The sequence below is a fragment of the Anas acuta genome, chromosome 16, assembly GCF_963932015.1.
Source record: "Anas acuta chromosome 16, bAnaAcu1.1, whole genome shotgun sequence".
NCBI classification, from domain to species: domain Eukaryota; kingdom Metazoa; phylum Chordata; class Aves; order Anseriformes; family Anatidae; genus Anas; species Anas acuta.
Genome location: NC_088994.1, coordinates 14,551,518 through 14,693,768, shown reverse-complemented (window position 1 = coordinate 14,693,768; position 142,251 = coordinate 14,551,518). Strand labels below are relative to the sequence as shown.

Below are 142,251 nucleotides of genomic sequence, written 5' to 3'. Positions count from 1 at the left end.
TCTTGTGAGTCCTTGAGCTTTAGCTTCTTATTTTTGTGCAAGGCACTGTTTGTGCTAAGCGAGGAAAAAAAAAAAACAAACAACTTCTGTGGAGGAAAAAAGGTTATTTTCTCTTGCCTTTAAGGTATCTATAATAATGTTGGCAAAAATAAAAGAAAAAAATAAAAAAGGAAACACCAAAAAACAAGCTTTCTTTTTCATGGACAAGTGGGCAGACAACCAGAGGCTAGTGAAGAAGGCTCCAAACTGCCAGTGCCCTCTCCCTCCTCAGCACAGGGACCTGCCCCTTGTCTGGGGTTGCTGATGAAGCTGTTTTCTTTGCAAAGCTTTTTGTAAAGCCTTTAATGAGTTCCCTGTGCAGAAATCGTATGCCAACATAACAGCATCGCAGCTGTGCAGGCCTGCTCTTCACCCCTGAAGAACAACATCTCCAGCACATCACCCTCTCTGGAGCAGTAAGGTGGGGCACAGAAAACAAATATCCTAAATACCTCTCAGTTCTGGCTCCCCCCAGCCACCAGCTGCATGCAGTCAAGCAAATTTTCCTTGGGGTCTTCACAGGGAGAGAGCAGAAAGAAGCATTTTGTTGGAGATGCTCTCGTTAATTCCCCATGTAGCCAAGACATGCACAAGCTCTATTAACTTCTTCAGATGTCGAAGCTCCCGTTTCGTGCCCTCTGTAGAGCTGCAGATGCAAAGCCCTGCCCAGTCGCTGTCATGCTATGATTTGCCGAGTCAATTAAAAGTCTGTCCTTATCGTGGGCACACAAAACAAATGTTATCTACGTAATTAGACTGTTAAACCACAGCACAAGCTACAATTATTCATGATAATAAAATAGTGCATTAACATAAGTCAATCAAGAGCAGATTTTCAAAATAATTGGTTTAGATTTTGAGCTAACATCTGCTTTGGTTATTAGCTCTTGGACACTTTGTTTTTAATTGGACAATTTAAAGAAAATGTTATCCAGTGCCTCCAGGCTTCCTTCAGCAGCAAACTTCTCTTTTAAAAGAGTTCTGTGCAAGTTTGCCTTTCTGTAAAGAAAAGTGAGTGGCTAATACTGTGCAGTGACAACAGCTGCAGCTATTATTAATTGTAAATGTGGCCGAGGCAGAAAACTGAAAGAAAGAGGAATTGGGCAGCAGTTTTGAAAGCTTTGAATCCCCAATCCAGACCTAAGCAGGGTGTCTGGGAGGAACCCTCCTGCGGGACCCAGCCCCTGTGCTCAGAGCATCCTGAGCTGGGGGCCTGAGGTTGGCAGGAGGAAACCCCGCACAGCCAAAAACCAGAGGGGCAGTCAGGCAGAGGGAGCTGGTAGAAATGGCCCGTGAAGTTTGCTGTTACAGAAAATGGATCGCGTGGACAGGACTTCAATTTAGAGAGCTGGAAGCACACACCAGATGGAAGGGACCCGTTCGTGCCAGAGCAGAACTTGGCAAGTGATGGCTGAAACTGCTGAGATAACATCAGCTTCTGTTTCATTTGAAAGCTCTGTTTATTTTTCCTTTTAACCTGAAATCCAGTTGCAAAAAAAAAAAATAAAAAATCAAGAGATTTTAAAGCACAAGACAAAGAGAGAGCAGGTCACAAGCTGAGACAAGACGCTTGGGCCTTCCTCCTCCAAAGCCCCGTGAATGCTGGCTCACTCCTGCTGTTTGTCCTGCTGCTTTTCCAGCCACAGCCTCCCCGCGTTGCCAGACACCTCCTGGTCTCCTACTGCTGCTCAGCAAGTCTGCAGCACCGCTCTCAAATCATCCTCTCACTGTTTCCATAGGCTTGGAGCATCCTCTGACCACTTCTGGCACTGCAGTCCCTCCTTGGGAGCCCCATCATCCCCCCAGGTCACTGCTCCTGCAGAAGTGACCAGAGACCCTCCCAGACGTCTCCCTTTCCAGCCCAGGTCTCTGGAAATAGCAGCCTGCCCACGTCTGGACACCTTGCCTGAAAGCAGGCAGATGAAGCCTGTAAAACTCTTTCTCTGACATTCAGAGCTGCTAATTCTTAATGCAAACTGTTGCCTTGGTATTTGCATTTGAAATGAGTTTGCATTTCCTTAACTCTGTTGCCACCCCCCTCTGCAGCTATATAGACTCCGTAATTTTGCAGGAGCATGCAAGATGCCAGGCTGTCCCTGGGAGCTTTGTCTGGGTCCCATGATGAGCAGGTCTTGAAGCACCTCAGTAAAAAGATGCTGCTGCCTTCCCCAGTGCTGCCAAGATTCATCCCTCAAGAAAAGCTCAGTCCTCATAAACCAGTGGATGGGGAAAAGACCACTTTCTGGCACGCTTTGCATTCCTAATCTCTTTTTTTTTCCCTGTCTACACTTTGTGTAATCAAACCATTTTGTTTTCTTGAAAGTACATGAGAATGGCTGGTCATTCAGCATGAATAAATGTCTATCAAGCGTTAGAGCCTGCAGTAAGAACAAGTTATAGCACAGTTGATCAAACAGACGTGGTCTCCTCTGCTTGGAAATGGACCACCACAAGAATAAAGCAGAAATGGAAGGTGATAGAGTGGTCTTTCTTCAGATCAGCTTCTTCCAACATTTAAAAAAAATTGGAATTTTAAACAAATGAGTGATGTTAGGGAAGGTGGGTGCTACTACCATCTCATATAAATGTATTTATGCAGAAGAGTGTCATCAGTCTTGAAAGTTTAGATTAAATCTAGATGAAAAAAACAGGGAGTCACACACAGTTCAGTGCAGGAACAACCTGGAGTGTGAAGTTTCCAAGGGACAGCTCATCTCCAGGCTTGTTCATGCCAGCATTTGCTTGAAAACAGAACCCGGTTTATATATGAAAATAAGGATTTGATTGCACAAAGCCAACCATGTTTGCTCATCGTATGAAGACAGATTTACAAGACCGAAAGTTAAAGGGTATTTCGTCACTCTCTTTTGTAAGGACATTTACTGCAGTAAGTCTACCAGGGCCCTCTGTTACTACAAACCTGCACAAAAACTGACGTCAGCGTCTCACTTTCTTTGGGGGGAAAAAAAGCAACATTTGCATGTGGGTGTTCGGTGCGGGTTGAAAGCGAAGTGAAAGAATTTAGTGCCAAGCATGAGCACATCTCTCATGAAAATGAATCAATTCCAATATACTCAGGGTGAAGGAGGAATTTCATGCTTTGGTAACCTTTCCTGATGTAATTTATATGGGCGCTGTCCCTGTAAGCACTGAGTTGCTGACATGGGAGCTTTTCCAGAGGAAAACACGGCTCCCTTCGCCTGCGTGGCACCATGCATAGAGCCGCTGAGGCTGGCAGCACCTTTGGGTGCCTCCTGCTCCATCCTTCACCCAAGACAAGGCTGGCTGTGATGTTAGGTCCCACTTTGAAGTTAGAGGAGGTTCCTTGAGCTCTTTTGCAAACAATTAGTGAATGTCTCCAGGGATGGAGACTTCACAGCCCTCCCTGGGCAAGGAAGCCTGCAGCTGAACAGCAGAAGGGTGGACAAAAAGCTGACTTTTATCAATGATCCCGTGGTGGCCGTCTTCATCTAAACAGGCAGCAGCTAGCCAGATGAGGCAGAGTAGGAAACCTTATACGTGCTTTTATCCCATCGGATGGTGAAATGTGTTTGTTTAAGCTTCTCTCATTAAGTCAATCTAATGCGCTTGTGTTAGTTGGCACCCCGCACCAGTCTATCCCGAAGAGGAGGTTGGGATTATGGAAGTAAATCAGCACTCTCCCCTCTGTCCTTCCCCTTTCCTCTCCACACAGAAGAAAACAAGACAAGTAATGAAAAAAAATAATGTAGTTTTGTCAGGTGTCAGGATCATGGGAAAAGTCGGTGCTATTCCCTTTAACAGGATGATAAGCACTGAGTATGGCAGAAGGAGATAGCCTGTGGGAAGTAAGCAGTGATTTGGGAGCTTTAATTTACTGCTTTTTGCAAGAGATAGCACAATCCAATCCGGCATGATAGCATCTGGACACAAATAATATAATTCAGGCAGACTGCTAGGAGAAGAAGATACTTTACTGTCCTGAAAACCACAATATGGTGTGATTTCAGACTATGATAATCAGCATGCAGTTATTTTGTCACACCAAGAGTGATTGCATTCAGGCCTTGTACAGCATTACCATTGACAGATCTGGTCTCAGAGGGAATCCAAAGGAAGTGAGTCAAAGGTCAAAACCCATCCCCTGTGAGTAGAAAACAAAAACTTTTGTCAGACAAAAAATATAACTTTGATAACATCTAACCCCAAAGAACTGAAATTTCAGCTCTGCAGGCACTGGTTGCTGGGATTGCCACAGCACTGTGGAGCTGGCCAAAGGAGCCTGAAAAGCTCTCAGGTGCCTTAAACTCTGCTTTCTTAGCCTAAAGTAGGTGTTGTGACCTTTTCTGTTGACAATTCAGAATCCTAGACTTAATTTTCAAATTTAAAGATAAACCTGGAATTTTTGGCTCCATCTATGAGACTGTCCCTTGTGAACTTCTGAGGCATCTGTCAGCCTGTCCGTCCATCCATCCATCTGTCCATCCATAATTTTTCAGACCATTTAAACAGTATCTTTGGGTTTCAGGCTGCTGAGCTGCCTTACAATAGGTTAAGCACCAAGGATACCTCTTCCATCTCAATTCTTCAATCTCAGGAAAGAGGCTTATTCACCTGACTGCTCTGGTTTAAAAGCAGCAAAATTTGGAATATGCAAACTTCATTAGTGATCACTGAATTATAGCAGTGTTGGATGGAAAGGGCTCCTGGATATCTCTAATCAAATCTCCAGCTTGAGGCAGAACTACGGCCAATATTTCATCGGGCCAGCCATGGCTTTAAATCTCTGACCTCTGTAGTTTTATCCTTGCCCTTCACGCTGTCCTATTTCCCCATATTTTTCTCACTTGGTTAGCATTTGTATTATTTCTCACCCAAGAACCCCTACTGACATCATGCACCACTGTGCAAAAAAAAGATGCACAGATACATAATAGATGTGATTTGTCTGGAAACCATCTACGCTAGCAGAAGCCAGCACTATCTTCATTTTGCAGATGGAGGCACATGGAGGTACAGCTCCACGCATTCTGTGATTCATGCCAGGTGAAGGGCAGAAGGGACAGGAGAAGAAGGAAGGCTGTGACAAACAAGGGACTGAGCTTGTGTCTTGGGACAGCCTTGCTGGTGGGTGTGATGGATGGGGAGCAGGCACACAAAGTGTTGAGACCTCGGTATCCTGATGCCTGGAACAAATTGCCTCATCAGGGTCTGAAGTCATCGTGGCTCTCCAAGACTCATCCACTGCACTCTCTTGTCTTCTAGACTTCATCACAGCTTTCATTCAAACCAAGAAAATCCCACTGGCCTCCCACTCATTTCCCACTACAACTGCATCCTCAGCCAGGGCAGATCTTGCTGTTCTTAATTATGTCACCTTACAGCAGCCCATGGTTTTCTGCAGTGCTTTATTCACCAAAGCCCCTCTGAATCAGTGGCTGAAGGACCTAGCTTGTAATTCATTCCGGGAAAGGAATCCATCTTCATTAGTTCTGTGAGCAGCCGTGTGCATCCCAAGTCCTACGTTAATAATAACCAGTCCCACACTTGATTAAAATGGAGGCACAAGTCCAACACTCATTAAATGCAAGGGCCCAAATCCCATAAACATTCCTGGTGCCTTAATTACAATAGATCAGAGAATAGATAGCAGATAGTCATGTACTTTTTGACAGACAGTAGCTCTGTATTACAAGGGCATAGGGAATAGAGACCTTATTTGAATGCATCACAAAACAGCAGCCCTCAGAACAGCCTGGAGAAAATGTCTACCATATTTTAATGATTTTTTCAGCTAATTTTCCACTTAAGCAAGGGAGCAATATCAGTTTACAATCAGCTGAGACTCTGACACTAGCTCCCAGTGCTTCCTTATCACATTTACAATAGCTCTTTTGTATGGTTTTGGTGGAATTAGCATTCAGGACCAGCAGCAATGCAGGCTCCCAAGCCAAGCACCTGTACAGGATCGGAAATTAAAATCAGGAGCCAGAACTGAAAGCCAGATCTTGCATACAAGCAACCCAAATCTCCAGAGGTGTCGTGTATACTGGAAGATTTCATGCTGTGTTGAGCATGAATGCAGCCTGATTTCAATGTCCAAATCTGTTCTTATTACAGGGGTAGAAAGCAAGGATAACCCACAAGGTGATATCCAGGGCTGGGGACCAGGGCACTCTGCTCTGATGCAGATTAATTTTGATCAATCACTTTGTTTCTCTGCCCCTCAGTTCTGTGTAAATTAAAAATGACATCTCTTCGCCATCTACTCCAATGGCTGTGAGATGTTGAGGTCTTCTGGGTGGCAGAGGGAAAAGGAAGTATAGACAGCGGAGTTGTTTGGATAAGTTATCCAGATATAAAAACAGATAAGTAAACAAAACATTTAGTGGAAAGTACAAAAATCCCACTTAGAAAAAAAAAAAAAAAAAAAGAAAGAAAAAAAAAAAGATAAAATCCCTCCTTCACCCATTAAAATGCAACTTCATGGAAGGAAAATCCTGCCTGCATTTGTGAGAAAGTCACTGGCTGAGATCCCTGCTTTCTCTGTTTCTGCATGTGCATTAAGTTACCCAAATGCAAAGCCTCTGCATTTATCCTTTAAGCTGTGTCTGGCCATGCAGCGCACTCCAGCAGAGCACTTATCTGTTGCAGGCAGGCAGCTCACAATGGCTCCCAGGTCTCTGTGCCCATTTCTCCCTCTGTTTGGAGAGAACGATGCTCATCTCCATCATCAAAACTCTGGTCACCAACAGCTCCCATCAGCTCCCCAAATGGGGCTCCACTATCTGCAGGCTCCAGCTTCAATCGGTGCCCCTCTGTCCCTCCCACCAGCAGGGCCACCCCCAGACACCTGCCTGCTGCCACGACCTTGCAGGCCTCTCCTTAGACACACGAGGAATAAAATAAAATAAAATATAAAATAAAATAAAATAAAATAAAATAAAATAAAATAAAATAAAATAAAATAAAATAAAATAAAATAAAATAAAATAAATAGTCAGAGGCTTTATTTCACAGCCATTTTTGCAGAATCAAATAATAATAATAAAAAAAAGAAGCCCTTTCCACCTTGTAAACAGGTCAAAGGCAAGGAATCTGCCTCGAGGACTTCTCTTTTCACTCTGTCCTGAGCCCAAGCAGGTTTTCTTTCTCTTAGTGCCAGGCACCACTGGGTCCTGATGTTTTAACTGGGCACATCCCTCTGGGAGAGGGGAGGATTCAGCCTTTCTCCCAGTGGGACCAATTGCTGAGTTCACTCTGTGCTCTGAGAAAAGCCCACAGGACTTTTACAGACGATGTCTAATTTTTGGCATGATTTTTTTCTAGGCTGGGGTTGCATGCTAGAGGCGTTGAAGAGGTTTTCTGCCAAATCCCAAGGAGAAGGTGCTTTGTGGATCTGGGCTGTGCAGCTGAGATGTTTGTGTCTACCACGGTGCCGAAAGCAACAGGTAAGAGAAATGGGGTGTGCTTATGGCATTCGAGGCATAGCACTTGGTCCGGACTGTCTGGGTTGGCCCAAAGGAAGCCTGTGATGAGCTGGGGGTCTGTCTTTCAAGGGTTGCAGTCAGTCATCGAATTGGAAGCATTTTGTAGCACAAAGACCCAAAGCCCACCTCGGAAAAGGCAGGCAGGACCCATCTTAGGGCTGAAAGACAAACATATTAATCTTCTTCTCACACCTTCCTGAGCAGGGCTGGAATGTTTGCCAAGTCTTAGTTTATACGAGATAGATAAGAGTCTGGAAAAACAAGATTATACACACCGAACACTTCAAAGGCAAGTGGCAGTGGTTTCATGCAGCAAAACCAGCTCTGCCTTGCCTGCACGTGCAGCAGGGTGGTGAGAGGACTGTGGGAGGGGAAGCAGGATTCACTTGTCCCCATCCCTGTCCCCCTCCTGTCCCTATCCTTGTCCCCAGGACAGCCTTGCTAAGCAGTCCCTGCCGTGCACTTCTTCACCACCCCAAGCTGCAGGGGATGCAGGGCAGCAGCTCCCTCTTCCATGAACATGAAATCTGCTTTTTGCTTCTGCCTGGTGTTTTCCTTTCATTCCTGATGGCACGTGATTAGAGTCCTAATCAGCTATTAGCTTATAAACACTGCCCCTAGGTGCTGACCACCCCATAATATGAAAAGGCAAAAGGGAGGAGGAAAAAAGCACTCAGTGCATTGGCTCATTTGGGAAATGCAGGTTTGCATGAAACAATTAACCAGATTCCTTTTGATTGGTATTTTGTTGTGAACAATGCCCTTATTGACACCTGGGAATAAAAAGCATTATGAGAATGGGAGCTACGATATGAGGGGAAAACATTGAAAAGGGTTCATTCTTTTACCTTAGGCAAAGAAAATAAAGATAAAATAAAATTTTGTTTGCACCCAGCCACTATTGCCACCTCCGCGAGCTCTGAGTCACTCTGATATGTACAACCTAAGGTGTGTCAAAACCTCCTTTAGTTACAGCAAGATCTCAGTCACATCCACAAGTAGTCAGAAAGCAGCTGGATTTCATCATTTTCACGGCAATGATGCTGACTTTTGTCCCTTTGATGATCTGGCCCTACCTACACCAGGCGTGAGGCAGAGAGGGGTTGGAGCAGGTGATGGGATGCTTCAAGAAAACTGTAATCCAGATAAGACAGGAAAATACCAGAAACTAACGAGGCAATCAGGAAGGCAGAGAACAGGGAGAGCATCCTGTCCTGAAGGGATTTGAAGTAAGGAGCAGAATTACAAAGTCAGATACAAACCTGGTTTGGATACACCTCATTCGGAGGGGAGAAAAAAACATCCCATTAAAGCAAAACAGAGAAACTTGCTCAGTGCCTGAAGTGAGGAACACCACAGATGTACACAGCATCTCCTACCACCAGGAGCAGGGCTCCTGCCCCCAAGCAGTGCATTGGAGCTAAATTCAGGAGTGAGCCCCGGAGTCCTTCCAGAAATGGGAACAACCTGCCTTCAGCTGGTTTTAGGCTGGGACGTGAAACGGAGAAAATACTCCTCTTTTTTCCATCACAGATTTGTCCTTTCTCCACCCCCAGCACCTTTGGGGTGTTTTCTGTCCCTGGCTGTGCTGCAGCCTTGTCCCCAGTGCCACTGCTCTGCTGACGTGCTGCAAAGTGACAGTGCTGGTGCCCAACACGTCTGCGCCCAGCAAGCAGGTTCTCCTTTCTTCAAGAAGCTCTGCGAGGGTAAACAATTCCCATTACCATTATTTCCTCCTCATTACAACTCAGAAATCTATTTACTGCCACATTGTCCCCCTTCAGCCAGGCTATGCTGGGAATATCATAGCCCAGGGATAGCCATAGCCCATCGCTGCCCTTTCCTAAGTACAAAATCTCTCCTGCTATAGTTGGAATGTCGTTAATATTCCTGTTTTAGAGGAGCTAATCTAAAATTCAGCACTATCTGAGGATACTCTCTGTCTTGTTGGGTCATGTTGAAATAAAAAGAAGAAAGGATGTCAAATCTCAGGCTCCTTTTGAAAGAGATAATTGATTCGTGTAACCTAGGTCCCTTGAAACACCAATAGAAACCCTTTACTATACATAGCTTGATGGTTTCTCAGGATGTCAGACAAATCAGATCTGTCTCTACAGGTAGAATGAATGTGTTCGTATGATATTTTATTCATACAAGGCTGCATGGACACAGCACTGATAATAAGATGTCCTGACAGCATCCTGAAGGGCTCAGACTTTTGCACAGCCCCTTCTGGCCAGGTGTTGCCCTCAACCCCTACCTGGGTTCACGTTTCATTTGCTACCAGAACTGTCCCATAAATAAGAGCCTAGTCTAACCCTTCAGACAGCTGATCCCGGCCTCCTTCCCAGCCTCCATAACTCTTCCTGAGCATCTCCAGATCAGAAGTTGGTATTAGCATGTCCCTGAAGGGAATTGTGGAGCTGTTTTGCCAGGATAGAAAATTTAGAGTTAACGCTGTGAGATGTTCCATGTTTTGGACAGCCTGGGAACTGGTTCCCTCACTCTAAGGTGCTCATTACACGTCATTCTCATTACAGAATCTTAAATGAGAACCACCTAAGAAAAAAGCATACAACCTTAAATTTAAAAATATGTCTAATCGGAGCTAGCTGCTAAGAAGGGCATTATTACACTCTCTAAGAAACTGCCAATACTACCATCCATTTTCTCTTCTCCAGTAAGAGTGGCAGTGTCTGGTCAATGCCATTAGACTAAGGCTTCTGGAAGGCTTTGAAATGTTTTTCTTTCACAATGAAAGGGAATGAGTCAGATCAAAGTTGGTTAATGCAGGCTAAAAAGCCCTTCTTTTCCTCTTCCACTTCCTAATTAAGATTAGTGTGTAATCTGCATGAGGACTGAAGTTCAGCAAATCCGAGAAATGGAAGTGCTGCGAATACAGGGTGAGAACCTTTCCTTGCTAATTGAAGCTTTTCAAGTAGCCTCCACAAGCCACAAAGAGAAAAATTATCCTTTAGGACTGGTTGAATAGGACAAGGAGGATCTCTGAAGACAAAAGCAGGAGGAGGAGAAAGGGAAAATAAAATATTCTGAGTGATATTTCTTATGAGAAATTTCCAACTTACTCGTACTGCCTGTACAAACTTTCCAGCTTTTTACTTGGCCTGGGGTTGGTGACGTTCACCCTAATCATCAGCCTGAACATCCTACCCAGCCATTTCCTGGCTTTAGAGCAGCCTTTGAAGGAAATAACACCGGCTGTCCTTTTGGGGCAGTTACGTGTTTTGCACATGAATATGGCCATTTCTTCCGGAGCAAGCACAGTGCTGTGAAAATTGAGCAGCTGAAGACGCAGAAGGTGTTTGCTGCTGCCTCTTTTTGCAGGCAGAAGTTAGGGAGCAGAGGCAGTGCTGGGTGCTGCCGACCTACCTGCCTGAATGTTTGCTTGCTCTCTGCTTGCTTGGCAGAACAATCTGTCACATCAAACCAGAGCTGCCTAGGGGATGCTATAAACTGTGCCAGGTTCAGCCTGGGGTACAGAAAAGGAAGAAAACTGTTTGTTGCAACACTTCATTGAAGTAGGGACTTAGTCCTTTTGTCCTTCTCTCTCAAATCATCTCCACTGTGCCATATTGTATCTTTGCACAAAAACTGACCCTGACTCCTCTGCTCCTAGCATCTGGTGGGTATTAAACGGTGGCCTTGTGGATGAGAGGTGGGCCAAGGGGATAAATAATTATCCTTCGGTGTGGCGAGACGGCCTGGGGGAAGGGAGGAAGAGATTAAAATAATCTTTTTGGAAAATGGATCAAAAAGCTCTTAGCAGAGATTATCCACAGCCCAAGCCAGGCCCAACGCTATACATTAAATAAATAAAAAAAAATCTATTAAAATGAAAAGTTGGGAGATTGACATAAACCCCACAAAATACAGATATTCGCGGCTAGCTCACTGTCTGGCTGTTCAGGCCAACAGCAGCAGCAGAATGACAACAGCCAGCTTAGACTCAGCAGGGCACCCTGTGAATCTGTTCCACTAATCACCTCCTCCCATGGGCTTATTATTATCTCGTGTGGGTAAAATCAGCTTGTTCCCAGTATATCCCAGCACAGGGTTACCAAGAAACTCCAAAAGGGCTTTTCCCACTGGTGGTGGATTAGGGCAATCCATTTCTAAAGAAGGTCGGGAGCTCACAGGTTGCACAAAGGATGGTGAACGGATGGTTTCATGATTTCCAAATTCATAACAACAGAGTTTTCTGCTCCTTATTTATTTATTTATTTTAGCATAAGAGAAAAAATCAACAGAGAAAATGTACAATTACCAGTTTCCCACCTGGTGTTGGGGAACCCCAGCAGAGCCAGGGTGAATTTTGGGGGACAGACAGAAGGTGAGAGGGTTTTTACGTCACCAGGAGCATCATTAGGGGATACTCTCTCTCTTCTCACATACAGAAACCCAAGCATCTGGGGAGTGAGGCTGCACCTACCACTGCTGGTAACTCCTGAGCAGCTCTCTCATCCCAGTGCGAATGAAGGGGGAAATTCAGAGATTTGGACAAGAAATGGGAATGTGTTATTGTTTCCTTTCAATTTCTAGATTCCAGAGAAGAAGGAAAAAAAGAAAAAAGAAAGAAAAAAAAAAAAAAAAAAAGAAAAGGATAAATATTTCATGACTCTGTTTGCTTAAAATAAAATGCTGTGAGTCAGAGGGAAATTGGCAGCAAGTTCAAGTGGGCAATGCTGAAAGATGCAGCCACGGCTTGCTTCAAGGTAAAATGCTGTGGAATAAAGTGACTGACGAAGGATGCTGGAGTCAAGGTGACAACTGACCATTTCAGAACACACAGATGAAAACTCAGAATGCCCCAGTTTCTTTTTTTTATGAAGGAAGTACGCTTCAAGTTGCATGCAGAGAATGGGTCAACCCCTAGGAACTTCTTTCCCTGAATGTTATGGGCTGGAGCAATAGAGACGCTGTCTCCTCCGGCCTCTCCATGCATCCATGCAGAGGAAATGAAAATAAAAAGTTCAATTTTATGTTGCCAGATCATTTTCCCTCCTCCTCTTCTCCCTGACTCGCTGCTGGTTTTGCTGGCTCGCATCAGGCTGTCTTGTAGGCAGGATCCATCCAAAGCCTGGGCGGCTCATCTGCAGCCCTCTCTCACTCCAGGAGTGAATACGGCCCTTCTCCCCCGGCTGTGCTGAGTCATTATTTCGCCATAAAGGACAGTCTGTTCTGCAAAAGGAAAACGGGTCTCGGAGGGGCATTTTTCTACGCTTTGTCAGACACAGGATTTGTATAGACATGCGTGTAAACAGAAAAGGCAGCGCTGGTCCCAGCAGGGGTGAGGAGGAAGGCAGAACAAAAGCTCAGACGTCAGAAAGGATTTAGAGCGACCGGGATATGAAAGGAAGGACGATCGGAGATGGGGAGAGGGAAGGGGAGACGAAAGAGGGGGAAAAATGTGGGGGCAGAGGGGAAAAAAAAAGAGGGAAGGGAAGGCGAGGGAGCAGACAGGCAAAGGAAGATGAATTTGCAGAGTGATTAAGAGCAGCCAGGCGAAAGGCTGTGTTTGGGGGAGGAGAGGACCCAGCGTTTCAGGGGACAGAGCCCAGTGAGTACATCTGGGTGAGGATGACCTCCATTGAGGCCTAGCTAGGCCCGGCCTGTAGGCAGAGCCAGGGCACCAACTGTTTTCTGCATTATTTCTGCTATAGGTCTGTGGCAAGATCTCTGGGGAACCCAGCCGGTCCAAAAGTGCCTCCATCCCCATCCGTATGCCTCATGCAGGAGGCCAGACCTGGAGGTGGAGGAAGGCTTTATAGGAATCCCTCCTGCAAATGAGCCAGGCCGGGCTGGAAGCAAGCCCCCTGGGGCAGCTGAGCCCTGTGTGCCTCTGAGGTAGCAGCAGGCTTATTTTACACCAGAGACTTTCCCCCTGTGTGTTTTCACGGTGCCTAGCCCTGTCTTTCAGCTCTTGAGACATAAATAAATGACTAGAGTTGGTTCTCCCCTGCCTGCACGTTCCCAAGTACCCTGCAATAGGCCTGCCACCTGCCTCAGCCCTTCATACATTATGTAGTGGCATAAAATGGTTATTTTGTACTAAATTAAAATGAGATTCCTGGATTATGCACGAAAAGAGATCTTAAAGGCAAGAGCATGCAGGAAGAGCAGGGGAACGAGGAAAGATGTACGATGCTTACAAGGCGAGGAGTTAGACTCAAGGTCAGTAAATCAATCACCATCCGAGAGGCAGAGAAGGAATTGGACAGCGCAGAGCCTCCCTGACACGCCGAACCTGAGCACAGCCGTCTGGCCCGGTTCCAGTGACACAAACAAAGGGTTTCATTCCCCGCGGCACCCTGGATGTTTCTCCTTTCAGCACCTGGGCAATGCTTCTACCCACAGCCGGGACAGCTTTCATAATCCGTCTTTACACTTCCTTCAGTCTCTCGCCCATCCATCACAGACGTCAGCACCCACAGTGTCGTGGACGTTGCATTTCACATCCCTCGGACACGTCCTTCCCCTCGCATGGCTGACTCGCCCTCAGGTTTCTGTCCACAGCATGTCAGCACCATAAATTATTTCTGCCAGGGGAGAACTCAGGGCTGCTGAGACAGCCCAGAGCCTCTCTTCTACCATTTACCTTCAGTACTGCACAGCTTTAACTTTCATCTAACAACTGAAAAAAAATAATGATCTGCTGCTGCCTCTTGTTTTTTTTTGCCAAGACTAGAGCTGAAATGTTTGATTGACATGAATTCTGTCTAACATATGTGTAGTTATTTAAAACACCAGCCTGCCTGCCCTCTGCTAAGAATAGTTCCTGTTGACACCAGCCACACTAATTGTATCTGCAAATGAATCCCCAAATAAAAATAATAATAAAAAAAAATCAGCACATAGTCTTTACAAGAATTTTTAGAGCCAGCCAGGTAAAGAACAAGGGGGATGTATTGTCCAAATGCATGTTGCTATATAAAATTGGTGCCACTCTTTCATATCCCAGGGGAACATGATTCATAAGACCATATCACTGCACCAAGGCTTAAACGTGTCATACAATTAAATATGATTAACCAGCTTCCCCAAATCAATTCAGTCATCTCATTTTAGCCACTTTTCGGCATGACAGTTGGAAAAAAATAAAATAAGCCACACACACTCGTATTTTAAGGACTGGCTAACCATGGGGGAAGAGGAAGAAACATCTTCATTTATTGTTGGAACTAATTAGCTGCCCAGTAGATGGCAAAGACTCAACTGGGCATTGATGCTGTGCAACACCTGCGGTCAGAGCATGGCCAACTCTCCAACTGCTGGGACCACGTGGATTTTTGAGGGCGATGCTGACCTGTGGTGAGCGTTGCTTGAAAGACTTTTCTTGGCTTGAAAACACTTTTCTTGGCTTGAAAGCCAAGGAGGTGCTGCTCAGGCTGCCTCGGGGTCTGGTTGAGTTTTACCCTTTCCACCTCTTTCCTTACCTTGTTTTCCTTCTGTCTGCAGGAAGAACAAGCCTTGTTATCTCACTGACAAGATGACATGAGCAAGGCTTGTGCCAGTCCAGATGACAGAGGAAGACTCGTTCCAGCAGACCCCACGCTGATATGCTGGTTCAGAGCAAGAGACAAAAATTGGGCCCAAAAAATTGAAACTGTAACTGCATTTCCAGCTTTTCTAGCTTGCTCTGCTTCCCTATTTTATTTGCTCTTGATCAAAGTCAAGCTCTTTTTGAGAAAAAAAAAAACAACACCCTCCTGCTAAGCATTGAGACATGAGGACCTGAGAACTAGCACAGTCTTTATTTTCCAAGGTGAGTAATGATAAGTGAAGAACTTTTGACCAGGGTCAGTTTACTTCAGAATATATGTTTTTTTTTTAAGCTGTCAGTCAAAAAACATGTTTGCAACGGGCTTACCAGTACCCCTCTGCCATTCCCCTGCATAAACAACCAGCATGGCTCCTCTTGTGAGACCTCATTATGCCACATGGAGTAAAGGTTTCTCAGTAATCCCTACCAGAGTGGCCTTGTGCAGGCAGGCGACTCGGTGATGTTCTGCTTGTCTTGCAAGACAGACCCACTGGATGACATCCTTCAAGGCAAACAGTGCCTTCAGAGCCTTAAACAACTTGAAAAGAAACCATTACATGCATGCAAGCAGACTGCACACCTCCAAAGTGGTGCTGCAAGTCCCTGGGAAATTGCCTGGAGATGTTGGCTGGAGTTTTCAGGTGTCTGTTATGTGAACTGCCTGATAAATAAAATAAAATACAATAATAAAATAAAATAAAATATAATAAATAAATAAATAAAATAAAATAATAAAATAAAATAAAATAAAATAAAATAAAATAAAATAAAATAAAATAAAATAAAATAAAATAAAATAAAATAAAATAATAATAAAACAAAACAAACACGGTGAGGGAAACCCGGTACAAATTGGTACTGCTAGTTGTAAAAAATTAGCACAAGAGTGACAGGCAGATAGAGACCCAGCAGCTAGCTGGATGTGTGAGAAACCCTAAGTGCTGCTGTGCAGGAAGAGAGCTCGCTGCCCACCGGGAGCAGATGCCCACTGACACCTGCAGATGCTCAGAAGAACACAGGGGAGCTCTGGGACCTTCACACTGAAATGAAGAGCACATCTGGGGGTTTCTTCCTCATTCCTCGTGTGTATGCTTCTTCTATCCATGCCTCCCCACATGAATCCTCAAGTCTGTAGCAACTTGGCACTGCCCAAAAAATGTTAGAGAGGTTTGGGAATAGATAACCCACTGCTCCCCCTTTTCTCCCCCCTCAGCTCCCATCCTCTCCTGCACATCTTGAAAGCCAACATGGCACAAATTGCGAGCAAAAGCAGCTTGGAGAGAGTGCAAGCCACGTCTAATGACACCACTCAGCCCCTAAATGGTTGTCACTCCCTTGCAGAATCAGTCCTGACAAGGAGTCATTATCCCTGCAGTAAACACAGGCAGAGCCTGCAGCAGGCTGTCGGGGCTGAGAGAGGCTCCCAACTTTTTCCCTCTGATGGTGGTGCTCAGAAGCAAGCTGGTGTTTGTCACCTTGACAAGTCGCAGCGAACACAATGGTAATTTTCCATCGGTGTTAGCAACCCCTATCGTAACCTCATGCCGAGCCACAAGCACGGGGGCTAAACGTCTGTTCTTTCCTGCCATAAATTCACCCATTTCTTTCAAGTATGACCTATTTTCTTGAGTGCAGCCCATTGCTAGTAGCTGAAGTGCTCTCTCCTTGGTGCCTGTCCCTCCTCCATCCCCCAGTCTCTTTACTCTTTCCTTCTCCTTTCCTTTCAGCACGTGTTGCCACCAAGCTGAGTTGGTGAGCTACCTACAAGCGTTTCAGGGAGGGGAATAAAATCTCTACAGCATTAGATTTCATCTTTTCAGGTTTCTCCTGCCTTCACTTCATGCCATCAAAGCTGTTGCTCCCCATGAAAATTTTGTTCTCCAGTCTTGCCCTTCCCCCCCCCCCTTTTTTTTTTCCTTTCCCTAATGGAAAAAAAATAAGAGAACAGAGATTATTGTCATTATTATTTGTTTAAATGCCTAGATTTTAGACTTGGATCATGCTGCAAAAGTCAAGGAAATTGGTCATGCAGCTGTCAAGGGAAAAAACACTAATTTCTGGTCTCCATGTGCTCATTTCACTGACCCTGTCCTGTCTGAGTACTTCTAGCTCACAGCACATCATACCTAAAGTATCCAGATAAAATGTTTTTCTCTTCTATGTGCAGAGCGCAGAAGACCTGTGCTGACAGCTGGGAAATGTTCTTTTTGGAGTCTGCTCTTGGTCACTTGTGATTTGAAATTTTAAATTTCATGAGGAGGGGAGCAGCTGAACCGGTTTCCATCCATCACCTCCTGTTTTCAGTGCTGAGCGTGTGGAATGGATCAACCAATCCATCAGAGCCAGCCTTAATCTATTTCTGGCAACTGACTGGAATTTAAGGCCCGGACTCTGACAAACTGTGGGTTAAATAATTAGATGCTTCGCAAACAGCTTCGGTGTTTTGGATTGCCAAAGGAGATCAGCCAGAAATGTGGTTAGCTGGCTTTAGGAACTACTTTTATCTGTTGCTGCCCAAACCCTCTTGAAAATTTGGGTTTGGCTTTCCTATTTCTTTCCATGCTAAATCGCAGCAAACAGATAATGGACTCATGGTTTAAAGCCAAGACTTCCACAAAAATAAAACCTAACGTCTCATAGCAAGTGTGAGGCTGATGAATGGCAACGGATACGTCTGTGGGTTTGTTCAAAAACCTTCCCTAAGTGAGGGATCCGGTGGGTTACATCATCCAACTTCATTTAAACAATTTTTTGAGGCTTTCATTCAGAAAGAAAAGAACGAAACAATGAGGTTATTATCCCTATTTTGCACCTATTAAATAAGCTGGGTGGGTAAGATGGGCTTCCAATGCCAAAAACCAATTCTGACAGATCTCAGACAGATTTAACAATTATCAAGAAGAGAATTCTCTTTAAAGCTACCACAGCATGCCAGGCTTTTGGAAAGGACTGAGACATTAGCATAACACAGCATAGATCACTTTTTTCCTTGTTGTTCTTATGGTTTGTTCCCCCAAATATGTTTTACAATGGTTTGCTTTCCAAAGTAGGTCTGAATATGGCAAGAAGAAGTCCTGATCACTTGTCCTGACTTTGCTACTTTTCTCTGCATAGTTTGGGGCAAAGGTTTCACTCAGGTCAGTGGCTCAGAGCTGACTTAAACATCAAGAGTAAGAAATAGTTCCAGTTTCCTAGCAGGAGTTTACACTCTCTAGTTCATCGATAAGTTTCTTTTTGCTCTCTGAGGTCCAATTAGTGTGCAATGATATATATTCATCATAGAGAAGGGTTAGAGGTGATAATGTGGGTTAATATCAGTAGCTGGCAGTCTTTGCTGGAAGCTTTATTCCCCGTGATCAGGTTGAAATGTTGCTACCCTACATCTAGCGGTGTGTGAGGTGACTGAGAGGGATGGGAGATCCTCCCCATTGGGGAGGGGAGGATGAGAAGATGGAAAAAAGAGATCGGATGGGAAGATGCTCAGCAAGGAGGGGGCTTACGTACAGTTGTCTGCATTTGCCAGGAAGCACCCACTGCATGGGCAGGGAGAAGGACACGCTCGTCCAGACTTTAGGAGTCCTCTCACCTACCCTCAGGCATGATCAGCTCTGCTGAAACCATCTGCTTATAGCCCTGCTCATGCAGAGCTGACAGGAGTCAAAGCTCCTGAACAGGCACAAAAAAAATACCCCAGAGTCCTGCTCAAAACCATCTTACTGATTTTTTTTTTCTTTGCATGCAGTAGTGGAGCCTGCAGGGAACTTTATGGACAGAACTCAGTGAGTGAAAATATCCTATGCATTTTATGTGTGTGTATATATATATATATATATTTTTTTTTTTTTTTTTTTGAAGTCAAACTTTAAAGAGTTTCTACTGCCTGCTTAAAAAGAAAAAAAATCTTTTTGGGGAAATGCAAAGCCATAATTTCTTATGACAGTAAAATTATGTTTCTTTACCTATTTCCTGTGCTGGCTTTCAAGTCTTATCCCAGAGAAAATGTTAAGCCAGTGCATTATCATTTTTTCACAACTTGGACTTTAAAAAAAAATGATCATCCATGTGCTATTTCCTTAAATCTTCATAAACTTTAAATAGCATTTTTCTGCCATCACTAAAGCGGTTAAACACTGGCTGACTAAATGCATGAGCAGAAATATCTCATTTTATTCGAGCTTTTAAACTCTCCTTGTCAACAAATGATCTGAGCATCTCTGCAAAGTGTAATGTCACTTTTCTGCCATCTGTCATATGTCACTCTTTTGCTCTTACTCTCCAAGGAGAAATGTCAATCGCTAATTTATATTTCAAGTTTTGCTTAAAAAAGGAAAATCCTGTTAGGATACAAATTAACTGAGTTTTGTGGCTCTTATTCAACTTTGCAAAGGATATTAATTGTTCTCTTCCAGGCACTATGTAATTCCTCTCTACTGGCATATTCTGTCTCTTTTTTTTTTTTTTTCTTTTTTAGAAACCTTACCTTCTGCTCATTTTAAATTAAAAAAAAAAAAAAGAGGCATAAAAAAGAAATACTGATTTTGTTGATACTGGTGGGAATAAGTGTCTGTAGATAAGATATTAAATTAGAGGGAAAGAAACATTATATTAATTACTCAAGCCCAGGCTGACCTCAGACTCTCAAGGTTTGCTTTTCAAAAAAAAAATATTTTGTCACGGATGATTTAAAATCATTTCCAATTAGCTCTCACTTACTGTGGAGTAAAGGCTCACATATGGGTAGACCAGAACAGCTGCTGTGTTCAGACAGAGAGAGACAGAATTAAGATAACATTTGATTTTAAATCTAAGGAGGAGGGGAGGGAAGAGATCTTTGTTTTTACTGCCGTATATTGAAATCAATCCATTCAGGGCAAGGGGTAATGGCTTAAACCTGAAAGAGGGCAGATTTAGGTGAGATACAAGGAAGAAATTCTTCCCTCTGAGGGTGGTGAGGGCCTGGCCCAGGCTGCCCAGAGCTCTGTGGGATGAGAGGTGACAGGGAGAGAGGGAACTTGGTGCCAGCAGGGGACATCCCAGCTGTTCCCATCCCAGCATTTAGGCTTTTGAGAGAAGAAAGCTTTAACACAGCAGGAGAAGAACATAATTTGCTAATTTTAATAGTTATAATGTGGGGTGAGTTGTTGTTTTTATTTGGTTGTTTCCATTCCATGTTCATTCAATTGCTTCTTTGGAGAATCCTTTGTGAAGTCTGGAAGCAAATCAGCTCAGCCAGCCTTTGGTTGGCTCCAATGTGGTATTATGATCCCCTAGGAAAGAGTCTCCCATGGTCTGTGGCCCCGTGCTGCCCCTCTGTAAGTATTTTCCTGCCAAGCCAACACGGAAACTTGAAGTGAATGGAGGAACAACATTTCTGAGCTGGCCATCTTCAATAAAAATAGCTGCAATGTTAAGCTAAATAACAGGTTAATAATTTTAACAGAAAAATGTGACACCTTGCCCAGGGGAGCCCTGATGATGTCAGCACATGGTCCCTGTGCTTGTGCTGATGTGCCGTTTCCAACAAAAGGTGAAGGTCTGGTCACTCCTCCGGAATCCTGTGTCCCGCAAATTGGATCCAGATGAGGCTGACTTTGATTTAAACACCCTTGCAGAAGGCACATCAGGGAGCTGTGCCTCAGCTGATTAAACTTTCAGCCGTTCACCTTTGTGAGAGCCTAATTAGCTGAGATTGTGCCTTCTCTATATTTATCTTGTGTGTCTTCCAGAGATGCATGTAGAAAGGAGGTTTGATTTTCAAGTTATGCAACCACAAGCGTGCAGAAGCTTTTTGGCTCATCTCCCTGGAAGGATAGGTGCTGGGGAAAGGTCTGTGCCATCAGTTTTGGCATGGAACCTGAATATTCAGAATACCTGCATGGTTTCAGAGATAGGAGTCTCATAATTTTAGCTGCAGTTGCACAGTGAGATGTGTCAAACCTATTAATGCTGAAATCACAGCAGTGAAGCTGTTGCATGTGCAGACTGAGCATCACACATGAGCTCTGCTGGTATTTGCATCAGGAGCATGAAAAACAACTTTGGTAACTGATCTTTACTTCCAAATCACATCCACTGTGTTTAAAATAAAGTACAAAAATCACTGAAATCCCACCACGTCCCTCTGCATAGCACATGCCCTGCAGCAACTTTAATTCTTGCCTGGATTTGGTGATGTTGACTTTCTCCTTCCCTTAATCTCCTCCTTGCCCGTGCTACGTGTTCAGTCTTTCCAACGTGGGAATTTATGTGCTGGTTTCCAGCACAGATAGGGCAGTTACCACCTTTACTGGGGGCAGCAAATGCTGCTGGGTGGGTGGGAGAGGGACAAAAGCCATGCGTCAGGTCCTCCAAAATCCCAAAAAAAGTTTAAAATGCTGAGATATGTTTTCATGCTTGATTATCTTTTTGGTTCTAAACATCCTTTCGACTTTTGCTGCAGGATTTTCTCTGCAAATATCAGATTTACAAATTCACACTAAAAAAAAAAAAAAGAGAGAGAGAGAGAGAGAGAGAGAGAGATCTCCTGGCTCCGCTACCTGTAATTTTAGAGGAAGGGCATCTCAAAAGCAAGGCTCATGGCAAGACCGTGAGTATTGGCCGAGTCTGATATTGGACTCAGGAAGTTTTATGTATGAGAGCAGTGTTTTTTCTGCAGGTGAAATGCAGGTATCACTGAAGACCTTCAAAACCTGGCCCTGACAGCCCAGACCAAATGCCAGCAACCCAGCCTTGCCTTCTCTCTTCTGAAGGTTTCACGGCCCATATCCCAAACATGTAGGCATCATTAAACCTGCAGCAGCTGTGACTGTGCGACGTGTGTTGCTGTGCTGACTTGCATGCTCTGGCTCCTTCCTGAGAGACTGGAGCCTGCATGATATTGCCTGTACAGCCCAGGTTACAAACACAGTTCCTCAGTGTAGGTCCAAATCCTTGTAGAAATAGCAGGTGAAATGTGATGTCTGTTAAGCTCAGGAAAGTCAGTGTCCTTTCCTGTGGGCTGAAAAAAAAAAAAAAAAAAAGGAAAAAAAAAAAAGATAAGAACATCGTTTAAGTGTCGCAGCATGCTACAATTCAGGAATGAATTGCTTTAATGCTATATATCACTCTCTCCCCCTAAAAACTACCACTTGTCTTGGAGAATACCTGCAGACAGTCCCTAATAGGGCAATAAATATTCAGCAGGGCTTTGGTGAATGGCTTTGGAGGATTTCTAATTATCTTTAATTAGGCTTACAGAGGCTCCCTTGTGCCCACTTATCTAACTCAGACTTTTCTGGTTATCATTTTTTTCCTCCCCTAAAGGCCAGCTCCCTGCGCCGTTCACACTCTGAGCTGAGCTCCACCTGGGAGGGCTATGGCCCAACCAATGTCCCGGGTTTTCTGGGAACCAGACCCTGGCAGTAATTTCTCCCTGCATCAGCCACCACCAGAGGCATTTCCCTGTGGCTTTCATGCAGGGCAATTAGCCTTCCCGGGCCTTCAACGTGCTGCAATTTGTCAAAGCCCAACACAGCGATGGTAACGTTACCTGCCACTATGTGATTAATGAAGGGCTGACAGCCTTGGGGCAAAACAAACAAAAATAATAACAAAACTGGCTGCTAATGGAAGCAGTGCCAGTGCCTGGAGCCAGGCAGGAGGCACCCTACAGAAGTCCCAGAGTCAGGTCGAGCATCTTGCTCCCAAGGGCCAGCGATGCTGCTGGCCTTGACAGGGGTGGGATCTCCGTGTCTCTCTGAGACTTCATCACTTTTTTGAGCCAGGTTTGAATTTCTACAGTAGTCATCTTTCTCCTTGACTTTGCCTCTCACTGAATCACTTGCATCACTGAATTTGACTTTAAAGGATGCTTTTTAAAAAGACTCAGGCTGGGAGCTTTCAAAGGAGCTAGAGGGAGTCCTGTGGATAATGCGCCAGCCTTCCTTAGCAAAAAAACCTTTTAGACATAAAATAAACCTAGGAAAGCATCTCTGGGCAAGTGCTTGTAGCTCTGTCCCTATTCCCACAGTCTCTGTTCCCAGCTCTATTTACTGCTGCGACTCCAGCCCTGCAGCCTTTGGATGAGGATCCTCAGAAGTGTTTGGTTCCCTTGCCTTGTCTCAAAGCACCACCAGCTCGATTTCATCCCAGGCTCACCTGTGCTCAGGGCTGACCTGTGAGATATGCTGACCAAATTGAGATATGTTGACCATTGATACTGTCCCGTGGTGGACACCTTGCTTTGTGCTCCCATACTGATAAGGGATAACATATACAGATAACAATGCCAGGTACTGCTCCGGGCTGCTCTGGTGGGAACTTAGCTTCAGAAAACAAAGAAAGGAGGCAGCAAAGAGCAGCACTTAAAAAGACAGGTCAAAAATGGTATTGGAAAGCTTGGCTGGGTCTCCGGAGGTGGTAAAAGGAAAGGATTTCTAAGAAAATGTCTTTTTCTGCAATTGATTTCTTCTGGCTCTGCCTCCAGTGTGCTTTCACTGCACTAGGGCCTTGGCATTTATTAGCTGCTGACGCTGCAAGCCAAGAGGAGATCATTGCTGCCATGCAGCAGGATCTGCTGGCACGGCTCCTACCCCATCTACCCTGCGAGGGATGCTCCTGGCCAGCTAAGGGCCAGCTCTAACTTTGATTGCATTAAAGAGCCAACAGCTTCACTGGATGATGGTTTAAATTTTGGTGCAGTGGTTCCCTAAATGTGGCTGAAGTTTCCAGGTAGCAGCCAAAAGCAGCAATGCTGTCTGAAGGACAAAGAGAGCCTTGCCAGGGCTGCACAGCTTGCAGTACACAGAGGAAAAGGGTCTGCCCAGCTCCAAACTCCCACGTTGGGATCAACATTGCCGACCCCCTGCTGGGGTCTCACTTAAACAGATCTTCTCAGGACCATTTCTGCAGGTGTCTGCTTGCCCAGTTAATTAATTTCATGGCTGCCAGCTTGTTTTTTTGGGTAGAGATGCCTACATCTTGCATAAACACCCAGAAGTTGAGGTGCTGATTGAGAATGAACATCCCCTCAAATATTTGGGGAATTGCTTGCAATAAGTAGTTGCTATGGCTGTGGACAGATTTTCCTGTATCCTAGCAATGATTGTCTTTACCAAAGCTTTGCTTGCTACAGTTGGGCTCCTGAAGGTAATACTCAGGCAGCCCCTTGCCTCTTCTCATGCTGTCTCTTCCACTATGTGATCTCCTACCCCCTCCACAAAACCGATACCTTGCCTCAGGCAACGTCATTCCTTGCAAGCTAGCAATTTACACCTTGCTGAAATGATTGCGATATTAGAATAACATCATTTCGGCATGGGACCTGACTTGATTTTTAATAAACTGAAAGGCTGGTGTGATAGGTACTTATGAGTCACTGGTTGTAGCAGAGCCGAGCAGCTCTCTGCCTACAAACCAGTTTCAGTGAATCCCCCGTTAGAAGCCTCATTGATTTTTGCTTGTGTAAATTATACATTTTTGTTTGCCTTCAGTGAATAAAAGAGCAAACAGTGCCTGGGTCTGCTCACAGAGACAGTCCTTTGAAGCAAATATCCCTCAACGAAACACTTTCATGAATTGCAAAGCTGAGGGAGAGGAAAATAAAAAGATTGCAAATCCCAGCAACAAAACAATGCTACGTGGGTAGCTACGTGGGTTCTCAAGTCGAGAAAGTTTTCTCCTGTTCTACCAAATAACGCTCTCCAGACTGGAACAAGCCATGCTGAAACGTGGTCAGAGATTTGGCTTTCTAAGCTTCTCCACCAAAAAGACACAGCAGCCTGGTGAATGGGCATGAAAACCAGATCTGCCCCTGTGAGCAGAGCTGAGCAAAGAGCTGCTGGTCCCCAGCCCCAGCAGAGGGGAAAAAAAAAAAAGAAAAGAAAAAAAAAAGCTCATGCTTCTTGTAGGATAGAGGCAGATGAACATTGAAAAGAACCTCAAATACACATCTTAATTCTGAGATTAGTAAGAAAACCTCCTGCTTTCTGGACTCTGACTCACATTTTTAGGCACTTTTTTTTTCTACACTAAGTGGTCAGGACTTTCTCGTTCACAGAAAGCAAAGCTCAGCTCAGTGGCTTGAGACTTCATTAAGGACGAAGATGTGAGATGTCTCTGGCAGAGAGAACACATGGCAGGAACCTCTTCTGCTGGAGGTGTTTGAGTACAGAGAGGAAAACTGCTTTTAGTTCCTGGCGGCATGGCCTTTTAAAATTCCTATTATAGCTGATTGATTTTTCACTCTGTGCTGTGTGGAGCTGTCTGCTTTCAGTTTAAAAGCTCCTTGTTGCTCTAGGAGTTTTTGTGTGTTGTGCTATACGTACCCAGGCCATAGGATCCAACTCGACACTTGGGAACAGCTCTGCATCCATCAACATCTCCATCCCACAAAATGGACATAATTTGTAATTTCAGCATTCTCCTCTTCCAAGTGCTTGACTTGGTTCCCAAGCCAGAAGCAGGATTATGACCAAGAAGATGTAAGTATTGTAAATTTTCTGTTGTGAGCACTTCCTGGAAAGGCAATGAGGTTCCCCTGTCTTTTCTTCCTTTACAAACTGTACTTCTTGATGCAGCCCACAAATTAGTCAGCTCCTCTCTGCCTGCACTGAAATGCTTTCATCAGGATTATAAAGAAAAAAAAAATACAAACAAGCAAAAAAAAACAAAAACACTAGCATTAGCACAAGGCTTGCTACTAACAAGGCTTTGTTGTTGTTGTTATTTACAGCTTGTTTATCCACAATTATCTCTGTGTGAAATAAACTGGGGAGTCTGTTTCCATTTTTCTCATTGTTCATAATGACAGAATTTGAAAGAATGGATGGCATTTTGCTCCTGATGGTGTGGTTAGTCCTGAGGACTTCAAAGAAATAGGGACATGTCATTGTGTTTTTGGAGATGGTATATAAAAATGGATATTAGAGTGTACCTTCCTCCAAATCTCTATCATTGGCTCATTCTTAAGAGTTTCTTTGAATTTCCATCATCTGCAATGACAGAAGGTACTAGATTGTGTGTACCTTGGGTGTGGATATCCCCCACAAATGTTCCAAAGTCCTGTTGTGGTTAAGGGGTTGGTTCCGTAAAGGAAACATTTGATTTTTACATCTGGAGGTCAGAGGTGGGAATCGATTTCCATTTCCAAGTTCTGTTCAGAGCTGAATGGCTGATTGGAAACCCGTTCCCAGTTGGAGGTATAGTAGAGCAGATCAAAAGGACTATTTTATCCCCTTAGAGAAAAAAAACTTTTATGTCTATTGCTCAGTGTAGAAAAGTCTTCTTCCTGTTGAACAGTGGAATAAAAATGACATGCCTATTTCCATTTGCCAAGAGCATTTTTAGCCTGAGCCAGCCCAAAGGCACAACTTGGTATTTTCAAGTGTCAATCAAACATGCTTTCCCTTCAGCTGGTGCAGGGTCCAACAATAGGCCATATGGGACGTTAGTCCATGCCAAATGGAGAAGAATTGCATCGGGAATTAAATACATCAAAGTATCTTTAGCCTATTTTCAAGCTCTATAGTCGCCGTGATGGGAGGGGACTTACTGTCGTCATTCCAGCCTCAGCGTTTTTGTTGGCAAAATCAGGAGCAGCACAGGTATAAATATACCAACACTTCTGATATTTAGAGTGGCAGGATGAGAACTAAAGACATCGAGACAAAATATTTTTGTATAGAAGTGGAAAAAAAAATAACTGAGTCCTTATGTAGCAAGAGATTTCTGTGGATTGCAGACAACACTTGAATAGGCACAGTCCAGATACCCAAAGATATTCAGGCACTTGAAGTCAAGTGTTTGTGTTCCTCTACTCAGACAGAACAGTGAGTAGTGCTGGAAATAACTGCGGTGTGGTGCAAAACCACACACTGTATGTGAATCTGGACGCAAGTAAAGGCCTGGGTGTTATTAATATGCAGAGCTTCTGCTTTGAAAGCAGGAAAAGAAGCTGTAATTTTAGGGAGGGATAGTAAAGTTTTTGGAAATCAGTGGGAGATGGTCGCCTTTTTAAAAAAACTTCCTCCTTAATCAACAAAACCCTTGTGATCCAGAAAACAGTGGGTGTAACAGATGGCTGATGTTTCTTTTCATGTAGGCCAGTCAGCAGCAAAATAATGCACGCCTGTGTTTTAACGAGGAGAAATAAGATGCGAGCCTGAAGGTACCAGCAACGTGGGAGAGGGACGCAAACAAACCAGGTGCTACCTTCCCTGGTTATTGAAAGACTTCTTTCTCTGTTGCTCAGAAGGAGATGTGCTGGGGTCTGTAAAGGATCTTTGACCCGAATTCAGATTAATGTGGCATCTTTTTCTGGGTGATGAGCTTTTGGACTGCCCGCTTTCCCCTGCTTAGGTGCACACAGGAGGGAAGCAGCACTTGTATCTGGTGCCTGCACAACACGCGTGGCCACGGCTCATCTGGCAGCCACAAAAAGATGATGAAATATATGTACATAAATATTTCACCCTATCCATTCTAAACTCAAGAAGGGCAAAATGCTGTTGAATTCCAGGAATCACCAGAAATCAGCATTTCAGAGTTCCTTGTAAGAGGCAAAGAAGCTGCAGGAAAGCTGCCCTTATTTCCTGCCCAAGCAAGGCAGAGCCCCAGTGCCAACGAGCGCGAGCCAGTTGCTACTCAACTGTAATTGAGACTTAAGAGCTATCATTTCCTATTGGTTAACCAAGGAAATATTTATGGCCAGAGCTTTGTGCCAAGCACAATATTTATGACCAAGTTTGTAGCGTTTTTTAGGGCTGATTTTTGCACAGAGGACACGGATCACATCCATGCTGGTGTGATCGTGAAACCAAAGCCTGGAGCCACCAAGGAGAGCCTGGAGCAGGGTGAAGGTCTGTCTCTGCAAAATCTCGTCCTTGTCTTCACTGCAGCTTCAGTGGGGACACCTGAAGTAGACACCAAAAGACCTGAATTGCTCTGCTCTGCTCTCCATGCCTGGCTAAAACGCCTTCTGCTCATGCACGAGTGCTGTTCTAGGCTGAGTCTGTGCACCAAGACTGAAGGCTTCAGATGAGGGTGGCACCTCCTATCTCCACCAATTCCCTATGGGGACTGGAGATGCTCCCAGCTCCTGCTCTCCAGCAGACCAGTCCCTGCGTGCACCCCTGAGCCCCTGACCCTCATAGCTTGGGGGGTCACACTGATTTATCTCCCTTTTTCCTAAAAAAATCAGGCCAGGAGCTCAGGGGAGGTTGTAACTTCTTCAGCCACAACATCTGACTAATTACGCTGTGGCTTGGATTGGGCTCTGCCTTGTTTTTAGCATGCACTGAGGCCCTCAGACAGACTTGTACTGGTTGGGAAGATGAGATCTGTACCTAGTGCTGATTATGGGGAGAAAAGAGAAAGGATTTGTCAATTGGTCGACTCCAGATTTCTTTAGTGGATAAATCAGGCAGCTTTTGCCCTTTGGTGAGGAAGGACAAGATCCTAATTTAGATCTACAAGGCTAGGCAGTGAAACCAAAGCTATTCTTGGAGAACAAACTTGTCCAGAGAGACATGCTTCTGTTCTCTAATTTAAAAATCCATCTCCTTGAATCTCAAGAGAAGCTAACACTGCCTATATGTTCCTTACAATGAAGTGTGGCATTTACAAATGAGATGTTGAGGTTCATCTGATCTGCTACAAGTGTCCTCTAATAGCTGGAGAGCTGGAGACCTTAATGAGGCCGTGATCTGCTGTGTTGCTCCCCTTCCATTTTCAGTGGTTGGCTCACTTTGCTCGTTGGTTTGTTTTAACATAGACAGAATCACAGATCCTCTGGTTGCTTTGTTAATAATGAACTTTGGGAATTCCCAGGGTACCTCTGGGTGACTGGAGGAGGAGAACAGAAAGGACGAGAAATCTAGATTAGTGCATTTTGTTGTCACTGGTACTCACTGGTCGGAGACAAAGATCAGCAGCGTGTTACACAGCCGTGTAGGAGAGCGAGGTGGGAACCAGCCAGGAGACAAAGGTAGCGAGAAAATTCCCCCTGCTCTCCACCAGCACAGCCTGTCTAGAAGTAAATATAACCAGATGCTCCCCAGAGGTCTAGAGGTAAATACAACAGGATGCATCCCAGAGCTTTGTAAAAAGCTAATCCTGCAAGGCACTGAGCTCCAGTAACTCCCAGCTCAGTAAACCATCAGGGTTTTAAGGGAACACAAGAGGTTACTGCATTAGGGCTCGTGCGCTTGGATTCAAATCTTAATCAGCTCGCAGAGAGGAGGGAGAGAGGTTGCATTAGCAATCATGCTCTGCTGTGAAGTGCATTTATTATCTGCTGCATGCCCCATTGAGCATCTCTGCATGGCTGGGACCCTGGGGCTGCTGGGGTCAGCACTGCTGGGGGCAGGACCAGAGCCTGGGGTGGTTCCAAGCACCCAGGGCTGGGCTCCAGGGCAAGGGGCTGCCAGCTCTCTTTGCTCCCTGCATGCACTGTGTGATGGAAACACATCTAGAAAGGAATCACGTGGGTGAGGCAGCTCTGGAGCACCTCACATCAGAGGCACTGCTCATCGAAGGCTGTTTTCTCACTCTGGTTGTTGTTGTAGAGCCGTGACACAGCCCTTGTCCCTAGAGTCTGATTGCAGCCATGAGGATGCTGATGGAAGTCAGGAACTCCAGAATTTTCATAGGATTGGAGACCAAAACACTCCACAACCAGCTTCTAAGAAAGGAAGAAAACTGGGAGAAGCCTGAGCTTCATAACCCTATTAAATGCATTGGAAATAGACATCACTACGCTTGCTTTTTCTCTGTTGTTTTTGCTCCCATGCAGGTGTCTTAGCTTGCCTGCATGGCCAAAAGTCTGCTATGCGGTAAACATGTTTGATTTAGTTCAAAATGTCTTTCAAAGTCTTCTGGCACTTCATAGCGAATCTGAAATAAATCTGGATAAATCAGAGTCACTCCTGTGAGGCCAGCAGTACCTTGCAGATTTCCCCAGAGGCAGATTGAGCCTATTCTTCTGAGAAACAGCTTCGCACGTCTCTCTGCTCTGCTCATTTCAGTGTGCAGTTCACTGAAAAAGAAAGATCTCTTGCCCTTTTAGTGTTGAGTTTCTTTCAACTGCTTTTGTTTCAGCTGAAGCCTGTGTTTGATGACAAGCCAGTAAGGAAAGGGAGAGAAATCTTCTTTATTGAAGAAATGGAGACAAGGCAAATAATTCATATCAGCTTTGAATACAAAGGTGATATTTCTCAAGCATCCCATTAACTGGCTTCATCCGCTGTGTGAAGCTCAAACAAACAGGGAAGGGATAAGGAGGTATTTATTATTATTATTAAATCTCTGAACATTTAAACAAGCAGATGACATTTTACAAAATGAACAGAGGCCAAGGGTTTGCCCTGGGGAGCTGACAGTAACATCCAAGGGAGACTGGGCACATTCAAAGCAAACAGCTAGTCCTAGGATTCCCTGTTCATGCCCCTGTTCCTAGGGCAGTTGAAATTTTACTGTATTAAACCAGTGATGGCAGGAGGGGGGTCTCAGGCACAGTTTATAGGCAAATACCCAACTCACAGGGACCTCCAGCCCCCACCCTTCAGTGCATTTTACAGGTTAAAAATAGTTTTAGAAAGTATTAAAAGGAGGGAGATATTTACAGGACTGTAGATAACAAGCTAGTGGATTCAAGAGTTACTGAGTCCTTGCAAATTTATAGAATTCTACAAAATGACCCCAAACGCTTGAGCTCAAGTGTCTGTTACTGGTTTGTCCTTATTCCAAGGACAAGTCTGAGATTTCATTGAAAACTTTGGGGGAAACACTGCCTTAATTATGGTTAGTGAAGTCTGCAGTCTTCAGTGGCTGGGATGTTTTTGTGAACATCTGGATTACCCAAATTGCCCACATCTTTGTCAGACAAAGGAAGATAATAATAATGAGGAGGCTCAGAGCTGGGTGCCTGGGAATCAGGCTGGAGTTACAGCTTTCTCCCACACTAAAAAATCATTAAAACCCTTAAATGGCATCTTTTGTCCAAGTCAGACTGAGTCCCTTGCACGAGTACCAGTGGAAAACATTGCCTTCCAACTACATACAGGAGCTGATGGAAATTTTGTTATGGCCCAATGATGCAGAAAGAAACCAGCAGTGAGATTTAACAAGGTCACTTCAAGGCACAGAAACCTCTGTAAAATATGTTCTTCCTCCACATCATATAAAAGCAGAGCCAGGGAGGTGAGGGATAAACCTTTCATTTATTGGAAATGGTGATTTATGATTAATTTCCAAAAGAAGAAAACTCTTTTTTAATCAAAATTATTTATAGGGTTAATCTAAAGGTGGTATTTGCTAGCCAGCTTCCTTACACACCAGCACAGAAAACGAGGGAAGGAGAAGACGGATGGGGTATGTCCATGGGATTTGAATCAGTTCTGTGCAAGAAGGCCTGTAGTCAAGGATACTCATATTATTTATGGCCAAGATTTTCAAAAGGGAAAAACTCATCTTGGATCCCTTGGGCTCGGTCGTCCAACGTGTGACCTGTGCAGAGGACCAGCCCCTTGAAGAATGGCTTTTGCAAATCCCATCTCCCACTGTGCCCCTTTGGGAACTTCTAAGACTTGCCTTTTCTGGTGCTTGTTGTTGGAACTAGAAGGGCTGAAAACAAGGGCACAGGACATGGTTTAGTGATGGGACTGGGAAGGTCAGGGTGATGGTTGGACTTGATGATCCTGAAGGTCTCTCCCACCTAGATGATTCTGTGATCCTGTGATTTCACCATTTAATGCTGCTGGCACGGGGTTGGACCCAGAGAGTAGCAGAGGAGCGCGGAAACTCAGGTGACATCTCTCTCCCTCCAGCTTTCATAGAGCAAAGGGGTGTAAGGGAATGGGTTTTCCTGGTACTGCGTGGCTGTCTGGGAATCTGTGGTCACCCTGTGCCTCAGCCTACACCTCCTCCAGGCAGGCTCACTGCCGTTTCAAGCACCAACAACAATATTTTGGTTGAGAAATGGTCAAGGAGCCAGGGAAGACTTCTCTCCACTACCCAAACCCTGGAGCCATGGCACGGTGCATTCAGAGCTTGGGAAGCCACAACCTCCAGGTCGTCTTCTGCCCCTACCCACATCCCTAAGGACTGATCCCGCTGCAGAAAGCCCGTGGTGTTGGCAGGAGGGCTCCACACTTGCTCTGTCTGCAGCCCTAGGGAGCTGCTGCAGACACAGGGCGATGCCACTGCACTGACACGCGATGCTCGAGGCGACCTGCAGCATACAACAGGAGATTGAGCGACCCTGTTCTTACCCCGGGGAAGAGTGAGCGCCCATCTGCTCCCCCAGTGATGGATGGGGCAAAGGGGTGCTCAGTGCCACGCAGGAGCTGGCTGTCAGGATGCAACCTGCAGGGCAACTTGAAGCTCATTTGGTCTCGCATCTGCTGCTTATCGAATTAACGCTGGATGGTTCCCTGGAACGAGGGCTGTGGGTTTTGATGCCACGTCACCGGTGCTCAGGTGCTGCAGTGAGGGGCAGGCCACCAAAAGGAAGGAAAGAAAACTATGCAGGAGTCTACGCACCCAGCAGAAAAAAAAAATGGTGGGGTTTTCTCATCCCAAAAGGCTGACAACTGTTGAGGTAAAGATGGGATAAGAAGGAACAAAAAAAAATGAGATTGGTGCTATGTTGCTATTATTTATAATATCCCTACAGACTTAATTTCTCCTGTTGCTTTAATCCTCCCCACTTTCAGCCAGCAATCTGTTATATTGGAAGACACTTGAGATGCTTTCAGAGTAGGGAAATTATTATACATAAAATATGTAGCTCGTATCATTAGAACAGACTTTGATTAATTTTGCAGCTGGCAAAATTACCCCTGCCTGAAAAAAGAAATCCATTTACTGCCCGTGTGGAAGTAATTGTGTTAATATCAAAGCTGGTTTTAAAATGAAATGAAGAGGGCTCCACTCCGTGCCTTCCGTGCGAGGAATCAGGGCTGCACAATGAAGGGCTGAGTGCTAGTTCCTTGCCAACACTTTCCTCCACAGAAAGTCTTCAAGACTTTAGCAGGGTTATTTGTGGTATATTTAAGGTACAGTCACATATACAGATAAATTAATGTAAGCTCCTGCCTCAGCCTCACCTTTGATTTGCATGTTGTTTCTGGGCAAAGACTAATGTTTGTATTTTTGCTCTGTCTTTGTCCAGCACCAAGCACAGCAGAGACCCACGGGCAGGTTCTTTGGGCTCAATAACTGTCGACAGCAAAGCTACATGGAGAGCCAGAAATACCTATCAGGCTAATTACCTTGTTAATATACAAGAGAAATTTTGAAAGGCACTTGGGCAAAATTAAATGAATAGCTATTATTAATTAAGAACTGTTTGGGGTTCAGGTGCTGTAAAGATCCCAGATGGCCCCACGTCCACCGCTTCTGGCTGCAGCTGGGGTCTGGATCTCCCTTTTTATTTCTCATGCCGAAAGTTTTCCCTCCCTGCAGCCCGTTTGCTGGAGTGCCCAGACTCCCTCCTCCTCCTCGGCAGGAGGTGGGCAGGTCTAAGCACATTAAATCTACAAACACATCGTGCTCCTTCGTTGCTTCATCGAGAGCCGGCGTTGGCATTGGTGGTCCATCAGCAGCAAAATCTGAGTGAAGGCTGCCGAAAGGGCTGGGGGAAGGGAGAAAGCAGCAGCAGCAGCAACAGCAATGAGCAAACGGAGCAGCCAAAGCGCCCTGTAGCAGAGGGGAGAGGAGAGCCCAGGCAGGCTGAGCATTTCGTGCTTCTTTACGGGAGCTCGCTGCAGCCCTCACGCATCCCTTGCGAGCACGTGTCCATCTGCATCCCGGGGAAGAGCGTCTTTCTAGGAGGGAGAGCTGGAAATCAGGCAGAAGAGAATGGGAAGGATGTAAAACAGCTATTCCTGCCTCCCGGAGAGAGGTGAGAGAGGGAGAGAAAGGAGTTCAGGGGGATGAAGCTGGAGGATCCAGAGACTGGGAGAGGAAAAGTTGCCCTGACGGGAGCCTCTGCGTGCTAGAGCCTGAGCTCTGCTCCACAATGGGATTTCTTGTGGCTAAGGGAAACCTCCTCCTCCTGCTGTGTGCCAGCACCTTCCCCGGTAAGTTTGAGAGGCTTTTCTTCCCCTGCTCTGCTCTTTAGCTCTTTTCTCCCTCAGCCCTCTCAAAGGCATGCTGCAAAGCCCGGTCCCTTTCAGCGAGGAATTTCCCCCTCTCCTGCATCCCCCTGCCCCGTCGTAGCAGTTCGCCTAAAAATATTGCTCTGCTGAGCGGTGCTTGGCTTTTATTTTCTGCTCTTTGCCTGAACAGATGGGAAAAGGGTTAAAGCTCAGTGTGGAAGGGGACGGGGGGAGGACACAGAGGGGCTCAGCCTCTGCTTCTTGCCTGGGCTTTTCTCCCTGGGTGAAGTGTGTTAATGTGTCTTGGGGCGATAGCTGTGGCTGGGGAGAGCGCAGCCAGCTCTCAGTTAATGCTTCCCTTTGTATAATCCAGGGCAGGCTAAAGACTAAGTAGGAGCCATATTCCACGAGGGACATGGGGAGAGATCCCACTCCCTCTCCCCTCCGTCCTTGGTGGAGGCTGCGTGTGCACGCATCGTGCAGAGGGTCACAGCCCCCAGAAGAAGGGAGGATTTCGTTTTTACTAACCAGCAGGCACCACTGACAGCTCCTGTAGTGAACGTGCACGGCCAGGGCTGTTCCTTGCAGCATCCAACTTTTAAAGTATTATTGAAGGAAACTGTGCTCGTGTGCAATTTGTGCTCTCCCCCTTCCTCTTCCTTCACCCACTGCTTTTGTGAAATACCAGCTATGAAGCTCAGTTTGAAGAGCTGAATTTCAGCCTCTCCTTTATTTTATTTTTTTTTTTTTTTGATGCATTGGATGCCAGTTTTCACGTGTAAATCTGTTCCAAGGTCCCTACCCCCCAGCAGTGTTTGACTGACAAGGCTGCTTTCTCCTTTTTGTCTTACCCTCCACGTATTCCCCTTTACTGCTTGCAGATTTCACTACCAGAAGCTTAACACAAAGTGGCCGGAAAAACTAAAGCAGCTTCAGGGGAAAATGGCCCGTGTGGTGGTTTTAAAATCATTTTAGTGATGCCCCACAGGATTTAGCCATGGTGGGTGAATGGAGGGAGAAATATATGGCAATGTCTTGGGGAACAGGCAGGCAGGTCCCCACGATGGCATCACCCTCCTGTGTGTCCCGACTTGGGGACATCCCCGGGGTCCTTGCAGGAGGAGGCTCTGCTCCCTGCTGTGACTGGGGGTGGGCTGGGGGGATCCTGCACCTCACCCTGGGGTGCACAGCAGCTCCCGTGCCTCACCCTGCCCTGCCCATGCCATCCCCGCAGCCTTTGGCCACGTGGAAACCCGCGCCCACGCGGAGGAGCGTCTCCTGAAGAAACTCTTCTCCGGGTATAACAAGTGGTCCCGCCCCGTCGCCAACATTTCTGATGTGGTCCTGGTTCGCTTCGGCTTGTCCATTGCCCAGCTCATCGATGTTGTAAGTGCAATCCGTTCGTGCAAGGAGCAGACAGGATTAGCTGGGTCGGGGTTCAGAGGGGATGCTCCAGGTGCATGTGGGTTTTGCTGGTTCAGGGTCAGGTTGGGAAGCCTGTGCTTTCGACAGAAAAGTTACCACACAGACAGCTCTGAGACTTCTGAGAGTAGCTGGTCATCAAACTGGATCCTTTGTTCTTCATTGACTGTAGCCAAAATCCCAAATTCCTTACCAAAACCAGTAGGACTGATCACAGCAGAGCAGCGGAGCTGCTGGTAGAAATGCCAGAGGGTCCTGGCTAAGGAAAAAACAAACAGCTAGTATAGAATTTAAACAATAATTGTTAACACTAATTGACATGAGCTGAGAGGAACGGTACTTTATAAATCTCTGGCAGATAGCTGGCCTGAGGAGCTTTCTGCAAATGCAAGTTTTGAGGGTTGTTAGCTGCTCTGACAGATACTTACAACAATTATTCCTGAATGTTTGCTTAAAGAGAAGTCACACGTGCAAATGGTGTGTGCTGTGTACAAAACAGTGTGGTCTGCACTCTGAGCTGATATGTACTGAAACAGTATTTAAAGGATTAATCTCTAACAGTGTGTTGGGATCAAGTGTCATAAACAGAGGCGATCCCTGCAGGACGAGGGAAGCACACACACACACATCCAGCTGTGCACATCTTGCTCCTGAGTGCTTCTCTCAGTCCCTGTCTGGCACAATTCTGTTGGTGCCCTTGCACATCTCTTGCACAGGTGTTGGTCATGCCTTCAGAGGCTCTCTCTGTCACTTTTTACTGTATTCCTGTGGCAGATGAAAAGGCGGTGATAAAGGAAAGTATGATGGAAATGAAGGGCATTGCTGGTGCAGGCTGATCACAGCAGGTGACTCTCTACACTTTGCCTTTTGAGATAAGAGTCGTGAAACTGGAGGAAAAAAAAAACTTTTAGAAGTTCTCTTAAAGAAGATGAGATTACATAGTATCTACATCTCATCCATGGATGGCTGAAATGGCCAAGGCAATAAACAGAAATTATAAATCATCCTCAACATCTTTTCCATACTTAGTGCTGCTGCAGCCTGCCCATTTCCTCCTGGCCACAGGAGCCCTCCTGAGACAGTCAAAGCCTCTTTCTCAATGGTGTGGCATTACGACCTTCATTCTCAATGACTCCCAAAATATTCAGGCTGAATACTGTCATTGGTCCATAGAGCCTTTCAGCGTTGTAGTTTTATGGGAAAAACAGACAGATTTTTACAGGGGAAAGAAGAACTTGACGCTGCTACACCGCTATGAGAACCAGTCCAAACACAACAGGCAGCCAAGTAATAGAGCAAGTGATGAATGAAAAATGCAGCAAGCCCCTGTCTGCAGAGCTTTAGACCTTAGATGCAGAAGAAATGCAGCTAAGGAGGTGCAGGAGGTGGGAAATCAAGCCACCAGTTGCTGGAGAGCTGCGTGTCCTCATGCCCAAGACACCAGCTCCCAGCTCTGCAGCACAGAAAGGGCCCTGTGGTCCTCCCCTCCCTTACGTCAGCCTGAGGGATCCGGAGCTGTTTGCAGTTGCTAATGTTGAAGTTCAGTTCTCATCTGAATAATTGATAAGGGTGAAGATGAGACATTAGTGACTGTAAAGGCATGAGAGAGGCTTTCCATTATGCAGCTGCAGAATCGTGGAGGGGTGGGATCGATACACCTGCTTCGTGGTGCTTTTCCCAGCCTACCGGAGGAGAATTAATCTTCTTAAAATCATGTCAGTGGTTAGAAGGGCAACCAGCAGGCAGGCTTGTGCCAGGGCTGCCGAGAGGAGAGGTCTCATCCCCTCTGATGTTGGGGACAAGTGACACCACCTCAGCACTTTGGCTGTCTGTGCCCCTTCCCAGCAGCGACAGTTCTGGTGCAAACCCTGGTGCAATTGTTAGACCCAGAGTGCAGCTCCCAACAAGAAGAAGTCTGAAAGAGAAATCAGAGCTGTATTCAAATGCCAGCTCCTGCTGACAAGAGCTGGGATGGGAACAAAAATCGATGTGAAACTTGACAGCCCCACATGTCCTCAGCTCACCCCATGGCGCTGGGGGTTTTCTGAGATGAGGTGGTAGGGGATCGAGCATGTGTCTGGGAGAAACCACTGAAAAACACACCTGAGCTCCTCAGATCATGCCCCTGTGGGGCTTTGTGTGCTGTGTTCACCTTGAGGAAAGAGGCCAGGCTGTGCAGCTCCACCATGACTGAACCCTGCAACCCCCTGGAAGAGGAACCCACAGGACTAGAGCCACCTTTTGCTGGGGTCAGGATGGCAGAGCCCTTGGGTGCAGTCTGGAGGTGGAAAAAAAGGGAATTGCCACAGGGATCAGCACTCAGCCAGTAACAGGTAGCACCTATGAGACTGGGATTCCCAGTGCAAGAAATGTGGTGGAGACCCTTGGGCACCTGGCTCGCAGTGCTAGGAGAAACAGCAGGGCACGGCAGCCCGCACAAGTGCCAATCCTGATCTCCCACCCAAGGAAGTAGCTGGATTTTTTCCTTTATTTGTTGCTCACTTGAATGTTTTTTGTATTCCTCTTTCCTCCACATGCTCCTGGTCCCCAATCCCTGGATGAGGGTATCTCCAGTTGGGGTTTGCCCTTGGTGCCATAACCGCGGTGAGGAGGCTCAGAGAGGGGGAGGCACAGCCCCGTGAATCTCCCAGCTTTTAGTGTTCAAATTAATCCTGAACTGGCACAAGAGCAAGGTTAATGATGAGCAGCTTGCTTCCAAATGAGCCCTGTCAACTGAGCTGGTCTTGTTGCCAGAACAAAGAGAGAGAAAAGAAACAAACACACAAATAAGCTCTGAGCTCTCGGACTAAACTCTGCCCCACATAATTCATCCTGGTTATTTACACAGGGTTTGTAACTTGTGTGCAAGGCAAGAAGCAAATAATAATTCTACTATGGTGCTGCCAGCATTGTGTCTGCCTTACGCTATTTAAAAGTGTATTTGTAGTTCCACCTTCTCATTGTATTTCTATTTAAAGGTGGGAAAAAGCCTACAAACTGACAGCATGGGTGTACACCAGGCTGTCCAAGGGTTATGTGTCAGCAGAGTAGCTCAGTTTTCTTCACAAACTTCAATCCATGGTGCTCTAAGTTCATGTTTTGTAGAAGAAGAAACGCCACTGAGCTTCATGTTTCCAGAGCTGTGCTCACTGATAATGTTACACAGAAATCCTAAGCACTACTTGCCAATGAAACCAAGAATTGTAAGTCATGCACACATGACTGAAGATAAAAATGCCCAGCATCCTCTTCCGTCAGTGCTCAGGACACAGCCTCTACCTGTCCTCGTCATCCTAGGCTAAACCCATCAGCACCCAGGAAAATCCCAGTAAATTCAAGTCAGTCTGCTCGCAAGAATGCTCTGGTGCAGGCTCAGCTGTTCAGTGGTATCAGACAGCTGTGCCCTGTCCTGTGTTAAATGACAGAAACATCTGCTCTTTATTTCCAAGGTGGAACTTATATGTATTGCAGAGGTGATTTAGAATTACAGAAATGAAGTACAATTAAGAGAAACGTAATGAGTTCCTTGGGACACTTCCCCTGCTCCTGTAACTGATATCTGATCTTGCATTTCAGGATGAGAAGAACCAAATGATGACCACGAACGTGTGGGTGAAGCAGGTGGGTGCACCAAAATACGTGCTTTTCCATGTTCCATTTCAGTTTTTCAATCTGAGCTCTCCCAGGTTTGTAACCACCCTGTTTTTGGCAGGAGTGGCATGACTACAAGCTGCGCTGGGACCCCCAGGAATATGAAAATGTCACATCCATCCGAATCCCCTCGGAGCTCATCTGGAGGCCGGACATTGTCCTCTACAACAAGTGAGTGTGAGCGCTGTGGCCAGAAGGCAAACCCATCCTTGCAAATTTTCTTTGTCCATGGCATCAAGGAGCTTCTTCCAATTGTCCATCCTTATTTAATTCTCTTTGGTCGAGGTCTATGTTGAGTCTCATAATATCTGTCCTACATTCTCACTTTATCTGTCCCAGATGTGCCGTAAATACCATGACTAACATTCATCACAAGGGCTTTGTTCTCCTAATGATGCTTTCTCTAACAGTGAGTTATGTGGGGGATGCCAGGTACTGTTTTCTCTTCACATGTTGGAGAGACAATTAATCTGGATAGGAGCTTTCAGTCCCTTTCAGCTTCATTTCACCAAAGAACTCTCCCCTCATTCATCACCAGCAACTGGAAAAGCCAATTACCAAGACGGGCTTAAATAAGGCAAATATGCCCAAAAAATGTCAGACTTGCATGTCTACAATACAGGTTTCAGGTCAGCCCAATGCAATTCTAGAATTATTCCTAAATAGGTATTTTCTCCTGGTCCCAAATGCTTGAAATCTCTCTCTCGTATGGACACCTTGCAGGGAGCAAGTGGTCATTTTCTTTCTTTCTTTTGCAGCCTGCTGATATTCTTAGAAAGAGTGTCCAAGTGCCAGGACTGATTTCACCTTTGCTTATCACAGCAGAGTTCTCCATCTCCTAGGGTGCAGGATACCCCAGGCTGCCTCCCCGCATGGGCTCCAGCGAAAACACTTGCTGCGAGCATCAAATAAACCAATTTTTGTACATGGCTAACACACAGAGAAAAAGCTCAGAACAGAAGCCAGGCTCATTTCTAATAAACAGTTGCCTGGTTCTGATATAAGTTTGCTTTTGTTTCAAATAAATAAATAAATAATAAAAAAACCCAAGCACTGAAGGAGAAATCTGTCTGGGGTATTGCAAGCTTTGGAGACTAGTGAAATTGTTATCTTTCCCGTTAGCTTGCCTCTGATCCTTAGTGGTGTGGTAATTGCAAAACTTTTGGAAATCACTAGAGATTAGACCACTGGAAATTACTAGTTCCTAGTCACTTGGACCTTCCTGTCCTACAGGAACAAATGCAAATATGGTATGAAAATTGCCTCATGTTGCAGCCAAGAAAGGTGTTCACAGTTACCAATGGAAAAAAAAAAAAAAAAAAAAAAAAAAAAAAAGGAAAAAAAAGGCTTTCTCCTTCTCATTGTCTAATTATTGACAATTATATAGATTAACAAATCTCCTTGTCTTTGGGACCTTCATGGTCCCTACCCCCTTGGCTCAGCATGCTCACTGTGGCTGACGGAGCATGGGCCATGCAAGGGATGCCCTAGCACTAAAGAAGGAAACCTCAGCATCCTGCTGCATTCCCATGGTAGGTAGCAAGTCGATGTAGTGCCCCAGACACCTAAACTGAGGCTACAACTCTCCCTTTATCCATACTTATCATCAATAACCATGCATTCTCCCGATGCTTGTCATGAGTCTATCATACATTTTTAATTGCTTTCTTTATCCATGAATTAAACATGGCTGTAGACGCCAACCACTCGCCAGTCAGTAATGGTTTTCCATTAATTCTGTAGCTCTTTACTGCTATATTTGCCCATGCTCTTTCATATAGTGTCAAATACGTCTCATGTAGCCTGCTTTCTGCCCTGGATGTACTTTTCTATCTGGCTTCTTACCAAACACATCTGAAGCTGCAGTCATCATCTTAGTTGCACTACTTTGATGACTGGCTTTCACAGTTTTTAGGGGTTGCAGGGCGAGGGCAAGGCAGGGCAAACGTGGTGCAGGCAAGGCTAAACACGTAGCCTGAGGGGACACCAGGATGAGATTCTTCTGCATGGCGCCTCACCAACTGCTTAACCCCACCATGCTTCTCTTTTTTATGTTTCTCATTTCAGCTAGAAATGTTTCAGGAAGGAAGGTTTTGCAAAGATAGTGAATAGTCATGGGTAATACAGATGAGGCTTTCCTCACATATTTTATGTATTGTTTAGAGGCAATTTAAAGTCATACAGATAATTCTGTATGACTAACACCAACAGAAATGTCTGCATGGACCCTGGTGGAAGAGAGAGAGTAAGAGAGAGAGTGGCCACACTGGCCTTTTGTACTCTTCAAGCTTTTTAATGTGAGTTATTAACTGTTTGCCACATACTCTGGCAGAACTATGATGTTTCTGTTTGGGATGATATCCTTTGGAAAAGAGATTTTCTGGACAGGAGATTACATGAATGCCTCTCCTGTTTCCATGTGGGCGAATATATAGAAATGGAGAAGTTTAAATTGATTTGAGATTTACATTGTTAGGGAAATCTAACCCCTTGTTGTGAATTATTCTCATATCTAAGCTCATTATTATCAAAAACTTCCATTTATCCACTCTGGAGGCTCAAATTAAATCAGTAAACTCAGCCGGTTTGGCCTAGAGAGTGTATGTAGTTGTCAACATTCATAAGGAATCTAAAACCAAATTAATATCCTACAGGGAAATTAATATGCTGTTGGGTTTTCAGGCTTGATAAGACAAGTTCCAAGACTCTGTAAATAGTCTCTACTAGATGTGACAAAACATATGTATAACAGAGGAATATGAGTTAATAGTGAAATGACAAAGCCTCTCTTCTTCTCTGCCAAGAAGGCCAGCTGTTCTCTGTCTGAGGCTGTAAAGGCTCTTCAGACGCCACCAAATCATTTACAAATTGATTATCTAATCTTCTGCATCGACTTTGTTTCCCATTCATGAACGGACTTTAAATACACTTCAGTTTTTCTGTGTATGTTTGAAGTAAAAAAATATTTTGGGGGGTCTAACCAGCCCTTGGGGCTGCATTTTGATTTTTCCAGTGCTCTGCCATTGTACATCATTGAAACTTCAGAGTAGAAAACCCAGAAACAGGTTTGCAGCCAGTGGTCCAGCTGCTAAAGAGGAATGTAAGAACATGTCCTTGAACCTAATGGGTAGACAGAGAACTTGAAATGTGAGCTTTACTGGCTAACTTTCAAGTAGATACACAGGATAGCATTGTAATGTTTCTTTTCTCAACCCTGGTGATTGTAAAACCTGGGAAAAGGTTATTGGAAACATTCAGACCTCATCATTTACTTTTTCTCAATACTTTCTGGTGTTAGCTGTTCCAAAAAGAAAATCCCTGCCTTAGTCTCCATAGTCACAAAAAAAAAAAAAAAAAAAAAAAAAAAAAAAAAAAAAAAAAAAAAGAGAGAGAGAGAGAGACAGGATCATGCATGATGTGAATGCAAATAAATATTTCAATAATTAAGAGGAGGAAATATCTTGAGGAACTCACCCAGTGATAATATGGACAAAAAGGATTACAGTACCGGGTTAGAAGTTCATCTGGCAGGCGGCTTTTGAAAATCATGAGAAAGCAAAGAGTTCTTTGAACTACTCTGTAGTGGCTTGTTCTTTTGAACTGTACTATGATGTTTGCAACTAGTGAGGCTTATGGAGTAACACTGGCTTCCTGACTCATCTCAAAGCTGTTTGAAAGAAAAATGCCAAAAAGTGCCCTAGACTAACCTTACAAATGTTGGAAACATTCTTGATATTTTTCTTCATTTGTGTGCATGCTTGCCCAGATCTTGTCATTTTGCACCAGATTGTACTTATAATAGGCCCATAATTGCTGCTTCACACTTAAGCTTTCCTGATTCTCCTGGGAATTTGAAATATTTTTAGAGAGGAATTATCTCTGTAGATGTCTTTGAGATTTGCCACCAAGCTCTTTCCTGTAATACAGGAACTGATAGAAATCTCCGAGAGGAGCCTCTCTCATGGGCTGTTGCTGATTTAGCATCTGAGGCTTTCTTCTGTCATAACGTTCAGGATGGAGCCAGAGTTTTACCTCCAAAATACTGATAAGGATGCTTGGCAAAGGGAATATTGGAAGCAAAAGCACATCTTACAGCCTTCTGAGAAACTTGAGCCTATTTCATCAGTGTAGCACAACCACTTCTGGGACAGATGCTAATTTACTGAGGAATTATTGAAATTTCTGTTACCAATGATTTCTCAACACCTGAGGCAAGCAAATGTTGGGATGAGACCTGCAGAAGTTGGCATCGGTGCACAGACACCTCCATCTATGCACCCAAGACCTGCATTGACACATCTGCTTTGTACTTAAGGTGCCAAGAGCCTGGATATATTCAAAATCCAACAGGACAAGGTCCTGAGCACACTCTTGTAGCCGACCCTGCTTTGATGAGGGAATTTGATCTTCTCCAGAGGCTCTTACCAACCTGTGAGTTCAGAGCAATCATTTTGCTAGTGAAAAATAATTGCTGAACATTCAAAAATTCTTTCATTTGCCTTTGGAGCATTTTAATCTGAACCTTACAGATGCATCTGCTTAATATCTACAAAAAGGGTGCAGAGTTGATATTTTAATGGGGTCTTGAAACCCCTTTTTTTCTCGGTTACTGTTGTTGGATGAAAAATGCTTTAAATGAGGACATTCTAGCTATAGCCATACATGGATATAGCTAATTTTCAAGCTTTTAAAGCTCTGTTTGGATTTAAATTGTATCATCAGAAATTAAAATAAATGTGTGCCTCATTTACATGCATTCTGAAAACATTTAATTTCGTGAGACGATGTTTCTCCCAAATGCAGGGAAAATAGAAACTGGCAAAAAAATCTCCATCAGCAGAGCTTTTTAATGAAATGCGGTTGATGGCTGCCAGTAAAACAAAACCATCCTTGAACCCTTAGAAACTCAGAAGATTTTAAAAGAGCAGCCTTTATTCCAGAAAGGAGGAATCAAAGGCTGCAGAACACAGCAGCACCATTTCCATCAGAAAAGGAACAAGCAACTCTCTTCTCTGTATTGGTGTGCGCTGTTGTATTTGACACGAAAATTCAAGAGCTCCAGCACTTTATTACTGACAGATTTTTTTCAAGCTGTCAGGTCAGGGTAAATGGGAGAGCCTGACTATCTTAATTCTCAAGTTCTTGTTGTGATGTGTACCTTGCGCTCGCTCCTGCTTCCAAATGGCTTTTCATGACAACAGTCACAACACAGTGGTGTAGACTAAAGGAGGAAAATGTGCTACCTCTATAAAGGATTGACTGGAGATTTTCCCTGCAGATCTCCCACCTACCTGTCTAAGGAATCACTCACGTTATGCAGTGAAAGTCGGCACAGCTTGGCCAAGAACGGTGCAGCAAAGCTTTCCAAAAGAAAAGAGGGTTTCCCCCATCTCATAAGTGCAGATTTCATTTACAGATAGTTTTCTCAGCTTGATACCTTGGAGAGATTGAGGAAAGGCTTTGGGAGACTGTCAACAGATGGGTGACCTTGTTTGCTCCTTCTCTCACATCAAGGTAAGCAGAATGAGAAGCCTGCATCGGCAGCACGCCAGCAGGCACAGCTCCCAACTCAGTAAGCATATGCTTGAAGGTCCAGCGTGGGTGGCAAGTCTGGGAAAATAGGCAAATATATATATATATATATATATATATATAAACACAAGGGGTTAAGACAACTGCTAACACCACCTTTGCACAATATAGCTGGCTTGGATGCCCTCTATCCACAGCAGCTTCTTAAAAATTGCTCAGGTATCTCTATACTGAACTTCAGTGAGAAGTCCAAACATCCCCATTAAAACCCATCTGAGGTCAGGAATTACTTCACAGCCTTGTTAGGTGGCTCAGAAAAAAGCAGGAGGACTCCAGGACGTTTCATGGCCCCTCAGAGTCATTAGCTGACTCCCAGTTGCAAGGCTCTAGGGTTCATTCCCACCGTGGCACTGCAGGCAAAATCCAGCATGGACAGCAGGACCATGGTTGTCTACAACAGTGTGTGAGCTGAGGACCCAGGGTTGTTGGGCAGACAATGAAAAAAAAAAGTCTTCTTTATCGAAGAAGCAGCTCTGGTGCTGAAATAATTGGCATACAAGCTCTGCAGCATCCCTCTGGTCACAGCTATGCTGACTGAAGAGAGGCATGTGGGTAGGCACGGGAAGATGGCAAAATTGCCAGACACGACATTTGTGGGAATGAAACACAAAGTCTGTGCAAACCAGCTACACGATACCGATGGGAATTGTTATCGTTCCTGGGTGCGCTTTTAGCAAGAGGTTCATGCCCTTTTCCAACAGCCTTAAAAAGGATAAAGAGGGACCCGTGTTGTTTACCCAGCCACTTACATACTGTGTTACCTGAGAAAGAAATCATGGTGAATGTTCATTATCCCTTTGCTGTAATATAGGTCCAATTATAAACATATTGTTCCATTAATGAACAATTTAATCATGCCTCTGAGATCTCATTAAATGCTGAATTGGATTCCAAATTCCTATTGAGATTTAGAAAGAAAACCACCAAGAACAGCAAATGCTGGAGTGTCTCTTGCTGTGCATGTTTCGTGTCTCAATCTGGCTTTACAGGGCAGGCAAAACCCAGGAGGAAACTAGATGGTTTTCAGCCAGAGAAAGCAGTCCACGAGTGTAAATTAGATATGAAAAAGAAGAGTCAAGAAAGGAGCTAGGTGCATGGTACAACATATAGAATAAAAGATAATGGTGGTTTTGCCTTGACACCTTTGGGACAGCAGTCTGGGTTTGTACATATTTATAGCTCTTCTGTCAAAAAAAATATAAAATGTTAAAGCTTTAGAAAATGTTCAGTCTGAAGGTCAAAAAGCACTGGGTTCTTTTCTATTCTTTTGTTTTTCTAAAACTTGCAGCAAAAAGCAAACATTTTCTATTATAGCAGCAAGACTTGAGTTAAAAAACCTAGTTCACCATCACACAATTATTCTGGGTTTATTTTTCCATGAATTCAAGCAAACTGGAAAATTGTTTCAAGAAACAATTATCTGGGCTGTGATCCTGGGGATCAGGGGCATTTCCATCCCTGCCTGGATATTGTGTCAGACAGCTCGCTGAGGACCAGATCCTGCCAATCTTTCCCCAAATGATACAGGCTGTCCCTGAGGTCCCAGCGCCAACACCAGGACTTAGAGTTCCTTAGTCTCCCTCTTTTCTCTGTCTCTGAAGTTTCCTGATATAAAATCTTGCTTTGTTATCCATGCGTCTGATACCAGCACACAGTTCTCAGTTGAGAGTCCCTGTAAAAAGACACTGAAAATGGCAGCTCTGTCCCTGACTGGGAAATAAGAGATTATCCACTATTATTCCTATTGATACAACTTTCTTACTATTTTCCATGTAAGAGGCTGAATGATTACCCAACACTCTCATTTATAGTGGCTGTCACAATTAATTCTACCCAGCTCACAGCCACACCACCTGGTTCCTCCCACCTCCAAAGCAAAGGAAACTCAGTCCTCTCCAGGACATGTATGGGAGACCTTCGAGGAAAACTTGTGTGCATTTACCTTCAGGGTATGGTTTATGCAAGGCAAGGCATGAAATCTGTATGCAAATCCAGTGCTTGCATAAGCCAACAGAGTTCAAAAAGCACTGGGTAGGGTGGATGGATCCAGTGTTAGGGCATGATGTACATCTTGCATCTCCCATGAGTGCAGTTTTGGAAGCCAAGCACTACATATCCTATTTCTTTAGCGCTGAGAAGTCCCAGACAACCGTAGTCTCTTTTTTTCTTCTCTCTCTCCCCAGTGCTGATGGTGACTTTGCAGTCACCCACCTGACCAAGGCTCACCTCTTCTACGATGGGAGAATTAAATGGATGCCACCTGCTATCTATAAAAGCTCCTGCAGCATCGATGTTACCTTCTTCCCCTTTGACCAGCAGAACTGTACGATGAAATTTGGCTCCTGGACGTATGACAAAGCCAAGATAGACTTGGTGAGCATGCATAGCCATGTGGACCAGCTGGACTACTGGGAGAGTGGGGAATGGGTCATCATTAATGCTGTGGGCAATTACAACAGCAAGAAATATGAATGCTGCACAGAGATCTACCCCGATATAACTTACTCCTTCATTATCCGGAGGCTGCCACTCTTCTACACAATCAACCTGATCATCCCCTGCCTGCTTATCTCCTGCCTGACTGTCCTGGTCTTCTACCTGCCCTCTGAGTGTGGAGAAAAGATAACTTTGTGCATCTCCGTGCTGCTGTCCCTCACTGTGTTCCTGCTGCTCATCACGGAGATCATCCCTTCTACCTCCTTGGTCATCCCCCTGATTGGGGAGTACCTGCTCTTCACCATGATCTTTGTCACCTTGTCCATCATCATCACCGTCTTTGTGCTCAACGTGCACCATCGCTCCCCGCGCACCCACACGATGCCTGACTGGGTGAGGAGGATCTTCCTCGACATAGTCCCACGTCTCCTCTTCATGAAACGTCCCTCCACGGTGAAGGACAATTGCAAGAAGCTCATTGAATCTATGCACAAAATAACCAACTCACCGAGACTTTGGTCCGAGACCGACATGGAGCCCAACTTCACTACCTCATCTTCCCCCAGCCCCCAGAGCAACGAGCCGTCGCCCACATCTTCCTTCTGTGCCCATCTCGAGGAGCCAGCCAAACCCCAGCCTGTCTGCAAATCTCCTTCTGGGCAGTACTCCGTGCTGCACCCAGAGCCTGTACAGGTGACCTGCTCCTCTCCACAACCCTCACGCCACCTCCTGAGTGACACCCAGACCACATCCATCTCCAAAGGCAGGTCGCTGAGCGTTCAGCAGATGTACAGCCCCAACAAGGCAGAGGAAGGGAGCATCCGCTGTCGGTCCCGAAGCATCCAGTACTGTTACCTGCAGGAGGACTCTTCCCAGACCAATGGCCAGTCCAGTGCCTCGCCAGCATCCCAGCGCTGCCACCTAAACGAGGAGCAGCCCCAGCACAAGCCCCACCAGTGCAAGTGCAAGTGCAAAAAGAGCGAGGCGGCTGGCACGCCGGCTCAAGGAAGCAAGACTCACAGCAACAAAGGAGAACATCTCGTCTTGATGTCCCCAGCCCTGAAGCTGGCCGTGGAAGGGGTTCACTACATTGCAGACCACCTGCGAGCAGAAGATGCAGATTTCTCGGTGAGTATGCTCTCCTTGGGTAAGCCAAAAATCATCTGCTAAGGAAGCCCCTCTAAACACGAGGGCTATCAAAGTGTACTCAACAAGTATAATCATCATGGTTCCTGGACACATCAGCGCTATAGATATGAACAGAGAGCTTCTCCTTGGGGTCTTGGCAGGCATGTGGGCCAAGCCATGCTCTGGGCTGCTCTAGAGCAATAAGGATCTCCAGCATTAAAGAGGAGTAAAGTTGTTGTCAAGTAGGACCAGTTGTAAAAGGGAATAGTAATCCTCCCCCCAACCCTTCTCCTTTTCTGGGGTGTGTAGGAGGGGATTTAATTTGTTTTCTTTTTTAAGGGATCAAATGTAGCTAGAAAAAAAAAATAAATCCTTTGGTACTCTAAAGCCTGAACCATTTTAAAACACCTCTAATTGCAGCCAAGGATGTGATTTTAATTGAGGCCAGAGGGCACCTTGCCGAATTGGGCTCCATGCAGCAATCCTTCTACAGGGAACAGCCAGAGGAGGTGCCAGCGTAATTTGTTGTTGTCCCATTCCTGAGAACAGTATCAGTGAGTGCACTTTGGTGTTGGTTGTGACAGCGTTGCCCTAGCATCCCTGCCTTGGTAGTTCAGCAGTTCACAGCCCTGCTCTGTTCATAGGGGGTCACATCACAGCTCTGAATTATGCTTTCAGGTTTATTTTGCAGATAAAAGCCAAAAAACAAATAATGAGGTAGAGAGGAAACAGAATCCTCCCTGGAAGCCAGCTGTGCATGCTGATCTTTCCTGAGCTGGTCGGACTCTGACCTGTGCCTCCACCAAGTGGGAGATGTCTCCTGCAGGATGCTGAGTGCTGCTGACCCTGGTGAGAGGTCAGGGAACTCAGGACCTCACTGGAGCAGCCCCTTCACATTGCACTGCATAAAAACCCATACCCACAGCTACTACCTGGGAGCAGAAAGCCCTTCATCAATAGGAAGCTGCTAAGATGGAGAGAGAGAACAGAAAAGCAGTGATCTGATGGGAACGTAGCAGGCTTCCTCATAGCTAAGCCTCTGACAGACAGAGAATTCACACTCGGTTTTCTGTTCAGCATCAACTATGGTTACTGAGCCTGGGAAAGCAAATTCCCAAAATAGGCTTAGGCTGTGGGAAGAGCGTAGTAGCGTGGGGATGATGCAGGGTATGTTTAGCTCTGCATGCTGCCTTTCCTCATTAGTGGACCTCCACGGAGCAGTTGGCTCTGTCTGGAGGAAGGTGGGTGGGCAGATGGGCAGACAAACTTCACACTTACTCTCAGGGGGTAAATACAGCTACAAATAGAAGTAGAGGCTGAAAGAATTTATTTTAACGGAGACGGTGATGCACATACAAATGCCACATCCTATTACACCTCATAGCTCTGCCCCTACAATACTATGGATACAGCATGCGAGCTAATTATGGTCATAATACTGAGGGAAGCCACAAGCTTTTTCCTAAAGAAGGCATTATCTGGGTTTCTGAGAGGTATCAGGCAGCAGCAGTACCCTTTCAGCTGTTCTTACAGTTCGGTTGTCTCCAGATTTACAGTCGAAGCAAGTCGCAGTGCTTTTACGCAAGACTTCCTGGGCTTGAAGCGTGTCTTTATATTTGCATTTTTCACAGCACTGAGCATTTAGCAGCAGCAACAAAGGATTAAGTGCTGCTGTCCATTTCTGTGCTCCTTGGTGCCACAGTTTGAGAGGCCTCTGCTCTTTAATGTATTTCGCTCCACAGCATCCCTTTGAGGAAGCGGCTGTTTACCCCTTATTTTGAGGAGTGACAGCCAAACCACAGGGATGAGATGACCTGTTCAAGGTCGCAGAAGAAAATTTGTGGCAGAGAAAGGCTGTGAATCCCCTCCTTCATTACTTGACAGCCCGGCTCCCCTTTGTGGGCTAGAATATTCTGCAAGCACATTAGGACTGTGGGAATTAAACTCTGCTCTCTCCGACTGGTAATAATAACAAGTAAACCCATGGAAGTCAATTGATTTTAACTCACATATTTCCCCGTGGTGCAAATGAAAGAATAATACATCAACAATACTTCTCCTTGTGATTGATTCTCTTTCTGCTAAGCTTGTTGATATCAACAAGAACCAGGTCGATGAATATCGTGTGTTCTTTCCTTTGAATCCATCATTGCAACTTTCTTCAAAATGAAAACGGCCTCCAGAGTCTTACACCTTCTACTACTCTTGCCTCTTGAACTGAGGCAATTAACCCGAGGAGAAAGCTACTAGACATAAAAAGCAGAAGAAAAGGGGCAATTCTGTAGGCTCTAAGCAGACCTCCTGCCAGGGCAGCCTGCGAGCAAAGGCACCATGAGCACCACCAGCAGTGAGTGGGGAAGGGTCACCCTGGCATGGTTGACATCCCAAGCTCCCTGGAAGAGTGGGCTCCCTGCCACAGCTTTCTGTTCTTTCCTAGCAAATGTGGTCTGCATGATAGGCAGAGGTTGGGTTTTCAGATCTGGGAGAATAATTGTGGCCCCGACTTTTTTCCTTTTCTGTAGGAAATATGCTCTCATGGAACTGAAAATTACTGTAGGGAGTGGAGCTGATCTAATAAAATTTATTTATTAGATTATAATATAAATATAAAATTATATAATTATAATATAATAAATTATATTATTATAATATAAATATAAAATTATATTTATTTATTGAGGGGAAAAAAAAAAAAGTACTCAAAAGTTTGCTATCATCTTAAAATCAAATTGTGGCATTTCTAGCAGGGACAGAGGTCTCCAAGAAACCCCTCAGCAGACACCTCTCATGCAGCTGCAGCCCTGAGACACAGCTCGCTGCTCCTTGTGTGATATTTTTGGAGACAAGTACCTTCGCAGAATGGGAACAGAGCTTCTTTTAAACTTTCTCTTTTCTAAAGCACCATTGCCACAGGGGCAGTGTTTCTAAATTAAAAGTAAATAGCTCATTTAATTAAGTGCTTCAGCAAAGAGAAAATGGGAAATGCAAGAGGCAGTTGTTTGTTGCAAAAAGGTATCTGCAAACAGCACAAGCACAACAGCTTGCTGGGGGAAATGCAAGATGGAATTGTCCTAGCATATGATAGAAATGCCATTAGAAATTAATTGCAGGCTGAGAAGCAAAACAAGTTGCATGTCACACACAAGCCAAAATAAGCAGACACCGTCTGGAAAGCCTCATTGTCCTCGTGGCTGTGTGCGTCTCAGGGCTACTCTAATAAGAAATCTTTGAAGACAGCTTAAAAAATAAAATGGGAGATAAAATAGCTGAGGGGGAGGGAACACAGGATAATCTCACCGGTTTATTTTTAACAAAGTACAATAAAACCCCTCGGGACTGCACTAATCTGTGTTAGGGGCTCTGGCTCCTGAGGATCAGATGTCATTTGGGGGTCCCCAAGGCACCTCAACCCTTCACTCATACTCCAGGACCCAGGGCCTTATCCCACTGCTTGAACCTGTAGGGGGCTGGACCAAGAAAGAGCCACAAATTCCCTGAACTTGCAGGAATTTGGGGGTGGAGAAGTCAGCTGGTTCCTGCCCCTGATCCTTTCCCAAAAACAGTTTTGAGTGAGCCTCTTAAAAACTAATCAGAGCACAGCTCAGGAGCTGGGACGGCAGATGCTGGCAGCTGCAGAGATGCTGCCAGAGAGGCCTCTGCAGATCACGCTCCACGTGGGATGCTGGAGAGTTTGTCACAGGGAAATGCTACAGAGCTGTCACAACACAAAACAAAACCCAGACCGTTTGCTTGCCTCTCATAAATAGCATGTCTCTGTGTCCTGAGCCAAGGAGCTAGAGCAATACCGTAATCCTTAAAGGGAGTTCACAAGGCAAGTAATGAGGGAGCAGTTACAGAGCTCGCTGTTGGCATTGCTTCAGCTGAGTGCTGTCACTGTTGAGGTGCAGAGTCCTTTGCAAATACATCGGATGATTCACGACCAGTTTATGAAGGGCTCAGCAAGCCAAAACGAGGAAAATTCACATACCTTATCTGCAAAGAATACTTTTCTTAGCACAACAAATCATCACATTTGTCCCAGAAGCCAGGGCTGCGTATTCTCTCCCTCTGCCCCATCGGGATTCCACTGTACCACCCACAAGGCGTAAGATAAACTTTAGTGCTGCATCCATGACTGATGAAGAAAGGAAAGAAAGAGGTGAGTTTATAGAGTCTGTACTGTGCTCAGAGCTTGCTTGTTTGGTGCTGGCAGATCATAATATTTTAGGACTGAAGTTGCCACTATACCTGTGAAAATATAATCTCCTGCAAATGGCTATTTCAGTGACATTTGGACTGCTTCCTTTACTAAAATGATTATTCAGCATTATCAGCAAGTCCTTAACATATATATATATAAATATGTATGTGTATATATATACATATATATAAAGTCTCTTACCAAAAAAAAAAAAAAAAAAAAGTTCAAGGTTACTCACTTATTAACTGGGTTTAAAACAAACTTTGAGAATGAAAAGGCCCGCACCATTAGCATTATATTATTATTGATCTGCATTTTTCATGAGTGCTACAGCCCAATACACGCAGCAGCTTTGGGAACAGCTAAGCTCTGTTTGCTCAGACAGGTGGGCTCAGTAAAGCATCCCCAGCTGAGCACATTAGAGAGAGGCTTTGCTCTCTCCTTCTCCTTACCACCACACTCCTGATTTTCTGCAGCAACGACCACTGAAGAGGTTTGAGCTAGCTCCCGCTGAGCTGTTTTCCCTAAGGAGCAAGGCAGCCTGCCAAACTTCAGCCCAGAGCTCAAGGCGACATCAGGGCTATTAATCACCGAGTGGTACATTGTAGGGAATTATAATGGCTACAGCCGTATCAAATAAAGTTTCACCATCTAATCAGTCCTCTTCCTGGGAAAGAAATTAATAACAGCAATGGCATAAAAGAAGTTTTCATACGTATGTGGTTTCTTACTTGATGAAATATCCATTTACAACAGGTCTTGCCTGCTGGTATTAATAAGTACTAGATTTCCCCAGGGAGGAATTGTTGGAAAATCCTCCCACAGCAAGACAAAAGTGGAGAAAAAGAAGGATGAGGAAAACTGCTTCTTTTATTTGCTGGTTCATTTTCACTGCTTACTCAGCCAAATCTGTAAATCCCTTCACAGAATGCGTTTGGCTTCATTAATCTGTAAGCAAATCTGTTTACTAGCACGAAGAAACGAGCAATTCCTTTTCCTCCCTCAGCTTGGATCTCAGCCTCATTTACACACCCATTTACAGCTGTTGCTCATGGAAAATGGGATCGTGAGTGTGCAGACAAGCTGAATTATCCACAGGCATACGTCATCCCTGGGGAGCTCTGCAGAGGGTTTGCAATCGCACGAGCACACCCACGCAGCCTGGGAATGTCTCCCACGCAGGCAATAAAGCAAACCTTTGCCATTGTACATGGCCATTGTATGTAAGCGAGACCCTTCCCTCCTATCTCAGGACTTAAATTAAAATATTGCCTTCAGGAATAAAGCACTGATAATCTTTAAATGCTATTAATCTCAATTAAGCCTCAATAATTGGCCTTTCATCTCTGTCTTGCCAGGTGAAGGAAGACTGGAAGTACGTTGCCATGGTCATTGACAGGATCTTCCTCTGGATGTTCATCATTGTGTGTTTGCTGGGAACTGTCGGGCTCTTCCTCCCGCCGTGGCTGGCAGGAATGATCTAAGCACGGCCACACAAAGAAGAAAATCTATCCTGCCCTGTGGATTTTCATTCACCTGGAAAGGAGATGAGCAGAGAAATGGAGCCAGCCCTTTGAATAATTTACTGCGTGTCTGCGCATGAGTTGTTCCAGAGCACTCTGGGAACACTTTCCAAGGTCACATCGTTTTGCCGAGCCATTTTCATCTCCTCCATCTAATTTAGGGGAAAAGTTCTCATTAAAGATTGTACATAGCATGGTGGTATTCATTGGCATATACTCAGCACTGTAAGCCCACGAGCTTGCTCCCTAAAGCAGCACCAACAGAGGCTTCGTGTACCCAAAGCAGCCCCTGGCAGATCAGCTCCGCTCGTCTTCAGAGCTCTCCGCGTGCCCTGCCTCGTAGCCTTGCCCCGTCCAGCTGAATGGTTCAGGACCGCGTGTCCCTGTACGAGTCCTTTGATAAATAAAGCTCCAAATTCGGGATCCCTGTGCAGGGTGTGTGCTGTGCGTTCAGGGGTCAGCTGGCACAGGTGGATGGTGCTTTCATGGGAAATTTCTTGGATCCCAGTTCTGGGTGCTGCTGAATAGCTGGGAATCACCCTGGGCTGTGAAATCCTTACTGTAGGTAGGGAAAGTGGTTGGTGTTACACAAGAGATGGGGAAGGCACGGCAGAAATCCGGGACAGGGTGTTAGTGTAACAAAAAATGGGCTGTTCCTTGTGGAAACCTGAACAGGACAGGCACCGGCACTAAGGAATTCAGAATGGCACTTCGCAGAAATTACAGAAATTTGGGCTTTAAAGTCAGTTAGTCAGTCCGAATGTCTCATTGACTGATCAGATTTTAACCAGCCAGTTAAATAAAACAGCATAAGAAAGCCAGCAGGCATGGGCTGACTGCTGCTAACAGAGTGGCACTATTCCACCCTGCTGCTGACCTCTCCTAGCAGCTGCTTATTCTGAATTAATTTTATTTTTCAAGCCAAAAGCCCAGTGCAGCAGACCCTCTGCAGGTCCTGGTATAAATCAGAGCCTGGGGTGGGGGGCTCGTGGCACCCCAACGCGGGAGGTTGTGACACGAGGCTTGCTCACGCTCAGAGAGCTGCGCAGGCTTGGGACAGAAGCACTGGAATGGGAATAAAATGCCCTAAGGAGATTCTTTCAAACACAAGATACCGCACGCAGTACAAGCTAGAAATCAAAGCAGCCATCAAAGTGATCAGGCTGCTTGGCCTGCTGACCCCGCGTGCTTTTCTCGTGGCAGAAGCTGCAGCTGACCTCCTTGTTCAGAGCCTCGTCTTGCGATCCCAACACAGCCCAGCCCTGGCGAGGGCAAGTTCCCCAGGAGCTGTGCTGGTACGGCAGCCAGCGAGCCTGCTGGCTCTTTGCTTGTTTTCAGAAAAAATAAAGAGACTCGCTCTTTGGAGATGCTAATTTATCCCTTTTCACAGTCAGCGAGCTTGCTTATGGCAAGGAAAGGAAAACAAACAGTCAAACATCTTCAAGGTCTAGTGCATCCATGTACAAATGCAGCTGCAGCCGGCGTGGAGGCGGCGGCATGTGGAGGGGGAAGCGCAGCGGTCTGTAGGCAGACAAGCTGCTCTTGCACAGGCGGCCTGAGCTCACGGTTCAAGTGCACGGATGAAATAATCAGGGAAAGTGGGAGGATTTCTGACCCTGGGCACTGCCATGCCCACCATGGCTGCTCAGAGCTCGCTGTGCAGCCTCCTCCTCCAGCCCCCGAGCAGCAGTGACAGCGGTGCAGGTGGGAGGCTTGGCTGTGTGCGCACACCTGTGGCAATAAAACCACCCAGGCTGTCTGAGAGAGGATGGAGAGTGGCCAGCAGCTTGGGTCCCTGCTCTTGTGGATGCAGGGGTGATGGTGGCTGCATGGCAAGAGCTGTGGTAGGTCCCTGCCTAGCAGAGAGGAAGGGTTTGGGGGTAGCAGTAGAGCTGGTAAAGGTTTAAGGGCAGATATAAGAGCCAAATATTTAGGGTGGCATGTTGTGAAATTCAGTAGGAGAAGGTATAAGCTGCACATTGTTCAATGCAAAGGGGCCAGCTCAAATCACCACCTCTTCTGAAAAAATAAATAAATAAATAAAAACAAACAAAACCAAACCTGGTTATTACCAGCGAACACCACGCAAACAGCAGCATCTCCAGGGTAGCACTGCACTGTGACAGCAGAGGAGCAGGACAGCCTGGCAAGGGCACAAAAACGTAATTCAGAGCCTGGCAGAACAGCCCTGCCGCACTGGGCTGCCCACACACATCCGCTCCATTAGCACATCAGCATCCCAGGTGTGATTAGGGATGCTAAGGATGGGGCTGCATCCCTGAAGACTCAGCGCTGCTGCAGAATCACAGCATTTGGCAGAACAAGATGAGAAGTGACAGCTGAAACCGGTTACAAAGACGTTGCTGGCATTTGGGAAGAAGCTCGGATAATACAGGTCACTGGTTTCCACTGGTGTTGCTAACATCGTAACACTTCTCATACACTGGCAACTCCATTTCTTCTCACCTTTAATATTCCCCCAGTTTAAAGTTCAAATAAAGTCTTGCTTTCTGCTTCTGCTGTGCCTGTTAGTAACATTTAAGGGAGGGAAATAAGAACCAAGCCCCAGCTCTCTCTCTTGGACAGATTATTCCATCCTGGAGGTTACTAAAGAGGATGATATTCCTCCGTAGGATTCAATGATCAGAAACTGGAATAAAACTGGGACATGAATCAGACTAAGTGTAGAAAAATGAATAATTCTGCTATTCAAAATCCATGAAACAGAACAAGAGATTTTAACATATGAAAGGCTCCAGGGGAAAAAAAAAATAAAAATATATAAAAAAAATTAAAAAGTGCATCGCCAGGCTGTTTTGTAACATTCCCGGCTCAGAACTGATCCCCAAGACTTGACTGACCAAGCTGACTTCAGAAGGGTGAGGAAACAAGATGGATACAACAGGAACTCTAAAGCTGTCTTGGGCAAAACCTGGAGCAAAGTACCTGATTTTTAGGACCAGAAAATGCAAAACTAAAGACCCTAAAGATATCACAAAAAACAAATACAGAGGCTGATTGCTATTGTGCTCATATCCTCACCATGGTGGTTCATGCTTTCCCACTAGTACAGCTCCACTGACCGCAAGTGGAAGAAGACCAAAGGCACAGGAACCTGCCTGCAATCACCTCAGTTACAACTTTTTTTTTTTTTTATTTTATTTCCCTTCCATCCCCTTCCTTCTGGTTGCCAAATACTCACTTTGTCTGGGTCATCTTCCCAGCCATAAGGCGCTCAGGATATTTCATCTGCAGCTGGCTGGTAGGATGAGCTATGTAATTCCCACTTCCCCAGCTGTTTTCAGGGCTGTCGTCCACGATATCACCTCATTCTCCAGTGAGCTAATTCACATAACCTATAGCACATCCCCTTTGCATAAGCTTCTCTCCAGGCATTTCTCTAGAAACTAGACTCAAAGCCAGTTGTGCAGAGACAGACACACCTGTGAGGTGGAAAACACACCCAGTGCTAAGGAAAACCTCCTGTGACAGCCCCACCTGCCTTGATAGCCCCTATGGGCTCTGCCTTGCTGCAGTGATGCCTTTTTGTAAGGTATTTTGTCTCCACCCATAAAAGCTTTTTGGTCTCCAGCCCTTTATATTTGGGCAAGCCAAAGTCCTGAGTCCTGGAGAAAGCTTTCTCAGAGCTGCTTGTTAGCAGTGCTGCTAGTGAGTCCTCTGTGCTTATCTCATCCTACCCCTGAGGCTGGTTTAATGCCTTATTATGATGCTTGTGGCAAAATAATCTGTCTATGAAAGGTCCTCAGCCTCTGCCAGAATCTAGTTTCACCAGGTAGGTCAAATTCTGCAGTAAGGATAAAAAAAAATCCAAATGTATCTTAATTTAAAGACAGGAGGATGGAAGCTTTAAAGATGTAAGAAACTCTAAGGATGTGGTATCACACTACACACTGTGTGGAAAATAAAGTCTGTATAACAGATAATGTACGGGCAGTACAAAGAATGAGCAAATCAGCACAAAATCTTTCCTTAATGACTGAACAGAAAGGTTGGTAAACAGGCACCAGTTTGCAAAGGTGAGGAAAAAGTAGGAACTGGTGGGATTTTGCAGGGACATGCTAAATTTATGCACTGAGATTAAATCAGAGTTGTCCAGAAAACAGGATTAAATCCAGAAAAATTAATATCCCAACTTTTATCTGTAGTGATAAAAGCTTTGAGAGTGAAGTCCCTACTAAGGAAAAAAACTGCAAGGGAGTTTTTAGTACTTCGTTGCTATGCATGTCACTGTTTTTAACTGCAGCTTGCATTAAAAGTGATAAATTGGGCCAGAAAAGTCTGAAGCATACCAAGGAACAGCACAACAGGGACAGCAACAGGTTGCATTTAGCAAAGAGCTAAGGGAATATTAATATCCACAAACAGCTGGTTTCTGTATTCACTGGCAGAGGAGGGAAGTGCAATTTGGGCTGGGCAAGGTGTCCGGTGAGATGATGTTAGTCGCTTTCAGAGCTAATTGATCAAGTAAAATGAAGGAGCCCTGTGACAAATCACCTCCAGTTAGTAGGTTTGAGCTGACAGAAATACAAGATCAGAACTGGGAGTTTGGCTGCCCTAATTTACATCAAAAGCATAATTATGTGCAAAACACAGATGTTGCACACTGAATTATTTTTTCCAGTTTGTGGGTGTTTTTAAGGGACCAGGTTTAGGTTCTGCTATGCAGGGTACCCCTTTCGCCTCTTTGCCTTTCCTCCCCATTACTTTGCTCTTCCAGTTCCACAGGTGTTAGGTCTGATATCCAGACACAAACACAGAAGCGTTCTGCATGCAGCTTAACGCAGGCTTCATAGGTCTATTTTCAGAGTATCTTCATTTTTTCAAAGAATGGGAAAAGCATAAGTCAAAAGCTCTTTGACCTGTATAAATGGAAACACCTACAACTCCACAACAGGCACACAAGGTGTCTATCCCAATAAATGCAGCTCCTCGCAGCACTGCTTTCACAACGTGCTGTATGTTTCAGCTCCTCCGACCTCTCCTTTTTCTTCTGGCTGGAGCTTTGCCCATGGTAACATCTAGCAAAAGCTGGGAAGATTTTTATTTTATATTTCAATGCAAGTCTGGAGAGCTCCAAAGTGAACAGAAACATTAATTCTATCAGCGTGGTAGTTCTGTGGTTTTTCCTATATTTCCCAAAGGCACCATATGTCATAGTGAAAATATTAATTCTTGGGAGTTGCTAGAGAATTAACATAAATTAAGCCAAGAACAGTTACTGCATTCTGTAAGTATTCAAAGTAGTATCTTTATGTATCTTTTGTTTTAGGGTAAATCCTATACGCATCTGATATGTTCAAATACTTTAGCAAAATTTCTAAATTCTATAAGATTTTTTCACAATGTCAAGAAGCAACATTTGGAATCAGTATCTAAACAGCTTCATTTTCTTAAGGCAAACCTCTTCAGTAGTTATCTGACAATTCTGTTTCTAAATATAAATGTGTTTAAGTTTTTGAAGGCTGGCTACTGCTATATGAATACCCAGCTGCATGTAGCTGCAGAAATTGCACATCCAAATCAGGTGCAGAGGAATATGCATCACACTCTATATTTTGCCTCTTAGCATCTTTAAAAAAAATTATGCTGATAGGTTGTGCTGTTTTAATTTTAGAAACATGAAATATTGTGTTCCTCCAGGTGTAGATCCCAGTTCAGGAGCAGTTGTTTGGCAGCAGGAGCAGTTCACAACGGGTGTAACAGAGCACATCCTCACGCAGAGATTGCAAAGGACGTACATTTCTATCTGCATCTGTACAGTTTGTTGTGGATCCACGTTAGACTATGGCTCATGCAAGGAAGGGGTGTAACGTTGCAATTACCTCCATGTCATATAGATAGAAGTCTGACTCAGAGCTATTCAATATTCTACCTGATAAAATGTAAAGTAGCTACTCTGATTGCGGGAGGCACAGGTGGAAAAAGCCAGTAGGTTAATCTCCAGCTCCTTGCTGTACATGGCTGTGTACAAGCAGGCCTGATCGAAAGCTTTGCTTGACAGTTATCAAGCCCCAGAGAATGAGGCTAAATGCTTGGGTTTGTCACATAACGGGAAGGTTATCACCCTGTCTGCAGTGCTCGTGCACGTAACACCACTGCAAGGAAGCCATCAGCCATTTGTCAGGAGCAGAAACAGCCCAAATGGCACTAGATTTTGTTACCTTGTCAACCAACACACAACTCAGTTTTGCTTCGGTGGATGTTTTGCATCTTCAGGCATGAGGTGCTGTTTTTCTCTGTGCTGGGGACACAGAATAACAAGTGACAAAAATAAACCACAGACAGACAAATGGGAAAAAAATCTGTTATTTCTGAGCGTTTTGTAGAATCAGAATCATTCAATACATTATTCCTTTTTCTTACAAGTCTGTCATCCTGCACCTCTGGCTGTGTTTGCCTTGCTGTTGGACATGCCATGTGAGTTTGAACACTGCAGTCATCCAGTGCTGAAAAACAGAGCAAGATGCCTGGGACTCATCTGTACGCAGGCTGGTTTGCTGGCTGCAGTGTTTGATTGACATGTCCTTATAGAAATGATAAGACATTAAAAAAACAAACAAGGCATTTGGTGTTCAGGTGGCTGCTGCTCTTAGACCATGTGGTGCTTTCACCCAGAGGTTTCCAGGGAAGAGAACTGTCCTCAGCTGCCTCTGCATCAGCCATCAGGGGATGAAATCTGTGTGGGGAAATGAGATGAGGCCACTGAGCGAGAGAATAAATCAGTGTCACGTACTGAGAAGGAATGGTGCAGAATTAATTATTTTCCCTTGTAAATCTTTTGCCTAGTGCCAGTGGTTTAATTCATTTTCCAGGACTTTGTACAACTGAGCCTCCATGAAATATATATGTAGGCACCGAGGTATTTTTTACTCTCTCTCCAACATGGAAACACTGTCAGGGACATTAAGAATAGAAGACACCTCAAGATCACTCCACCTGCTCAACTACTACTGCAATTATGTGTTAATCTATGATGGATAGCCGAGGAGTAGCCGATTGAGCTGGCTTTTATCCATATTAATAGACTAATTGCACGTGAATCATTCTGATTGCAAAGGAGGCTCTTGCAGGACTGACATTGCCTGAAGGATGAACAAAGGTCTCTGCCTTGTTTAAGTTAAGAGAAGTGACCAGTTCCAAAATCATAACTTTTGCATTTAGATAGTCAAGACTTACCTCTTCTATCTGCTCCATAACATCCAGAGATATCACAACCACCTGGATATCCCGACTGGCCAGGCTGTCCCCTGACACCAGGAAAACCTTGAGGACCCGTGTTCCCAGGGTAACCCTTTGGACCTGGTTTTCCCAGCACGACTTCTCCTGGTGGGCCTAAAGAAGGAGAACCACAGTAAGCCATAGCACATCCACTGCTTTGGTGTAACACCTCTTCTATACTTTCCTCATCCTACTTTTCTGAATATTGTTTCCTCATTTAGGGGAAAAAAGTTGGGCCTCTTCTGAATCCCAGTAACCAGAGGTCTTATCCTTGACCTTAAAGGTGCCCAGCTTGGCTGAAAACGAAGCCTGGTTATGAGAATCCAAAGCAAGCTCACTTAAGCATCAATGCAGAAAGTCACCTTAACCAGGATCCATCTCAGACTCACAGTTGTTGTAACTTTATATCTCAACTATAAAAATTTAAATACAGAAGAATATGTTTGGCCACACTCTCTTTTCAGTGCCTGTTTTGTTCAGTCAGTGGTAAACCCCACCTTGATTTCAAGTAACAAGGATCAGGACGGAGGAGCACACCAAATCCTAACAGATTACTTAGAAACCCTTGTGTTTCACAAGCTGAATTTTCGAAGAGATTCTATCCCTTGAACATCTGTTCTTGTACGCATAAAGGCAGCAAAAGTAAAACTCCCTGGATGTGCTTCAGGTCCTTAAAATACATCGTTACATAAGAATGGGTACCAAAGGAAGGAGGCTGCCTGGAACAGTCTCGTATCTTAGCAGAGAGGAACCAGCCAGGATGCTGCGGTGGGAAGGTTGATCAGTTCCACCACAGTGGTCCTAAGGCTGAAGATGCTCTGAATCTGGCAGCCAGTGAGCTCCAATGGCTCTTTGGGGTCAAGGCAGAGAGGCTGCATTTACCTGTTCTACCTCTGGGTCCTTGAATCCCTTCCTCGTTGACTCCAGGCATCCCTTTTTCTCCCTTAGGTCCTGGGGCACCTAATCACAGAAAACAAAGAAGTTTCACTACACTTCACTTCACTACATTTTGCATTTCATCCTTAGTTAATACTCCCACGACCTCCCCACCAGCCTCTTCCTAGAAGTTGAAGTGAAAGAAGGTCACAACCTCTTGTGTAACAGAAATACACATTTCTTTGAATTTTCTCAATGCACCTACTCTCTTTTGCAGAGCAAACAATTGTCTATGACAAACAGTACTCTCTCCAGAATTGATCTGCAGCCTTAAGTAGCTGAAAAAGGAGATTTTCACAGAAAAATTCAAAACACTACTGTTACTGCACTGGGCTGAGTATGAGGTCCACTCTCATGTTATTCATGATTCATTGCTCATGAATCATCTCATTGACCACATACCAGTAAGTCAGGCTGTTTCACTGTTTTCTCATGAAATTGCTAGCAAAAGCAGTACATCTCAATAGAAAAAGTACATTTTGACAAAATACCATTATTTTGTTATTTTTAAAATGAAAATATTTTGATCAGCCCTGTCCTTAAGATTGTTTCTCAGTGAGATCTGTCTTCTGCCGTCTCCTCACTCAGCAGGCTGGAAACATCTGCAGGTTGTTACTTTCCTTTTCTTTTCAGCGTCATTTTGATAAGCTCCACAAATCCCAGCTATATCTGAATATTGCCATGGAGTGAAACAGTGTGTCTCTAGTTACTTAGAGGTGTTAGGTCACTGCTGAAACCAAGATTTATTTTATCTTGACAGGTAAATGTCTGCAAATCCAAACAAAATATATTTCCAACATTCACAATCTTGTGCAATAACTGGTACCCCTTCTTGAGATTATATTAATCCATTTTTTTTAGTCCTATGCAAGGCTCTTGTTGCTCATACCATGCCAGAAGCCTTATAAATGCTTCTGTCCATACCTCTTTCTCCAGGATACCCATCTTTTCCTGGCTGGCCAGGGATGCCATTTTCTCCTCTTTCTCCATTGCTCCCAGGGGGACCTGGAGGACCTGGTGGTCCTGGTTCTCCTGGCTTTAATCTTTCTTCCCAAACAGGAACTGGTTTCCTTGCATGTTCATGAATGAATGAGTCAAACTTCAACACATGAGCTGAGAAAGCAAGACAGAAAATGAAAGTTTGCTTGCCTGGGGAATTCAGGAAAGAGACTAAATCTGAGGATGTTGCCTAAAAAGTTCCTTAAAACTACCATTTAGTGTGAAAACGTTATCAGCTCAAACTGAGAAAGCCAGAAGCTGAGGAGGAGGATGGACAGCTGAGTCATTGTTTTGCTGTCTGACCTTGGGCAAACCACTGCTTCTCTTTGTGCATCACAGCACAGGAGCTTTACCAAAACTGACTCATCTCAAGAGGAATCCACACAAATCACTGGCAGAATCATTTCTTTCATAACTGAACCTCTACCTTTTGAGAGGAAAGGAACGTTTGCAAGGAAAAAAGGGGTTTTCCTAAAAAATATTTAATGAATCTTTGCGCTAATACCACCCAATAAACCAAAGTAGCATTGAGAGCCTGTGGTGGGACATCAGCTATGCATAGTGCTCGGTATGGCACAGGACAGGGGAGATCCCTGGCTCACTACAGCTTTGTGCCATCTTCCAGTATGGTTTTGTTCACTGCTGCTGGAGAGGCTTTGACAAACCTGGGAGGCAGGTTGGTTATACTCACTCTGAATCATCCGCTCACAAGCCTGGGTGACGAGCTGGTAAATTGTGGCCAAGGACTGTGGTTCACCCTAAAATGAAGCAACATATATAAAAAAATAAATAAAACAAGCATTAATATCTTTTATTAATATGTTTTAGAAAGGATCGATATCATAACGCAGGATAGCTTTCTGCCTATTATTTTGTCAGCTTGAGTAACAGAGATATTAATCACTATAAAATGTGCCTTTATTTATTTATCACAAAGTTCTGAAGCCGTGAAATTGTGATTGGAAAGCATCAATAATTGCTTTTCTCCCACACAGAAAAGCACAGAAAAACAGACTGAATCGCTATGATAACCGAAGGTACCAAAAGAGGGAGAGTAAATTTCTCTCAAATTTCATCAAAATTGATAAGACACTAACTTAATATTCTGTGATACGTAAAACTTTAAACATGATCAGATATTACAGTGTCCTATCATTGTCTAAATCTTTTATGAATATTGATTCTTACTCTTCCTGTATTCTGAATAAGTTATATCTGATGGTTTCTTTGTAAAGTTTTAGTAACGCAGGGAGAAGTAATAAAAATGTAAAAAGCTGCTTTAAAATGAACACTGACTCTATTTCTGAAAATTCATAGCTAACACATTGAAAATTTCTGGAACCATTTCTAAAATATATACCTCTGGCTGGACTGCCGTGCAAATTACACAGAATTAAACAAAAGCTTGGCAAAACACCCATGGGAGGTAACAAGCAAAGTTTCACTGGGGTGGAGAAGTATAGAAAAGGAAAAGCTGGTGGGAATGGAAGGAGAATGATATTAAAATTATAATTCTGAGGAATTAACTTGAAACAAAAGCTGTCTGTCAAAAGTAGCTTGCTCCTGCCTGAAGCTTAATTCACCTCAGTCAATCTTTGCAATGAGACTTGGTATCCTAGACAGAAACAGGATTTCTTTTTAACCATAGGTCAGGATGAGCAAAGCTTCCTCTCACAATAAAAGAAAGAAAACCTTCAAAGGCAGTGTGGCTCTCCTGACCTCAAAAGGCTCTGTGCTAGAGAATGCCAGGGGTTTGTGACAAATGAGCCCCCAGTACAGAAAAAAAAAAAAAAAAAAAAAAAAAGAAAAACAAAACAAAACACAGTGAAATCCAGTGGTTTTGGTTTTAACATCTCAGCAAAGAATAGATCTGCAATTGGCTTTTCTTCTTTGCTACTACAATTGGCACTAAGCCGCTGTTTATTATTTATATCCCATCAGAAGAGCCAGTGCAGGTGAGTGGAAAGCCACAAGCTATAGGTATGTTCGGCTATTCGGCACCAAAAAGGTCTTTACATGCTGTAAGCACAAAGCAAGTTACCACATCCACTCTTTTGAGTGCAGGATGTAGCTGTGCAGCGGCCCTGTAGCAGAAGAACTTACTTTCTCTCCTCTTTCTCCTTTTGGACCCGGCAGTCCCTACAAGGAAAGCAGAAAAGTCAATGTCTAGGAAGAGGAGGAGAAGAAAATAAGATTGATGTGGGTGCAGGTTACATCAGCAGGACATAAAGCACCAGGTCTGTGTGCCACACACTCATAATTTCCTTGACCTGATGACATTGACTAAAAGAGCTTTGATCTCACAGGAATATTTAGGTTTCTTTTTTTAAGGAAAAGAATAACAAAGCAGCAGCTGGAGCAGTGGCGCCATGCACCATCAATGGGGATGCAGAAATTTCATAGACAGAAACTTAGAAGAGGTTTCCTAACATAGTGGGTGGTTTTTAACTTCTGAGAATAAACATCTGACATCTAAACACAAGGTTGCCCCTAAAAGCCCAGGGCTGTTAGGGTTTAGATGCTGAATTTTGTGTAGCTGTAAATGTACGGTGATTGTGAATTAAAACTCTTTTTTAGACACTGAGGGAGAGCTTCCATGGGAACAGCTTGCTTGCACTTGGTGTTTTCACGACTTGGCCTTCCCTGAGACCCCCAAGCAGAAACTTACTGTTGGCCCAACGTCACCCGGAGGTCCCTTCTCACCACTGCTGCCTCGGGAGCCTGTCACTCCTTGGAAACCCTGCAGACATTAATTACAAGATGCAGATGAAAGTCCAGACACTTCCTAAATTTCTTTTGCTTTCTCTTCAAGGCTGACGTCTCCTTGCAGCTCCAGGGCCACCAGCAGCTTGAGTTTGGAGGACTCCAGCAAGAGCATTGTAACCTGAAGATTTTTGTGAATACCTCATCCAGCCACGAGGGCAATGCCAAGAGTGTATCATGTGTGAGTCATCCTCACATCATCTCCTATTAGTATTTCAACTACAGTCAGGCCAGCAAAGCTGAGTTTTACCAATAAACTGCAACGTGTTGTTTTACCCTACAGGCTTTAGCTCCTTCATTACATATTCAGATTTAGAGACAGCCTAGAGCATAACCCTTTTCTTCAGACTGCTAATACCATGCTGCTGTTTTTTTTTCTTTTCTTTTTTTTTTTTTTTTTTCCCTTTAAAACCTGTGTTTGCCTTTAAAACTTTACAACAGTAACTGCAGGTTAGAGGGTGGGAAGTGAGCATCACTTGGTCCTCTCCTATTTATGAAGTTTCTGTGTCCTTTGGAGCCTTTAAAGGGAAGAAAAAAAATAAGGAGAGGAAAAAAAAAAACACTACATATACTTTCATCTATTTTTTTTTTCCAGCTGTTATGTTTAAGCTCCTTGTTTTTGCCCTGACACCCTTGGATGGCAGCTGGACAGCAGAAACCTCAAGCTCCTGCTGAGGAAGAAATCCCAAACAGATCTGCATGGCCCATGTACTCACCCTTGGTCCAGGAGGTCCTGGGGGCCCAGCGGTGCCTTCTAGTCCCCTCACCCCCTGCAAAACCAAATCCAGTCAAGCATTTCCAAGAGGACTCAAAGAGACACAGTAAACAGTGAGGTGGTTTCTCCCTGTGATGCTTTTACCAGGAGATTGCCAGAAATGGGTGAAAAACATCTACCAAGAAGGCAGAAGTGTTGGCACCTGGTCAATCACACAAATTTGACTAAACCTAAGATTACCCCGTATTTCTTTTTTTACTCCAATCCCTCTGGCTTGGTGCATAATCACAGAGCTGGATGTCTGAAGTACACTCAAAGCTGAACTTTAGGCACCCATGAACAAAAACTGAGAGGTATTTTACCTTTGCACCTTGAAGACCATCCCTGCCGGGAGCTCCCTGCACGCCAGGAATGCCCTGTAAATCAGAATTGCTGGGTAAAGTTGGCATCAGGTTATCATTGCCCTACTTCATCTTGTAACAAGGGAAATAGGAAAAAAAAATGGAAGAAGAAACAGAGTTATTCATGAAACAGAGCAGTCACAGTCACCCCACCATTAATTGCATTATCTCTAGCTTCCACACAGGGCTTTCCTTTTCCCAGCAGCTGACTCAGTTTCCCTTGGGACGATGACACTCCGCAATGAAACAGTTTCCAAGCAGACAGCAGGTACAACTCTACAGCTTTTCAGCCTTGTTTTAATTAGTTAATGGAGAAAATAGGCAAATCTTTGAGATAATTAAACAGAATGGTGTCTGCCATTACCTGCACGCCAGGACTTCCAGTGTCTCCTTTCTCTCCTTTTATACCTGGTGGTCCCTTTGAATTAAAATAAAAGCACATGGTTAGGCATGCTGTAACAGCCTTTAAGGGAAGCAGCATCCTGCTGCTACACATCCACATCCTGCATTGCTCCTGGGTGATGCTACGGGGAGCTTTGCAACCACAGCACGTTCGTGGGGATTCTGCTGTCCGAGACACGCACGCAGCAGCCTCCACCTCTGCTCCTTGCCAAGCGATGACGATCGCTGCGAAGAGAAATGCCTGAATTCTGCTCTGGGCTTGTTTTCATTAAAGGCACGCTAGGGAGAGTCTGGACAGAAGCAGGGTTTTTTTGCCAGAATGACTAAAACCCAGGCCTCATCAGCATGAAGGAAACGATCAGCACCTCTCTCTAGCGCAGCTGTCTAGCTGTTAATAAGGATGATGTCAATACATAGGCCAGGTTTTGGGTGGGAGGAGGGGAGGATTATGGGGACACTGATTTCTGGAGCATGTTCTAACTGCAAAGAGCAGGAGACAGAAAAAGGCAGTGGAAGAGATGACATACCACAGGACCCTGAATCGTGATTCCCTGGGAGCCTGGAGAGCCCTGCTGGCCACTGGGGCCTGCTGGCCCCACTTTTCCGGGTGGGCCTGGTTCACCCTAAAGCCAAAGACATGAAATCAAAGAAAGCAAGCAATTAGCTCCTGCTCTCCACATGGGTTGTGCTGCATGACCTGGGTCAGCACGAACTATCCACAGGATTCAAGATGAAGTCAGGGCAGTGAAGGAGTCCCCAGTAACCTCAGCTGCCTTTGACTTTTAGGTGGAAGGTTTTGGTGCATCTTCCACGGAAGAAAATGAGAGAGCTGCAGCTCAAGCACAGCACAAACCTGACCGTTATCCAGCAAAGCTGCTTTCTAAGAAAACTGCTGACCACATACTTTGCATTAATTCAACACCATCAGGCCTATCACCTCAATTTCCATAGCCCAACTGAGCATTTAATTAATAATGTGATCCCGTCCTCCTCAGTGCATCACTTTCTAAGGCTCTGTGCTGCAGTGTGGCAGCTCCCAGCCCAGGGAACCAAGCTCACACCAGGACCGAGCACACCCAGCTGCGCATCCTGCCTCTGAAACACCCTGCAAAGGAGGCCAGTGGTGGTGCTGAGCACCAGGACTCACCTTGGGCCCTGGCTCCCCCTGCTCCCCTTGCGGTCCTCTCCTCCCAGGGCTGCCCTGCCAGTAAAACACAAAGTTTTTGTTAATAATATCGTAATCCTTACAGCAGTGTGAACAAAAGCCTACGGGATGGGAGTTGGCGCATTTTGCTATATACAAATGATGTAAGATCATTCCTGACCCAGAGAGATCTCACAAAATGGGGACAATAAAAAAATTATTTGAGTCATCCAGTAAACGTGGAAGAGGGGAGGAGAAAGGACAGCACAGCCCTGGGTGCCTGGCAGTGGCTGCACCGCACTCACCACCAGCAAGGAGAGCTGAAGCTTTAACCTCTTCAACCTCCTCCCTCCAACCCCCAAGCAAATCCATGCAATAAATGGAGAAGGGCTCACACGTGAAGATGGGAAGGTGCTGGGGAAGAAATAAAGAGGGGCTTGTGCCTGCAGCCTTTTGGGATTAGGCTGGTGTTTGTAACATCATCCCAAGAGACAGACGCTAAGATCAGGGACAATATCTGGCACTGGGGAGACCCAGCTCAGCTCTGCATCCTCAGAACTGCTGGATCAGACAGGAAACTAATCTTCTGGCATGAACCATACCATGTGAACCTTAAAATAACACGTGAACTTAATCTGAAAGTTTCTATTCTTGAATCTGAAAAAAAACAATGGATTTGGATTAAGGAATACAAGCAAGCAGCTTTGCAAAAAGTGTTTTCAGAAGCACCCAGAAGCCCATTTCAGAAGTCAGAAGGGCATGCTCAAATAAAAAATAAATAAATAAAGGACAGCGACACACGCAAGGTGGGACACAGACTTGCTGGCTTTGAGCAAAAAGAGTTTTAAATGTAGCAGCAAGTGCTCTTGTAATTGCGGCAAATTACCAAGGGCTTGATGGTGTGAGAATAAGGTTGTGTGTCAAAACCGTATTTTCCCTAATGCTTAAAAGAATCCTGCTCTTTAAAGAGTCGTACTGCAGAGATGTTTAAACCACAGGGCCATGCGAGATGGTAATTATGCACTTATGATATTGAAGCACACTGCGATAGCGGAGTGTGCTGAGTAATTAAACTTCCACTGGAATGAGCGTGTAATTACTGCATCGAGGAGCTGCTCTTTGCAAAGGAGCTGAAGTCACAGTGAAACCACAGCAATGCGAGAGGTGATCTAAAGCCTCGCCAGGTGAGCAAGGAGGCTGTAGTTTCATGGTTGCTTTCCATGAGAAAAGCACCTGGAGTGGCCAAAATTGGGTCCCCAGGTCAGGCTGTTGGGTTTTGGCTGCTGTGCACACATAAAACATTTTCCCTGAAACTTATAAAATGCAGATTTATATTTTTATTTTGATAACCACTTCCTAGCATCTGTTTAGACTGTTTCCTGGAACACACTGCATACTTAAACACTTATCACTTTCCCAGTTTTCTCCGTGGTTTCCTTGCAGGTCATGCTCACTGTGAAGAGAGTGAGCCCTGGGGACAGGCAGGACTGCCAAGTCTCCCCTTTCTCTCTACGCTGCCCATAAGTGCAGACACTCATCAGGCTCCCACTTAACAGAGAATCCAGATAGGAAGGGTTTTTTGTTGTTGTTGTTGTTGCTTTCTGTTTTTTGTCTTGGCATTTACAAAGAATTTCAGAGCTGGTGATCCACGAAATCTCTGCATGCACACGCACCGAGGGTAGCCTGTCCCCCTCTCCTAAGAGGATTAACGTGGCACAAGGAAATGCTCAGCCTGCTCCCAGTGCAGCTGTTGCACTCCCAAAATGCTGCAACGTGCACAGAGAAACAAAGCTCTGGGGTCTGTGCTGGGTAGCAAAGAGCTGCCCTCTGTTTTAACCTGGGATGAGGACAGGAGACGAAGCATAAGGTCTCATGGAGCCCCAGGAATATTATCCTCAAGCCTAGGGTGCCTGAACAGCATCAAGCAAGTTATATGCAATATATACTGCTTTGGAGGAACATGTGGAAGGGTGAACTTACAGGGGGTCCTGGAGGTCCTGGCAAGCCTGGGCGGCCAGAAGTGCAAGAGCAGGCAGGAGCTAAGGTCGGACAGGTCTCCTCATCCCTCTGAAAGGAAAAAAAACCGGGGTGATGTGAGCAGCTATGCAGCAGAAGTGGGATGGATGACAGGTAACATTTGCAGTATTTCAAAAGTCAATCTTTCCAGTGGAGAAAAACACAAATTTTCTCTACCACAAAGAGATTTTTGTAAAAATTCTAGTGTCTTATTTTTCTATCAAATAGCACATTTATGCAGTATACATGTATGTGTATATGAACCAGCCCTGCCTGAAATTTGCATGACATTCAGAAAGATAATTTGCTCCTTGCTAGGTATTCACACAACCCACAAAGCAACCTTCTGTGCCAGGGATTTGAAGGGAAGAGCAGGGGATGTTGTGCCCGAGGGCTGAGGGCTGGCAGCAAAACCTTAGGATTGTCAAGGTGCTGTCATAGATGGGCTCATGACAGGAGGGATATGCACTGCCTTGGGACTCAGTCATCTTGCTTTTTGAAGCAAACACACCTTTGTTCACTCCACCAAGACACATCCTGTTGATATTCCCAAGAAATGAGGCAAAAGTGATGTATAAAAGACACTTCTTGTGTCCGCCAAAATCATTTGCAGTGTCACTGCAGTGCCACGGGAGCGTTCCATCATCACCAGCCCCATCTCAGCTAGCAGAGCCATCCCTCTTGTCTTACCAGTGCAGGAAGATCACAGCATCTGTCCTCCTCTGCCCCTAAGCTGTTGCACGCAATCTGCAAAGACTGCAGCTGGAACTGGGGGGGAGAAAAGAGAGGTGACAAGAAGGTAACAGTGGCACACGGGATCCATCCCCAAACCTCATGATGTCCAAGTGCTAGAAATAACCTTCAGTGATGGTTTGACAGACTCTGCCATACAGTCCCAGCAGGAATTGTGCCCCAAAAGCCATACCAAAAGAAGTAGCCCTGACCACGGAGCGATTTATCAGCCTTCAGGTCTCCGCTAAGCCAGTCACCAAGCAAAAGCCAAGTTTCTGATTTTTCACACAAACCCACAGCAGCAGGCAGGTCCCCAAGTAATTGGGTGTCAGCATTGCCAAAATGTGAAAACAAGCTTCTCTTCACTCCTTTCAGGGGAATAGACATAAGAATACAACGGCAGCAGCTCCCAGGAGAGAGGTGCTCCCCTCCCAGGAACCCTGTCCTGTCTTTCTCACCACATCCCTCACAACTGCCACATCTTCCCATAGTGATTAACGCAGGGGCATGCACTGCAGAGAGCTAAACAACAAATAATGAGGCAGAGAGGATTTTTTAATTTCCTTAATACAATTTCTCATCCGTTTTTCCTTCCACTCCATGCATGTAACAGCGAGCAAGCTGTACAGCTGAGGGAGCGTGGCACACAGCAGACAGACAGGTGAACCCCACAGATCAGCAGCATTAAAAGATATCTTAAATAAAACAAAGTTCCACAATAACCAGTAATGAGACACTCCGTCTTCTCAAGGGCAGCAGAGCTGTGGAAGATGTGAAGCTTTGCTGGGCTTGAAAAGCACCGGGAGCAGAGATGGCATGGAGCTGTTTGTTAGTCAGCTACACCTCGCGAGCCAGCTGTTAGCCAGGGGAATTTAGGAGGGGCAGGGAGAGCACAGGCTCCTGCCCCCTTGGCTGCTGTCTGACAGGAATGTGATCAGTCTAAACTGCTTATTAAGCTGCTAATGGTTATTTAGGAAATAAGTAAATACTGCTTGAATCCCATTGTCTCCTGGCTTGTTATATGGTTGATCCCAGATCTTACAGGGAACTTGAACGTCCACTTTTTCCCTGGTACATCCCAGACCTCTGCTTCCCTCTTTGCAAGGAGGCAGGTGGGGATGCACATGGGACAAACTGTTCTTTTCTTTGAAGCAAGGGAAGTTGCAGACCAACTGACGTGCTCTTTTCCCCTACATTCCTAGAGCTAAATGCAGAGCCAAGGAGCAAAATCTTCACAGCCATGAATAACTTCCTACAGTCCCACTGAGCAGTTCCCCCTAATTCTGCACATCTAACATTCCTGTTTTGTGAGGACTCCCAGGCAATGGCACACATGGCTGGTTTTGCCTTTGGACAACGCATGGGGCTGTTGCAGGGCACGACAGTGAGCCCAAACTTCTCCTTGTTCTGTCCTCTTTTAGGTTATGGGCTCTCTGGGGGCTCTGCAATGCCATAAGGACATGCCTGCCGGCTGGCACTAAGCATTGGGGTTATTTTAATTCAAATTGCTGCTGACAAAAAGCCTCTATCCTGAAGATGATTTTCACATCATCTGCACGCAATGACCCAAGCCCAAGCACGATGGAGATCGAGGCCCCTCCGGACCTGTTGCCCTCAGTCACTGGCATTGCCCAGTGCCACCCGGGGGCAGATGTCACAACCTTCCCTTTCAGAAGCAATTTACTGTCCCTCCTGTCCACAGGGGCCTGCTGGGGCAGGGTTTGCATTGCTCCATCCCAGAGGATGAAGCATTGGGACCTGCTGGCGCTGCTGCCTCTGCTCACAGACCTCAAACAGAGGCAGGAGGGGAGAGGAAGAGAAACACTGCGCTAGGAAAGCTCATTAAATCACAGAGATCAGCAGGATCAGGACACAGTCCTGCGTCACAGCAGCCTTTGGAGGAATTCAGAGCCAGCACGACGTGAGATTGAACGCCTCTCCATCTGCCCACCCCAGCCAGCTCCAGATTTAAGCCCCCAGTTCCCACACCGTGCCCCTCCTGGGACTCACCGATGCCGACCCACTCCTGGGCCCTCTGGTCCTTGTCACTTTTCCCAGCATGATGAAGCCGGCTGTAGAGATGCTGCCAACAGTGTTGATGGGTTTCTCTGCTATTTTCTTACAGTCCAGATAGAGTTTGATCTTGAAGCGGCTCACTGCCACGTGCACCTGGGTGGAAAGAGCCAGGCTGGACTTCAGCAATGCAACACGGAGACTTTTCAACACACTAACACCTTCTGCCCCATTGCCAGAGTTGGAAATTTAAGCAAGAGTCCTGGTAAAAACAAGGGACCAGCCACCCATCCCCATGGGAAGTCACAGCCTCTTCAGCAGGCAGCCCTGGTGGATGGGCACTAGACTAGGAAAAAGGAAGCATCTGCAGAGACAATAAACATTTTGTGGCCAATGAACCTGAAAATAGCAGTGACCCACGGGTCACCAAAGAGCCCTTCATTCCCTCCTGCCTCTGGACAGAGCTTGTCACTGCCCTCAGCTCTCAAACTGTCCCTGGCCGCCCCCTCTCAGGCATTTCTGACACCTCTTCCACAGACTCCTTAGTAAAGCATATATTTGAAAATACGTTCTATACGAATAAATAACAAAATGGCAAATGCATGCCTTTTACAAAGAATTAATTTAATATACACTGTGTATTTTATTCCTATGCCATTTTGTGTTATTACCATATATTACATGCAAAAATGATGGCCATTATGTGTGCTTATAATTAACCCATCCCCATTACCATTTAAAAAATGAGCAAATGTGCAATGCATTTTAAGAAGCAATCAATAAAATTGCATTTTGCACATGGGATGAACCTAAACTCCCTACCATCATAAACTTGAGCACATCGAATAGGTTTGCTGGTTCCCTAGCAATCTGGATGCAAAGTGCTTATAATCACTCCTCACTTTGCACAATACACGTTGATGGCATAATACTGTCAGAGGAATGAGATAGTGAGCTACATTTCTCCCTTTTTTGATAAGGACCTTATGAAAGCTCCCATAGAATATCTTCTTCACTTCCTGTTGGTCAAAGGAGACTTCCTGCAAGTCAGCCTTGTAGTCATGGTTGAAATAGGTCAAGGATTTCTTACTGGCTACAGGGAAAACAGGACAAATAACAACTTAGAATTAAAAGAGAATTTGATTTCACCCGCATACTGAACAATAATAAGTAAATAAACAAACATTGTGAAAGATTTCATATGTTATAATCAGATATTTCTAAACAATGGAAAATAAAGGTAACAGGTAAAAATGAAGGATATATTACAAGTAGAATACAAATGAAAATACACCTTTTAATTGCACAGGGAAGCATTTAAAATGTGATGTTGCCAGCAACAACAAAGCTTCCTGAAAACTGCTGCTGTATAAAAAAATAAAATAAAAAAAATAGTAACCCCCCCAGATTTCCAAGTGAATACCCAAATGATTTCTGCTGCCTGCAGAAAGGTATGCAAATACCTGGAGTTAACGTATTCAACATGAAACCTTACGGTCAAGGTTAACACCGAGGAGGGGCTGGAAGTCCTCGTCTGTTATTTGCCACACGGCAAAGGGCTCCTTGGGGGTCTCGGGCAGGAGGCGCAGGAGGAAGCTGATGGTGTGCTCAGGTGGGATTGCGAAGAGGTGGACGTCACTGAAACGAGACAAGAATTAGTTCCTTAAAGCAGTAAAAAGCCAGCAGACAACATCCTTCAGACAGGGTTCACCTGTCACGTTTTTTCAGCAGGACAGCTTAGAAAAGGTTCAGCCATGGGACCTGAATGTGATATGCCACAAGAGAGCCTGGCCCTGTTTTGTGCATCCCTCTTAGGCTGTCAAAGCCTGAGCTGAGTGCTGGGCACACGCTGTGAGGTCCTCGAGGAGCTTTCCCTGGTGCCATGGGGAGACCCAGGTGGAGCAGTCAGTGTCAGTCCATCACTGCCAGAGCTGCCCCAGGGAGCACCAAAGATGCAGCAAGTGCAGATTTAGTGCTTGTCAAAATAGAGCTTACGAAATATCAGACAAGCTGTCGGGCTCCAAAACTCTTGCCCAAGCATCCCCTTCAAAAAGGAGGAAGAACGGTGATCATGTTCCACTAGGTATAGTTTTAAGTCTGATCAGAAATCGATAGAAATGCCCTGGAAGGATAAGCACAGAGCCCCCAGAAAGCGTCCCCTGTGTCCCCACATCCCAGCTGCAGAATTTGGGCTCAGCTCTGGAACTCATGAGCATGCAGCAAAGCCCGTCAGCAGCTGCTGGCAGGACCTGGCTTCCTCTGCAGCCGCTGCCAAGCTCGTCAGGGAGCGCTGGGCAGAACTGCAGGGAGGCGAAGAAGGTCAAATTGGTTATGCCTGAAATACATCTGTAATCTGAAACAAGATGCATTTGCATGGGCATACACAACTCATCAAGCATCTTTTCAGGACTGATTCATAAGTAATGTCAGCTTCTTATTCTCTCTCTGCTTCTGACGGTGTAATATCCTTGGAGAGGCATGCCTACCAGCTGAAGAAAAGGATTTGCCCGTGATTTTCCAAGTATTTACACCAAAGAGCTCTCTGGATCTCCCCCATCCTGTGTACTCTAAGAAGCTTTGCTTCTTTAACTAAGATTAGGCTGAGCCAGTGCCTCAGTAATTAGGCTTTAAACAAAGTAGCACTGAATGTCAGGAGTCAGAGCATTCCTGATTTATTATCATTAAAAATGAGTGAGGTCATGGGAGCTGCCTGGCCCCTGGGACTCTGTGGAATGGCCTCGTACACAGCAAACAGGGTCAAGCCACAACCCTCAGTGCTTATTCCTTCTCAGCAGTAAAGATCAAGCTACCAAGAGCAGCCAGGAGACAAATATTTTCTAAAGCCAAGCTCTGCCTGCAGACCAGAGATGCCGGGAGGAGGGACTGAAGAGGAAAACCTGACCTCAAAATGCCATCACTGAAGTGTGCGTGGCTGTGGGCAGAATGCCTGAAGGACCGTGCAGTGCCTGTACGTGACATAAGCCTTACGTCCATCGCAGCAACTAACGCTGCAAAATAAGTGACTCTGTAAAATGGAAATTGAAAATTTTGGGCTGCACAGAAGTGAATAACGAATACCCATGTTGTGTCCTCTTAACTTCTGCAGGATGTATCCCGTACTCATCTTGAGGCAAGTCCAAGGTTAATTTCTTCATGTATTACGGAAAAACATCTGACATGCTTTCCAGACAGTGAAAAGTTTAGCTCATCATCTTTACAATTTAATTTTGAAGTTGCCAGTGGGGTTTCATCACTCATACACAGATCAGTGATCTCCCCTTGCCGTGAGCACAGCTAATGCGTATGCATGAGCCCAACAGCGAGCACAATGCTGGTCGCAGCTCTGCTCCCACCTGGTCCTCTGGGTGAGCTGAGTGTCCCTGAACAGCGTGAAGGTGCGGGATCCGCTGAATATGAACGGCTCCATGGCTACACCTTTAACGGAGGAATATTCCTTCTCTACTAAGCCAAACACTTCCATCATATCAAACCCTGGGACAGAGAAAAGGAGAAAATTAAGTGGTTAGAAAAGAGTGGCCAAAAAACAAGTGTGATGGTAGAGCAGGTAGAATGAGCTTCTGGCTAGCAACAGGAGAAAAGGCCACAGCAGCAGACATCAGCAAGGCTGGACAGACTCACTAGAAACCTGGAGCATGTTCCACAAGTGGCAGCCAAGGAAAACAGTTTGTGTCTGTACCCTCTGCATACATTTGCTGTAATTGCCTCTTGGAGAAGGATGTACTAAAGATGGAGACTGCCACGATTTTGTTTTCAAATCTCCCGAATGAAAAACAAGTGAGAAATTACTCTAAAAAAAAAATAAAATTCTCCATTTCAAATAGATGCAAAAATATTATCTTCAAAAGACGTGGAACCAGTCCAGTAATTGCTGGCAGGAAGAGTGAATTATTTCTGCTCTGAAATGCTGTATATGTAAGAGTCACAGAAAAAGGAAAAGAACTTTAAAACATGAGCATTTCCATTCCTCTCTATTTTCATGAGGCACCCAGGGGTGACCTGCCTTATGCAGCCTACAGAGGTTCTCCCCTGACATCTCTGACATCGCCTCTCCAGCTCAAGCAGCTTCATCTCACTTCCCTGGCTCATCATTAAAGCTCTGAGTCATTTTCTCATTTCAGTTTTCTGTTCTGTAAGACAAGATCTTGCAATTGGGATTCTTTTTTTAGTTTATCTGAGTTTGCAGCAGGGTGGGATGAAGGAGATAGCTCATTCTCTTGCAAATGGAAGGGCTACAACTTCATTACAACATGAACTTTTCAGTCTGGGTTCCCTCACCCTTTCACTATTTACTGTCTCCTGCAGTTGCTTGGTTTGAGTTATTTTGTTTTTGGAAGTTGCTCCAGGTTGTACTTTTTTCCCCTATAACATTATGAGGGTGTTTTCTAAAATAAATGATCCACTTGAGCCATTTATTTCTGATATAGGGCTCATGGCACTGGAGTTGCATGAAACACAGTAGTGCAAAAATGCAAAACAAAGCTCAATGCATTATAACCATATTGTAACATAATCATATTATTAATATAATGTGAATCTGCCATGTAATGATTTCAGCCATTTCTTTTTGCTTTCTCCCTGTTTTGGTCCCACCCCACTGCGTACATTTAACTTTGTGTGTTCGCTAGAGCGAGGAAAGGAGCAGGCTGTCCCACGCCTCAGGTACAAGCCTTAAGCAACATATTAATTCTGTCTTGCACCCAATGAATAATAATTATTCATATAAAGCCAGATTGTTCGAGCAACAAAGACAGACTTGTGAAATAATAGCCCAGACCCTGATGGGAAGAGCAATCACCCTGGATGCAGATGAGAACAAGGGTCAAGTCCCTGGCAGCGCAGCAATTTAACCCACGTCTTCCATTTTCTATAAACACACTCAGCCATTCAGATTGGGGCAGGATCTGTCTCTTTCCTGGCCCTCAGCTTGAAAAGTGGTCTTCACTGTCAGCATTTGAAGGGGCTCAGGTCTCACCTGGTAAAGGCTGTTTTCCTGTTTCATTCACAGAGTCCTCCCCTTTCCCTCAGGGCAGGAAAACCATTCCCCCCCCCCCCCGATCAGCTCTTGCATATTTCTCAAAAAGCAAGATATTGTTAGATATTGTTTGAACATTTACAGCCCAGCACTATGTGGGATTGGTATGATACCGTACCTCGTATGGAACCTGCAGCAGAGCTGATGGTGGGGCAGGCTGTGGGAAGAAAATAAAAGGGAAAAAATTAGAGGAAAAAGAGTAAGGGATTACTAAAGCAAAACAAATACAATTCGTCTGGGCTGAGTAATGGAAGACAACAAAAAACAGTGAATATCACAATATTACACAGCTTAATTCAGAGTCTGACCTTGAACCTTGTTTAGATATATGGAGACAGGTACAAAATTTATGTTTATGCAGACATAAAGGTTCTTCCTTGCCTTGTTCATCACAACAAAAAAAGAGATTGTCTTTCATCATCAAACATCTTCATGATCACTTTCTCTTGACTAAAACACCTAGCACTTTGCAATATGAAATAAAAGGGAGCATTACGTTCTGCAAGCTTCTTTTTAAAACAGACATCAAAACACTTAAATTTTTTAATAGTTCTTTTACTTAAACATGCATATTAGTGACGTTGTAAAATAAACAAACATATCTTCAGTTCCAAATGTTGTACCTGGAACTCAAAATACACTTAGTAAAAATTCAGGCATCAACCTGCTTTTTGTTTGTTTTAATAATAGCCAGGAAGGGAGGAAAGATGCAGTGCTGCACATGCACTTTGACGTGGTATACACTCCAATTACATGGATCCTTATAGTATGCCTAATTTTTTGCTCTTCTTCATGTTTGAGAAACACGAAAAGTTCTGGCAAAGTTTTGCAGGTCCCCTTTCAGAAACTCACTCGATAAATCCTCTAATATGCCACAGGGCAGAAAGCAAAATCCGAGGATGCTGGGGAGAACAGGCTGTAACATGAGGCACCGCGGTTATGAGCACTCTCCATATAAATGGTTTGGTAAGGGAGTGTTTTAGGAACCAGTGCACGAATGCTACTTTCAGTTATCTGCTGCCATTTAAATCCCAGGCCATGGATGCCAGATGGAGCTGGGACAAAGGGAATGCTTGATGCAAAATGAGAAACATCCCTGAAAATCAAGGACACTTGACAAGATGGGTTATTTCATAAGTGTTTTTCTAGGTCATCTGTATAATAGAATCCAGCAGATCATTATATTAAGGCTTCATTATAACCTTTATATTGCTATTTTTACATCCATGCCATTTCACACCTCATCAGAAATGCAAGGCTTCCAATTGTCCATACCTAATTTTGTTTAAAGGATCTAAAAATGTAAAGGTGGTGTGCCACGGGAGGATGGGACATGAGCTTCCTAAGTCCAAAGGAGGTTCAATGTAATTACTCATAATCAAGTCATAATCAAACACAAAAAGAAAGGGAAAATGAAGAAATGACTTTGGTGGTTGTGGAACTGCTGAATCCAAGAGTTAAAACACAAAGGCTAACAAGATCCCATGACCTCCGTTATCTGACCAAATACATAGGTTTACATATGTGTACCATAATTCCCATAGAATTGAGTATAAAACCATTAAAGGAATCTATAGAAACATTAAGAAATCAGTTACTGAAGCTTAAGCCTCAAAACAACCTGTTTGAACTTGAACAGCCCCTGGTTGTGGAGCGATGTCCTGCATGCAGGACAATGCCACGTGTCTACAAGCCACACACCCGCTCTTTTCCTCCCCCTTACAGAAACCAAACAGCTTTCCAAATGCAAACCACTGCTCAGAATTGAAGCGAGGTGAAGAAAAATAAGTTTCCCTTCAAACTCATATAAACAGGCTGTGGTTTTGCCCATTTACCAGGTATCTGCCTGCCTTGCCTGGGGGTCAGGCAGCTCCTTCTGACCCTCGCCCAGACCCCAGTGCCCGTCTTGCTGGTGCCCTGGGGGTCCTCACCTCCTTCCAGCACTTGGGTTGCTCACAGCTCTTTGATCTGGCAATGCTCGGCTCAGACAAAGCACATCAGAGTCAGGGTAAAGGAACCTTGGCTCTGACAGTGTGCACTTCTGCTTTGAAGATTTTTCATTGACTCCCAGCCTAGGATTCCTGCTGTCTTGTTGTTCTCTTTGTTTTTTTGTTTTTCTCCCCAAACCCCAGCCGAATGCAGTCACTGTACAACAAACATCCGCCCCTGCACCAATGTCAGACCATTTCTCTCAGTAACTTGGTTATATATCAGCGTTTGAGTCTTTTACTGCACATCCAACAGACTTGCCAAAATTATTACATATTATCTCCACTTCTTCAAAGAGTAATTATTTTATAAATTACACAATTTAGTATTTCTCCTGTGATCTTTCCAGTGATCATGCTGTAATAAATTTTACACCAACATTAGGGGATAATTGTTTTCTACTTGAAAGTTCACAGCATTTTCCTCTGTGATCTGAACACCTGCACAGTTCCTCAATAAGCCACTTGAAAACCAAATCTAGTTTTCTTTTCTTTGTTGGGTGCAAACTAAAATTTACTCATCTAATCTGCTTCTTGGCTTCCCTCAGTAAGTTTTAAAGCTGCAGTTTTGTTTAGAATCATTTCAAGTAGACAGGAAAAAAGCATTAATGCCACAATATCTGTATTCCAGTATTTCCTTCTTAACAGCTTTTTATAACCTTGTTAATTCAACAACTAGTCCGCTTCAAAGTTTGCTTTATATCAGCGAGGAGAACATATGCTCATTAAATTTAATAAGGGACTTTACAAGGAACTTTAATTTAAAACATGTCATCATTCTCCTTGCTCCATTTTGGTCTAGTTGTGCAGAAACCCTTTAAATACCCCCATCAGTTTCTTTACTGGGTGAGCCTGCTTTTAAGGTTAAGTGGTTCCAGCCTCTCCTTGGACAGATTCACAGTCCCTAGGGGTGTCTGTCAAGAAGTGCCACACCAGCTCCTGCCTGTCCTGAAGGACCCATGCTGTGTGATGTATTACAGGGAAATAAATAAATAAATAAAATACCAAAGCCAGCCTTTATGGGTGACTTACCTTCTGTTTTAGATGGGACGAATCCTCGTATTGAAGGCAGTTTAGACATCACAGGAGCTGAAAGAGAAAGCAACATACATGTGAGCTCTCTTGTTCAGAACCGTGACACTTGGCTCAAGATCTGCATGGCCACCAGCCCTTCCTGCTCATCCTTCAATTGCAAATAAATTGCAGAAATTGGGGGAGGATTTTCCCTTTTCCAGGTTAGCAGTCCACCCTGCTGAGCAAAACCATGGCCCCAGCCATAGCCCAGTGCAAGCAAGGACATCACTGCCCCTGTAGAGATTACCTCGGACCTGATAGAGGAAAGGCAATGAAGTTGCATGAGCTGATGGGTTCACTCACCTGTCCGGCCCGTTGCAGACGTGCTCTCACTCTCTCCCGTGTAGTGGACAGCTGAAACGATCACTTTGTAGGCTCGGTCAGGCAGCAGCGACTGCAAGGTCACGCTGCTGCTTTTCCCAGAAGCCATGATCTACAACAGAGTGGAAAAAAGAGCTCAGCATTTGGGCATTTTAACTTTTATTCACACCCTGGAGTTACACTGAGATTTCTAGTAGTGTGTCAGAACAGACATGCTCAGGGCATCATCCCCACTTTGTTCAAGCAAAGGTAAAAGTAAACCGAGGAAGCTTGGCTATACATTGCCATCAGATAAGTTCTGTCCATGCATTTCCCTATGTAAATATGTAAATTCCCAATGTTCCCTTTGCGGATGGGTCAAACGATCCTTATAACACAGTAACCTGTCTGCAAATGTGCATTTTAAAAGGTTCAAGTTTAACCTCCCCAAGTCAGAGGGGCAGTAGACTGTTAGATCCTCTAACACTGCCTTGGAGAATTCCCCTCCCTGGTTCAGGGAGAGAAAAAAGCAGTGTTTTTAGCAGTTTTGATGGACAAAAACAATTACATAATCACAAGGAAGCCTGAAAGTCTTCTTCACAGAACACCATGCCAGCAAGTAAAGGGAAGAGAATTTGGGTTTGTACTCCTGCAAACCACTTATCCTTAGGGCACATCCTACTGGAGTGAGCAGGGCTCCCTTGGGTGTGAAATTGTCCCCGTGTCCCTCTGCTCTGGTGCCTGTCCCCTGCAGAGGAGCTGGAGCCTTACTGTTTGCTGAGCACTGGTATCAGAGACGGGGCTGTAGGTGATCTTGTAGTGCTGTACGCGGCCCTCGGGGGGCTTCCAGTGGACCTGGAGGCTGGTGGGGCTCTCGGAGTCGATGAAGAGGTTGGTGGGTGGGCTCCGGGAATCTGTGCCAGGGATTAAAGGTGAGCAGTGTGAAAGTTTGGTAGCGGTGCGTGTAAATGGGACCAGCCTTGTGTGCTTCCAGGTCCCTTCCTGAATGTTTCACTGCTCTGCTGCTGACCAGGGCTCGAAGCAGAAGCAGTCACCTCGGGGACCAGGCAGGGGAGGAAACAGAGCCTGGAGGGATGAGGATTGCCTGAGTACAACATGGTACAACTCAAGCATTCAGAAATTCAAAGCCTAGGACCAGAAAAAAAAGAAAATAAATAAATAAATCTTTGATGGGGAGAAGAGTTCCGGAAACATGAGGAAAAGAGATCCTTTGTATGTATTGTGGGCAAAGACCAAAGAACAGCCTCCACAAAGACCAAAATGTACTTTTATTTCAGCAAAGATCTGGAAATAGTGTAAAAATAGATTGATTGCTGGTTAAGCCTGGATCAAAGCTCATATATCATCATTTCTACTATTTCTCATCTTGTCCTTTGTTTTAAAATAATTCTTTTCCAGCACACAGCATTTTTGCCTAGCTCTTCTCACACCACCACCCACAGCCTCAGGGAGGGGACCCATGTACAAAGCCTGAGCTACTCCCCTTTTCCTGGCCCTGCACTACAACATGTGGATGTATCCCAAATGGGTGATGGGCTGAGACATGGTCAGCAAGAACAGGGTTTGCCGGAGATGAAAGCTGAGCAGCTTTTAATTATGTAAATGCATTTCTTTCCCTGGGGTCTGCTGTGTAGCAAACTGGATCTGGCAACAGAGGCTGTTATGCTGGAGGGATTTCTCTGGGCAGAGGCTGGGGGGTCAATAAGGGAAAGACAGAGGGGGATAAATCCATCCACTGCTCAAACACGGAACTCGAGCATGGGGTCACCTACTCCAGGAGCTTGTTTCCAAGCAGTTTCTTGGTCTGTACAAACTTCTGGCCTTAAACCTACACTGATATGAAGACAAAGAAGTCTTGGAAAGAGAAAAATGAACTTTTTTTTTCCCCAGAAGAGACTAAAAATGATGAGTGAGCCCTAAAGGCAGCCAAGGACACACACCCAGGCTATGAAGTTTCTATTCTGCAGTTTTACCTGCAGTGCAAACAAGCTCTTCTGCCCACCCAGCAAAGTCTGAGGTGACCTTAGAGCACACGTTGAACAAAGATTATTTGCATCTTCATTGATCCTCCTTCCTTTTTTCTAGACAAAATGAGCCTACTTTTCCTGAAGCTGAACCAAGTTTTGCTGGGAGCTGAATCAGGCTGGAGGCTGTTGCTGTGCATCACCGCAAGGTAAAGCAGAGAAGAAAACAAGTGTGGGAGGAAAAGTCACTTCAACGACGCTATTATTAGTGCTGTGCTATACCTCTGCATCTCTGCTGCCTGCATTGGCTATTTCATTCAGCTGACGTAAGTGGAGGCTCTGTTTAAGTGAACAAAAGGAAAGTTAAGTAAACTCTTACAAGTCGGGTTTGTTCTGGAAAGCCCGCAGGCCCTGCAGAATCTGATGGCATGGATCTGACAGCCAGGGGAAAGGTCAGCTCCTGAAGCTGCCCAGGAGGAAGGAAGCACCTCTGGCACAGAGGACACCATCTGTGCTTTTCACTTGCCTCCTGAGCCTCTGCACCCTGCTCCTCCACAGGAGGAATCCCAGATCCAAGCAAGGACTGCTTGCCCAAATGCACATAGAAGAGCACCATCATGTATCATTTGCGGCGGGCTGAGACAGCTCCTTTAACATTTTGCAATTTGTGCTTTAAAATAGTCATTCGCTTTTCTGAAGCCTCTAAACAGCTCTAATATTCCCTTTTTTCTTATAGAGCTGTGGGATGCTTTCATTATTATTTTTTTCTTGTTGACATGCAGCTCCCAGGTACTTGCCTGAGGTTAGCTTTCTGTAAACAAATGCTATTGTTATTCATTATTAATAAAACCTGAGCTTCTTATTCCAGGATTGCCATTTACTCTGAGCTTCATCAGCTCAACACCAGCCTAAAAGACTTTATTCTGCAAAAGAGGTTGAGAGCTGAGAGATGGAGGAGAGAACTGCTGCTGCTGAATGAATTGTATTCCATTCACTGCCAAGAAAGCCATTATACAGGCAATATTAATTAAGAGGACCTCTGGGAATACCACTTTTTAAACCTCATATCCAGCCAGTACAAAGCGAGATTTAGATAATGCTTCCATGCAGAGTCTGCCTGCAGGATTCTCTCTCATTTTTTAAGTGCCCTCAGATGATGCACAGCTCAGCAATGATGTAGTTAAAGAAGTCCTCACCCTCCTTAGCAGATAATATTTTACTAACAGGAAACATTTATTAGGCAGCACGGCAGCACATTCAGCTGAGCACCCTACAGAAAGCCGATGCATTTTCATCAATACACCGTACAGAAGGGGAAAGAAATGGATCAGCCAGCTCATGCTTGCCCAGCCCATTTTTCTCAGGAGAAATTCAGAATGCTCAGATGGGAACCTAAATATCTGTAGCCACTTTTAGACATTCAGGTTTGGGTTTTAAGAGCTGCAGAAGAACAGATCTGAGCTGCTGGTCTGTGCTTGGGTCTGAGGGATCCCATGCCCTTATTGTTATTCTTGGGCTGTGGATACCAAGCATCGATCACTTACTGGTCCTGTGCTGAATAGAGACCGTGTCACTTCGAGCACCATCTTTGTAGTAGGCCCAGATGGATATTTTGTAGTCTGTGTTCTTCTGCAAGCCTGGCAGGATGGCAGTTGCCACATTTCCAGCGATGGAGAGCTACAGCAGGGCAAGAAATGAGTCAGTTGAATCCCCAGGCTTCCCCAAGCTAGTTCGTGCCATCCAAAGGTCTGGCTCACAGACTGCCTTCAGGCACAAACGAGTTAGCAAAGGGCTTTGGGGACAAAGTCAACTCTTATGGGTTGTACAAATCTAAGCAAAGGCAAAGTTCCAGCCCTAATTAATGCAGAGTAGATGCCCATGCATTGCTGGCCAGTTATATTTAACAGCTACATCAATACCATGGGACAGTGCTCTAACAAAAAGTAGCCAACCTGCCACGAGCATGAAATCCATCTGCTCAGTTTCCATCCTTTAGCTGTACTGGGGACAGAAGCCCCAGTATACCCCTGTTCCAGCCCAAATGTGAAGCCTTTTATGGGAGACTCATGCATATTTGATCCACTTCAACTGCTGTTTGCACTCATACTGAAAATAAGGGCTTGAGATGAAAGAGGCCACCTGGTCCATCCCCTCCCCTGCTGCATCAGCTCTGGGTCTGGTCGTTCTCCTCAGTTGTCCTCATCCTTCTTGAGGAGCAGTATCCCCAAAGCAGTCACTGCTTATCACCACCACAAATACTTGAGTATTATCTTTGTCTTCTCCACAACAACTTGACATTGTGGGCTGGTGATTTTCTGCAACCCCAGATCTTTTCCTACAGAATTGCTTCTTAGCGGTTTATTCGACATCCTGTATACCTGTAGTTAATTATTCCTGCCTAAGCTTAATACTTTCTGCTTGTCCCTATTGAATTTCATCCTTGAGGTTTTTTTCCAGAACACTTCTGCAATCTTCAAAGAGCCTGGAGGACTCTGACCCTGCCGCCCTGCTGTCCCTCCTGCTTCCAGCACTCAAGGTGACGACTGCAATGTGCAGAGCAGGGCCCAGGCCAGACCCTGTCTTTAAATTTTTACTGCATAGGCAGTGGTGGTGATCTGCTGAATTTCCTGAGCCCATCAACCCCAAAAGATTTGCATCTCTCCCTGCCACTCCTGCAGGTGAGCACGGAGCCATGAAGCAGACCCAAATCCAACCCATCCTCCCCAGCTGTGCACGGGTCCGTACCTCCTGAGGCTTCTCCCCAGCGGCTGTGCTCCATTTGATCTGATAGACAACCACGTCGGAGGCAGCAACAGCTTCCCACTGCAGCTGCAGGCTGTTCCCGGAGAGCTCGGTCACCTTCAGTGCCCGCGGCGGGGGGACCTTTACTGAGGGACACAGAAGGAAACGGAGCTGAAGCGCTGACAGCGCCTCGTCAGAGCCAAGGTGGGGAGCAGATGGTCGGGGAGCAACACACCAACCGAGCAGATGTCCGAGCCCAGCCTGTCTTTCACTTCTTCAGGCCCAAATGACAACAGCCATCAGGACAGAGAGGGGTAAATCACTTTTAAAACCCTAATTAAGGAGGATTATTTCATTTGTGGGGAGGACATGTGTCGCTCTGGTACTGTAAAGAGGAGAACGCTCCCAAGGACGCGGAGGTTAGCAACACACAGTGCTTTTCCCTCATCTGCTTCCTTCCTTTATTCCTTCCACCCCATTTTAAACATAACAGAGCTGGGCATGTACCACACAAAGAGTCAGACATTTGGGTTTTGTGCAAGGCTTTGGGTCATAACCTGCTGGGACCAGTCTTCAAAACATCCCGGTTCAGACACACAAGCCAATTGTGCCACCTGAAACAGGACAAAACCCATTTCCATTCCCTACTTACAGGTGGTAACGTTGCCAGTAATCGGGAAGGAGTCGCCTTCATCATACGTGGACCTGACACTGATGAAGTACTGGGTAAGGGAGGACAAAGGCCTCAGGACAGTGGATGTTGCAGTGCCAGGAACCTCAACCTGCAAAAGAGGAGGAGGAGGAGTTAGGAGAGAAGCGTGGAGGCAGCTGCAGAGGGCACAAGGCTGACAACTGCCTCAAAAACGCCCATTTTGGAGTTAAAATCCTGCCAGCAGACTGCTCCCTGAGAAGAGGGCAGTGTCTGGCACCCCATAGTGGGCACTCACCTCCCCGGTGTTGCTCCCTCCGCTCGCCTCGTAGGTGACGTGGTGAGCCTTCACCGCCTGCGATGCAGCCTCCCAGCTGACACGGACAGACGCGTGGCTGAGCTCGGAGAAGCTCAGGTATCGGGGGGGACTCAAGGGCACTGCAAAAAACTCATTCACCATGGAGGAAAATATTCTCTGCTGTAGGTGCCTCTGGGGTGTCATGAAAGGCTTTAGGTGGAGAAATGGTAAAGTAATTCCCCTTTTCTCCCCCCAACAAAAAGACCTCGGGGAACAGCTCTTTCAGGAGTCCTCTTTTACCAGGGGAAATTCACTCCTTTTCACAGCTCACCAAGGGATTAGAGGTCCCTTCAGGGACTGATATCTGCTTAATATCAGGGTTTAATATCAGGTTTTGCCTAAAATGGCAGGGTTTATGAGCCACATGCCCAATATGAGAAGTACCTCCTGTAACAAAACCATCCTGCCTGAAGGGTTTAATAACAGCTTTAATAGCAGCAGCACTTACAGGTGGTTTCCTGGATGCTGGCTGGATCACTTGCATCTTCCCCGTACATCGCATACACGGCCACAGAGTACTCTGTGCTGGGCGACAGCCCATCCAGCAGGACCTCAGGCTGGGCCACCTTCACCTGCCAACGAGAGCCACTTTGGGGCACCCTTCAGCTCTGGGGGCACCCTCTGACACCATCAGCAGAGCAAAACCTTACAGAGGCACAGGCCAGGGTCCCTTTTGTATCACTAGTGACAAATGCACACTCGGAGAGGTGCTTCATAGTGCTTAGGGCATCTCTGCTTCCCTTCCCAACGGACACCAAGCACATCTGGGGTTCACATCACTTTCTCCCACCATGGTTTGCTGAGGTATCAATGTCTTATACAGAGATGTTACTGTTTTGGTGGATCTGGAGTTATCTGAAGTGAGCAGGAAGTGATTTGTTGCTTCTAAGGACAAATCTCACTGTGATTTTCCTGGGAAATTCACTAAATCAGAACGAACTGGAAAGTAGAAAGCAGAACAGCTTTCATCGCTGAAAATATTAAGTTTGGAGTATCCCAAACCCCTATTCTTAGTGAAAGTCTCCCCCAGAAGGAAGGCCACATAGCAGGAAGCTAGAGTAGATCTCTGTTTGCAGACATCCTGCAGTGACACCCCCCAGGACAAAGCCCAGCCCTGGGGACACTGAGGCACCAACATCCCTGAGTCACACAGCAAGAGAGGATGGAAGCAGAGCAAAGAACTTGAGGTTTTAAGTGAGAGATGAGAATCCCATTTTCCTTGGGGGCCTGGGAAGCCAGGCTTGCAGAGGAGCTGCCTGCTGCAAGCAGGGCGATAGCGGCTGGGTTGCTGCCACCTGCCGCTAACACTGCACAGCCACAGCCTGCACGCTGCAGAAATCCACCTTGGGGACTTAACAGAAGTCTGCACAGATTTATAAAAGGTTGGGAACATTTTAATGCTGGTTTATCAGGCATCCCATAGGTAGGCAACCGGAAAAATGCTCTACATGCTCAAATAAAAATTTAAATGTTGTTTTCTTTTCAAATGTTCTGAATGTTTCAAAAAAAAAAAATAAATAAATATGTAATTGTACACTTAAAGCAGAGTACAAGCCTTAATTGCAGCTATTGCTGTGCCATCAGGAGCGGAATCTGAGTCAAAGAGATGATGCACATTTGTACAGGTACTCCAGGCAACTTATTAAAATGCAACATGACAAAGGGACCTGAGAAGTTTTTAGCAATTTTCCACTCTCTGAGCATTGTTTTGCTTTTATATGGTGTCGTAGTTCGCTCTCTAAAGGTCAGTGAAAATTGCCCTAACAAATTTTTAATTAATATTTTAAGATAAACAAAACAAAGGCATTTCTGTACAGCCTCAAGGATACAGAAATTACTCTGGGAACTGCACAGATATGAGCTCTGTCCCTGGAGCCCCAAAGATTCCTGTTTCAGGTCTGCTCTCTATATAAAATGGTCACTACTTAAATCCCACATGGAGAGGGTTTCATTTTGGTCTAAAGTAAATGAGAAGAGCCCAGACAGAGCAAAACCAATATTGTTGTTATTCTCCTGAGCCCTACCTCCATCGTATAGTCCTCTGCTCCATCAGGGGCTGCAGAGCAGAGCACCAGGTACTGCGTGGCTCCCGGGGCTGCCTTCCAGCTCAGCCTCATGCTGTTGTGGCTCAGCTCGGAGACACGCAGGGAGCGGGGGGAAGACAGAGGCACTGGTGGAAGAGAAAGCCCAGGTTCAGTGTGCGAGGTCTGAGCTCAAACCCTGCAGGGGAGCTGGGTTTACAGCAGCTACTGCAAGCTGGTGGGCATCCATCCCATGTCTAACACAGTGGGATGATCACGTTGCAAGGAATGGGGTTATTTCATTTGCAGCCCAGTGATGGCAAAGGAGCAAGATGTTTTTAGCATGGTGTGTTACTGCCATGACAGGGTGAGCTGAGCACAGTGGTGGTGAGTGGTGGTGCAGAATGACATGGGTGGAAAGGGACCCCTGAAGGTCTGTGGCCCAACTCTGCTGCTCAAAGCAGGGGCAGATTACAGAAGGATGCTCAGGGCTTTGTCCAGTCAAACTCTGAACATCTCCAAGGATGGAGATAGCTGTAGATGGACCATCTGAACTGCAGGGAGGTGGGAAATACAATGCCAGGCTCCAGACTGAGGTGGTTGCAAAGACAGAGCTTTGCTCACCTACCACAACCACGCATTGGAGTGATCCTCCCTACTCACGACCTACGTGTGGAGGTGACGCCTCTCAGCCCATCCCCAACAGCGGTGTCATAAATAGGAAACACTGACACCAGATACTCCGTGTGCGAGGTCAAGTTGGAAAGCCTCAGAGAGGAGACTGCTCCATCTAAAATCACCTGAAAGCACAAAGGAGGGCTGTCAGGACAGGGCGGTGTCAGCTGCCCTCTAGCAAAAGAACAGCCTTCCTGGGCTAGCATGGCTTATTTGTAGCACATCTGTGCCCAGAAACACGAAGTCTGATTGCCCTCTGAATTTTCTGACAGCTCGTATCTCTGGGGAAGCTCTCTTGCCCTCCCCAAAATGAGGAGATCGGAGGCTGTGAACTTTTCTGTCCTCTAAGGATTGGATCTGTACAAACACCAAGCACAAGCCCCTAAACACGCTCGGAAACGAATGGAACAGTTCAGTTGGAAGGGACCTACAGATCTAATCAAGACCAATTGTCTTATCACATCAGGCCTAAACAAAAATTAAAGTATATTACTAAGGGCAATCCATCAAGTATTTAGATTTGCTTTTCCAAATTTTTATATCCTTCACAGATCAGCGTCCTTGGACAAATCTGTGTTCCCATGTATCCTGAGTCAAAACAGATGCTTTAGGGAGGGGATAATGCTGTGCAAGAGAAAACTCCGCATCAGCATGGCTTGCAGTAGTTTCAGCAACATGATGTTCATCCCTTTTCCTCCTCTGTCTTGCCATCCTCTCAGCTTTTTGCTTATGCATTCACTGCTTGTTTAATTTCATCTGTTTTTCACTGATGCCCTATGATAACTGCACTCCTACCCTCATCTCTCCATCTACTCGAGCCTACCAAAACCCCCAGCCACTGCCTGGAAGGCACCGCAGCCTCGGATGGCCAAAAAGGCCCCTCACCTCCTTGGGGGTGCCACCCTTCGATGGGTAATACACAATCCGGTATTTCTTTGGTGGTCTCAGAGGAGGACTCCAGGTCAAGTGCATGCTCTTAGAGGTCACAGCTGATATTTTAAGGTCAGTGGGGCTCAGCTGGGGACCCATATCTGTGGGGATATCTTTCACAGTGCTACCTAGTAATTAAAAACACAATTACTTTCTCATGTTCAGACTTCTCATACCAAGCATACTTCCTAGCTCATAAATACGAGTAACATTTTTCAAACCAAGTTGCAGTCCCCTTTCTTACAGAGCACAGAAACTGTTCCAAACTGCTGTTATATAAATATTTTAAAACTGGGCACCCGGAACATAAATACTCCACAGAGAATAGGCTGTGCATTTTGCTGGGAGCTGGGAATATTTTTTCCAACAGAAATCTGTATTTTTGCATGTATTCAAAAGATGATTTTTCAATTATGAAGGTCCGTTAAAATTAAATATAAGACTATCTTGATTTTTTTTTTTAATACAACACGTCTTTCTTTAGGCTAACCTGCATCTGTGAAAATGTCAAAACGTATTTTCAAAAAAAAAAAACATCTAATAAGTACAAATTAATAAGAACAAACGTAATTATTTTTATTAATCTCCAGAGTGTTAAAATAAAAGTCTGCTTAAAAGTTTGGCTTTCTTGCTCTCCTTAGGCAAATCTTAGAGCAGAGAGAGGTGGAAATATGTACATGATATTCCTCCTGAGGAATCTAAGCTAACATCTGGAGTAGCTCTTCACTCCCCTGTTCATCACACAAGCTGCCCTCCAGAAAAAAAGAATAATAAAATAATAATAGACTGGTTTTAACTTGAAGATTCCTTGGAGATTACTTAAAGGGTGGAAAAAACATAGTTAGATATTTTGCTATCTCCTCTTCCTATTGCCTCCACATACTCTCCCTAATATTAGCCCCTTTGCTTTTTCTTCCTCCTGTTAGTTGGAAGAAACTTGGGGAAGAACGTGGTCACAATATATTTATCACACAGTAGGATAAATGGGACTGAATAGAAGCCCCCTCTTCCCTACAGTGCTAATTATTGCTAGTTATTGGCAGAGCTGGGTCTTGTAAAAGACAATGAGGGGGTCTTGTAAAAGACAATGGCCAACATGCTGACATGGCAAGGAACATTTCCAGGCAGCAATAGGGCAGAGAAAGGAGATCAGCATAGGAGAAGAGCTAGATGGTGCTGAGAAGGTGGTGGAGCTCATGGATGGATAGGTGTGAGAGGATCAAGCAAGGAATGAGGCTGGCAACAGGGAGAAAGCTCAGCCCTCGCTGAGAGGTTTCACTTCACCTGCATTTTCCTTGCTCTTCTCCTTGATCCTGGCGCACAGGACCCGGGTAAGCCTGCCGACCAGGTTGCTGAGCAGGGGGAAATCCAGCACGTTGTACACCGTGAGCTCCAGCGGCTCCGAGGCCACCTGCTTCAGCTCGGCCTCATCCGCGTTCTTCACCCCTGCGAGCGGAGCACAGCACCACGCTGAGCACAGGCCTCAGCCGGGAGCACCTCCTGCCCCTGGCCTGCAGCACACAGCTGAGTTTGCTTTCCATTGCCAGTGTCAAGGTCATCTGAGCATTGCCCAGGGATCCACCTGCTTGTCCGAGTCCAAACCTAACAGCTCTGATCATCCCCTTCCCCCCTTTGCTCTTGAGTTATCTCAAAAGCACTGCGAGTCCTGATGTCTAAGGACAAAACAATGTTTTTTCCTCTAGCCAGAGAGGAAAAGCACAGAACCCAGACAGGACCAGACATCCAAAAGAGATTTCAGCTGTTAATCCATCATGCTGCCCGACACAGCTGAGGCTCAGCAGCTAAACTCAGTCCATGAAAGAAATCCCAGTGCCAGCCATTTAGGTACATAGCCCCATGTAATAAAACCTTGCTTCTGTGTTCTCAACTTAAATTAGCACGTAAAGTGTTGGGGATTGCAATTTTAGGAGAGTTTTCTATGTAAGTTTATCGTCTACATATTACTCTTTAGCAGACTTTAGTCTTCAAGGACAGAGCTACTCAAGACCATTTTCTGTCTCATTATTACTGCCAGCTAGTGAAGAGCAGATAACGTTATTATTCAGAGAAATGGGAAGTTTGAGAGGCAGTAATTACAAAGGAGCTCTCCTGTCCTCCCCAATACAATGTTCTCTTGCCTAATTCCACAGCTGAGAACATTGTTCTCATGGCACAAGTTTCTGAGGCTGGCAGAAGTCCTTACAGATTGGAGGTGAAAAATCTCTCATGTGAACAACTTTGTTTTCTTGTTTTCTTAACTAAAGCCCCTTTGAAGACACTGCCTGTGCTGAACAAACAGCTTAATTTTCTTCTCTCAGACATGATGTAACATGGTCCTACTTACTACCTTCACAACTTCAGGATACTCTTATCCAAGCTGAGGGAACGTAGCCCTCAGCAAGAAGAAGAGTGGAAGCAGCTTGGTTCTGTCCCACGACCGATCAATGGCTGTGATCTTACCGATGGCAAATATCTCTATGCCCATGTTTTTCAAGGTCTGAGCAGCCAGGTTGGCATCATCCTGGGATTTTCCATCAGTCAGGAGGATTACCAGTTTCTCGGCCTCCAGCCGGGCGCCAGCATCTGGTTTCAGGTTCTGTTCCAGGACGTGGGTCAGCGCCAGGCCTGGGGAGGAGGACAGAGGGATAGGGTGCCACAGCCTGACAGACAACCCCCAGCCCTTATTCTTCTCCCTGCCCTCAGTTGCCTTGTTCCCCATGGAAGATACCATCCCATCTAGCAGAGATCTGAGAGGTGGGGTTACCTGTAAAGGTGTTGCCACCTTTGTACCGCAAATTCCTCACTGCCTCCAGCACCTGCTCCCTCGTGGTGTAAGCACCCAGGTCCCACTCCGTGCGGGGATCGCTGCTGTACTGGGACAGCCCTGGGGAAGGAAAGAGCTAATGGCATCATGCAAGACAAGATAAGCTCCTGTTTTGGGTAGGAGGAGTCAGTTTGGCGTGGTAGGGTGACACAAAATAAAAATTGGGCTGGGGTGAGCAGACCTGGCTACTAGCTCCACTTCTCTCCATGGTGGTATTTAACCATACATTTGATAAGGCTTCAGTGTTACTCAGGGTCAAACTGGCCAGCAGGAAGGATTTGCACTGCCCAGTTTCACACACAGCCTGGGCAGTGCCATCCTTTGTGTTTAGCATCCCTCAGAACTGGAAGCGGCACCATTCCCAACTGAGCCCACAGCATCCCCACTGTGGCATTGCCACCACATCTTTCTGTGCCGTGCTCTGTAGGCTGAGCATCCCATCAGAGACAGGCAGCAGACCCCAAATGTATCTCAGCATCAAGCCCTCCCTCAGCACCCGACCGGGTGCTGCCCATGCAGCATTGCTTCTGCTCACTGTGCAGCTGTTTCTTGCATGCTACAGGGTGGGAAAGTGTCAAGAGAAGCATGCAGGACCCCAGCCCAAAGGAATAAAAGCTCCCCAGGACATCACAATAACACAGGAATGGAAAGCAAGCTCCTGTCAAACACAGACTATTTCTGGAGGGATTTCCCAAGGTCAGGAAACAGGGAAGTGTCCTACCTACTCTTATCTTGTCTTGGGCAATGCTGAATGGGGAAATTAAAGTGCTCAGGAACTCCTTAATGAGCTTGAAGTTGCTGCGTCCGATGCTCCACGATCCATCCACAAGCAGGACGATATCAGTCATTGCAGATGTGTCACACTGAAACTGGGAACCTGCAGGGGAATAACATATGACATTGAGAGAAGAATTGTAAAGGAGGAAAAACAGTTTTAAGATAAGAACCAAACCTGCAGCGTAAGGCCGTGTCTGGACAGCAGATTGGACCATCTGCCAGCCTGACACATCCCAGCACCTTGGAAAAAACCCTTGGCTAAGGGCAACCACCTCAGTACCAAGAAGTAGAGTGGTGAGCAGCTCCATTTCCACAAAGAAAGGGTTAAGCCTGCCAGGAAGAGCGTGCCTTGCCCAAGCTCTGCTCTCTGCAAGCTGTCAGCTCCATTACATCTCAGCCCCAGCCCTTGCTTCCCTTCTATCTAGCCTAAGTCTCCAAGAACTGCAGGTGATTGCTTAATTCCATTCCATCGTGAGATCCCCTGTGGGCTGTAATTATTTTGTGGCTTTATATTAAATCCCATCTCTCCGTAAAAACCCGCTGGCATCACAGCTCCTCCAGCCCTGCCTTTCTCCCCACCCCAGGCCTGCAGCTTAACAGAGGATAAGATAGGGCATGTTGCTGATCGACTGCATCTTCCCTGAGTATTTTTCAGATTTTTTTTCCCATCTTTGGTAGAAGGAAATGGATAACTGCAACCTGCTGCATCTGGATGGCAAGGGGTTACTCTCCTCTCGTCTCATGGCTATGAATTCCTGCTGCTCTCGAGGGACCAAATGGGGATGCTCTGCTCAATGCCTTATCCACCACTTCAAAAGTGCTGTGAGCCATCTGCCCTGACACATCCTCAGCTGGTGCTGAGGATCTGGGGTCTGTTGGAGAACAAAAACTTGCCTGGGTCTGTCTGAAGCAGGGAGAGGTGGCAACGTGAATAGGGCAAATAGAGGAAAATAAGTTAAACCCTCTCAGAGGAATTTTTGTTCTAACTCCAGTTTGCCTTTAAATCTGTGATGTTTTGCAGAACTCCAAACTTTTGCAGCAATCCCTGGCAGTTCCCCGATGTATGGCTTAGCAAATTGGAGTGGTAGCAGCAGCATCTGTACTCCTAAAATCTTGGTGACAGAGAGAGGGCTGGAGGTTGGGGGCTCGTATTTAACAATCACTGGAGAAAACAGCGGGGAAGAAAGAGCAGGACGTGTCTGAAGCCCCTCTCACCTCTCCTCAGTGAATCCTTTGTGGGTTTTTCTTTTCCTAGAGACTCTCGCTCCGAGCTTGCAGGAGTGCGCTGGGATGATTTTGGGGCTGGTGGTGGTGTTTGTGTCACACCGGCCTCTGCATGGGGCTGGCTTCTCGTGGCTTCTCCTGAGCCCTTGGGCTGAGCCCCCTTCTGCCTTTTCTTTTCAGCTCTGTCCTTTGCTGTGCTCCAAACAGAAGAAAAAAATAAAAATAAAAAATTTTCCCTTGTGTTATCCCCATGCAACCTGCGTCTTACTGAAAGAACATCCCTGACAGAGCAAAACCCCTGAAAATTTCCATATCTCCTCGCGCTGGCAGCATGGCAGAGGCTCAAAATCCATCCTCTGTGACTGCAGGATGGTCTGGGCACCCACCTGGCTGCACCAAGACAGCGTTTGGGGGTGGAGGGGTGGGCTCTGCGCCCCCGCTGTGCTCAGCTGCTGAGCTCCCCACGGAGGTGAGATTCTTTCCCGATGCAGCTCCCGCGTTCCTGCGGTTGTTTCTAGCCTGGGATGCATTTTTGAGGTCCTCTACTGTGGGAAGAACAAAAATAAGAAGTCACTCCAGGCAGCTCCTTGAGCCATGGTCCATACCTCATCCCCTGGTTCTCCACCATGCCCCTGTCCGAGCTTGCAACCAAAATACCAAAAGGCTCCATTTTGTGGCATATTCTACACAGCACATGCCAGAGCCGTACCTCCAAGAGCTCTCTGAATGGTAAAACGTAGCTCTTCCTACTTACTCACAAATTTCCTCTTGGCAAACAAGGCTTCCTGGGAGCCGTTGAGCACGTAGACCTGCAGTGTGTATTCCTTGGTAGGGCTCAGCCCCCCCACAGTGGCTTTGGGAGTCTTGGTTTTCAGCATGACTTCTTGCTCCGAGTCCCCTGAGGTGGGATGAAGCCACAGCTCAGAAATTGCGAGAGCTTAAATTCAAGCTGACAGTAGAAAAAGCGCCGCTAAAATGCCGAGAATGTCTGGCTGGGGACCTCAGTCAACTCTAATTTATTTTTTAATTCTGCGGATCTCTGATTTTGAATCTTTTTTCCCCCCATCCAAAGCTGAGAAAAACTTCTTTAAATCCCTGCTACGTGCCCAAAATGGAAAACCAGTTCCCACCCAGCATTAGCGCAACTCCCACCGACTTCTCAAGGAGGTGCTGCCTGAAAACCCAGTCTTTGGAGGGCAAAGGTTGGGCTGCCACCCCCTAGGAAAACATCCAGCCAAGAGATGTGCTTGAGGTCGTGTGTGGCAGGGCAAGGAAGTGGCCTGACATCTCTGGAGGTCCCAAGTGGCACCTGGGACTCGTTTTACTTATTCCAGCTGCTCTTGCTCTGCTCTCTCTGCAAGTCCCACGTCTCCCTAAAAGCTGTCCTCTGTGGGGAGAGGGATCATTTTTGGGACCAGCAGTACCCCCAGACTCCTCCTGCTGCAGGGGGTCCTCCAGCCATGCCTCATGGCCGTGAGCCTTGTCCTGGGGCTGCGATGCAGCTGGAAACTGGGACATTTCTGCATGGCAGCGAGCAGATGGAGCGAGGCAGCTCTGCAAAGCAGCAGCCAAACATCTGCGGGGAATCTTTGGGACCACAGCAACAAAACAAAGCGAGGGAGGGCAAAGCAGCTCCCTAAAACCCCGTTCAAAAAAGATCTACGAGCCTTTAATCGTGCAGATGGATGCATTTCTGACCCCACCGTCCCCAGGGCTGGAAACGGAGCTCCCCAGCTCACGCAGAGGGAAAGCCTCAGGCATGTGCAGGCTGGGGGATTCCCCACGTTCCCGGGATGCTCATCGCTCCCCGCCGCCGTGCTGAGGCCCGAGGAGGAGCAGGGCAGGGAAGGAATGAGAAACCTCCAGCTCCGGCTGGGCAAACAGGTGGGGGCTGAGCTAAAAGCAGGCGGCTGAGCACGAGCATTGCTGGCCCTGCTCTCCCCACCCAGCTGGGGAAGTGGCAGCGACTGGAAAATAAATGCCAGACGAGGCTAGGGTTGCCTCCAGACACCAAGGGACGTGGTGTCCTTCCAGCACCACCGCCAGAAGCCGGGGGGAGCAGGAGTTTGGTCGGGGCAGGGAGCCAGGAGGCTGAGCAGCCCCTCTATGGGGTCAAGGACATCCTATCCTTGGTGGAGAGCAGGGAGCCCCCTAATAAGGCCAGCAAGACCCTGATGAGGGCAGACACTGCAGCAGTGACTTGTCCTGCCAGTTATAACCATAGCACCATGAATCTGTTTTCTGCTCCACTTTCTCCCAGGGGGAATGGGGCTGAATTTCACCTCTCTCTGAACACGCACTACAGATTGAGTCCGTGCTGGCCAGGAAGGCTCCTTGTCCACCCTGCACGAGCAGGTAATCAGCACTTAAAGCCAAACCAGCCAACAGGTAATTCCCCCTGCCTTATCTCACCCCAAGCACCAGCACGATTTAGACCCCAAAGTCCTACTGTCTCAGTCTCTTATGCACAGATAAATTGCCTGGGTCCAACATCCCATGTACTCGCACATACCTGCCATGGGTTTCACCCGCACTTTGTAGCCGTTGATGTTCCCCTCGGTCTCTTTCCATTTCATCTGGAGCCTGTCTTCCGAGAGGACCGTGAGTTTCAGGCGGCCTGACCCTGGGGAGGAGGAGCCCCTGGGTGTCCGTGCTGTTAGGGATGTGATTCCTCCCTCTGCACACACCCGCACAAAACACCCCGCACGCTTCCTTCTCTGAGGATTTGGGGCCTGCTGCCATTCAGAGGGAACTTTCACCATCCCATCTGAGTGCTCAGCATCCCCTGACACCCCTCTGCCAGGAAACCCACCAGGGGCCACCACGTGAGACCTCACTGAGCTCTGCTGCCACCAGGAAAAGCAGCCCAGCGGGAGGTGAGGGCTTCTCTGCACCTCTCCCACCCTGAAAGACACCACTGGGAGCTTTCATGCAGTGTGTTTGGTTTCAGAGAGAGTGCAAATGTCTGAAATGGAAGGGCTGGAAATAGATAAAAGGGATAAACGAGGCTCCTCAATGGGCTCAGGCTGCTAAAAAATACAGGAATTCCGCAGGTGATGGATCCCATCCTGCAAAAAGATTATTTCAGGGACAGCTCCAGTCTAGAAAGAGGGAATGGGAGAGAGGAAGAAAAAAAAAGAAAAAAAAAAAAGAAAAAAAGAAAAAAAGGCAGGAGAAAGGAACAAAAAAACTTGATAAAGTGCAAATAACAGCTCCCGGCAGGACCATAACTCACAGGCACCAGCTCGTGCCAATTTGTAGGAAGCAGCAAACTAAAATGGCAAATTCTGATGAAAAAAATAGTACAGGACAAGGAGGTAAAACAAAGAAAGAGCGTATTCTGTTATCAGCTCCATATTTGGCAGAGATCTGTTAAAGCCCAGCTAAATGTCTCAGCCCATGTGTCACTTTGAGTCAGTGATTCCTTGGTGAAATGCAGCCGTGCTGTCACACAAATGCCGCCATATGAAGCTTTTTCACTTGACTGGCTTTAGGATGGCAACTCAGCAAATTTACTTCCCTTCCTCCCTGGTCCTGTGTCTACATCTGCCTTTCCAGCAGGCTGCCCTAATGTGCCATGAGTGAGCGCATCCTTTGCCTGCATGGTTTAAACATCTGCACCCAAATGCCCACATCGTCTGCAGTTGTTACCAATCTCTTTCCCTTTATCATTACTCATAAATAAAAAATAAAATAAAATAAAAATAAAAAAGCTTAAGGTGACCCAGAGCATCCTGCTCAGTACTGGCAAACCGTTTGTGCTGCACAGGACTCCTCAGGTCCCTAATCTGGTTTTGCATGATGCCAGCCATCTCCTGACAGCTTTGCCATGAATTCAGAGCCCAGGAAAGCAGTGAGAGCTGGCAGCGAGGACTTGCTTGTCCCAGCCCTGTGTCTGTGCCCTAATATTTCCTTGCGGAGACTTCCTGCGGGCTGCCCAACAAGCACATAACTATCCAGGGGGAACAAAGCTCAGATTCACGTCACCCCAGGCAAATATGAAGGGGAAGAAAGAAAACATGGGGAAGAGGGAAGAGGGGCAAAACCAAATCCCAGAGTCACGCCTAAGAGAAGTGGTAAAAGATCAGGGAACAATGAGGGGGATTCATAGTTAGATGAAACATGGAGCTGTCTCCTTCTGCATGAGCGTGGTCCAGCTCCTCGGCCATCGCTCTAGGAGCCCAGCAAAAAGGCAAGAATGTCCGCAGACAGATGTGAAAGGACAGCATCCTCTGAGGCACCATTATGTGCTGGATGCAAATGAACCCCGGTGCCATGAAAGCTCCACTGTTTCTCTGCCCCATGTTGGATGTGAGCTGTTTGATGCTGTAACCTTGCTCTCCGGCGGATGGGGAACTAAGCCTGGAAACACTGCACGGGCACATCTGGGAGATGCATGGCATGGAGATATGTCTGTCCTGGCTCTGATGGGCACTCACCACCTTGTACTGATCCCTTCCACGGAGGTTTATATGGAATATCAAGGTGGACAGGATATGGTGAGATGCTATAGGTATTTTCTGCTCGTTTATGGCACTGTGGGAGCGCTGCATGGTACGGGAGGATTGCACCTCGCGTGCTCTTTTACCTAAATCTTGCACCAGGTGTCACCATACAGCTCCACAGCAATAGTTTCAGAGAGCAGGACAGATGTGGCAGCTAACAAACCACCACTTTTTCTCCCTGGTTCTCAAGCTCCAAATGTGGATCATATAAGCATCCCTCACTCCTTACACAGGCTGAAATGCATCCGCGGTGCAAGGGAGCGGCTGTCTCACTGCTGCCAGCGATGAGAACAGGCACTGCAGGGGGGGTGGGATGGGGATCCTCCCCCAAAGGGCCCCCTGGTCTCCCATCGCTCTTTATATGTAGAAATGGGCTGCTTGGAGCTCCACCACATAAGGGTTGGGGCTGAGCTTCACCCAGGGGGCAGCCAGACCCCACGGGATGCCCCCAGAGCTCCCCCCAGAGTGAGGGCGGACGGCTCCTTACCTTGGCCCCCTCGTCCCCAGACGTGGCTCGCCACGGGCAGGCAGGCAAAAAGGAAACAAGTGCGAATCAGCATGGTGACCAGGACCTGCGAGACGGCAAAGGTCAGGAAGGAGGAGAGCAAGGGACATTTCACTACATCAAACCTCACCTGCATGAATTCTGCCACCCTGGAATCCCCTCTGCTTACCTATCCCCCATGCAGTAACCACCTGGGCTTTCCTATGGCCCTGGGAACTGAAGCATGTTGCTGTGATTTTTATTTTTATTGTTTATTTATTTATTATTATTATTTTGGGGCAGGAGTGTCTATTTTCTCTTGCAGTCCCCATTTAAAGGCCCACAATCTGAGGCATACAACACTGACAGCACCAAGAGGGTGGATAGAGAAGGACATACTGAATTTTGCTGCAATTCCTACATATTATTTTGCGTTCTTGGTCTCTCCAGTACAGCTGCTCAGTGCCTTGGCCCAGAACTAAATAGCATTGATACACCTGATGGGGAGCAGGCTTCATCCTTCATCCAGCAGGCTCAGCTCACTTGGTCCTGCACAGCTCTCCTGGCAGCACAACCTCAGCAGAGGTATAATACACCTTTTAAGTAATACAGAGTAATTATTTCCAATTAATATAACCCAAATCAATAGAGGTGATCAAACACCACATCTGGTCTCCGGTCCCAGCAATGCACACGCTGATCAGAGGAGCAGACAGCTCCTCACACCGTGGGTTTTGTGTCTCTGCAGTTGCTGTTATAAAGCAATCATGCAGCAGAAGGGATGCCACCAAGCTTGTGTGTCAACAGCTTAAAAACAAGAGTTTTGTTTGCTCTTTGTGGTGGAGTTCCTGCGAAGTTATATCCAGGACGTGTTGGGATGGTCTTGTTTGAACTTGCTCACCTGAAAACAGATGTGGTTATGGACTTTATCATGTCAGACAATCAGTTTGACTTAGAAATAACCTCTGCAGTGCTCCCAGAGCTGGCTGGCTAAGGACAGCCACTCCTCAGCACTCACCCTACAGCTCATGGACCTCGAGGACTTTGTCTTTGCTGGCCTGGATATAGGGTTTGTTCAGTTTGTGTCAGTAAAGTCAGACCAGCACAAAAACACCCTATCAGATGGAAACAGAGACTCTCCCTGGCCTCAGCCTCAATATATACCAGATTTAAAACACGTTGGCCTTTTGCAGTGCATCGTTGGCATCTGTCATTTCTGTGCTGCACAATTCAGCCTCATTGCTTTTGGCACAATCAGACCATACACACACAAGTTTCCCCCACTGCCATCTGCAGTGACTTTTCACTTCTCTTCATTCTGGCGGACAGGTATTTACAGGCTCCTGGCAAATACCTATTCCTCCTCCAATACGTCAGCTTTTTAGGGATTTCAAGGAAAAATGAATATGCACATGGGTGACCTAGCCATGATCGCCTGCATTTTAAATCAGTTCTAAATTGTAAGAATGAATGGAAAAATATGCAAGTTGTAACAGAGAGATGTTAACCACCCTCCCCCTGCACACACACTCATGCATGATAGTCTGTGATATATATATATATTTTTTTTTTTTGATTGAAGATCAGGTTATATGGAACAACTGCCATGTAACTGAAGCCCTTAGCCATGGGAAATACTCTTTTTTTTTTTTCCCCCAGCTAATAAAGTGAAGTCATTGCTCAAAGAGAAGCAGATTAGAGGTGGCTTTCAGGAATCTGGCTGTGCTCTTCTGGAGAGCAAAGCCTGCCCTTGCTGCAGAGGTACGTGCACCAGGCAGGAGAGACAGCACAAATGAGCTTTTCAGTCAGGGTGTTTGTCAAAAATGCAGACATCTCGCAATGCCACCAAACTGCTCTTCACTTCCATGCCACTTCCCTGTGGCTCTGCTGGCAAACAGAGAGCCAGCCCCCAGCAAAAGCACTGGGCTGGGCAGGATTTTTGTGCTAACCAGGGCTACACAAGATCCAAAGGGCAGCGAAATAAGTATGTGTGCATCTGCAACATGCACTGAGCTGGGCTCCTGCAAGGTCACAGCCAGCCAGGAGCTTCCACCCTGCTGTGCCAGTAAGGATGAATTCTGTATTAACACAGAACTTCAAAACCATCCGTGCTTTGCCTCTTCTTCAAGTTCCATTTTCCTACCAGTCAATCAGGTATAACAAATAACCTGTTTGAGATGGTAGAAGATGAGAAAAGGATTTTCATTGCCCAGCAGGGTTACTTGCCCCCACCTGCATCCTGTAGCCCCTTCCCATCCATTCCTGCCCTTGCTGGTGCCACCACCACCCAGACCAAGCTGTGGTCCCCAGAAATGGGGGGGGGACCACGGTGACCTCAGCCTGGTGGAGTGCAGGGAGCCTCTGGCACGCCGATGCCTCTCTCCTGTTACTCGCTCAGGGAAGGAATTTGGAGACAGCAACACATGGAGCATGTGGTGAGTATTTCCAGGGCCTGGAAAATGGGAGGGGGACACGCACCACTTCCCGTTGGTCCCAGCTGCGTGCTCGGAGGGGATCTGGAAGTTAAGGCAGTCTGAGATCCCCTTATTTGTACAGGAAATTTTTTAAATAGTCACTTTAATTAAAGAAAAAATAATAATGATTTCTAAGCAAAAACATCCCTGCGGTGTTTTTAAGTCAGCACAGCTGGAAGTGGAAACTTTGGGGTACTGCGAATTATTTGTGTCCTCCACAGCCCCAGAAGCTGGCTCACGGTTTAGGGACAATTCTGCCCTTCCTTGTCCCAAAGGATGTCACCTCGCAGCCCACGCACAGGGGTGGCAGCAGGGACCGTCCTGCAGCAGACAGGCACCTGCCCACTGCAGGGAGCAAACCTGTCCCATGCTCCCTAGGAACTTTGCTAATTAAAGGACCTAAAACAGACTAAGAAGCCCACCATTCATCAAACCCCTTCTGTTCTCTCCTGGAAATCTGTATTTCAGTTCCACTAGTGAACAAAAGCCCTCAGTTACCCCAGCACCAGTCCCAAAGTGTAAAGGACAATGCCTGCTTCAAGGCAGAGCCTTGCAGGTTCCCAAACTTAGAAACTTTGGCTTGGTGCAAACCCACACCGTGCCCACAGGTGGGAGAAATGCACCTAGAGCTGCCATTGCCAGCAAACCCTTCCAAGCACCATCCTTTTGGCAAAAATAAATAAAAACAAATAAAAATCCTGCAAGTTTTACACCATGGACCACAAAAGAAAAGGAAAAAAAATAATAAAAAAAAGGCAAACTGACTGCATGTCTCACATGCCAAAAGAAGCAAGCGCTCTCTATAAAGCAGTCCTGGTGATATTCCAACCTGGCCTGCAGCAAACAGGAGACCTGAGGTCATCGGGGCTGCTGCCATCCCTCAGGGCAGCCGTGCTGCATTGCTCCAACCTTCCCACAGCTGGAAACCCTGCTGAAGTTCCCTGCTCCACCAATACCAACCCCAAAACAAGGCACCCCTCCTGCACCCCCATCCCCACACACCAAGCAAGCCACAGACCTGTGCGCAGCAGCACGGCTCTCCTGCAGGCAGCCGCAGGCGGGACAGATCCTGCTACATCCTCAGGTCCTGGGAGAAGCAGCCCCGGTGCTTTGGCTGCTTCTCAGCATGGTGAGGGAGATCTCAGCCCCAGACGTCAGGCCAGCAAGGGAAGAAGGAAAGGGGAGGGAGGGGGGCAGCGATTCCCCCACCTCCCTGCACCACGCGGCAGAGCAGCGGCCCGGACACGCAGCTAAATAAAGCACGCCCGGGAAGCAAGAACCTGTTTCTGCGAAAATCAGCAAACGGCTCGCAGTGTTTTTGCTAACTACATGCTAAATCTCCATCTAGGAAGCCGCGCACTGATTTCCTAGAGCTCAGCAACAAGTCGGGGCTCCCACCCACTGTCATGCTCGCGGGGATGAAGTCAGCCCAGCCACATTCACATCCCATTAAATACTTCTGAGAGCCCGGCCTTTGCACTGAAGGCTAATTGTCTGGCGTTTGGCTGAGGAAATTAAGCACATCTGGAGGCTTTGCAAGCCCAGGGCCTGAATCACGAGCTGGCGCTCCAGCTGTGCTCGCAGCCCTGACCTCCGGCAGCACGCGCGCTCCTGCCCCAGGAGAGCCGCCCAGCTCCGTGCCAAGGCTTGGTCCAAAAAGATTTTCTCCCCACTGCCAGGAACGGAACAACTGACAGCAGCGTTTCTCCTTACAACTGGAGACCAGATTTACAGCTGGGTCCCTGGGGACTGACAGCATCGGCCTCACACTGCAGCAGTGCGCTGCAGGAGACGTGCATCGCCCGTTCTCCAGGAAACACGGGCACCTTTGAAAGTATCAGATGGAAAAAAATCACCATTTTAATATATTTTTATACATTAAACAATTATTTAGTACTTTGTTGAAGTTTGGTTTTATAACCTAAAATAATTTAAATAGATTTAAATTTAAAATACTTACTAAATATTTGAAAGCATCAGAATATAGAAGACAAAGGGTTCTATAAAAGACACTAAACTTTTAACTCTTCTTTTAAACCCTAAAAAAAAAAAAAAAAAAAAAAAAAAAAAAAGGCACTTAAGACTTTTTAAAACAAAATATAGAGCACCTGGTACAGGAGCCCGTGAACACAGAACTGGCACAGCCCTACATGTAAATACCACGAATTACCTCTGCTGTGATTCCTACCGGATTTCAGCAGCTGCTCAGACTGGTGACAGTTTACTACAAAGCTAGAAGGCGGTGAGAAAGGAAAGAGCACACACCTCCTGCACTTCACTTTCAGGGAAATTCAAACCTAGAGCCAAAATTTATGCTGTTTATGACAGCGAAAAACTAAAGCTGCTTCCCGTGCTTACATTTGTGTTGTTCTTTTCTAGCCTCCTTTTCCAAGGTGCCAATAAAATGCCATGCAAACTTCTGGCTTTGTCTTCCTTTACTTCAAGCCCTGTCACTCTGGATAAAACCTTGTGGCCATCACAGGTGCCTAGCACCTCTTTAAACAGCAATACAAAACCTAATTTAAAAAATGAAAAGGCAGAGGGATGCTGCTTTGTGCACAGAATGGATAGATAGAACAACTCTGAGCAGGTTGACAAAAGGCTTAAAAGACTGCTTTTGGCTATGGTCTGGAGAGACACCTGGCTTGGACCATGCTCCAGGAAGACTGAGCTGCAAATAGTCCTATTCCTCCCCACCAGCACTAAGCAAGCACACATCCCTTTACACCAAAGAGAAAAAAGCCAGCCAGCAGTACTGCAACACATGGCTGGCAGCAGATTTTCCAAGAAAGTCAGCTCCCATTCAGAGACAAATTAAAGTGATCAATAACCAGGTGTTTTTGCTTTTTGTTTGGTTGTTTGGGTTGGGTGGAGGTCAGATCTGCACTGAGGGACCTGCCCTAAGCAGGACTGCTGGAAATCATCCATACGAACAGGATGCTCTGTGAACTGGAAAGCAAGAAACCTGCCCAGATTCTTGTTATTACCTGTTAGTCTACGTTTGGTTCACTTTCCCAGTAGGTAGCATATGAATATTCCACATTGTCTACAAGTGAAGTCATCCTGGGAGCAGCAGGGCTCAGGAGCCATGGATTTTGGTGGCTTTCACTCATTTCCCTTACCTCTGAGAGCTGGGAGCAGGCTCACCCCGCTCCAGGTCTCTCCTCTCCCCCTCTGCCTCCTGTCACCAGGTTGGTGGCAACCTAAAACCTCTGGGACCTCTGCCCTGCTCCATGCCGAGATGACACTGGTTAATTAATTTAAGCATCACTGGGAATTAGGGGCACAGAAAGAGCTCCTGCAGAAGTCTCACCTTTACAAGAAACCCAGCTGGGAAGAGCAACCAGTCCTGGCTGCGTGCCTACACCAAAAGTGTTGCAGGGCGCTTGGTCTTCCTTTACAAGGCAGTGCACATCACTGCAGTTGTTTCCTTATTTTCTGAACACAGATGATGGCACAGCTTACGGGGCCATCTGGAAAGCACGTTATGCTCTTGGTAAACTCGCCTCGCAGCTCGCTGTGTGGATGGCTTGGTCGAAGGCTTGGCTTCGTGGTGTGCGGAGCTCTCCCACCAGTGTCAGAAAGGGGCTGCAGGAGCTCAGACCCTCTCAAGAGCAGGCAGAGCCACATATTTCAACATCAACCAAATCCAAGCCTTGTCCTTTACAATGTTTTTATTTGAAAATATGTTAGAACACCTAACACTTCAGGCTGAAAGGTCAAGCTCGGTCCCTCCCCACAGTCCATCCTCGCTTTGCAAAGTGTCCTGCTTCTCCACCCGGCGGTGGCACGAGGCTCCTTCGCTCATTCAACAGCTTCCATGACTTCCATGACGAGCGTTCGTGGTCCTGTCATGATGAGGCTGCTGATGGTCTGATAGTCCAGGTGCAAAACATACATGCCATTCACTGAGAACACAAACTGGCACACCTGCAGGGAAAGGAAGGGCTGGTTACCTGCAGCCGCTGCAGTCACAGAAACTTCTGCTCGTGCCTGGCTGGAGCCAGGGGCTGCGCTGCAAATAACTTGCTACAAAATGCTTCAAACCCCGCAGCGTTGTCACTCTGTAAGCCACGCTGATAATCACTGGGCTATAATCACTGTATCATGAAAAAGGGGCCAAAGGGATTTAGACTGAGCTAACAGAGAGAGAAGAGACTCATTTGTGAGCAGTGGTTCATTTCACAAATGGAAATGAGGCACAGTAATAACATTTAGTAATTTGGTAGCAAATGAGATTAGGTGAGGAGAAATGAACTGGGCTCTGGAGCAAATGAAATGTATTCAGCCTCCTCCTTCCAACCCTGCCTGAAGCAAACAAGGAGTCGCACGCTGCTTCTGAAGAATCCCATTATTTCCAATATCCACATGGCTGTAGAGTTGTACCAGCCTGCAGAAACTGCTCCCTCACTGCTGGGGTTCTTGTAGGGGAAGTCTGAAACTCATTTATTTCATTCATTCCTAAAGCCAGGCCTCTGCACAAAACCCACTCATGCTTGGATAACAGGTCTAAGATGATTTTCAGGACCTCAGATCATTTCACCTGAGCTGCAAATACTGGGAATTACCTGACAAATCAAATCAAGGTATCAGCCTAAAGTTACTAATCTTTCACGAACACGGAAAATGCTTCAATGCAGAACTATGGTGTTAACAGCAGACAGACACAAAGAGCACTACATCTCGGGAGCTGTGAGAGCAGCGGGTGAGTCAAAATAAATCTTTACTCCTTCCCTGCTCACTTTGGCTGCGTGCAGCAAGGCGCTGCGCTCTGCCTGTGGACAGCATCCTTCCCAAGGCCTCTTACAGCATGGCCAGAGCACTCCGCAGGCTCAGTCTCTGCTGCAGGAGGTGTGAACATCACAGAGGGTGCATTCAGCCTGACAGTCTCTAGCAGGACATAAATCCTGCCTCGTGTCAAGTCACCACGAGCAAAGTACCTTCATGCCCGCAGCAGCAGCGGGTCCTCCCGGGTCCACCGCCTGGATGTGGCAAGGTCTTCCTCCTCGGACCACAAACCCCCAGCCCACAGCATCGCCCACAATCTACAAGCAGAATGAAAAGGTTTAAATACAAAGGAATGGGCTCGATAGAGGAGATGTTACACTTCCAACTGATGCGGAGAGCTCTGCTCACGATCCTCATCTCTATTGTGGGTAGGGAAGGAAAGCAGGGTTTGCCTCAAGGTTCCTCTGACACCAGTAAGAAAAAACCTTCATTAGTTCAAACCACTAAGAAAGACCTTCATTTTTTGTCTTCAGTTACATTAGCAATATTTGTTGTCACCCGATGACTCTTTCTCAGCCTCCCGGATGGGAGGAGAACAGGAGGAGAACATCCTTGGGCACCAGGGAGTTTTCCATATCAGTTAAGAATTTCCTCCAGCTCCCTGGATGGCAGCTGGGGACTAATTGCTCTTGGAAAGATTGCTGTCAAGGGCAGCCCATTTCTCTCTCTGCTTTAATTCTGGCGGACCTTTTCATTCACCTGTGCTAGAGTCTCTCAGCACACACTTGGCAATGACACATCCCTCCCATTCTCCCCATTCCCCCCGTGCTCAGAGATTAGCTTCAGGTTTCCACTCTGAATTTATGAAAGGGTTTTAAACAGGCATCACCTGAAAGTCCAGCATGCCAGAGGTCCCTGCCCTCCTGGACTATTTATTTCTCTGTCTGCAGGTGTAGTTGATGGCAGCATGAAGCCAGGGCAAGGTGTGAACCAGGAGCACACTGAGGGCACTTCCAAAGCGCGTGCATGCTGTGCCCGTTTGCTGGCACCAAAAAGCATTTCCAGGACAGAAGCAGCCACCCTTTTAACTGTTCCCACTCTGATCTCAGCCTGTCAAAGCGGAGTGCTCTAATGCTGTGGCCATTTGATGTGACTAAAGGGGAAAAGGAATTCTCAAAGGACTTTGCGCATTAACCATATAAATAAATAACAGCAACTGCACAGCTAAGCAGAAGGAAACGAGCCATGAAAGGCCCCGGCTGGCAGAGTTGAAGGGCAGGGCAAGAACATTCAGGAGGAGAATAAATGGCATGTCCTCATACATGCCACACTAATCACCTGCTTTATTTTCCTTTTTCCTTCCCACCAGTTTCTACAGCCCAGTTACCTTGGGGACCAGATCCTCAGCCCTTCTGTAAGCCCACTTGCATCAAACCAGTATGGGGAGACCCAGCACGCTTCCTAGCTGCCCACCACAGGTTCCTCCTCGTGGAGGTGAGCAGGGAAAGGCAGATATTTACCCCAAAACAACAGCACATTAGGATCCCTGGACAGGAGTTGTGGCATTCACAGCCAGCACTCAAGGCAGAGCTGCCTTGGCCAGCTGCAGCCATCTGGTCCTACAGCTTCAGAAATAACTTGAAAAATTATTATTTTATAGGAAAAGTCCCAAACTCTGGCTGTCTGCAGAATCATGGAGATTTGGTGGTGTGCTCATTTTGTCCATGAAAAAAAAAACAATCATAATAAGGGAACAGTGGTCCCTGAATGCTCCCTGTTCAATTCTTCTCCATCAGCAGGTGACGGAGTGCCTCGGTGTATCTGTTCTGGACCAGGAACCCAAAGTGAGTTAAATAAAGCAGCACATAAAGGTGACATTTCTGTGGCAGACAGGATGAGCGTCAACGTCTCGGCTGTCACAAGACTTGACTGAATCTACAGTTTGCATGGAGCTGGATGAAACAAATCTGATTTTTCCTGTCCAGGAAGCATTCTCTTTCCCCTCTGATATGCATTAAAGCCGAGGCTGCAGCAGTCACTGCCACTTTCAGGCAGAAGAACACCTGAAGACATCGACCCGCCGGGAGGCACCAGGAAGGAGAGCTGGGATGAAGTGACATGCAATCAAAGTTTTAGCATGCAGAGGTCAGAGCAGCAGGCAGAAAGTGATCAAAGAGCAGCCGGGGAGCTCAATACCATCAGATTAGTGACACCATTCACTACGGTCACTTACAGTTAGCGTCTTCTTGACATAGGGAGCCCCGGGGGACAGGAGCTCTTCGTTGGTGACAGGTCTCTTTAACACTAGGGCAGAAGGTGACAGATCCTATCAGAATCGTGGGGTTCATGCAGCAAAGCACAACATAAGGCAGCTTGGGATTCATGGGCTGGAGAAGAGATAGCAGAATCTGAACCCAGAAACTTCTGCGTTCATATCAATATTTTTCAAAATAGCCTCACAACTTCTCAAATCAGGCCTCGGAGGTGAGGCTGACCCTCTCCTCCTGCAAGTCACCGAGCACCAGGTGGAGGGTTTGGGACCTGAGGACCGATCTAGCTCGTGCCCAGAGGGAAGAGGCGCACCCTGAGCAGGCAAGAGGGCAGTGCAGAAGCCCCGACCTGATTTGGGGTTGCACTCAGCCACGGGAGGGAACACCAGCGTGGGAGTAACGCTGAAGTACGGGTTGGAGTTTCCAGCGAGGGAGGTGATGCTGCTCCTTCGAACAGCTGAGACGATTTTGATCTCCTTGTTGGGCTGCACTGAAAAAAGGCAAAGATAATAATTATCCAAGGAAAGAAAAGACCAGTTTGGCAAAGTTCCCACACCAGCCTGACCCATGTCTGAAGGGTACACATGCACCAGATATGACATTTGAGTTCAGACAGAACAAAACCAGCTTTAAAGAAGGACCAAAAGCTGAGCTGAGCTGCTGATAAATTATTTTCCTGGGATGGGGAGCTGTGATAGAGACTGTTCTGCCCCCTGACCTCCACCACAAAGCAGCCCATGGGATGGGCAGTCCCTTTATAGGATCCCTTATGCTCTGCTGGGGCTAATCCCTCAGCTCGGAGATGCTCTGGCAATGGAAGCCTTGGTTTCACCCCCCCTCTGCCAACACAAGCACAGTTACCAGAGAGAAAGCTGGTGTTGCCTGGGTCCGGGTTGAGCTTGCGGAGGCAGAAGGGGCTGTCTGGGCTCTCGGATAAGGTGCGGGAAGAGTTCTCGTTGAGCAGCTCAGTGAGACGCCGCCTGCGTCGGAAGTTGATCCAGAACTGGTAGAGGAGGTCACCGTCAAAGAAGTGATGCCTGTTGGAGACTGGAGAGAAAAATGGAGGAGGAAGAGGCTGAGGGGGTGTGGAAAATGTATGGAAAATATACTGAGGGACCCAGGATAATTGCTTTTGGTGCTTCTGTTTTATATTTTGAATTTTCTGACTGTTGGGAAAAGTTACCTGCAGGGAAAGAGGAACAGCAGGGCCACCTCTCCGTAAAATGTCATCGCCCAGAAGCACAGCACTGAGGCACAGCCCCCACCTGCCCCTGTCCCAGACACTCGGAGGCCTCCCTGCCCTCCAAATGGAAAGTTTAAATCCCGCAGATGGGTGTGATCTCCAACCGAGTGGAGCTGAACATGGCATCCTCGGCACCAGCCCTCAGAACTCAGGGTGGATCCCAGGCCTGGCTTTGAAGAACCGCAGAAATATGGGCTCGGATTCCAGCTCAAAGCCCCGGCGGGTGGTGGCGGCTTGCTCGGGCTTCAAAGGTCACCAGCTCCAAACATAGAACTGAAAGGGCCCATTGCTATCTCCGAGCGGGCACTTGACCAGCACTTGTTGCCTGCCATGAAAGGGGATTTGTTCCTGGCACGACAGCTATGCTCATCGCTCGCTTCCCTTCCCCTCGCTCACCGTGCTGAATGATCCCGTGCTCCAGCAGCGCCTGGCCCAGCTCCACCGCCTCCTTTCGGCTCTCCGCTTCCCCCTCCTGAACCAGCCAGTCGACCATCTCGCAGCCCAGGAACGTCCTCTGGTACTTGACCGAGTTCTCCTCCCTCACCTTCAGGATGGAGCCCTCGGCACCGACCAGCCTGGCAGAGGTGGGACAAGGCGCCGTGATGCCACACGGCCCTGTCACCACACGCAGCCGGCCGAGGCAGGGGTGAGAGCAATGTGCAAAGTGCTCCAGCCAAAAACATCGCTGCTGGGGGGCGTCAGGAAGGGAAGGGGAAAGGCAGAGCTGCAGTCAGGTAATTTCGTAAATCCTCAGCGCAGAGGTGGAGGCAGATTCAAGGAGATCAGTTCGGCTGAGGCTTCGGCTAAAGCCTACGGGGAAAGCTGAGCAAGCAACCCAAGGCGTGCACGAAGAGCTGGTGCCAAGCTGGTGAAGAAGATGAGTTTTGGTAAGGCCATATTCATTTTGCAGCGTGGCAGAGCTACATCCAGTGCCTCCACGAGAGGGTGCAGCAGCCTCAGCTGTGAGACGCAGGATGCTCGCCCTGGCTGCTGCTGGGAGCAAAGCAAACCACAAGCGATGCCCGACGGCCAGAGGGGATGGGGACAGCAGAAAACCCCCTGTTCTCTGAAGGACACCTCCCTCTGCGCCACTTCATGCAGCTGATTGCTTTGAGGATCAAGAAAATAGGGAGAGGTTGTTAAAGAAAAGGGGTCCAGAGGGTGGTACGAGGCTGCACCCAGTCTGACAAAAGGATTCCTCAGGTGTGAGGAAAACAATTCAGATTGGGAACCAGGCACAATAAACTCCCAGAAAACCAAACACTTGGAGGTGGAGGGAGTTGGCTTTGCTGTCTGAGAATGAGCTTTTCCATGAGAAACGTTGCACACAGGCTAAGTGAGGCGCAAGGAGCCAGGTCCAGAAAGGCTCTGAAATTCCTGGGCCCTGCTGATTTTACTGGGACAGAGCCAAGCAGGGCTGGTGGATGTGACCAGCCTGGGGTTGTGGGGGCACTGGGAACAGCCACTGGACGTGTCCCTGCTGGGGGTGCTTATACTGCAGCCTGGCTCCTGGTGCTCCCTGCTACCAACCCCGAGAACCACATCAAAGCAGCTGCGAATTGAGAGCCCAGCACCCCTGCGAGCCCAAATCGTCCTGTGGCAGAGCTCAGAAAACATCAGTTCCCAACACCACAGCACGGGGAACAGGAAAGAAAGAGCAAAGCTTGCTGTGGCTGTGGGTCCCGGCCACAAAGCAGCAGCAGCAGCGAGCGCAGCCCTCGCCGGGAGCCACGGGACGGGGAAGGACTCACGCACTTCTCGTACAGGCTCTGCCCCCTGACGAACACCTTCACGTCCTTGTTGAGGGGGAAGGTCCCGTCGTCCTTGCGGAAGCGGTACAGCAGCTTGGCATCCTTGTAGTCCGAGTGCTCGTCGCACACTGGAAGGAGGAGGGCAGGGCAGGGAGGTGAGCGTTGTGGATGTCTGTCCATGTGGGACAGATGGACAGTGGCACCGGGAACAGGCTCAGCTTTATCCTCAGGTTAGAAGCTCCAGGGGCTGTGCAGTGCCCTGCCCTCATCCTCTTGACCATGCTGCAGTAACCAGCATCCGAGCTCTTAGTCCCCAAAATTAGGGGATTGCAAATGGTTGTGGGAGAGGTCAGCCCCATGGAAGAGGCCTTGGGAAAGGTTGGCTCTGAGGCCACGCTTTGACCCGGTCATTAAATTGCTTCGTTAGAATGAGGATATTGTTGATTTTATTTTACATGCTGGTGTTTAGGTTTAGACTAAAAGAAAACAAACAGAATTGTCTCAATAATTTATTTATTTATTTTTTCTAAAGAAAGCTACTGCGGTGTTTATGGAGACTTGGAAGAGGGGAGGAAAAAAAACCCTACATCACCACATCCAAAATCCCAGACCACCTACTTGCAAATTACAAGGTATAATGGCAAAAACTTTTCCACACCATTTTCTGCCAGCCCTGCCCAATTCACTTGTTGGCAAGCTAACCTCAAGGGAGGGTTTTTTTTTGTTTCTTTTTTTCCTCCAAAGCTAGGTGCACACAACTGGAATAAACCAATCACTATGAAAAGTCCCAGCTTCATATTTACCTTGTGGCTGAGAACACAGTCTGTAAACGTATGGTTATTAAATTCATGTGACATTCAGCAGGCAAATATTTGGGATACAGTTCTGAGATAAACTTGCCTACAACAAACGCCTAGATTACAACTAAAAAAGATAATAATAAAAAAAATCACAATTCAGTTCTCAAATAAATCAGCCTGCCTTGCTTCAGGTCCATTTTCTGAAGGAAGAAGGGAAAAGCTTCACTGATAAAAACAGTGTAAAGAATATACTTGGAAAACAAAGAAAGCTAGAGCAAAGAGAATAGAGAAAGACAGAGAAAAGAGAAAGCCACACTGATTTCCTCACTGAAGTAATGTAATACACCAGAGCAAAATTCAAATGATATAAGATACTTCTTGTGAAAACTTTAACGCTTGTTCCTCCTTCTGAGCAAACTGGCAAAACTTCATTTTGGCAATGAGCTCAATGCCAAAGCCTGTCAGATTATTCTGAGTTCCTAATTCCTCCAGAGCTGTCATTCCACTGGGAAATCAGGACACCGAAGCCCGTGACTCATCAGGCAGAGGGCAAGTCGGGACGGTGGTTTTGAAAGGTGAAAGTTGGGAACATCTTAATTGAAAGGAGCGGTGCCTTAGATGCCTTTGCCATCGGGTGAGAGATGGGAATTGAGCACAAAATCTTACGGGACAGCATCCCTAGGAAGCCAAAGCATTTTGCTATGTGAAGCCCAACACATTTGCAGCATGCAACAGAGCACCAGCGTGCACCACATCAGGCAGCACAGGCAGCAATCTGCACAAAATAATTATTGCCTTCTGGGTCCCAGCGGAGAAGAGGGCGAACAGTTTGGGCAGCCGATGGCAAAGCACTTAGCACAGTGCTGCAGTTAGCAGACAGCCTGATTTCCATAGGACTAATGAAAATTAATGGTCCTAAAGTGAGCTGGAAAGTCAGCGTGTGTGTTCGGCGAGGAATTACCGCGGGAGCAGGAGGGACGTGCCCACGATAAGCAATCAAAGCAGCACCAGCAGCCACAGCCAAGCAGGTTTAGCCAACTAATGGCTGCATTTGAAATTGTTGGCTGGAGAGATGGAAAAATAATCAGTTTTCGGTGTTAATGGATAACTGAGAACTCACTGCTTCAGTGTTATGCTTTTGTAATAGAGCACAACTGCAGGGTTTATTTTTTTTTCAAGGCAGCGTAATGCAAAGGACATGAACACAGCAAGGAGCAGATGGCAACGGAGTGCATTGCGCTGGTCAAAGGCAACTCCTATAAGACAGGGGGAGAGAGGGCTGAATTTGGTGTGTCTGGCATCTGACAGATAAGCTGAGGAGATGGAAACCCATCCAGCCTGCCCATCACCCCCAGCTCCTCCTGGAGCATTCACCCATGGGATGGCCACAAAAAGGGACCTGACCGTGCCTCTGATGGCCACAAACAGTGAGCAGATGGGTAGCCACCCCATGGGGAGGCTCAGTGGGTGCAGAGAAACCCACCCACCGTGGTGGATGATGTAGTGGTCCATCAGCTTCTGCATGAGGCGGATGCCCGTCTCCCTGTCCGGGGCTTCTTTGTGGTCGATCAGCCAGTCTGTGAGCTCCTTGGCCACGAAGCAGTTGGGGTAGGTTCGGAGGTGGTAACGCCTGTCCTTAATGAGCTTCCCATCGTGGAGACGAAGCCTGGGGAGAAAGACGGCCGCTGAGCCCAGCTGGTGCTGCAAGGAGCTTTCAGCCCAGCACCCAGCACCTGCCCAGCCTGGGGAAACCGCTGCTGATTTGGGACTTCTGGCAAGCAGTGGCTAACAAGTGCAACCAAACCTCTTTGCTTTGCTAGACTGCATAGATCCATCCTAAGGATGAAGCCCCCCTTCAGCATCCCCTGCTCCCTACTCCCACTGCATGGATTTTGTAATTGCCTGCACCAGACATTGAACCATACAGGACTTTTTTGCTGTAAACAAGCCCCTGAAAAATACCCAGCAGCTCACTGAAGCTTGTGAAGAAGGGCCAAAACACACACATAAAATAATAGCACATATATTTGTCCTCTTGGCACAGTTGTGTCTAGCTCTCCTTCCCCATAGGTATGGGAGCAGGAACGTCGCTGCCGCCAGGACAAAGGCTGGAGCCTTATCAATAGCTCAGGGTGGGACTGTCAATGGCAGCCCTTGTTTCTTCTAACAAGGACGAATGCCAGGCGGATCCGTGTTTTCCTCTGTTCCTGTACCAATAATCCACAGCAAACACGAGCAAACTGATCCAAACCACGAGCCAGCCAAAGACAGCTTGCTTAGAGATAGCACTGCCTTCGGTCCATCAGCACTCCTGACTTTTTCTGGTTCAAACTGGGATGGACTGGGACAGATTTCCCCAGAAGTACAAGTGTCCTGGAGCACCCTGACATTGTGGCTGGTCTGCAGCTCTGATGGAAAGATGCCTATGAGTGAAGGTCACTCAGGTGGGTATGGCTTTGACTTTTAAAAGGACTTTAACGACAAAGCGAGCCACAAAGCACAGCGATCTGTGTGCTCACACCAAAGCTAACCCAGCCCCGCAGGAGATCTGACCAGCAGCCAGACTTCTGCCCTGTAGTCATTGCTGTTCTCAAAACGCTCACCCTGAACAACGCCCTGCACATGCAGCAGACTCAGAGAGGAGATGTTTAATTAATATCTTCTCTGTAACTTCAGGACATTTCTGGTTCCAAATTATTTATTCCAATTCAGAGTTTTGCCTCAAGCCAGTGTATTTTACAAAGGCATTAATCACTGCAACATTTCTTTGTTTAGTTCCTCAAGATCCTTTGTTCTTTTTGAAGACGTTTTGTAGACACCACGTCATACGTGGCAGCCTGTTGAACAATAGTTGCAAACACCATATGAGAAATTTTAAATATCCTGAAATCTATCAGATAATAACAGATTATCCTACATTATAGGATTAACAAATGCCAGGGTCTCAAAAGTCTTAAGATAAAACCTTTGTTGGATAAAAATGTAGTAACTGATTGCTGCAATTAGGGTTCAGGCTACTACAAGCCAACGTAATTGTTAATAGATAGGCTCAGACCTTCCAGGTAACACCCAAAGAAACATGGCAGGATTTGACAATGCAGAGACACAAAGAAAGCAACAGAAATAACCAAACCAAAAATGTCACATTTCAGAATACTGCAGGAAATGCACAGATCTTGAGGGGAGGGGAAAAAAGGAGATTTTCAGGAATGAAGTACTGTTAAAAACTAGGATTTAAATATATATATGTTCTTATTTTGAAACTATTCTACTGTGAACAACTGTCAGGACGGGAATAAAGTGAGGTTTAAACATCTTGGAGCAGCTGAGTCTTAGATCTTTTGTGCTGTTTGGAGTTTGTGAGAAGTTTGCCCTGCTGCCCACAGGCTCAAGGCAGTGGAGGACACACAGCTCAAGTGTCCTTGTGGTCTTGTTCACCGTCCTCGTGTTTCCCATCAACTAAGAGGTGACAGATCGTGTCCTTCAGACACACAAGGGCATAACATTGAGTGCATCTTTGAGCTGCTTGGCTGACACCCCCCCTAAAGCACCCTATATACCACGTTGGAAAAACAAAGCCACTGGAGCTGTGACTGTTTCGTAACCATGCTTCCAAGTGAAAAAAATAAAAATATATTAAGGAAGCATATGTCATGCACTATTACAAATTTTCTACATGCCAAAACCTTTCCCATGTACATATTTCTTCAAAAGGACATTAAATAAATAAATAAAGGCACAATACAAGGATATAATGCTTGCTGGAACACGACAGCCAACTCTTATGAAACGTCCCTGGTCTGGCAGCCAGCACGCTGCTTTCTCATCCACTTGCTTTGGACAGACTGTGCTGCGTTCCTTGACTTGTTTCTTTGTCAAGGTCACTAAAAAGACACCATCCTTCCCTCCGCATGACCTTGTTGAAAGGCTGACCTGCAGCAGCGCAAACAGAAAATAAATTCTGGGAAACTCTCAAGGGAGTCAAGAGTTTAAGTCCCGCCGGTTGTTACCCGTGCCCTGAAGGATGCCCACCGCTGGGGCGCGTTGCCAACCACGCAGCTCTGCTCTCCATAACTTCTCTGTGCTCACATTTCACAGAGTTTGGAACCAAGAGCCTGAATCAGAGCCAAACAGCAACACGAGGGCTTCCTTGTGTTGGAAAGGGTGCTGGGTTTACAGCACGGGAGCTGGACAGCCAGAGAAATCCCTGAAGCAAGAGCTGTCCTGCACCAAGAGCCCCATGTGTTGGCACAGAGCAGGACCCCTCGCCAGGAGGTGGGGGAATCGCTGCTCGCTGCTCCCCATCACCTCCTGCCTGCGTAAACGGGCCTTGAGCAGCCCAAATGCCAAGGTGAAGATCTCAAGGACGTTAACTCAAGTTTGCATTCCCACGGAAATTAAATATAAATGAACGACCATGAAGATACATCATCCAAATGAGCCTTTATTTTCCTATCTCTAGAGGGGGAAAAAAAAGCAAAAAGCTGAGTGCTCAGTAAAAGGGAGCAATAACCACAAGAGCACATCTGCAAAATAGCTGCAGGAGAGGAACATTCTTACAAATCTACCACTGCAGAACCCAGCTTGCTGCACTCCCATACCTGCAAAAGCAGAAGTGCATCGGGGAGGGGAGAGCTTTGCATGACTGTGGCAGCCCACTCAAAGAGGTAGAGGTGTTTTATTTTCCTTCTACTTAAATGCACATATTGGAAAATTGAACTTGAACCTCAAAAAGCAATTCCAGCAAGAGCATTTCTGTTTCTTAGTCTTCTCTTTCACCAGCACTAAAAAAAAAGAATATAAATATATATAGTAGCAGGCTTTCTGACCATGTTGTATGATCTTCCGAATAACAGCCAGAAGTTCACCTGGTGACTGCCACACCAAGCACCTCCTGTGGACCCACTATCTCAGCCAGGGATACAAACTAGGGCAGGTTCAGCTCCAAACCTTGAAGCAAACCCAATTTTCAAAGCATCAAAGCATTAGCACTGCATAACAGCGTCTCAGTCAGAGTATCCAACTAAAACACCACCTCGGAAAGTCCTGGACAGCGCTTGGAATCACAACTTTGTTCTTCCTAGGAGAAAACCTTCCTTCCCTTTTTTTGTCCAAGACTGGGTATAAGCTTACCGAGTATATTTCACATCTCAGTGATTAATGCAGCTTAGCAGAGTTACTGGAGATCAGCTGCTTCACCTGACCGTGATGAATCCCTGGAGCAGTGCACAAGGACTTGCCTGTACTTGAGAAACTCGGCTTACAGCAGGGTGTGAATCCAAAGTGCAGTAGCTGTTCCCGAATATTTCTGTGCAGATAAGCCATTTGTTGCAATTAGAAATGACTAATTGGGCCTCTCTTACGGAATGCCACCCAAGAGCACTCAACACCCAGTAAAACTAGTGGGATTTTCATGCAAGATTATATGGCTGAAACAAAAAGATCGACAGCAGGAGACGCGAGGAATGCCTGACACAGCACCAAGATTTCAGTGGAAATTAATATTTTCGTCTTTCTGATGGGGAGAGACTCGAGACCCAAACTTCTCTTCCCCTTCCACAGACTAGGAAGCAACATCTGCATGGAAGTAAAGGCAGCCAGCTGGCCCAAAGCACAGCACGCAGTGTCTCCCCCCCCCAATTTCTTTAGGATAAGTTCATCCCTGGCCATCCCCAAGAAGCATTTCCTCACCCCTCACTTGTGCAGCTATTTCTGGCTGGGAAATGCATCGTGACACTGAGCAGACTCATCGTTCCAGCCAAAGCAAACCGAGAGGGATTTGCAAACTTGCTGGGAAGCCAAAGAACCATAAAGACGGAACAAAGGTTTGTTTGGCTAAATACAATAGCAAGGAGGAGGCAGGGCAGGAAGCGGAGAACAGGGAAAACAAATGTTTGAGTTTTTTTTGTAGATACAACAGCATTATTTGCTGATCAAGACTTACACAGTATGCATGGGAGAAGTCTGTAAGGCTCCCTTACGCAGTGCCATGATTATTATCCAAGGGCAAACAGGGGAACACAACGCAGGCATTTAGTCCTGTCCTTGTCTCAGCAAGGTCATCCAGCCTCTGTGCCTCCATTTCCTCATCATCACCTATCCAGCTGTCTTTGGGAAGATTCATGGCACAAATTCCTCCTTACTTGACAGGCTGGAGGATTCCCAAAGTACAAGAGAGTGGCTCGAGCATGCAGTGTGCTGTGCTGTCCCCCAGTTCTCCTTTCAGCTGGACAAACTGGGCAGCAGGTTGCTGGAGTCCAGCTCTCCACCTTCCTGCCCAGCAGCAGTCTCCAGTCTTTCTGCACTGGGAACAAGCTCCTGCCCGGACCGAGGCAGAAGGATGAGACTGCTCTGCCCAACACACCAGAATTTAGACCCATCACCTGCAAAGCACAGGTGAAGAGCAGTGCAGTCGTGCTGGATGAAAGCTGCCTGCTGTCCTCTAGGACACAAAGAGCTTAGAATCACAGAATCATTCGGGTTGAAAAGACCTCTAAAATCATCTGGTCCAAGCTTTGACCTAGCACTGCCAAGGCCACCATAAAACCATGTCCCTAAGCTCTACATCTACACGTTTTCTGAAGACTTCCAGGGATGGTGACTCAACCACCTCCCTGGGCAGCCTGTTCCAATACTTCACAACCCTTGCAGTGAGGAAAATTTTCCTAATTCCCAACCTAGACCTCCCCTGGCACAATTTAAGGCCATTTCCTTGTCTTATCTGTGACTGGGAGAAGCGCTCAATCCCCACATCACTACAGACTCCTTTAAGGTAATTGTAGAGCTCAATAAAGTCTCCCCTGAGCCTCCTTTTCTCCGAGCTAAAGAACCCCAGCTCCCTCCATCACTCACCATAAGACTTGTGCTATGAACCTCGAGGGCTTCAAGAGGAGCAAGGTTTGGATCAGGACTGCAACCTGCTGCAAGGGGTCTAAAAACTGGGATTTGGGGAGCTCCCTAACTCAGACCAGGAAACTCCCAGGCACTCCAGCAACGGGGAAAATATATTTTTATGGGTGTCTCAAAAAGTATATACACCTTGTCCGCCAAACTACTTACATCCTGTGTTTTTAAAGCTAAATGGCACTTTTTTTAAAGCCTGAGGGCACTTTTGCACTGGCAGCGAGGACTGAAGCTCCTAGACAAATATTGGGAGGGAAAAATGCGTTGGTATTATGGGTTTTCAGAAGAACGTACCATTTGCACTGCGTCTTTGTCTTGCTTATAAGAACTAGAGCAGCGCACAGGATGGTAGAAAAGCTCATTTCACAAATAGATTTATTGTGTCCTCATCTCCTCTTTATAGTTAAAAATGTCAAAATGATTCAGGATTTGATATGCCCCTGTCCTGCAAAAAGAGCTGGGAAGTCACATCACTGCCCTTGCACACCCACTCATTGCAGTTTTAACACATGGCTCAGTTAATTTATTTTCTGAATACCTGACCCCTTCCCTTGGCCCAGGCTATAGCGCCCATGACCACAGTCACTCCAGATGAGTAAAACACTGGAAATATAAATATGAATAAGCCTGCCCTGCCTGTGGGATGGAAAAAGCAATAATTTAGTGTCACTTGCAATGAGTTATTGAAATGAAGCAACTCACTCTTAGATCTGCTGCTGCTCTTCCATACAAGAAAGCTAAGCTCATTTTCCAAACCTTGCTTACAGTGCAGGCAATATTTGGGAAAGACAACGGAGATGTGGCTGACCATTGTAGAGCATTTACATTCCAGCCACCTTGGACATGGGCGGTGTTTCCAAAATGGAGCCCTATTCTTAAATGGAAATTATCAGTCCTTAATACGATGTAAATTAATAAAGCTGAGGGTAATGTGAATGCTGAGGCTGGACAGCCCAGTGCCACAGAGGTAATTTTAGGATTCTGCACAAGATGCACAAGGAGCACACTTTCACAGTCACACGGGTTTCCCTGCACAGCAGAACTTTTTCTATCTTAATAAGAAGAAAGCTGAGAAGTTGCTTGAGAACCGGGACCACGAAACAGCACAAGCTCCCAAAAGCAACTTGCACAAGACCCTTCAGGTTGCGTGGATTCAGGCACACGGCACCCACGGGATGCCCTCCTGCATCACCCCAAAACTCCAAGCCTCATGGGCAGGGCTGTGCCAGGCTGCCAGTGTCCCCAGGGTGCCGGTGTCCCCATCGGATGCCGGTGTCCCCAGGGTGCCGGTGTCCCCGCAGCAGGCTCTGGGCTTGGTGCAGGATGCCGGAGGAGCCAAAAACTCTCTGCCACCCAAAAGCACCAGGCGATCCTCCAGCAGCCGGAGCTGCCCGGTGCTGGAGGGGGGTGACACGGGGAAGGATCTGCTCAGCAAACCGAGCACCGGGGGGCGCAGCCCGGAGCCCCCCGAGCCCCCTACCAGCCCTGCCTCCTACCTGAGCTGCTCCCCGGCGATCATCACCTCTGCCCTGTAGTGCAGCTCCGCGGCTTTTTTCTTCAGGCTGCCGCCCAGGCTCTCCATACCGGCCGGGAGGCAGCCGGAGCGGGGCAGGAGCTCCGCAATCCCCCCGGGACCCCCATGGGCTGCGGGGCCGGAGGATGCTCGGCTCCAACCCCCGGTCCCTGCGGCTGCAGAGCCAGGCTCAGGTGGGCAGCCCCGAGCCGCCGGGACCGATCCCGGCCTCTCCTCCCCTCTCCGGAGGCCGGAGGAGGAGCCTCCCGGCAGCCGAGGCCGCCTTCGAGGCCGGCCCAGAGGAGGTTAGGAGCTGGCCTCACCTGCAGGGTGCGGGATGCTGCTGTGCTTGGGGGATGCTCTTTTGGTCGGGGGATGATGCTCTTTTGGTCGGAGGAGGATGCTCTTTTGGTCAGGGGAGGATGCTCTTTTGGTCTGGGGATGATGCTCTTTTGGTCGGGGGATGATGCTCTTTTGGTCTGGGGAGGATGCTCTTTAGGTTGGCGGTGAGGAAAAGCCACGCAGCGACCCCATCCCGATGTTACACCTTTCCCAAGAAGGTCTCCTGCTGCCTCCCAGCCCCGAGGCTGGTCCCAGCCTCTTCCCCAAGGGTTTACCTCCCAGCTCCATCCCACACCACAGCCAGCATGGGCTGAAAAGGAGGCTCAAGGCAGCTCAGGTCCTTCCTCATGGTTGCAACCATCACGGAGAGTGGATGGAGAAGCTCAGCCTGCAATTAGCAAGGGCTGGAGCTGATGGGTCTCCTGGTTTGGATCATTAGTGCCTGCCTCCAGGCACCAACACCTGCCTCCGCTCCTGCCCGATATTTCGTCAATTTGAGATCTTTCCGTGCAGGCCAGAGCTGGCCTTGCAGTGATAATATTGAGTAAAGCAATAGGCAGAGGAACTGGGATACAGAGGTGATTAATTACAGCTGTCATTGCCATCAGATGCGGGTGCAATTATATTTCCATTAGTTAAAGGCAAAGTGGAGAAAAAGCAGCTGGCGAAGAGGACAAAAACCCTGCAACATAAATAATGGGGGGGGGGGGGAGGAACATGACGTGGACCTTACCAAAAGAACATGTGGAGAAGATGGGTTTGAGGGAAGGGAAGGAAATTGCATCAATTAAGGAAACTCTACTTCAATCCAAAGCGTAATAAAGCATCAGTAAAGGCGATGCCATCGTTAATTAGATCACCCCTAGCAGCAGTTTACCTGCAGGGAGTTTTTAGCCAATATCCCCACCAGTTCCCCCAGCCCACAAGAGATTGCTGGAACGGAACAGAAAATGTATCATGACAGAAGATGAAGAGGGACCTGGCAAAGCCACCACTCAGCACCCCGATGCTGCTCTTGTCACCCCAGCAGTGCCGACACCAGCCTGGGCAGGGGGGAGCAGGATGAGCCCCCCCAGCAGCCACCAGCCCGGAGCACTCTGCAGGGACCAGCCGCAGCGGTCTGTGCTAGTTGCTGCAGGAAACGGCTTTATTTACACTAAATCCCTCTGACCCTGCTGCGTCAGTGCCAAAGCTCTGTACAAAGTCATCTTGATATCAGCGAGGAGGAAGTTTTGGGGCAAAGCAGTGACAACATCTTCAGGCTCCCTGCAGCAGGCAGGGCACTCGGGGGCACTCCCAGCCCTGCCTTCACAGCACCCAGCAGTTCCTCTGTCTGTTCCTTAAGGGAACATCTGTTTTTTTGCAATACCAGGAGGACACAAACCCCATATTCTGCAGCAGCATCCACGTCCTCGCTAACACAAGCAGAGCCTTCCAGGTTTAAATTCCCCCCCCACGCCACAATATTGGTAAATCAAACAAGCCCAGGTCAGCGCTTTGAGCAGCACAGCAGGCAGCAGGGGCTGAAATCAAAGGGAGAACTGTGTGGTGCCTTCCTGGAAAGAGCAGCGAGCTGGCACGTGGGACCACACGGTCTCGGCATTCCTGAATGAGCTCAGTGTCCCAAAACCTGCTCACTGTCTGTGGCTGTAGGGCCGCATGCAGGCAGGACAGGCTCTGTGCTGGCTGAGCTGCCCAGGTCTCTCTGTGCCCCCAGTGTCTTTCTTACCTTTCCTGACCCCTTCCCAGAAGCAAACACTGAGACACTTCCCTTTTGTCACCGAGTCCTAAAGGGGGGAGATTTCAGATTTCTGGATTCCTACCAGGTGGGTGCTGAAGGGTTTCAGAGGGGGACTCAGATGTCTTGAAAGCTTTTAGGATTTCAGGCTGGGGCACGGCATCCCGTAACCCCCAGCTCTGGATACAGGGCGAGAAGGAGCAGGAGACACGGGGTAAAGGCTCCCTGCAGCTGGAGGTACGCTGGTTTTCCTCCATCTCTCCCTGCCCAGAGGTGAGGCCGGGGGAGGCTGACCACGTCTCAGCCCCGGTGCTCCTGTCCAAGCCAAACAGCGGCTGCAGCCCGGGGAGCACCAACAAGGCTGCGTCTGTGCAGGCTCTCCCGGGCATCCTCTGGCCTGCACCCGGGGAAAACAGGCTCCCCTTGTGCGCACAGGGAGGTTCAGCCAACTGATGGCTGCTCCTGCATCACTGATGCTGGGGTGCTTGTCCCAGGCTAGAAATGTCCCCCTGTGGGCTTGGAAGGTGCTCTCGGGACAAGTAACACTGCAGCATCCTTTGTAGCACGGGCACAAACACGTGCTGACCAGGAGAGCTGCTCTGATGGCTCCTGTGACCACACACCTCACCATGAGGGCGCACAGGAGGGGTTCCCCCTTTAGCTCTCTTCCTGGGGCTGGTATTTTTCTCTTCAACTGGGGAGAAACTGCTTTAAATTAGACCTTAATGGTAGTATTTAAGCCACAAAAACAGCAAAGAGAAGCTACTAGAATATATTCTCTCCCCTTATCAAGCCCTGAGAGTACTCGGTGTGGGTCGCAGAGATGGTGACCATGGAGCAGTTACTCTCCCAGCAATGACCAGGACCAGGCTTATGAAACAAGGCAGCAGAATTGAGTAAAACTAGGATATCTTTTTTCCCCCTTCACCAGCATAAAATTAAACTGTGCGATTTGTCACTGCTGCATATTAAGCCTCCAAGTCTAAAGGGATCCAAAAAGGGATTAGGTACATCCATGCAGGACAGGTCTTGCTATTGAACAGGATAATCCAGATGCTTGCGGCTGCCTTCGTTGCTGGAAGCCACAAGGTGTCGGTGCAGGGGTTGCTCACCATTTCCTTTGCTCCTTCCCTAGCATCTGCCACTGCCCTGCATTGGAGCAAAGATCCAGGCCCTGAAGAGCTTCAGCTCTCCGTTGGCACAGCAGTTTGGACATCACAATCTTCTGGGCATGAGGGGCAAGGGGGAGCCCTGAGCACCTCACCAGCTCAGGAGGGGGCTGCTAAACGATGCCCCACATGCCCCACGTTCACAGCCCCGGGTGCGACGCACCCCAGGGCTCCCCTTGCAGATTTGGTGCTTTCCCCAAGCATTTTGTGCTGCCGAAGGGAATCCCCAGCAAGCAAACCGCAGCTACCACCACCTTGGAGGTTGCAGCATTTCAGGGCTGGGAAAAACCATCCCTAGACGTGGCTTCCCCACTCCCCATAGGTGCAGGGATTAATTAGATTTAATCAGCTATCAGCTGGGTGCGCAGATGAAAGGTGTTAATCACAGGGGCTTTGGAGTCAAGGCTGGAATAAGCACACAGCGCTGCGGAGTCACCCCATTTGGTTTCCTCTCCCAAAGAGCCGTAGCGCCTGATTTTTCTGTTTCAGTAGATCAGGAAGTGGCTCGAGTCATTAAGTGAGCAGAGAAGAGAAAGGATCCCATGGGTACGGCCAGGCCTCCTGCTTTTCAGCTCCCAGCCTTGGCAGAAGCTGTAGCACTCCCTGGTTGGTATTTTTTGTGTGTTTTCTTGTTTGTTTGTTTGTTTTGCTTTTTCCTTTTCCCAAGCAGGGCTGAGCAACGCACAGGAGGAAATTCAACGAGCTCATTTGGAAATTTAAAATACGCACCAGTCACCAAAAGGGAAGGAACTTGCAAAGTTCTCTGCAGCAGCGAGCACAGGGGGACACCGCCAGCTGTCACAGCCATCCCTGGCAACAACCAGGAGCTTTTGTCAGCCTTTTGCCTAAACTTTGTCCTCTGCAGGACAGCTGCAGGGCAGAAGAGCCCAGCCGCAGGCAGGTTCAGCTTTTCCTGCTCCGAGCTGGCACGGACGCCAGCAGCTGGCGTTCAGCCACCCTCCACCCCACCCTGATTTTAGTCCAGCTTTGCAAGAAGGGGGTTTGCAGCCAAAGGGAGCTCTCTGCAAGGTGTCTTTGCCTGCAGGGCTGGGAGGCGCCGGGAGCTGGGCTCTGCTGCAAGGAGCTGCGCTCCTGCAGCGCTGCTCCGTGCCTGTGCCGCTGGGGGACGGAGGCCAGCACACAGCAAACACCTCCAAACTCCACAAGGGCAGGGAAAAACGAAAAATAAAAAATAAAATAAAATAATAAAATAAAATAAAATAAAATGAATAAAATGCAGATCAGCAATACTGGGGGCACTTGGTGCAGAGGTACCACCAAGGAAGCAGTGGAGGTGCATTGCAGTAGAAAGGCTCTGCCCCAGCCTCCGTTCCCATGCTGGAACCAGTAATGGGACCGGACAGCAGGTCTATCGGGGGCTGGGAAGTGGGGGAAGATTTATTGCCTTCTACCAACAGAAAATGAGCGGGTGATTCAACAGTTTCTCATTAGCCAGCTATAAAACCGAGCTGGAGCTTTTGTGACATTGAGCGTCCTTTGTTTTGTTCCAGAAAATAAATGAGGAGGTGTTAGGGCATGTATGTGCTTCTTTCCACAGAAAAGAAAAACTACTGACCCCAAGCAATCACACTTTGTAAAAAATAGTAACAACAAAGCCTGGCTGACTTCAAAATAGCAAATGGGGAGGGGGGATTTTGTTTTCCTTGAATTTTGAAGAATTACAACTCGGTTATAGTCCTGTAAAATGTACAAAGAAGGAAGCTTTACCTTAAGAAAAACAAACAAAAATAACACAAACACACTGAAACCAAGAAAATGATGAAAAAATTCTCCCATGATTGCATTGCTTCAGGACCTGCAGCTTTAATGAAAACACCAGCAAATAGTTTATTTTGTAATGAACTCATTAACATTTTTGTAAAAACAGAAACAGAAAAACCACTCAGCAAGTCAAATGAGTTTTTTAATTCTCCCCTGGCCGCCCCGAGATGCAGCTCGGCTGCTCCGGCTCCACGAGCTGCCCACAGCAGCCAGGCTGTGGCCACGGCCACCCCACGATTCTCCAGCGTGGCTTCAAAATCCAGGTCAGGGCCACGACGGATGCAGCACGATGTGCTTTTTGGACTCTGTTCTAGAGCCCGGTATTTGTTACAGCCTGAGGTTGAATGAGCTGCGTCCAGCGTGGTGCATCCTGCTGGTGAGAAGGGAGAGATGAAGTGGGGAGGCAGGAAGGAAAATCACAGCACCTGTGGTCAGTGGAGAGGAACTCACACCCTGTAGGCTCAGCACCGCAGGAAAATCAAAGGTGGAGGACAGGAGGGGACAGCGGATCAGCAGAAACAAATTTCCAGCCCGGCATCCAGCTGTTCAAAGCGTCCTTGGAGCTGGATTCCCCCAAGCCGTGCCTGGTGCCACAATCCCCTCTAGAGGAAGGAAGGAGAGGTGAGCCTCCTCCTGCAGCACCCTCCGGCTGGGCATTGCCCTCTCCATCCCAGCACATTTTGCAGCCGCTCAGTCTAACTGGCTCGGATATCACCAGCAGCCTGGGCTACACAACAAGTATTTATTCCACTTTAATATAATTTGAGCGCTGCACTGAGGTGTATGATCAACTTGGAGAGATGCTTGGTCGGGACAAGCAGCTTGAGATGTGCCCCTGCTTTCAGATTCAGCCTCTCTGGACTTGTACCGAGGTGACACCGAGGAGCCAGCGTTGAATATTTAAACCTTGGCCAGGTGGACTACAGAATATATCGATAATTCAGCAAACCGCACAGAGGTACAGCCCAAAGGTGGTAGGAGGAGATCTGCAAAGAGTTAAATCAGCAATTTGCTCCTCAACTGAACAAGCTCATATGCTGGAGCAACACAGGTTTCTGTGAAGAAGAGAGCTCCTGGCTTGACCTTGATCGCAACATCCCTCACGTTGCCTGCCACATCAGTTACGTACATTAAACACCCATAGCAGCAGAGCAGAAAAATTATACACAAGCAGTTTTTGCCCTGTACAGCCAAAATTGAACACATATTTAAGGCAGCTTGAGCAATCCCGTAAAGAACGGCTGATATTAAGCAGTGGCACTTTAATCAGAAATGAACCTTTTTTTTTTTTTATATTATTATTATTTTTTTTTCCTCCAGGAAGACACACTCCAGCCTTTCTGCGTTTCCTGGCAGAAGCTGATTTATCTATTGCAAAATTCAGCCGCCTCAGCAGAGCCGAGCAGCCTCCCCGAGGGAGCACGGCTTGGCAGAGCTTAAAGGGAAAGACAACGGCAGTTTTACAAGCTGCCAAGAGCCGACAGCACTGGATTTTCCTGCCTGAGCTGCGATCACGATCCTGGTGAGGTGCAGCACAACCAGAGCCTTGGCAGCCTTCAACTCTTCCCCTGAGCGCCTGCAAGGACGAGGCTGCTCCTTGGTGGTCTTCTCGGGGTTTATTTCATCCTCTCCATTTTACACCTGGCTGTTCTGGTAGCAGGAGCATCGTTTGAGGATAGAAAGAGAACAAAAACCAAACAAACAACAAAAACAGTCGAAATTTCATCCATCACCTAAAGCCAGCATCGGTCAGCAGAGGCCAACCTCTCCTCTCCCACACCACCGAGGGGAGGCAGCTTCTTGCTGACACAGCACCAGCAGCTGGAGCCAAAGCAGCCCCGCAACGTGCCTTGGCCCACATGCACGTTAGCGACTTGACGGATGAGGAACGATCGTGCTGCACTTTTTGGAGCTTTGGGTTTTACTGCTTCCAAACGGGACAGCCCAGCTCCCCTTCAGCTTCCTTATAGGACTTCCAGCTCTCACCCTAGGGTCACATCGTGGGGAAGGCAAAGGTGCCCAGCCAGCCCCTGGAAGAGCCAAAAGCACGTCTCAAAATAGATCCTGCTGGTGAAACCACTGGAATAGCTGCGGCAAAAGGGAAGGGAAACCCAGACCACAGAGCTGTTAACCGGGGCTGGGGGCTCTGGACATGGCCATGTCCCCTCCTGCTGCCCACTGCTGATGCAACATGCCCAGCCACATCCCTGCTGCTGGCTCTTGGACACCTCAGAGGGCAAAATGTTTGATTCCCTAAAATCAGTGAGGTATGGACCCAAGGAAACCCAGGCAGCCGCTTTCTGAGCCTGCATCTGCTGTGGAGGCGTACAGAAACAGCCACATCACAGTAAAACAGCTTGAAGCTGAATTTGCTCCTTGCTGGGATCACAGCACAGCTGGGAAAGGATGCAGAGAAGTTTATCCAGTGGAAATAAGCTGGATGTTGTAACGGCAGGAGGGGTCTGTTTTCCCTCTGGTCGATGACCACGGTATTTTGTGGTCTACAGATGCCACTTTTCCATCAGCTTTTACTGGCAGTGCTTAGAATAGACATCATTTTTCATGGTTTTGTCCATTTCTACGTAATTGGCCTCCATACGCTTGCAGAACAGAGGGCCAAGCAGCCCCCCCTCCAGAACCAGCACTCCCTGTTGTTGGATTTAATCCCAGCTGGACGCTTTGCATGCAGCACTGAGAGCAGCCCCTACGCAGGATGGTAGGGCAGGAACGGACACAGCGTGCCAGCAGAATGGCAGCAGTGATTCTCTCCAACACAATTCCACGCTGATATTGGCACAATCCTTTGCTGATGTCTTAGTGATGAAGCACCCTGTTTTGAAATGACTTTGTGATGCTCACTATATTGAGAAGTGCTTCATCCAAAAGGCCACATGAGCTACATTAATGCAAATTGGTAAGTTTTCTGAGGTTTTAAAAAGTACTCGAAGTCTCCTGAAAAAGGGCTAAACACCACTCTGCTCCATGTCTTTTTGCTTTATTGTAATGCTCTTGAAAAGATGACACTGCAGTACAAGCCTGGTACCACTCTACAGAACAATGACTAGTGTTCACTGAAATCGCTGTTCCTGTGAACTTCACATAAAACACATCAGGAGAATTAAAGATACAGCACTCCATACTGACCAGGTCTCTGCTGGCATGAAAATGAAAAAGGGCTCGACGACTAGAGATCACTGTGAACCATGACAATCAAACTCTGGTAGCGGGCATCATCATGTTTCTTGATTTCTCTTTAAATCACTGATGGCTCAAGCCTTCCTTGACAGCATTAGCGGAATTTAAAATCGCCACAACAAGGCGAGAACTGAAATACCTTGGTTGACTCAATTTTCAAAGAGGACCACTGTATCTTTAAGCGTATCCTGGATTGAACAACAAATGTTATACCTACATTTGTTATGTTATTGCACAGATCATTACACTCATAAATGTATTATGAACCCATGGAATGTTACACAGTCTGGGAAAATAAAAGCAGCAGCATTACCCTTGAGGTCTAAACCACCAGGAAGAGTTGGCCAAGCACTTCTTGAAAACATAGTGATTCTGAAGAGGCACCAAGACACCAGTGAAACATTTTAAAATAATCTCTAACCCCCAGGATTAGCCCTAGTTCCTGGTTGGGAACACTCACAAAGTCTTTCACTCCTTTGCAAGCAGCATGTAGTGTGAATGTCTTGCTGTTTCCCTGATTTCAGTCTACCTGCAGGAATCCAGCTGCTCTGTATTTTCCAAAGGTGAACCCATACAAAGGAATAAAACAATTTGAAACATTAGGAAATTTAAGTCCAACCTTGCAATGTCCAATTGTACCAGTATCGATTTCACCTACTGTACTCTCTCCATGGCAGTTTGCTCGTACGATTTACAATTGTTACTCAATGGTGTGGCATTGAAAGGAAAGCAAGGCTGCTCACCCACCAAAAAGGCAAAGTGCACACAGCCACACCAAAGCTTTGCCAATCCACGTACACACTTGGATTCTACAGCTACATCTTCAGATAGACAGGCAGCATCAGCAAGCTGTAACCACTGCCTGTTTACAATGCTCACAATCGGGAGAAAAGAACAAAAGCAATTGGGGAGAGGAGAAGGGATTAAAAAGTCCTATTAAAAACGCTCCCTCCATACACAAATTCAAATTGCAGAAGCTTCTAAACCATGTACTCAGAAACAATAAAAAAAAAAAAGAAGAAAAAAGTCCAGTAAAACAGGGGCTCTAACAGAAAATGCCTTCATTCATCCTCTTCTTTGGAAGACATCATAAAACATTCAGATTCAGACAAGTCATAAAAAAAATACCGACTTGCCCATCAAACTGAAACCACTTGGTCCATAAGTTTTGTGGCTGCAGTTACACTTTCTGCCATTCTATTGGGTTTTAGTCTCTTCCACTACCACCTTTCTGGGAGCTGTACCGTATTGTTGTGTCTCTTACTGGACTGCAAAGAACAGGCAACTGGTCGGCCACTGCCTCCTGAACTGGAAGAAAAATCACTGCCCAAAGCAATACCCTAGTAGGGCTCTCGCTATTTACTTTGACATAGAAGATAAAGTCTCGAAACTACAGAAATAAATTCAGAAGAACAAAGCAAAGGCTCACACCAATCATAGCTACAAGTGATGTATAAATAAACCACTTTTCTCCTAGGCAAACCACACAGCTGTGACATACGCAAACACGTCACACCACTGCCGACTGAAATAAACACCGCTGGGCTGCAATAAAGCCTGCCCTGCCATGAGCTATTTCAGGAGCTTTATGAAAGAGAAACTGCACTGAATTTATACGCAGGAAGCTGAATCAGCTTCGCATCACTCCAGACAGCAGCAGGCAGACAACGCAACCCATCAGATGCATTTTGCTGTCATTTCACAGAATCGGACTGTTAGCCAGGACCTGCAGCACTGCCTCGCAGACGTGAATTACAGATCCGTGCTGTGCAGGAGAAAAATAGGCAACAGAGGTATATGAATAAAAATACTGAGTTAGGTTTGACATGCAATTCAGTCATAACAAAGGTATAACGGGAGAAAAAGCTGAACAAAATCCTTGTGTTATAGTCAATGCTGTAAACTTCTGCAATGGCACCACAAGCAGCGTTGTGAACTGAGATCTCTCATGCCTCTTCTGCTCCCAAAGGGTCAGCATGTCAGCAAGGATGCCTCAGGAAACTCGCATGGCTCAGCCTAAACTAGTGCCTGGGTCACGAGCAGCACCACGTCCTGCTGTATGAGCTTCAGAGACCACTGCATCAATAGAAGCAAGAGGGGAAAGCAAAATAATCCTAACAGGACAGGGCTAGAGAAGACCAGAAAAATATTTTGTTAACTGTCTGAGGGATCATACTAAAATAATACAGAATCAGGCTACAGACACTTAGACTGCAAGCCTTTAATAGCTGCTGCTTTTGGGGGTGATTCATGATTCTCCTCTTTCCTCTTTTTGTTTGTTGTTTCTCTGCTGAATATCATTACTTTTTGGCATCTGGTATTACCATATGATTGAAAACCTCTGTAACAAGGAAAAAAATGGAACATCATTTGAGGTAATTTCAACAACTTGGGTCAATCAACTGCTTGAGCAATAAACTAATTTAAAAAATGAAAGGCTTTTTGGAGAAGTACAAAGATTTACAAGGTCCACAGTAAAGAACTCCATGCTGCTACCAATACAGACTATGTAATGATATGATTTAAAGTTTAAGTGAGTTGATTATTTTCAGGCAGTGCACATTTACAATCCACCCCCAAAAAATAAAAGGGAATACACAGGACACCATTATTGTTAAAAGGAGTCACAGATCTTCCGTAAATGTTATGATTTGTATCATGCAAAGCAGTTTGCTGGGTCAAAATTGAGACACAACTGAATCTTCTATTCCATCCCTTAATGCTGACAAGGAGTTTCTGAAGTTTCCAAAATAGTATTTCTTTAACAAGGTCCAGGAAGAAAACGTGGAGAAGTACATGACACAGTCTGACATATTAAAGATTAATTTGGAAAACATCTGCTTAAATTAAGCTTTACTATTAAATCCAGACATCTACTCATCTTGAAGGGGGCTTGCTGCCAGCCTCTCTCCTCAATGGTCTCATATTTTCCATGCATTTTTTCCTTACTAGATTTTTTTTTAAATAAAGTTATTTCACTGCCAAGTTGCCAAACAGATGTCTAAAAGGCTATGAGCAGCAGAAAGATTTCATTTTTATCACAATAGATAAAATAGATGGGTAGAAGGAAGAAAGAGAAAAGACAGACCCTACAAAATACTCAAACTGTGGGACGGGTGTAGGCAAGGAAGGAGCACACACACCGTTGCATTTTCTCTGTGTAGGAGAGCTGCTCTTCTTGCTTAAGGGGTAAGGGTTTACACAGGGCGAGGAGCAGCCATTCTGAATATCCCTTCATAGGCTGTCAGAACGAGTTTACACAAATAATCATCTAGCTCTAGACTCCTTACTAATTCTAAGGGGAGAAAATAACTGGTAAAGTCTAAAAATCTCAAAAAGTTTTAAAAAAAAAGCTCCAATAAAAAGTATCTTCAAGACCGTTTTGAATTGCCAGACCTAACACTGTCACAGCAATCCATAAGGCATTTGAACTAGATCTATTCAACTGCAGTCTGCTTTTTTAAGGGCTATCTTTTCAAGATACAGCCCGTCCTTTATTTGCATTAAACACCTCAGGTCATCTCAAATTATATGAAGACTGGATGGGTACCTGTGAGCTTACACATGCAAGGTTGTGGCATAGAAGTGTGCTTGCACTGATTGATTTTTTTTTTCTTTTGAACGTTGCTGTTAAAGTCAGTGTACCCAGCTTCAATAGTGCAAGGAGAATATATATTTAATCACTACCCTTAAAACTGGAAGAAACATCTTCATGTAATAAAAGATTCAGACACTTTTTTTTTTTCCCTCTAAACTGGGATAGAAGGAAAGGAGAATGAATAGAAAGCACAAAAAATAACACATCAGTAAGGTCAACCAAGATACTCCAGTTGTGTGTAAAACTTTCTCCCCTCAATCAGACAGCACAGTTTCCCTTTCCTAGCTGTGCAAAACAGGGTTAACAGTTCTACCAGTTCTGGTTATCCCACCCATCATCAGCCGAAGATGCCTTTTTTGTTGCCTTAGGAGGTTTTTTGGTCTTGCTCTCCCCTCCTGTGCTTTCCCAGTTGGTCTCCCAATTTTCCCAACTGTCGCTGTTACTGTTCTTGTTGTTGGAGACTGTTCCTGAGCCCCACACGTCCCAGCTATCGGAGCTCTTCTTCTCTGTGGAATTGTCCACATAGGTCCAGCTCTCAGTGCTCGGAGATTTATGAGCTTTCGGTGGGTCTGAGTTGCCAAAGGTCTCCCAGAAGCTTTGATCTACAGCATTGTTCTGGTAGCCCTCCCCTCCACTGTTCTGGTAGCTGTCTCCCTCAGATGGTCTTTTATTGGCAGGGGCGGAGACAAAAAGGAAGGGAGAAATAAATTAGTTATGACAAACATGACAGGAAACAGAAATGACCACAAGGAAAATGATAATGCTACTGCCCTTTGCTCAAACAAAAACTACAAAGGCAGAACTAGATGTACTGTTCAGAATGGCATAAGCTTATATTCGAGTTCACAGATTTTTTGGTAAAAGCTTACAATACAAAGGCAGTGGTGCACTTGGCATAAGTTTAAAAATCAAAGTGCAGTGCACTATTTTGCTCTCAGACTGAAAAGAGCTTCATGTGCCCCTGAATGACATTATGGAAGGACTACGTACAAAGCTTAACCAAAAGACAGAACAATTTCTTCATATTTAAAAAATACCTAGTGCTGTTATGTCGCAGAGAATATAAAATTACGTGTTTGAAGAGATGCAGAAAATAACAAAGGAAATACCTTTCAGAATGATCATCTGGCTTGCCAGAAAAGAAAGTGGTGACATCTCGCCATCCCTTACTCCCAACTCCCTGAACCTAGAGAGGAAGAACACACTTTTCATCTGGACCAAGCCAACATCCAAGTCCAAGAGCAAAAGCCACAACACATTCTATTACTTGTTGAGATGAAGACAACGTATTTCATGATATATTTCCCTCAACTTCCTAATATTTTTGATGGATAATTACATGGTTGATGTAAAGAGAACACATTTGACAGAACCATGCTGCTGGAAGTTGTGAGAAGTAGCTAAAATTCAGCATTTTCACCCACTTTTCTCAGTAACAGCTTTTCAATTCTCTCCTACAATTTCTTGACAAAAACGCTGAAATTATATGTTACATAAAATTAAATTTAATGACAGTAGTGGTGTTTGGATGTTTCATTTAACTATTGTTTATATTTCTAATGTTTAATAAACTTCCTTCATACATTATTTTAATGCTCATGTGAACAGACCAAAAGCAGAGTTCTAGAATGAATATGACTGCCAGGAGAATCATTTCAGGGTTATTATTTTGGAGTGGCTTTGGATTAGGAACACAAATTCTGAAGTGACATCCATGGCAGTCACTATTCTAAGTCAAAGATATGAAGAAAGAAGCCCAGAATTCAGATTTAAGGTTGCCAGGCTCTAAGCAGCACAGGTACCTTATCTTATTAAAATATTCCCAACATTCAAGACACTGAACTGTTATACGATACAGCTTCTAGTGCTTGAAAGACTAATCTTCTTAAGTAATATTGTACAAATTATCAAAACACGCATTAGATTGTGCAGGACTTCTGTACTAGCAGTTGTACAGAGCACTTACCACATTACCAAGCAATGATTGCAAAAGAAGACAAAGAAAAAAGGTAGAGCATTAGTAAGTTTAACCATACAAATGTAATACAAGCTGTCTCCATATTCTATAGCAGACATTTCTTTGTGTTTAGGATGCTGGTTGTCTTACAGCTCTACATCACATCCTCAGTGAAACCATTACAAGGAGAGGACTGCATCATACCTGTGTAGTACTTGTTAAAATACTGGACTACATGTTGAAAGTTGCATTTTCCAAATTTACCTATATTCAACACAAGTACAGACTGAAGCTGTGTTGTGGTTTTGTTTCACTAAAAACACTTCGTAAGAATATGGAGACTGGCTTGCTGTCTGGCCTCCTTAAAGGGAAGAAGGCCTCTTCATACCTTGCTGGCCAACTGTGACACCCCCACGGAGACCTCCTCAAAAATTTTCCCCTCTTTCACCTACACGAATCAAAGTGTTGGTCATTAGTCATAAAACAAAGTACTGTTGAAGCCTTAAGACAAATTTACTCGTGGTAACAGCTAAAACAGAGTTTAAAAAAAAAAAACAAAACTGAAGTGAATCAAAATATACCTAAGTCAAAGCTATCAAGGTTAAGAAAGTGACATAAATCCACTGATCTCCAATGGAGAAAAGCTCAGTCCTTTGAAGTTTGGGGGAATATATTACTGACATACATTGAACCTGAGGAAGGTACCATTACACTAACGCTGAGCATAAAAAAGACACCAAAAAGCCTGCCAACTTGACATTTTATAAGTATGTTTTACTACACAAAAGGACACAATTTGTAGAGATTAAAAACCTATTAGATTCATTTTATTCAAAATCTTTTATACGTGCTTGTGTAAATACTAAAAGGGCTTTGAATTTTGGTTAACTAGAATATAACTGGTGTCTGTCATCAGGTAATAAATGGCAGCTGCTCCAAAGCAGGTGACTTTGTGCAATCCTTTGTGTGTCAGGCAGAAACTACTGTATACATACTTCAGACAGTGACAGTAACACTGCGAACTAGCAGCACAACCTCCTAAGGGAAATAACTCCTTTCTTTTTTATTTTTTTTTTAATGTAGAGTCCAATGTTCCTCATGAAATTGTCCTACAAAAAAAGTCAGCTCAAGAAAACACACCCTAAAATTATCATTTCTAAGCATCCTGCAATAAATTGTGGAAAATTCTAGGGAATACAAAACCAATTAGAGTGTTCTCCTGTGATTTGAAATGCTACGTAAAGAATATTAAATTAATAAAGGTAATGCAATAGAATTTATTTTGTTAGATGATTAAACCATACTTTTCAAATTCAAAATTGATCCACATCTTAAAGTGGTGGCATCACTTCTCTTATGAATGCAACATGAATCTGTTTTTCTTTTTTTATCAAGCGACACGTTTTGGGAAAAGGTACATAGGTAAGTAGATCACAACATTCTCAGGAACGACTTCATCAAAATTTTGGAGCTGATCCAAAATTCTAGAAGCACAGAACAAATGCACGACAAATGGGAAAGATGTACTTTTTTTTTCTTTTCTTTGAACATATGAAACAGGAAGGCAACATTTGACACCAGGGTGAATCTTTGATTAAAAATGGCAGTATCAGCTATCACTAATCACTTATGAGGACTGACCTTCCTGTTCGTTTTTTTTATATGCCCACTACTGACCGTCTTTATTTCCCCAGGTGTGTGTGCTTTCCACATAACTGCTGTTGAAAGTGCTATTAGCTACATGTTCATGGTCACTAACAACTGTAAGAGGAAAATGAAAAAAAAAACAACAACTTCTTCCGACTATCTCAGTTTCCTAGAAACAGCACAACTAGAACTAAAGAGGGTTTTATTTCAGACCATGCTTTCCTTATGAACACAAGCAAAACTTGGTATTAGCTACCTTAAGATTCTGAATGAATGCTAAAGGTTGCAAAAAACATCTTTAATTTCTATTGATAAACTGTCCCAATTCACCTTAAACACATGAGGCACCAGATGAACTATAGATGTTCAAAGATGCTTTGCTGAATGTGAAGAAATGCTGATAGGAAGATGGGGAAAATACTAAGAACTTAACACTCAAAGATATTAATAATAAAAAAACTGATTTCTCTCCCCATTTGGGGTGTGTTTTCATCTTAGTCCATCTTTCATTTTGAAATCATTAAATCTAAAAAAGAACATCTAATAATAAAAGATTTAACAATCTTGTGGACATGGAAAATATTGGCAAGGGAAAATACATCCATTAACTTTTCTTTGCTGACATACTAGCTTCGAGTTATTTGATGCTTCCCCTTCTCTGCTGTGCTAGTATATGGAGAAAAAAAAAGACACTTCACAGCTTGGGCAGTTGTGGCAGTAGGAAACAATCCCTGCCTAAGTCATTGTAAGCATGTTCTGTAAGTAATTTACTAGATCCAAAATTACCTTTTCCTGTGCAGGTTTGAGAACATTTTCATTTAATGTCTGACCTAACTCTGATGCCTATTTAAAAGCAAAAACAAAAAGTCAGTCAGTTATATTTTCCTTAAAACAAAAACAAAAACCACAGCCAACGTTTTCTGCAGGGTATTTTCTCAGCAGTGTCTCCAAAAAGAACACGAAGCCTTGAGCTTTGATTTGTACAAGCAGAATGAGCTGAAAGCACACACAGCACGGTGCTGCAGAGAACAGACACAGATGCACACGGCAGTAGGTTGCTGGAGATGCCCAGAGCCCAAGCAAAATCTGACCTTGCACTGGAAGCAGAAGCAATGGTTCGACCAGCAACAGCCTGGAAGAGGGGCCCCTTCTCTGCCTGCTGCTGAGAATTGAGAAGCACTGACCTCAGCTGCCTTTTTCCCCACTCCCCTCCATGACATTACTTGTAGAATTAGGTCTTTTCAGACCATTTTTCACCAATTCTTCTGTCTCACAGTGCTGCTGTTGTCATCTATTAGTAACAACCCAATTGTTTCTAAGCAATACACAAGAGGCAAGGTTGTGACAAAGACTTAAAATCTCTTTTAAGGCTCCAGGTAAGCAGAGAGAGAAAACCGTGAACTTCAGAAATCTATTCCAATCCAGAAGATGATGCACAAGCATGTTGCACTTTTAGAGGCATGTTATAAAATGTGAGCCCACAGAGCAAGTCACAAAATGATGATACTGACAAAGACAGCAAGGCTTGCAAACGTTTCATTTGAAACCACTCCTTTCCCTACCACCATAATAAGCCTTTGATTGATTTACAGTTTTCTTCAGAATTGTCACATTATACTGATTAATGTCTCAATTAAAGTAATTAGTCCAAGAAAGCCAACTTGCTTGCCAGACAAACATCATTCCCAACCATTAGCAAAGACTAATAATGTTTAATTTCTTATGGGTTTACATCCTATACCTGAAAAACATTGATTAGGGTGTGAGTATTCATCTATCCAGGATGGAACAGCAACGAACTTCCTTTCTCCACCGATTCCCAGGTGTCTATAAAGCCCTTTCCTTAGCCCCATCACTGCTAGGATCTCCCTTCTACCCAACCACCATTATCTCCAATACTTCTGGTCCTTACCAGCTCAAAAATTATTTGAGAAGACAAAGGAAAAAGGTAATCCCATTTCTATCTAATAAGAAATGGGAATGTAAATCATATAAGGCTCATCTACGTTGCAAGTGAGGCTGAGAAAGTGTTCAAGACAAACAAAGGGGACTGAATCGGATTTCTCAAAAATCCCTCGGAGTCTATGGAACCCGCCAAACTGACTGTTTATGCTACAGAATAAAGAGTATAACATACCAACAGTTGAGCTGTGCTAAGTAAAATTATTGCTAGTATCAAGAAGAATTCTCATATAAACCCATTTACTCAACCACTTAATTTCATAAATACACCAAAGGGAGGTTTGGGTAGTTGTTTCCTTCCGAATCATTTATCTTTACTATTTTTGAATTTAGGATAGCACCTTACAAACCATTACAAACACTACGTAATGGTGCATTTATTAAAGAGTTTGCCTTCAAGCAACACCCCAGAGTAGTTCTGTGTATACTGCATTCCTGGATCAGACATGCAAAAGGAAATCCTGAAATCGCTGTTTATGAGGAGCATGGAAAGAAGTACAGAATGCTTTCTGAGAGTGCAGAGCCTGGACATCTCTATCCATTTTAACCTATTTTAAGTAGGTTTGAAGAAACATTACCAGATGAAACACACAAAATTGTTCTAAACAGACTTAACTCAAGGCAAAAAAAAAAAAAAAGACAGCTCAAGAGCAAATGAGCATATTCAGCACGAACAGTGACAAGGAGTTCATGCACAAGAACATATGTGAGGGCGTTACCGGCTCTGGCTGCTGCTTGTAGCCCCAAAACTTTACCCAGACAGCGAAAGAGAAAGAGCAAGGAAGGTAGAAGAAGCAGCTTTTAGCAAAAAATTGGAAGCACTTTTTTAGGCAAGTTAAGTAGCATGAATCTTCTTCAACTTAACATCTACTGACAATACAAACAGTGTGTGTGTTTGGTCACTGCACACTAAATACACTTCTAGTCAATGCATTATATCAAAAAGATGTTAAATCTGTTTACAGAGCAATAGAACAGATGTTTCAGGAACAAAATTTAAGCTTCAATAACACAGCTTAGGCTTCAGGGCACCATATTGCTGTGGTTCTTGTCAGTAGATGTGATGAGCTTTTACACTTAACATTTTATTTACATGTTAATAAAACTAAAGGAAGAACAGTGTTCTAAAAGGGAAACTGTTGCATGGAGTGAAAAAGGCAGACTTGTATAACACAGTTTTTCTTAGGTAAGCCAAGCAGCAAATATTTTAGAAGCTTCTAAGTATCGAGTTTGGGTGCATTCACGAGACATTTCTGTTAATCTTGAAAAACATGCATGTGTTTGGCAGAGAACTGGTATCCTACTGCATACATCTCCTGTATGAACACCAACAGCTGCAGGTTCACATTCGTGTTGCACAATAGCATCCTAGCCAGATCAGAAAGCACACCAGGCTAGGGCTATGCATGTAATGGGAGTCACAGTTCAAAGTACTACCCTATAAAATATATTCGTACATATGAGCCCTCTCTCTCAGAACATTGGAATTTTAAGAATCCTATTATTTTCCAGATTTTCACATTAGAATTTAAATCTTTTCTGTGCAAACAGATCTTGCTTATATCGCAGCTCTGCATAATTCAAGTCTAGCTGCTTCTGCTTTAACTTCAGCTTGAACGTGGAAATGGTTTTAGAAATTCTTTTTTAAATGCACCCAAGCAAGTTACTTTAACAATATCAAGCAGTTCACATTTGTAGTATCTTATTAGGATTTAGGAATGGCTTGCTTTTGATTAGTTCACCTAGAGAAGAAAACTACTTTAAGACAGACAGCATTTAAGCTTCACAAAAATAGGGGTATTTCATATCCGCAAACATGAACTGAAGCACTTCATTCTACTGCCTACTGAATACACCTGACAGCTACTAATACAGCAGACTATCAGCATTTGTTGCCTGCTTAATTTGATCACAGTAGTTGATTACAATTCCCATGGAAATAAAAGCAGGAACCTAAAAATTGCTGTGCACCATGAAGGCTATACACAAAAATCTGAATAAATCGGTACAGGCAAATGCGTGACATTTAAAGCCAATTATTGTCAGTAAAACCAAGTTAAATTTATAATCACCTTTTGACTTGCTTGAGATCCAAATCTGGTAGCCTGTGAAAAGAAATAAATACATTCAAA

At 46.0% G+C, this 142,251-nt stretch overlaps 4 protein-coding genes across 9 annotated transcripts in view; 1 reads left to right on the top strand and 3 right to left on the bottom strand.

Annotated features, from left to right (window-relative positions):
• Positions 1–33,549: 33,549 nt before the first annotated feature.
• CHRNA4 (cholinergic receptor nicotinic alpha 4 subunit) lies at positions 33,550–54,882 on the top strand. Its single transcript, XM_068700810.1, has 6 exons — positions 33,550–34,127; positions 35,380–35,531; positions 39,144–39,188; positions 39,280–39,389; positions 46,994–48,374; positions 53,934–54,882. The coding sequence occupies exons 1-6, from the start codon at positions 34,067–34,069 to the stop codon at positions 54,057–54,059; spliced, it is 1,875 nt and encodes a 624-aa protein (XP_068556911.1). The 5' UTR covers positions 33,550–34,066; the 3' UTR covers positions 54,060–54,882.
• A 5,525-nt stretch (positions 54,883–60,407) lies between these two features.
• On the bottom strand, positions 60,408–104,990 carry COL20A1 (collagen type XX alpha 1 chain). Of its 2 annotated transcripts, XM_068700808.1 has the most exons (40): positions 104,540–104,990; positions 101,051–101,135; positions 98,571–98,681; positions 96,813–96,956; positions 96,445–96,603; positions 96,050–96,250; positions 94,779–94,934; positions 93,998–94,117; positions 93,694–93,858; positions 92,518–92,679; positions 91,189–91,361; positions 90,299–90,428; positions 89,632–89,777; positions 88,056–88,179; positions 87,548–87,687; positions 87,253–87,382; positions 86,604–86,746; positions 85,403–85,535; positions 82,645–82,787; positions 81,877–82,006; positions 81,532–81,588; positions 78,630–78,668; positions 76,812–76,950; positions 74,954–75,096; positions 74,442–74,551; positions 73,456–73,614; positions 71,404–71,481; positions 70,678–70,764; positions 68,701–68,754; positions 68,081–68,176; positions 67,516–67,569; positions 67,113–67,166; positions 66,752–66,805; positions 65,941–66,012; positions 65,376–65,411; positions 63,964–64,030; positions 63,198–63,386; positions 62,220–62,297; positions 61,296–61,451; positions 60,408–60,795 (listed from the first exon to the last, which is right to left on the bottom strand). In XM_068700808.1, exons 2-40 carry the CDS (start codon positions 101,121–101,123, stop codon positions 60,782–60,784), a joined length of 4,419 nt encoding a protein of 1,472 aa, XP_068556909.1. In that variant the 5' UTR covers positions 101,124–101,135; positions 104,540–104,990; the 3' UTR covers positions 60,408–60,781. The 2 variants fall into 2 exon arrangements, with proteins under 2 accessions (XP_068556909.1, XP_068556910.1); XM_068700809.1 differs by lacking the exons at positions 90,299–90,428; positions 91,189–91,361 and having other exon boundaries at positions 104,540–104,988.
• Positions 104,991–107,177: 2,187 nt separating this feature from the next.
• Positions 107,178–123,344, bottom strand: LOC137865620 (DEP domain-containing mTOR-interacting protein-like). 2 transcript variants are annotated; one of them, XM_068700817.1, is made up of 9 exons: positions 123,053–123,344; positions 115,801–115,979; positions 113,518–113,641; positions 112,159–112,337; positions 111,381–111,566; positions 110,869–111,009; positions 110,483–110,553; positions 108,462–108,566; positions 107,178–107,451 (listed from the first exon to the last, which is right to left on the bottom strand). In XM_068700817.1, exons 2-9 carry the CDS (start codon positions 115,835–115,837, stop codon positions 107,326–107,328), a joined length of 969 nt encoding a protein of 322 aa, XP_068556918.1. In that variant the 5' UTR covers positions 115,838–115,979; positions 123,053–123,344; the 3' UTR covers positions 107,178–107,325. The 2 variants fall into 2 exon arrangements, with proteins under 2 accessions (XP_068556918.1, XP_068556917.1); XM_068700816.1 differs by lacking the exon at positions 123,053–123,344 and adding an exon at positions 122,713–122,993.
• A 7,395-nt stretch (positions 123,345–130,739) lies between these two features.
• Positions 130,740–142,251, bottom strand: part of ARFGAP1 (ARF GTPase activating protein 1) — a 22,737-nt gene continuing 11,225 nt past the window's right edge. For 2 of the 4 annotated variants that reach the window (XM_068700811.1, XM_068700813.1), the window contains exons 10-14: positions 142,192–142,224; positions 138,944–139,000; positions 136,899–136,958; positions 135,663–135,739; positions 130,740–135,217 (exon numbers count right to left, since the gene is read on the bottom strand). In XM_068700811.1, coding sequence (XP_068556912.1) covers positions 134,863–135,217; positions 135,663–135,739; positions 136,899–136,958; positions 138,944–139,000; positions 142,192–142,224 — 582 coding nt within the window. In that variant the 3' untranslated portion in view covers positions 130,740–134,862. Of the gene's footprint in view, positions 135,218–135,662; positions 135,740–136,898; positions 136,959–138,943; positions 139,001–140,838; positions 140,869–142,191; positions 142,225–142,251 lie in introns of all 4 variants that reach the window. The other 2 variants (XM_068700815.1, XM_068700814.1) reach the window with 2 other exon arrangements.

Coding starts and splice junctions, on each gene's coding strand:
- CHRNA4 (XM_068700810.1), top strand. CDS start 34,067: ATGGGATTTCTTGTGGCTAAGGGAAACCTCCTCCTCCTGCTGTGTGCC. Junction 39,189..39,279: donor CGAACGTGTGGGTGAAGCAG/GTGGGTGCACCA, acceptor TGTTTTTGGCAG/GAGTGGCATGACTACAAGCT. Junction 48,375..53,933: donor CAGAAGATGCAGATTTCTCG/GTGAGTATGCTC, acceptor CTGTCTTGCCAG/GTGAAGGAAGACTGGAAGTA.
- COL20A1 (XM_068700808.1), bottom strand. CDS start 101,123: ATGCTGATTCGCACTTGTTTCCTTTTTGCCTGCCTGCCCGTGGCGAGC. Junction 82,007..82,644: donor ATACCAGTGCTCAGCAAACA/GTAAGGCTCCAG, acceptor ACTCTGTTGTAG/ATCATGGCTTCTGGGAAAAG. Junction 66,013..66,751: donor CAGGACCTCCTGGACCAAGG/GTGAGTACATGG, acceptor TAATGTCTGCAG/GGTTTCCAAGGAGTGACAGG.
- LOC137865620 (XM_068700816.1), bottom strand. CDS start 122,798: ATGGAGAGCCTGGGCGGCAGCCTGAAGAAAAAAGCCGCGGAGCTGCAC. Junction 111,010..111,380: donor CAACACCAGCTTTCTCTCTG/GTAACTGTGCTT, acceptor GCCTTTTTTCAG/TGCAGCCCAACAAGGAGATC. Junction 107,452..108,461: donor CTGCTGCTGCGGGCATGAAG/GTACTTTGCTCG, acceptor CTTTCCCTGCAG/GTGTGCCAGTTTGTGTTCTC.